General features: G+C 51.9%; 4 protein-coding genes across 6 annotated transcripts; 1 reads left to right on the top strand and 3 right to left on the bottom strand.

The window, feature by feature from the left end:
• The first annotated feature begins 9,782 nt into the window (after nt 1-9,782).
• Nucleotides 9,783-28,786, top strand: RAC1 (Rac family small GTPase 1). 2 transcript variants are annotated; one of them, XM_027527525.1, is made up of 7 exons: nt 9,783-10,062; nt 18,809-18,880; nt 21,212-21,329; nt 24,641-24,697; nt 26,045-26,107; nt 26,813-26,972; nt 27,168-28,786. In XM_027527525.1, the coding sequence occupies exons 1-7, from the start codon at nt 10,028-10,030 to the stop codon at nt 27,296-27,298; spliced, it is 636 nt and encodes a 211-aa protein (XP_027383326.1). In that variant the 5' UTR covers nt 9,783-10,027; the 3' UTR covers nt 27,299-28,786. The 2 variants fall into 2 exon arrangements, with proteins under 2 accessions (XP_027383326.1, XP_027383329.1); XM_027527528.1 differs by lacking the exon at nt 24,641-24,697.
• A 381-nt stretch (nt 28,787-29,167) lies between these two features.
• Nucleotides 29,168-52,986, bottom strand: DAGLB (diacylglycerol lipase beta). The gene is made up of 15 exons (XM_027527510.1): nt 52,806-52,986; nt 50,823-50,974; nt 45,404-45,575; nt 44,023-44,281; nt 43,226-43,348; nt 42,019-42,146; nt 40,735-40,861; nt 39,544-39,627; nt 38,991-39,068; nt 36,242-36,322; nt 36,033-36,160; nt 33,537-33,605; nt 33,380-33,452; nt 31,997-32,238; nt 29,168-31,888 (listed from the first exon to the last, which is right to left on the bottom strand). The coding sequence occupies exons 1-15, from the start codon at nt 52,898-52,900 to the stop codon at nt 31,690-31,692; spliced, it is 2,010 nt and encodes a 669-aa protein (XP_027383311.1). The 5' UTR covers nt 52,901-52,986; the 3' UTR covers nt 29,168-31,689.
• A 3,524-nt stretch (nt 52,987-56,510) lies between these two features.
• Nucleotides 56,511-73,755, bottom strand: KDELR2 (KDEL endoplasmic reticulum protein retention receptor 2). Its single transcript, XM_027527524.1, has 5 exons — nt 73,542-73,755; nt 64,201-64,301; nt 61,091-61,249; nt 59,866-60,118; nt 56,511-58,536 (listed from the first exon to the last, which is right to left on the bottom strand). Exons 1-5 carry the CDS (start codon nt 73,630-73,632, stop codon nt 58,502-58,504), a joined length of 639 nt encoding a protein of 212 aa, XP_027383325.1. The 5' UTR covers nt 73,633-73,755; the 3' UTR covers nt 56,511-58,501.
• A 13,068-nt stretch (nt 73,756-86,823) lies between these two features.
• Nucleotides 86,824-123,979, bottom strand: GRID2IP (Grid2 interacting protein). 2 transcript variants are annotated; one of them, XM_027527495.1, is made up of 23 exons: nt 123,887-123,979; nt 121,930-122,362; nt 114,643-114,797; nt 106,643-106,891; nt 106,336-106,421; nt 105,495-105,564; nt 104,913-105,007; nt 104,466-104,649; nt 101,760-101,914; nt 100,233-100,367; nt 99,867-99,964; nt 99,577-99,694; nt 98,462-98,820; nt 97,640-98,059; nt 95,419-95,506; nt 94,590-94,667; nt 93,628-93,824; nt 93,144-93,299; nt 92,932-93,018; nt 91,976-92,105; nt 91,763-91,881; nt 90,910-91,074; nt 86,824-90,698 (listed from the first exon to the last, which is right to left on the bottom strand). In XM_027527495.1, exons 2-23 carry the CDS (start codon nt 122,341-122,343, stop codon nt 90,627-90,629), a joined length of 3,630 nt encoding a protein of 1,209 aa, XP_027383296.1. In that variant the 5' UTR covers nt 122,344-122,362; nt 123,887-123,979; the 3' UTR covers nt 86,824-90,626. The 2 variants fall into 2 exon arrangements, with proteins under 2 accessions (XP_027383296.1, XP_027383295.1); XM_027527494.1 differs by having other exon boundaries at nt 90,627-90,698; nt 100,233-100,370.
• Between the last annotated feature and the right edge of the window lie 4,717 nt (nt 123,980-128,696).

The following is a 128,696-nucleotide window of genomic DNA, read 5'->3' as shown; positions in this document are numbered from 1 at the left end:
TGGGCTGTGCAGCCAAAGAGTAAAAATAAATAAAGGAACACATTTCTGATGTACACAGCAACATGAATGAATTGCAAAAGCTGGTGCTGAGGGGAAGAATTCAAATGCAAAAGAGTACAGACAGTACGATTCCTTTTCAGATGACTTTTTTTTAGAGCAGGCCAAAAGATCTCATTTCCCCTGTGAAAAAGATCTCAGTAGAGGTTGCCTTGGGGGTTTGGAGCATTGAAGGACTGGGTCGAGGCATAAAGACATTGCCTGGGGTGATGGGCTGCTTTACACATGGAGGGCAAACAAAAGTCGTGAATTTCATTGGATGTAATTTTTACTTAAAGAAAAGCAGACTACTGAGGATTTCCCTGGAGGGCCAGTGGTTAAGACTCCATGATTCCAATGTAGGGGGCCTGGGTTTGATCCCTTAGTCCAGAAACTAAGATCCCACGTGCCACGGGGCATGGCCCTCCCTCAAAAAAAAAAAAAAAACAACAAACTATAAACAAACGTAATTAATGCTACACATGCTGAATTCCTTAAGGGTGAAATTTCTGTAACTTCTTTTGAAATGCCTAGCATTAGATGAGTTGTTGAATAGATAAATGACCAGATAGGTGATAAAGCAAGTATAAGAAAATGCTATCTGTAGAATGTAGTCAGATACATAGGTGTTCATTGTATATTCCTTTCAACTTTTCTCTGTGTTTGAAAATTTTTACAGTAAAATATGGGAGGGAAAAAGCGAAAACCAGAAGCATGGGTAGGAGTGCCCCGCTTGGATCAAGGAGGTGCTTCTGCATTGTTTCACTGACCCGGATCGCACCCTCGCCCTGTCATCAGAGTTGAGCTGGTCAACACAGCCTTTCCTGTCCCCAGCTGTTCCCCCTGGGGGAAGCGCCAGGAATAGGACTGTGTGCGGTTTCTAGTCACCAAGTTTCCTTGCTTCAAAGTGGGGTGATCATACTTAGCCATAAAAAGGAACAAAACTGGGTCATTTGTAGACAGGTGGATGGACCTAGACTCTGTCATACAGAGTGGAGAAAGTCAGAAAGAGAAAAACAAATATTGTATATTAAAGCGTGTATGTGAATCTAGAAAAAAGGTATAGAGGGACCTCATCTGCAAATCAGAGACAGAGCCACAGAGAACAAAGGAATAAATGTATGGATACGAAAGAGGGAAGGTGAGCGGTGGGATGAATTGGGAGATTGGGATTGATGTATGTGTATTATTGATACTGTATATAAAATAGCTTCCCGGGTGGCTCAGAAGGTAAAGAATCTGCAAGAAGGTAAAGAATCTGTAGTGCGAGAGACTTGGGTTTGATCCCTGGGTCAGGAAGATCCACTGAAGAAGGGAATGGCAACCTGCTCCAGTATTCTTGCCTGGAGAATTCCATGGATAGAGGAGCCTGGTGAGCTACAGTCCATGGGGTTGCAAAGAGTCTAACGACTCAGAGATTAACACTTGACTGTATAAAATAGATAAGTAACGAGAACCTACTGTATAGCACAGGGAACTCTCCTCAATGTTCTGTGGTACCCTGAATGGGAAGGAAATCCAAAAAAAGAGGAGATATGTATACGGAAAGCTGATTCTCTTTGCTGTACTGTAGAAACTAACATACCATGGCAAAGCAACTATGGTGGCTTAGTTGCTAAGTCATGTCCGACTCTTTTCGACCCCTCAGGCTGAAGCCCACCAGACTTCTCTGTCCATGAGATTTTTCCAGGCAAGAATACTGGAGTGGGTTGACATTTCCTTCTCCAGGGGGATCTTCCCCACCCAGGGATTGAACCTGGGTCTCCTGCATTGCAGGCAAATTCTTTACCAACTGAGCCACCAGGGGAGGTGCAGCAACTATACTGTGATAAAAATTAATTAAAAAACAAAAGAAACATCCCTAAGTGGGCTAATCCTACAAAAGTCATTACACTCAGGAATTAGGGGAGGTTGGGGTAGGGGTGAGGGGAGGGAGGTGAGAGTGGAGGGGGAGGGGGAGGGTCGTCCTCCGCTCTGCTCTATCAGATCTCCCATTTCAGCCTCTCTCAGGTCCTTTTGCTGTATTTCTTCCACTGAAAGAACATATGTGCCAGTAACTTGCTAGGATAGGCTAAGTGGGAGATAAAACTTTGAGAACTTACTTGTCTGAAAATATTCCTATTTTACCAGCCCACCAGATCGACAGTTTGGCAATGAGCAGAATGTTTGGTGGAAAATCATTTCCTTCAGAATCTTGAAGGCGTGGCTCCGCCAGTGTAACTGTTGGGAAACCTGAAGTGTTGTATTTCCTGTTTCCATTTGACTCGCGTTTTTCTTTTTGGAAGCTTCTGGGACCTTATCTGTGCCCTTTGTTCTGAAGTTTCTCAACAGCGTGCTCTGGGGTGGGGTGATGTTAATTCCCCTGGGCTGGCGCTTTCCTTCTGTAAAATTCCTGTCCCTCAGATCTGGGAAATTTCCTTCAGATTTTTTCATGGAGCTTTTCCCTCTTTGCCTTTTCTCTGTTCTTTCTTTTCTATTTTAGGATATTACTAGCGTGACTGGACCGCTGGGCTGGTTCTCTAATATTCTCACATTTCCTGCTTTCTCTCTCACCGTGTGTTTTGGGTCTTCTGAGAGATTCACCTCAACTTGCTGTTCTAACCTTTGCTAGTTTGCTTTTAATTTCTGAGAGGTTTTTGTTTTAATCATCTGAACATTCCTTTTTCTTTATTATTATTCTTTTGGCCATGCCGTGAAGCTTGTGGGGATGTTAGTTCTCTGACCAGGGAGGGATTGAACCTGTGCCCTTGCAAGTGAAAGCTCAGAACCCTAACTACAAATTCCCTAACCATTAGGGAATTCTCTGAACATTCTTTTTTTTTTTTTTTTTTTTTAAAGCACTCCCTTCTTATTCATAGATAAATTGTATTCTCCTAAGATATAAATTTTTAAAAAAGTTTCCTTCTCCCTGGTCTGTTTTTGCCTTCTCCAAATTTACTTTTTAAAAAAAAATTAATTTTTTTTTAATTGAAGGATAATTGCTTTACAGAATTTTGTTTTCTGTCAAACCTTACCATGAATCAGCCGTAGGTATACATATATATCCCCTCCCTTTTGAAACTCCCTCCCATCTCCCTCCCCATTCCACCCCTTTAGGTTGATACAGAGCCCCTGTTTGAGTTTCCTGAGGCATACAGCAAATTCCCATTGGCTCTCTATTTTACATATGTCAAATTTACTAATTTTTATTATTTTCATTTCTACCTTCTATCAACTAAAACTTGTCGACGTACAACTTGAAAGTTGTGAGTTAAGTTTTATTTGGGGTAATATGAGGACTGCAGCCCAGGAGGCAGCATCTCAGAAAGCTCTGAGAGCCTACTCCAAAGCAGCAGTGGGGGAAAATCAATATATAAGGTTTCAGTGACGGGGGAGTTCAATACCATGAAGCACTCAATTTACAAAAGGTTTTTTGTCAGTCATGAGGGTCTGATGTCACCATGAAGGGATTTCGTGCTTCTCTAGATAGGAGGAGATGCAAGGATTGAGATCATAAAATCTGTTGCTAAAAACATCCAACCATCTACAGACCTGTCCCACCAGATTCCCTGGAGCACAGAGCGCCTCCCTCCACCCTGAGCTCCCTCAGGGGTTGCGGAAGGTTACCAGCTGCAGCAGCAGGGGTTCAATCTCAGTAGAAAGTGAAGTCTGACTCTTTGCGACCCCATGGACTGTAGTCTACCACACTCCTCCGTCCACGGGATTTTCCAGGCAAGGGTACTGGAGTGGGTTGCCATTTCCTTCTCCAGAGGATCTTCGTGACCCAGGGATTGAACCCAGGTCTCCCACACTGTAGGCAGACGCTTTACCATCTGAGCCACCAGGGAAGGTACAATCTCAGTAGAGGCAGAGGGCAAATGCCTTGTTGTTCAAGTCATTGGCAATGCTCTTGGTAAGTGCCAATTTGTAGTTGACACTTCCATTCTGGAAGTTCCATAGTTGTCTGTTGCTTATAGACTTGCGAAGCTAGGAGTTAGTGGGAAGCTCTCCAGGAGTTGGAGGCTTCCTGGAGACCCCCTCCCATGTTGACACCTATTTGATCTTTTCTCCCAGGCTGGACAGGTTCCCCAGAGAAGAGCCCCCACCCTCCACCTTCCTACTCTGATGTAACCTGCCAGCAGGAGCTGTAAAGAAAGGGGTTAGGAGGGCCAGGATTCAGCCTCGGCTACTAAATCCTTGGGGTTTTGTGTTTTCCAAGCATTATGCCTGGAATCACTCCCCTTCCCCAATACCCCCTGGTTTATGCTCTCTAGAGAGGAACCTCCAGTCCTTTGTAGAGGAAGGCAGCCACCGAGCCTGGTGCACAATCAGAAGCCATTTAGAGTGGCCACCTGCTTCTCTGCTCTCATTCCCATCACCCCAGCCCCAGAGGTGCCTGAGGCTATCAGTTCTCCCAACCCTTTGTTTTCTGCTCTGTTGAAAGCTTTTCCTACTGCTGGTCTAGGTGGGAAGTCAGTCTGTCCTCTCTTTCCAGCTTACATTATCTCTTGTCTTCTCCATACTTTCTGTCCTAGAATTACATGTTTGTTTGTTTTTAAATCCCTTTTCTAAAATTCTAGTGAGATTTTGTGTAGAAGGGACATTAGATACTTGCAACTAATCGTATTCAACCTTCATGTGCCTATTAAACATCTTCTCCAATGGACGGTAGGTTCCCTGATGGCAGAGATTCATTCCGCTCATTTCACACTTTCAACATCTGGACAGTGACCCACGCCAGAATAAATGATGGACCTTGAATGAAGGACCTAAGTTGGTATACGACTGCATACATAACGGGCACCTGAGGAATGACTATGTCGCACATTCAGAAACACACATGTTCTAATATATGCTTATTTAATTTTTTAAAAAGCATAATTGATTTACAATGTTGTGTTAGTTTCATGTGTGTGGCAAAGTGATTCTGATATATAAATATATAAAAATATATATTTACATATATGTCTTTTTTTTTTCAGATTCTGTTTTCTTTTTGTTTTTTTTGGCCACATCTTGCAGCATGCAGGATCTTACTTCTCAAACCAGGGATCCAACCCGCATCCCCTGCAGTGAAAGTAGGGAGTCTTACCCACTGGACCACCACAGCAGGCCCATGTTTCTTTTATTTAACTTTTTGGGACTGTTGGTTGCCATGTGGAACACTGCAAATGGTACTTAAGGCCAAAGTTGGAGAAGTTTTAAGCTGGTTTAAACTAACTCAGTTTTCATTTAAAGCTGATTTTCATGTGTGGCTTGTACCTTAATTTCATTATTTTATATATATTGTTATTTTATAGTCATGGTCAAACCTGTCTTGTACAATGACTGTCACATTATCAGTCTAAAATAATTATCTCAGCATGGTTGTGTCACATGTTTGCTTAAAAACTCATGTCTTAGGAATAAAGTCCATGCTCTGCCTGTAATCCAGCCCACAATTACTTCCAGGATTCTCGACCTGGACCAGCATAGTTGCCTCTGTATTAGGACTGGAGATGGCCGTGAGCCTCTGACTTCCTGGCTTTAATTCTTTCAGTGGAAAACTCTTCTTATTCCATCAAGACTTATTCTATCCAGACCCATTTTTCAACTCTCATCTCTCTGAGGAATGTCTTTTCGTTAGCGTGACAGCATAACTATGGTTTTTTTGCCTTCTGATAAGCACCATACCTGTACCCTACTTCTGTAACCAAGCTATCCCAGAAGAGACCCCCATCCATGCCCTCTACCTGCATTTTATCTGTACAGAAACTTTAAAGAATAATTTTTTTTTTTTTAAACCTTTTTTTTTTTTTAATGTGAACCATTTTTAAAGTCTTTTTTGACCTTGTTACAATATTGCTTCTGTTTTATGTTTTGGTTTTTTGGCTGTAAGGCATGTGGGATCTTAGCTCTCCGAGCAGGGATCAAACCTACACCCTCTGCATTCGAAGGCAAAGTCTTAACCATCAGACCACCAACGAAGTCCCAAAGAATAATTTTTTAAAAAAGAATAAATTTAATCAGAGAAGTGAGAAAATGAAGAAAGAAAACAGTCAAGTAAGACAAAATGATACTTCAGCCATTAAACAAAGCCAAGGACCTTTAGCTCTTCCTCAAGGACTATAGATAACATTCTGAGCCATGTCCTTTGATCTGTTTTGCAGATACTGAAATCTCCACCAGATGGAAGAAGTTAAGTACATGCTGCCTACAAGCACGCAGACCCCAGACCAGTTGGAACCAGAAGGTTGATGATGCTGACTCTCCATGACATCACCACCAACCAATCAGAAGAATGTCCACGAGCTGGTTGCCCTGCTCTTTGAACACTATGACTCCTCACTACCCGCTCCAGGGTGGCTCCCTTTGGCTTGCAAAGCAGTAAAAGTTACACTTTCCCACTTCATCCAAAAACTGTGGCCATGTTTCTATTTGGCACTGGTGATCAGAGGCCAGGTTTCAGCCACACTCTGAACACAGAGCACAAAGGGCCTGAAATCCTGTCTAATGTGTCCCCGGTTCAGTTCTTATCCGTCAATTATGCAGCAACAGCACTGAAATGTTTGTTCAGTTCAATTATTCACCTGAGGCTCCACCCTTTTACTTGTTCCTGGTCTAAAGATAAGAAGGTAATTACACTTAGTTGCAAATTTGGAAAACTCAGCAGTGGCCACAGGACTGGAAAAGGTCAGTTTTCATTCCAATCCCAAAGAAAGGCAATGCCAAAGAATGCTCAAACGACCACACAATTGCACTCATCTCACACGCTAGTAAAGTAATGCTCAAAATTCTCCAAGCCAGGCTTCAGCAATATGTGAACCGTGAACTTCCTGATGTTCAAGCTGGTTTTAGAAAAGGCAGAGGAACCAGAGATCAAATTGCCAACATCCGCTGGATCATGGAAAAAGCAAGAGAGTTCCAGAAAAACATCTATTTCTGCTTTATTGACTATGCCAAAGCCTTTGACTGTGTGGATCACAATAAACTGTGGAAAATTCTGAAAGAGATGGGAATACCAGACCACCTGATCTGCCTCTTGAGAAATTTGTATGAAGGTCAGGAAGCAACAGTTAGAACTGGACATGGAACAACAGACTGGTTCCAAATAGGAAAAGGAGTACGTCAAGGCTGTATATTGTCACCCTGCTTATTTAACTTCTATGCAGAGTACATCATGAGAAACGCTGGGCTGGAAGAAGCACAGCTGGAATCCAGATTGCCGGGAGAAATATCAGTCACCTCAGATATGCAGATGACACCACCCTTATGGCAGAAAGTGAAGAGGAACTAAAAAGCCTCTTGATGAAAGTGAAAGTGGAGAGTGAAAAAGTTGGCTTAAAGCTCAACATTCGGAAAAGGAAGATCATGGCATCCATCTGGTCCCATCACTTCATGGGAAATAGATGGGGAAACAGTGGAAACAGTGTCAGACTTTATTTTTCTGGGCTCCAAAATCACTGCAGATGGTGACTGCAGCCATGAAATTAAAAGACGCTTACTCCTTGGAAGGAAAGTTATGACCAACATAGATAGCATATTCAAAAGCAGAGACATTACTTTGCCAACAAAGGTCCGTCTAGTCAAGGCTATGGCTTTTTCTGTGGTCATGTATGGATGGGAGAGTTGGACTGTGAAGAAGGCTGAACACTGAAGAATTGATGCTTTTGAACTGTGGTGTTGGAGAAGACTCTTGAGAGTCCCTTGGACTGCAAGGAGATCCAACCAGTCCATTCTGAAGGAGATCAGCCCTGGGATTTCTTTGGAAGGAATGATGCTAAAGCTGAAACTCCAGTACTTTGGCCACCTCATGCGAAGAGTTGACTCATTGGAAAAGACTCTGATGCTGGGAGGGATTGGGGGCAGGAGGAGAAGGGGACGACAGAGGATGAGATGGCTGGATGGCATCACTGACTTGATGGATGTGAGTCTGAGTGAACTCTGGGAGTTGGTGATGGACAGGGAGGCCTGGCGTGCTACGATTTATGGGGTTGCAAAGAGTCGGACACGACTGAATGACTGAACTGAACTGAACTGTTGAAGTTTGTCATAGATTCCCTGGATATTTCTATCAGCAAAGGGGCCACAGTCACTCAGTTGTCCTGGAAACCTCAACCCCTCTTCAAGAGGGAGCTTAATGAACAAAGAAGAGATGCCTTTTGCTTGGGGAACATGTTTATTTTGAAATAATGCAAAACAAAAATGCTTAAAAAAACTTGTATTGAAAAGGTCTGATGTCAGAAAAATTGTTGTAATACTGAACAACAGAATGAATTATAGTAAGAGAAGACCTACAAGATGAACATATCCTTGGAAGTAACTCCCTTGGAAGATCCATTATCAAAGAGGGTAAGAGGAGTGTGAACTGGTTATCACCTTGCAAGAGGACAAGGCAGCAACACATATCAAAGCTTTAAAAAACATTCACCTGGGTCTTCCATGGTGGCTATGACTCTGTACTCCCAATGCAGGGGGCCTGGGTTCGATCCCTGGTAGGGGAACTGGATCCCACAAGCCGCAACTACGACTCTGCAAGCTGCAACTAAGACTCAGCCCAACCAAATAAATAAATAAATAATTTTAAAATATTAAAAAACAAATTCACCTCTATTAGCCCAGTAATTCTATTTTTTCGGGAATGCGTCTAAAGAAACAAAGCTATAAAAAGTCTTGTATAAATACCTTCATTCCACCATTCATTATCAAATAGGGACAACTGGACTGTCCCGTAGCAGACAAATTGGTTAAATTAAGACACAGGAAGGCGGAGGATTCTACTGAGAAGGAAACAACAACCCACTCCAGTATTCTTGCCTGGGAAATCCCATGGACAGAGGAGCCTGGTGGACTACTATCCATGGGGTCTAAAAAGTCAGGCATGATTTAGGGACTGAAGCAAACAGCCATAGGCACATGTGCATAAAGGAATGAAAAGTAAGCAGCCATGAAAAATGTTCTAACAATGATTCAGTATGACTTTCCAATTTTGCTTAAAACAGAATACCAAAATATTCGTACTTTAACGGTCTGCTAACAGGTCATTATCTCCAGAACTTGGTGCAAAGCAGTAGGAAATAGTAAACGCTCAAGGCATGAAAAACAATTATTAGAAAATATATATGCAAGGGAGGAAAGTTCAACATATTTTTGGCTTAATGAATTTAGTTATCTTTGACTAATGGCGTGGTGTATGGTCTTCTTTATATTACTAGGTCTCAAATTTTCTAGGACCGTGTCATCACCTAAGTTACAGGGATCACATAATAAATGGATTTGATTCACTGATGGCTCAGGTAATAAAGAATCTGCCTGCAATGCAGGATCCCCCGGGTTCAATCCCTGGGTCAGGAAGATCCCCTGGAGAAGGGAATGGCTGTCCACTGCAGTATTCTTGCCTGGAGAATCCCATGGACAGAGGAGCCCGGCGGGCTACTATCCGTGGAGTCGCAAACGATCAGACACTACTGAGCAACTAACACTTTCACCGCCCCTCAGATGGCCTCCCACAAGAGATGGTCAGGGGCTGGGAGAACCGGCTCGTGGGAGACAGGGTCCTCCTGGGGCTTGAACCTGGGCAGGTGGCGCGGGGTGGGGCCAGGACCGTAACCCGAGCGCACAAAGATGGCGGCAGGTCCACCCCTCCGAGCCCCGCGGCCGGCGGTCGGAGCCGAGCGTTGCCGAACGTTCCCGAGCGTCCCCCGAAGCCCAGAGGAGCCCGGGAGCCGCGCGGGCGGGAGCGGCCCCGCCCCGGAGCCTGGGAGCGGCGGCGCCGGCGCGGGGGAGGGGAGGCCGGATGTGAGTGGAGCGGCCATTTCCTGTTTCTCTGCAGTTTTCCCCAGCTTTGGGTGGTGGCTGCCGCTGGGCTCCGGCGTTCCGTCGGCGGAGGGCGAGGCGGCGTGGACAGCGGCCCCGGCACCCCGCGCCCTGCCGCCCGCAGCCGCGCGCCCGCCCGCCCGCTTCTCCCCGAGCTCGCCGCCTTTCTCCTCAGCGCCCGGCCGCCGCCGCCGCCGCGGCCCAGCGAGCGGCCCAGATGCAGGCCATCAAGTGTGTGGTGGTGGGAGACGGGTGAGTGCGCGCGCCGGGCCGGGGGTCGAGTGCCGCGGGCTGGGGCCGGGCGGCGGGCGGGCGGGCGCCGCGGGTTCGCCTGGGGCCCGGCCGGGCCTCTCCCGGGCCAGGGGCGCGGGGCGGGGGGCGCGAGCCGCCACCCTCCTCAGGACCCGGCGGCGCGGGCCTGGTTCCGGCTCGCTCTCTTTTTTTTTCGGTGGGGGAGGGAGGGAATCGGCGATCGGCGGCGAGAGGGAAAGTGAACTCCACCCTCCCGCTTTCTCCCGGGCCGCTGACCGCCCGGCAGAACTCGGCCCGCGCCGCCACCCACCCTCATTTGCCTGAAGATTGGGTGGGTTCAGGGAGTTGCCTTTCTTTAAAAAAAAGAAAAGAAAAAATAGAATCCTCTCTTGGTTTTCCCAATAACCTCTCGAGCTGCATTGAGACCTTCCGTGGGTCCCGGCGGTCTCTGGTCGGTCGTATTGGAGGAGTCTGTGCACGCACGGGCTGGTGTGGGGACCCTCAACTGATTTACCAGGGGGTGCCTTCCGCTGGTACTTGGACACTTTTCTGATTATTTAAAAAGTGACTGTTGGCTATTAAGGTGGAGAAACTTTTAGGATTTCTAGCTGCGAGGAACTGGGTGTGATTAAGACTGTTCCTTTCTCTGAACGTGATGGGATCATTAAAAAAAAAAAAAAAAAAAAACTTGGTCTCTGCTTCATGCATTAGGTATGGGATGTCGCAGAACAGGCTCCCTGAGCCGGGCTGCCCTGTGACTCAAGGCATGTCTTTTCATTACTGTCTGTGGTGGATCCAGGCCCTCGAGGAAGACAAGACTTGTCTTATGCAGTTTTTTTTTCTCCCCTTGAAACAAGAATCTCAGTGTGATCCCAGCAAAATTGTGCGTCTCAGCATTGCTCGAGTTAGAGGAGCGTTAACAAGGAGGCTCCAAGAGTTACTACCAGTTGCAACAAAGTCAGAATGCAACTGGCACCTATTTGGAGTCTTGTAAAGTTGAAGAGAGAGTTGTGGAATCCCTGTTCCCCAAACTTGTCATTAGGGTCGATGGTGCTTTTATGCTTCTGGATGAAGTTACCAGATCTCGGTTTCTTGAGATGGTTGTAAATTAGACATTTGAACTTGTTTCTGTATCTAATTCAGATCCTTGAACACAATCAGACAACTGATTTTTTTTAAAAAAGATGCCTTCTGTATGGTTTGTCAGGCTCACAAATGTGAAAGATTATTAACACTTCATGCTTCTGTCAAGATAATCAGAAATTGTAAGTTTCTACATAGAAATATGTATGGTGCTTGTTCTTTTTTTAACTCATTGAAAGAAAGCTTTAATTTTGCGGGGGTGGGGGTGGGGAGGATGTTCAGTTAATTGGTTTAAGGGTGAAATCACTAAATTCATTTAAGTGATGTTTTGATCCTTCTGCTCCTGAAGTATAGCATATGTCATTGTCTTAGGAACATTGTAAATGACACGGACTTCCTTTAAAAGTTAGAAAATGCAGGATCAGTAATTCATGCCAGTTTTTAAAAAAGTCAACTCGCTGATAATCCATGATCTAACCCTAGAATATAATCTTTGAAAGATTTAAAAACACAAGAAATACCAGCACAGGGTGTAGTCAGTGTACTCAGTCATAGGTGCAGGTTGTGGGCCTCTCTGTTTCCATCGGCCTGTTTATCTGGTCAAATACTTGTTGAATGCCTCCTGTGGGATCAAATCCCCACCTCACCACTTGGAGGGGAACCCTGAGCAGATCGCACATCCCCCAAGAGAGGTGCCTCAGGGGGAAATGTGAGGGTTCAGCAAGGTTCTGGATAGGAAGTCAGTGCCTCACAGGCGCCTGGCCCCTCCCCAGTGCTTAGTGAGGGCCAGATGTCAGTATTTCTTTATTATTGCTGTTTTTATCACTTGGAGGTACTGCTGTGCTCTGTGAAGAGAGTGTTAGGCATAAAACACAGTGGCCTTGAGTTTTCTGTCAGTTTTTTAAAAAGAATTATTTTTGTTTGTGCTGGGTCTTCTGTTGCAGTGAGGACTTTTCCCTAGTTTTGGGGGGAGTACTCTCCAGTCGGGGTGCTCGGGCTTCAGTAGCGGCTCCTGGACTCTCGAGCTCAGGCTCAGTAGTTGTGGCGCTTGGGCTTGGGTGCTGCGCAGCATGTGGGATCTTCCCGGACCAGGGATCGAACCGAGTCCTCTGCATTGGCAGGCAGATTCTTTACCACTGAGCTGCCGGGGAAACCCTCTCTGCCAGGTTTTCAATGCTGTGTTTGAACATTGATGTTGACATTAGAAGTGAAAGGTACCTTTATGAAAAAAAACCTTGAGCTGTGTTATCAATACTTTAAATTATTGGTGAACATAGAGCAAATATTGCTTCAGTGAACAATCTAGATAGTACTTTTTCCACCAAAAATATTTTTTTTTCTGCTTTTGTCTGAATAAAATATATTCCTTGTAGGAATATTTTGTTAAAAAACTGTTGAAGCTGTAAAGTGCAGGTCTAAATTTTGTGAGGGGAAGAAGTTGCTTAATGTTGTGGAATTTCAGGCAATTGGGGCAGTTTATAAACAGGGAAGGCAAACTCGTTGAGGTTCCACAAATTGCAAGCTTCCTTATTTTAAAAATGTTCTTGGGAATTATGGTTAAAGGCTGTGTCCTAACTGTATTATAATTAGCACCAATTAGCCTATATTCTTCTAATGGATTATTTTCTGTACAGCAATTCAGTTGGTATTGAGTATAAAATGTGAGATAAGTTTTGATACTTTTTAATTCTGTTCATTGTTCCATGAAGCCTGAGTCTGTCCTTCTGAACACAGGTTTTGTGACTAATTTGGGGGACCTCTGTCCCTCAGTTTTCACTCAGCTTTACTTGGGTGAGACAGCATCTCATATTCAAATATTTATGAATTTTTAATTGTGGTTTTTTTTGACTGTTTAATTTGGGGCTGGGGGTGAGTGACTTGACCCCTCCCCCCCCCCCCCCCCCATTTTATTCCAGATGGCGCTAGAGGTCTATCCAGCGCAGTGTCTAATTTAGACATTGCTATCCAGGAATTTTTTTAGTTGAGCTTGATAAATGCCTTCCATGATGTCATCTTGATAGGAATGTACACTACTGGCTCCTGCCCACTGCATTGAACAAGCAGCTGTGGCATGATCCATGAGTTTCAGCTCTTCTTGAATTGCCTTTGTGTGTTTTTATCCCAAATTTACGTTTAGTATTTGATCTTGGTTGGTACAATTATATTGTATTATAATTTTTTTTTTAAATTTCAGATGACAATGCCAGCTAAATGTTTGGGGTTAGGTTCAGTGGAAGAGTGTCCGGAGTCCGTTTTGAGAAACCTTAAAGCCACTGTTTATATTGTCTTTGGCATTAGTCAGCTGTGTCTTTGTACTTTCTCACCTCTGCATCACCAGGAAGCTCTAACTTGTAATTGTAGTCTTCCTGTAAAGGGGGTGTTTTACCAGGAATTCTGCTCCCAGGCCAGTTAGCACATATCACCAGATGGGACTGTTTTCTCCAACTTCTTAATATGAAAAATGTCAAACATGGAAGAGTTGAAAGAATAATAATGCGTTGAACACTCACATACCCACCACTTAGATTCTGTAATCAACAGTTTGCTCTGGTCTTCTCATGGGAAGTTGTTCCCATTTGGGGGCAATAAGTTTAAGAGGATTTGATAACAGAAGTTGATTTTGGAAGGAGAATGGGGGTAATACACAGATATGAATTCCTGATTTTGAACTCTGCATGTTTAGCTACCCCAGGGTTAGGCTGGATGGTTCTAGGACATTCTCTAGTAATGGCTGCTTCAGATTCAAGCTCTATGAGAGGCGACATCTTCAGCTTTGAGTGTTCTAGTAACTTCAGTGTTCAGCATCTGAACTTTTTGGAGTCTCTGTGGTGATAACGACTGGCTTTCTGTTAGTTGGTTGAGATGTCTCCTGTTGGTGGCAGGACGTCAGGGGCATTGCAGCTAGGGTTTTGTGTTTTGGTAACACTAAATTGTGCTATTAATTAATACAGTTTCTGAGCTTACTCTCTGGGTAATTATACATTTAGGATTAGTGTTAAGAGTCCCCAAACCCCATTTCTCAGCATAAGTCGAGGACTTTCATTCAGGGTCTTTCATTAATGCAATAAGTATTAGTATATTATATATTTGATACTTAAAATCCATGATCCATCCTGTTCTGTTAATTTGTTCTTAAGATCTTAGGTATTCTTAGGGGTCCCGGGATTAGAAGGTGGTGAGAAGGAACGAACTTCCTGTTATAAATAAGTGCTGGGGATGAAATGCAGCAAATGATAGTTAACAGTGCTATACCTTATAGACGAAAGTTGTTGAGAGAATAAATCCTAAGAGTTTCCATCAAAAGGAAAAAATGTTCTGTTTCTTTCATGCTGGGTCATTAAGAGATGATGGACGTTCACTAACCTACTGTGGTAATCAGTTCCTGATGTATAGAAATTAAACACCTTAAACTTACATAGTGCTGTGTGTCAATTACACCTCAATAAAACTGGGGGAAAAGATCTAGGTACTTTCAGGCAGCAATACAGGTTACTTATTTAGGTTTACAGTAGTCATTGGAGAAATCTGGTTTTTCTGTCTTACTGAGAGACCAGTGGGTGTTTTTTAAAGCAATGCAGAATCTTCTTGTTTTTGAGTTTCCTGGATTTTTTTTTTTTTTTGGCTGTTCCAGGCAGCATGTGGCGATCTTAGTTCCTGGATCAGGGATGGAACTCGTGCCACCCGGCAGTAGAAGCCAAGTCCTAACCACTGGACCACCAGGGATCGTCCATCCCTATTTTCATGGGAGGAAATTGCCAGTGTTTCCAGATTTATTGATTTTACATGCTTAAATGTACTCAGTTCCCCTTAGATTAAAATGCTGTGGTGACTTGCTGTCACTTAGAACCTGGAAATAAGTATGTTCTATCTACTTGGTCAACTTTCTAGCCAGTATAAGAGCTAGTAGCAGTTGTGATTGTCACAAGTAAGTAAAATAAGATTCATGCTCCCTCTCCAGAGTTACAGCATTTTTCACAGATTAAAAAGAAAAAAATAAGAGGGGAAAAAAGATTAAAAAGTGAGTGAACTGAGCAGTTGTATGTATAAAATTGGAAATTCCAAAGTAAATAGTAGCTTCCAGAAATTCCGCAGCAGTGTCAAGTCAGAGACTAACCAGATACCGCTCCCATTCTTCCTGTGGAAGAAGCGTGACTCTGTCTAGAGCCGCTGTTGACTGTGGCCTGTAGCTTGTAGCATTTATTTGTGGAGTGTGTTTAACAGGATTGAATAAACACTAATGGGAGGTAAATAACCCTTTTCTTTCTCTTTTTCTCTGTTTTTAAAATTAAGTAAACATTTAAATCAAAAGTTGGACATGTACTTATTTAAAAGTCAGAACTTTATACTTTACTAATTTTCTTAGAGAATGCATGTTTATATCTAAAGGATGATTGGTAATAAAATTTCCAATTACTATCAGGTGATACCAGTACCTTGGGGTCCTTTACAGCTAAACCTTTCAAAAGATGAAGCCTCAGCTGAAGATCAAGTTTCAGGAAAGGAGATTTTGACGTATTTAAAACAATTGGTGTTTGTAATGGCTTTGTTCCTCATACATACCAGAGCCTTAGGAGGGATCTAGAAGTGAAACTGTGATGCTTTTAACACAGCATTTAAAACCTTCAGAGCTGCTTCCTGTGACATTAAGAGGTGATGACTATTAACATTTTTACACAACAGCACTTGTAGTTTTGAAAAGATATTCACTCTTCATAGCCTTGAAGTGTGCTCTCTTCCTCAGCTGCCACTGTAGCCCCTGGCTGAGCTGTGTTTATCCTGCCTCCTGTCCTGGTAGCTCTCTGAACAGCCCGCTCCTCTGCACCCTAAAACCCCCGCCGTGGTCCAGGCCACAGCATCGGTTCCTGGAACACAGCGACAGCTGCTTCCTTGTTTTCTGCCCCCAGTCTCAGCTTCTTGAGTCTTCTTCCCACACTGCCCAGAGAGGCTTCTTCTGAAAATGCAAATCTAATGATTTCTTGGCAACTACAAATCTTCTGTCACTTCCCAAGTAGGATCAAGTTCCAGGTCTTGAGAAGAAATGACAGCCTCTTCAAAGTTCCCTCTGCCACTTCCCCCTTCTTTCTTCATCCTTCAGTTTTACTGGCCTTCCTGCAGTCTGGGCCTCCCTACATGCTGTGCTTTTGCCTAGAATGTTCCTTCCTTCCGTGTCCCACTCATCAGCCTCAGTGATGTTGCAGCCTCCTCTGCCTCCAAGACAAGGTTAGATCCCTGTGCTGTACCTTTCCAGAACATCTTTAACAACACTTATCACATCTAAAATGTTATGTAATGAACACGTGTTTCATTTTTTAGCTTACTAAAACTGCCTAAGTCCCATGAGATCCCCATGACAGTATCTTTAGCACCTAGTATACTTCCTGGCATACCATGCAGTTTGTTGGTGTAGACTGAAATTGAATCAGTGCTCACATAGTTTTGGGATGAAGTCGGTAGTTTTGCATTCATCTTACAGTTGAGAAAACCAAGGCATAAGGAAGTTGAAACTTAAAAAATTCAGCCAGTGAGTGGTAGAGTTGCCTGTGGGTCACACATCCAGGTAGTGACTTTGAATCTCATTCAGGTTCTTTTTTATTTGTTTTAACATTCTAAGCTTTTAACAAAATGTATGCCCAGTGAGTCATTTCTGTTTAGAAAGCCTTTAGGAGTTGGACAGCAGCCCCTGATGATGTCATGTTTGACTGTGAGGTCTTGGGGTGGGGGAGTTCCAGCTTTTGTTAAGTCTTAATAATGTTATGAGTGAAGCAAGTATTGGCAGGACCGCCTGGGCCTGTAACCTGCCCTTGTTGAGAGGTTTTTGCCTTAAGCTAAGAGTGTAAGGAAAATAGAAAAGCACTTAACTTCTTTATTGTTGTCCTAATTGATAGTAGTCGAGATCGAACAGCAAAGCCTTGGGACTCCAGCACGCCAGAGCGTCCCGTGGCCTTGGTGAGCCGCAGGGGCGCGCAGGGAGCCGGGCCTGTGAGGAGCTCTTGTTTGGTCAGTGAGGCCAGGGACTCTGAGAAGGCCCCAAGGCCACCGTGGGAGTGCTGTACAATTTGGAGGCTGTGTGTCTGCTAGGTATCTGCAGTGGCTCAGTGGTAAAGAATCCGCCTGCAATGCAGGAGCCGACGGGTTTGATCCCTGGGTCTGGAAGATCTTCTGGAGGAGGGCATGGCCACCCACTCTAGTATTCTTGCCTGGACAATCCCATGGATCGAGAAGCCTGGTGGCCTACAGTCCATGGGGTCGCAAGAGTCGGACACGACCGAGCAACTTGGCATGCACGCACCTGTTGGCTAATGGTGCAGTGATCAACTTTACGTTTAGGTGGTTTTGTTGGTCAATTGCTAATTCCTACTCTTTTGTGACCCCTATGGACTGTAGCCCGCCAGGCTCCTCTGTCCATGGGATTTCCCAGGCAAGGATACTGGAGTGGGGTGCCGTTTCCGCCTTCAGAGGGTCTTCCTGACCAGGGGATACCCCTCTCAAGTGTTTGGGAGCCTTTCCTCACCTCCCTGGTATCCTGTGCCGGCTTGCAGCTGTGTGTGGGAGGCCCTCCTGTGTTCCTACGCTTTTCTCTGCTAGTTCTTTGCACAGCTGTTTGGGAGATTTACTCCACCGTCCCTGAGCCCTTCATTAATCTGTCTGGAACATAGTGTGTTAACTGCTTGCTCCAAAAGTTTATGGTGAGATTTGAGGGTGGGGGTGGGGAGGAGGCACAGGAATGCAGATGAATTAGCAGGCAGTGGTGTGTGGTATGGGTGACTAAGCGCTCTCTTTAGAGACCTGGCCTCTCGGCCGGCCAGGGGGAAGGCTTGAGGGAGGCGGCGGGGTTTGAGCCGCCCCTCAGAGGCAGCAGGCTGCAACAGTGGATGGACGTTTGAGAGGAGAGCCGTGTCTGCATGTTAGTATTCATCGGAATAACTTGAGGGTAGATTTGCAGATTCTTTTTTTTAAATTAAATTTATTTTAACTAGAGGCTAATTACTTTACAATATTGTATTGGTTTTGCCATACATCAACATGAACGCACCACGGGTGTACACGTGTTCCCAATTCTGAACCCCCCTCCCACCTCCCGATTTGCAGATTCTTGATGAAAGCCTTCTAGAGGTGTTCGCAGAAGAGACTTGTTTACTTTTTCATTTTATTTATTTTTTATTGATTTATTTGGCTGTACCAGGTCTTCGTTTCGGCCCGCAGCATCTTTAGTTGTGGCATGTGAACTCGTGGGTGCAGCACCTGGGATCTAGTTCTCTGACCAGGGGTCGAACCCAGGCCCTGCGCAGGGGCAGCACTGAGTCTTAGCCACTGGACCACCAGGGAAATCCCAAGACTTCCAGTTTAAAAACACCGTTCCTCTTGAACCTTGTGCTTACCAACAACTGTTTTCTCGACAACCAGTGCAAACACCTAGAACTGAAAACAATGCGAAGCCTCCAGACGCTGCCCTTCTGAGTAATTGTAGTTTGTTTGCTTTACATGTCAGGATAAAAATAGTATTTAGTAAAAGGTCTTAGAAACTGTCTTCTTTAATGTTTTAGTATTTGATGTATACGTCCTGATTTTTCTGTAAGTTATTTTCACTGAATAATGAAAGCTCAGATTGCACTTATGTTGACTAAGGAACTTAACATCATTTTTTTTTTTCCTGTCTCTATAGAGCTGTGGGTAAGACTTGCCTCCTGATCAGTTACACTACCAATGCATTTCCTGGAGAATATATCCCCACTGTGTAAGTATCCTGAGTTAACCCAGGATTAACTTGTCAGTGATATGTGTGGTGTTTTTTTTTTGGATTCCATTGACCTTTCTGCTCTGCCTTTCTAAATCCTTAAGTGAAGAGGGGTGGTTATTTTCCTCTCAATCATTGAGGTCTAATTATAAGGTATTTGAACTTTTAAGAAATAACTTTATCTTTTTTTAATATAGTTTCTGCATGATGACAAAGCACACAGCTTTCCTAATTGATTTTCAGATTTTAGGAAATGAAAGTTAAACTACCTTTGAAGTTCAGAGACTGGATAGTGTAAGAGTTTCAGATAAGTGGCTTTCTGTGTAAAGGGTCAAGGAACTGGAACAAAGGGTCTTTTATGGTTTAATTGGCCTTTGCTGGCGAGCAGTCCAACGGTTACATGTCATTGTTGACTTTTGGGCTTTGGAACTGAAACCAGGGTGTGTGTGGGGTGTGGCTGTGGGGGGGGTGTAGGCTGGGGGGGCGGATGGGAGGACCAGCTGCTGAGCTGCCGGGTCCCTTTTTGGCAGCAGACTCGGTGGGGACGGAAAAGGGCCTCTCTGCTGATAGTCGCCAGGGAGCTTCCAGGCTGTGCCCGGGCCGGGGCCGGGATCCTCACCGCCCGCTGGGGCAGAGGCGCTCCGTTTGCACGGTGCCCACCTCAGCACCGCACTCAGCCTAAGCGTCCTGTGTGTGTGGGTGTAAGTGGAATCAAACTGTCCAGAATTTGTGGCAGGACTTCCCTCGTCTCCACATGTAGGTAGAGCTGTAGATGACTCGGAGGTCCTGTGGTGGGCCCGACTCCAGTCACTTGCAAACAGTGCTGTGCACACATCGTTGCCCACGTCTTTGTGCACACGTGATTGTTGGAGGAACTGCGGCGAATCAGAAGGAGTGGGATGTTTTAAGCTTCAGGAGATGCTGCACGGTTGCTATTCCAAATGCTGTCACTCTGAGCAGCGGTGACGGAAACAGCCCTTTCCTACCACTGTGGTGAACGTGGGCTGAAAACAGTGCCCGCGTTATTTGCATTTCTGGTCACCGGTGAGGTTGAAACCTCGTGTTTCCTGTCCATGCGTAATCTTGTGTGAATTGCCGGTCAAAATCCCTTGCTTATTGTCCCACTGGAAATTCTCTGTACTGATGGAACTTCTGTGTGTGAAAAATACTTATCCCTCTGTCTCTCACTTGTCTTTGAACTCATAATATTCTCTGCATTTTTATATAAATATGCCATTTCTCCCTCTTCCCTGAGTTTAATGTCTTACTAAAAAATATTGCCTAGTTTCCCCTCCCCTCAAGGTTTTCTCGCTCTAGTCTTTATCTTTCATTCACCTGGAGTTTATTTTTTGGTGGCGAGAGGCAAGCACCTGATGCTTTTTTCAGGTTCTTACCCCATTTTTGTACCACTTACTGAATAATATTTCCTCTTCTCACTGAAGTGGAAGTACAGCATGTTTTTTCATACATCCTTTTCTGTATGAAAGCAGGTTTGGTCATGAACTTGTATAAATCACACTGGAACCTACTCAGACCATGACTTTGCTGTCACAGTGTAGTAAGATCCTAAGCTTTAGTCTTAAGTATGTGAAAATCAATTCTGGGACCTGACTTTAAAGGCTAATACATTGCGTTCTGCTCGGCAGGTGCCCCGTTCACCTTGCAATCCCAGGTGTCCGTGAACTACTCCATGGCACTCAGCGTAATTTTTTAATGTCCTCCTTATTTCTCCCCGTCAGCCTATAGGCTTTCTGGGCTTCCTCCTATTATAGGTAATTCATTTGTGTGTAGCAGCCTCAAATTAATTTAAACCCATGGTGAAACTTTGAAAGCGTTACCCAGTAGCTTCTCGGATCCGATTTGCTTTGTGTTAACCCTGCACACAGGTCTTAGGGTGGATTACCAAGGCTCAGCTGGGGACCAGCCTCCACCCAGGTCAGGGGTGCAGGGGCTGTTCTGGAAACACGGCCAGTGCAGCCCTGCTGGGGGCCCCTAACTGAGGGCGACCCTCGTGTGCACGGAACACCCAGCCCTTGGGGTTTGGATACTTGCATTTCTTCCTGGGGAGAGACCTCAGTGTCCTCTTCATCATGGGCAGGCGGGTTTCTGATGCCGACAGAGACCTGTTCTGGTTAAATTCAGTAGCTCGTGCTTGTGTCTCAGTGGTGCCCCCACACCCCAGCTCCCGTTTCCCTCCACTGCGCGCCTGCCGGCGGGGCCGGGCATCCTCTGGCCTGGCCGTCCGCCCTCGCGGCCCTGCCCAGCCCCGCTCAGCCCCAGGGGTGCCTGGCTCCTTGGCCGGAGGTTAACCGTTTTCCCTCTGTTCCGCAGCTTTGACAACTACTCTGCCAATGTCATGGTGGATGGAAAACCCGTGAATCTGGGCTTGTGGGACACAGCCGGACAAGAAGATTATGACCGATTACGCCCCCTGTCCTACCCGCAGACAGTAAGGAGCCTGAATGATTTTAGAGTGTCCTTTACACGTCCTCACGGTTTCATTAATTCATACCACCTCTCGATTTGCCTATATTGCCATCTTTTGGGTATCCGAGTAATAACAAATAGCGTTGAACTACTTCAGTAGTGAGTATCTGCCTAGATGCGAACCGGGGCTTCGTCTGCTTGTTTGTGCGCTTTGCGTGTCCTCAGTATTGGCTCTGGTGGTGTGCAGTGTGCATTCTCCCGTGCCATTTTGGCGTAGCCATGCAAAATAGGTGCTGTTAGGTTTTGGCAAAGCTATTTTAAGAGCAGTTAGCTTCCAGATTAGTTTGCTTTGTGACAGTTCTGTGCCACAGAAGCAATTGAGCAGTGAAGATGAAGGCTTCTTTAGATCAAGTTAGTGACTAATCCTATTGATTTAATAGTTTTTCTATAAAATATATTTTTGCAGCTTTAGAACCTAAATCTTCTTAAGTAAGTGGAAGTTTCAGTTTTATAACGTGTCTGCTGTGTCCAGTCCGACAGCCGCTAGCTTGGGCTTGCCTGCACATCAGCTAACTAGCTGGTCTCTCTACCGGCTGCTTACAGTTAGGCCAGTAAGCTGGTGGACATGTGGTCCAAAGCCAGTTTTCTCTAAATAAGCAGTTGTCTTACTTGTGCTATTTCCTTCTTGTTACATGTCTCTCCTTTGTGTTAAAAGTGCTTTTAAAGACAACTTTGTGACTACCTGGACGGGGAAGTTTGCACAGAGGCAGCTGAGCAAATTCTTGGGCTTCAGATCGCACCCTCCGAGCTGTGTCAGGGTGGGTGTCTCCACCTTGAATCCTGCCCTGCTCCGTTGCAGGCTTGGTGAGGCGGAGCCCTTGGGACAGTCCCGGGCATGTGTCTGCCTTGGGCTCCTCCCTGTGCTTGCGCAGCTGTGCTGGCGGAGCCGGAGGCCCCCTTGGTTCCCAGGTGCCTCCAGGAGGGCTCAGGATCAGGGAGACGTCCCCCAGAGGGCCGGCCTCCACCTCGAGACTGATTGAAGTATCCCTTTGTTCTGAGGAGTGTGAGTGAAAAGAATGAATTCATTCTAGTCTACCTGCCCAAAGCTTGTTTTCTCGTGTTTGAAATATGGCTGTTTCTAAGCAGAAGTCATCGTCTTTCCCATTTACTTTTCTGATAGAGGAATCGTCAAGGACAGTTTCTTAGAGCTGTAGATTTTTGCTGATTGTTCTTTATCTGAGTTCCGGGAACAGTGGTCAGCAAAGATCAAAACCATAAACTGGGAGGCTTGAATTGGCTGGCTTTTCAGATAATCTGTGAGTAAAAGTGAACTGTGATTATGTGTTAAAAATGAGCCAGTAATCACCAAAAAACTTTGAATTCTTCAGTACATTTAGCAAAGTACTTATACCAAGTGGCTCCTTGCTGAGTCCAGATTTCAGTGGGATTTGCATTGAGTGGTAGAGTAGGCCGCTTGGCTTGCTTAGTTGCTAAGTTGTGTCTGACTCTTGCGACCACATGGACTACGTAGCCCGCCAGACTCCTCCGTCCATGGAGTGGTTGCCATTTCCTTCTCCAGGGGTAGAGTAGGATCCTCAATCAACTGGATCCCATCTGGAAGGTGGGAGGTCACTTCTGAGAAAGGAGAACTGCCTTCTGTGACTCAGGGCGTCCAGGGATGGGTGTGGCCTCTTTCTCGGAGGCAGTCAGTCGCAGTGAGTCCAAGGTGATCTGGCAAGATTCGCACTGTGTGTGCTGAGCACGCTAGATCAGTGACCGATGGAGTCAAGCTTCGGTGAGTGCGGCCTGAAAGCCAAGCGGGTGTTGTCCTCCTGGGGCCTGGACTTGGACCTCGGGAGGGTGGTGGGCCACTTCCTGTGGATGCCTGCATCGCAGTGTGTGACCCCTCGCTTAGGCGCGGGGGACGAGCCCCCAGCTGGTTGATACAGCTTGGCCTGCCTGACTCCTTGGAGGATGAGCAGGTTGTGTTGGTTACTGAGGGGGAGCCCCTGAGTGCTAGATACTGGGGCCTGAAAGGTCTTCCTTTGGGCTGGGTGTCCTGCCAGAGGGAGCTGAGGGCCAGCTCAGCTGGCTGGAAGTGGCAGCCTGGCACTGGATTTAGTCTTGGCAAAGAGAAACCTCTGAATTTGGTACTAAATGACCCCTGGTCTCTGGTTTGGCTGTTCGTCCTGTAGGCCTGTCTCTGGCTCATCCTCGAGTCTGCCCTGACCCACTCGGAAGGGCCAGCGGGACACTTGAGCCTTAGTAGTCTGAAGCGCTGGGCTTTCTTCCAGCCGTGTTTGGGCTGCAGGCAGAAAAAGGAAGGAGGAAGGAGCAGGCGGATGGCATCGTGTTAACTAATGTAGGACGGAAGGCATCTCTCCATCAGAAAGATGTTCTGAAGAGTGGGAGAGGGTAGGGCAGATGTGGCAGAGGGTGTTTTGATGCCGAGTAGTTGGAGCCGACCCCGTGAGTACCCGCATCATTGCGAAGCTTTGGCGTCACGTCCAGGCTTTGCGAGGACCAGGCTTCCGAAAGAGCCTGTAGAGTAAATGAGGGTAGTGAGAGAAACTAACGTTCGCTCTAGATTGTAAATCTGAGAAGAGTGGGGGAGATGAAATTATAATAGTTGTCTCAGTTGCCTTTCTTTTGATTCGAGAATTCCAGGTTCTTTGTTGCTGGAGAGCAAGTCTTTGCGTTTCTACGGGAACAGAGGAGTGAGTTGAAAGCTGGTGATAAACACGGCAGTGCGGTCGCTTCCGGGTGGGCCCGCCATGTGCTCAGGACAGCAGCGCTGTTCTTTCAGCAGAGCAGGTCCCTGGATTCAAGCTGCACCCTGCGAGGTCGCATCCCTCAGACCCGGCCACCTTCTGGAACAGTGTCCCGGCTGGGAGGCCTGCTGTACAGATGGGCACTTCTGCTGGCTTCAGCTGGGCTCGTGTCCGAGAACCTGGCCTGGGAGCTTGGAGGGTGTGCAGTCACTCTCGGGCGCCCTTGTTGAGGGAAGGATGCCCCTTTCACACTGAGCAGAAGCTGGGGCTTGGTGGGCACCGTGCCGGTTCTGTGGGGAAGGAGCCTCTCGGTGTGTCCCCCACCCAGGATTTCCTGTCCTGGGTCTCCCCGTCTCTGACCTTCCCGAGCACCTTGTGCCCCGTGGGCCAGGGCGACGAAGCGATTCAGCGGCGCCTGGCCTCACGGGTGCTGTGCATCAGCATGTGCTTTAGGTCCCTTGGGAGGGTCGAGACAGGATTTGGATGAAGAATAGGTAGCGGGTTATATTGGCTTTCTTCTCGCTTTTTACTAAACTCAAACAAAGTTCTCGTGCATTACTAGGTTGGAGAAACGTATGGTAAGGAAATACCTTCCAGGGGCAAAGAGAAGCCGATTGCCGTATGTAAAACTTTCGATCGACTTCAAGCTTTATCTCTTCTCTCGGTTCACTTAGTTTTCCTAGGATTTCTTGTTGAGCCTCACACTCCTTGAGTGCTTTGTTTGATCTACTCAAGGTGGGGGGTTTGCGGGACAGCCTGCCTTCTGGTTGCAGTCCAGCAGTCTGGGAACTGCCTCCTGCCCCTCCTGAGGGCCAGGTGGGGTGTTGAGCAGGGCCCCCTCCGGGGAAGGGGTGCGGAGGCCCCCGCTGCGGCTCACCCAGCCCCAGCGCTTGGCGGGAGCAGGACTCACCCATGCGGGCGCTCCTTCCTTCCTCCCGCTTTGGTGTCCGGTGCGGGGCCTGTGGGGCGCGGCTGCGTGCTGGGGAGCTTACCGTCCTGCTTGGGGGTGTCGTGATCAGCCCGGGTGGCGGGGACTCTCGGACACACTCGTGCATGCGCTGGCCTTTCGTGTTGTTGACGAGCAGCTCTTGTGGGTGCTCTTCCTTCCCTTTCAGGTGCGAGAGATCAACTGGATGAACAGGTGTTGGCGGGCACTGTGTCCATTCACCACGTAGCATGGTTTTCCAGGGCAATGTTTCATAAACCGGGCATCCTAGAAACTCTTAGGCATTTAGGGAGATACTTAAATTTCACTTTTTGGGGAGCCATGCCACGTGACGTGCGGGGTCTTCGTTCCCTGACCGGGGATCAGACCCGCGCCCCCCACAGTGGGAGTATGGAGTGCTGAGCATTGGAGCACCAGGATCGTCCCCAAGTTTAGGCCCTTCCACGATTCACTGCAGGTTCTCCAGAGGCCATGCTTGGCCTCAGGAGCCCTGACTGCCAGCGAGATGCCGCCTCCGCCCCAGACTGTCCTCCTGCCCGAGGGGCGCCCGGCCTTGGTGCCAGGGTGGATGGCAGTTCGTAAGAAGCAGTTTAACTGGAACCCTGTGACCTTGTGAAAATGTACTTAACATTGTGGTAGGGAGCTTAGTGAAAAAGGGACCATTTGTAGTAACGTTTTAATAGTATTGGTGTGGGACCCTGACACTTGACCTTGTCCCTGTGCAGGAACTGAGCGTCACGCTAATTCCGGTGGGAGTGGGAAGGGTGGGACAGAGGCCTCCTGGAGCCTGAGTAGCTGACCGTATTCTCTCCCCCTCTCCCCCACTCCCCTTCTCCCCTGACGGGCCCTTTGCGCGCTGGGTCTGGTCTGGGCGGCTGGCTGCGCTGGGGGGTGTCGGGAGCAGGCCGCCGTGCGCCGCGTTGCCCTGGGCTCGTGGTCCGCCCCCAGCTGCGCTGAGAAACAAAGCGCTTTCCTCGCTGTGGACTCTCCCCAACAGCTCCTTGTGTTTTATTTTTATAGGATGTATTCTTAATTTGCTTTTCTCTCGTGAGTCCTGCATCATTTGAAAATGTTCGTGCAAAGGTAAGTGGGATTTTTTAGGAAAATATTCAGTTACATAATGTCAGTCTTGGGAAGAAGTATTAAAAAGTAAAATACCATTTACTGATAGAAACTTTCAGTTACTTATTTCTACTGCTTAGGCAGATTTTGATATAGGTAATAGGTTTTTTAGGTGTATGCCTTGAGCACGCTGTGTGCTGAAGATTCAGGGTCTGATTCAGAGGTGCTGTGTTCCTAGTGAAAATAATGAAGCACTTGGAGTTGGTGTAATAAAAGTAATGTCCATACTTCATACTCGGGCATGTTTTATGAACTGAGTGAAGCTGGGAGGTGTGAGGCCCTTCAGTTGGGCCTAGGGGCGTGTCTGGTGGGGGTCATAGTGGCAGAGCTGAGGCCTGGGTTGGGATAGTTGTGTGCTCATCCTTTGGATGCAGGGGGATTTTGTGATGGCTTAGGAACTCCGCCTGTTTTACCAGAAACCAGGTGGCTGGGGGCGGTCCTCCCCGCTCTCGCTCGCTCTCTCACTGAGTAGAGCTGTCCAGGGGGGGTCCCGAGGCCTAGGCTGCTTTTCATGCCACAGCCAGGCAGTGATTCTAGAGGGGTGAGCCAGGCGGAGGGGGCGTGGTGATGGAGCAGGTGGTGAGCACAGGTGGGCCCCATGCGGTGTAGTTCAGACGAGCGGGTTCCTAAAGGAGAGTGGTGACTGGGTCCTGTCTCGGCTCCTAGTGGTACCCTGAAGTGCGACACCACTGTCCCAACACACCCATCATCCTGGTGGGGACGAAACTTGACCTGAGGGACGATAAAGACACGATCGAGAAGCTGAAGGAGAAGAAGCTGACGCCCATCACCTACCCGCAGGGCTTGGCCATGGCCAAGGAGATCGGTATGAGACCCCCATTGTCACAGATGCTTTCCCCGCTTTTATTTTTGTGGTGGAGGCTGGAGCCCACCTGGGGCAGTGGCGCCGGGGTCTGGCCTGCCTTCGGGACCGACTGGGCCAAGCAGGGCCCTCTGTGCTCAGGTCAGGGAGGGGGCGCCACTGCGCCCCGATCTGAGGGTGAGGCTGTGTTTCCCACAGGTGCTGTCAAATACCTGGAGTGCTCGGCGCTCACGCAGCGGGGCCTCAAGACAGTGTTTGATGAGGCGATCCGGGCTGTTCTCTGCCCACCCCCCGTCAAGAAGCGGAAGAGGAAGTGCCTGCTCTTGTGAACGTCGGCCCCCCACCGTCTGCCCCCAGGACCCTTTGTTTGCTTTGCTCAAACGGTGGAGCCTTCGCACTCAATGCCAAGTTTTTGTTACAGATTAGTTTTTCCATAAAACCGTTTTGAACCAATCAGTAATTTCTAGGTTTTGTTTGTTTAAAGTGTAAGAGTTCAAACTTTTCACATTCTATTAAAGTTCAGCCCTAAAATGACAAGCTTCCTTAAAGCCTTATTTTTCAAAGCCCCTATTCTTGCTCAGAGTTGCCAAAATACCCTGTGCACTAAGTTGCATTGTTGGGCTGAGAACACTACGCACTACGCTGTGGAAAGACCTTGGTCTGGAAGAGACTGTAGCTTTGGAGGTGGGAGGTGCAGAGCCTCGCTGGCGAGTTTCAGGCGAGAAGAGCGCGCACAGCCTCCTTGCTGAAACGCCGCAGTAACGAGTCATGGCAGCGGCCCACGTTCACTCCCTAACGCTGTACTGTACGTCAGAGCGCACGAGCCAGCAGCTCACTCTTTGGATCGGTCTTTTTGATTTTGTAGTGAGATTTTTAAAAACGAGTTCGTGTTTTAGCTTTTGTGAGATTCTGAACAGAACTCTTACCCCGTGCTCCCTGTGATGGAGTGTTCTGCTCTGTCCGTGGGTGCCCTGGGGTGGAGTGTGTGGAATACTTGTGATCAAAGAATGGAGACAGTATTTTGACAAAATGTGGAGATTAATTTACACTACACTGTACACGTAATCATTAAAACTATTAAAAGCATCACGGGTAAAAGTTTTAAAAGGTTAATTTCTGTCAAATGCGGTAGATGAAGAAAGGTCGGTATTATCAGTGAGTGTTTTCTTAAGCTTTTCCTTAAACCTGCCCACCCCTTCTGAAATTGGGCATTTAATCATCTCTGACCTGGTCATCCTCATAGTTGCTAACTTAGTAAGTGCTTTTCTTATAGAACTCATTCTTAATGAGCAATATGCCTCCTTGTATTATAAAATCTTTCTGAATATGCATTAGAAAATTTTTTTGTAGGTTAGTAAAAGTGCACTCCTGTTTTCATGTTGCTTTATTCAAAGCTAATAAGTGCTTTCCTTAGTTTTCTAGTAACTAGGTTATAAAAATCACGTGTTGCAGCTTTATGGTTTTTAAGATACTTCAGATATTCCTCAACTGTAAGCCTCAGCGTCACTGGCCAGATGACCGACACTGCCCCGTGAGTAGCGACACTGACCCCTCTGCCTCACCGCGTGCACACGCTTCCTGTCCTTGCCCTAACAATGTTCCTTGGGGTCTGAGGTTCCGCCAACCCTGTGCTCGTGCTAACGAAGTTCTGTACAACTTACCCACTGGCAAGAATACGAGCTTGGACCTTTCAACCACTAGAACAAAATTTTTTAAATTGACAGTTGCAGAATTGTGGAGTGTTTTTACATTGACCTTTTGCTAACGCGATTAGCAGTATGTTTTGCATGTATGACTTAATAAACCCTTGAATCATATGACTGGTAATACTGGAGTTCTTGAGAGCATGGGGAACCGCCCTCTGGTGTCTGCCTGCCTGCCTCACTGTAAAACCCTGGGTTGTTGGAGACGGTCGTGTTTTCATGCTGGGGGGACAGGGAGTGGTCCCTCCACGGGGAGAAGATGGAAGAGCCAGCAGACAAGGGGTGTTGAGGGATCTTTGGTTTCAGAGCTGGTGCAGGCCAGCGAGACTTGGGTGATGTCCACACGGGGATGCGGGTGGTGGCGTCTTGGGCCAGAGCTCTGGGCTGAAGGTGCTGGTGGTGAAACCAGCTGGCAGCTGGGTAAGATGGAGACTGACTGTCAGATCCTTCCTGGAGCCTGCACTTAGATTGACACTATCAACAGTGCATGGTAGAAGCGGTTTTTAAAATTTTCTTTATTCTTTTTTTAATCAAAGATAAATAATGTAGTTTAAAGACCACATCTAAAGGTTTGTTATGAAAACAGTAGTCTTTCCTTTTCACACCCTCCCCAGAGGGGTCTATTTTGAGTTCTTTTAAGTAATTCTTAAGTAATTCTTGATACTTGAGACTCCACAGTATGTCTGAATCATATGCTTTTCTCTCTTACCAGGTCACTAGTTTATCATAAAAGGATGTAACAGCCAGATGGAAGAGACCTTAGAGGGGCAGGTGCGGGGGAAGGGCTGGGGGTGTGGCTCTCCTCACTTCTCCACAGGCTCACAGACGGGAAGTGCTCCAGACCCTGCCCCTTGGGGTTTTCTGGAGGCTTTAGTTCACTCACTGGCCGCTGGTGATTGATGGCACCTCCACTTCTACCCTCCCCAGGGCTCAGGTTAAACCGCGTGCTCTTATTCCTTGTATTTTTGGTTCTAGCCATCACCCATGACATTCCCATCCTCGACACACCTTTCCCGCTCCTTCGATACAGTCCTGCTGGGTGGCACTGGTACCTGGTGTCTGCGTTGCCCCGGCCACGGAGACGCTCAGCCGTGTGGTGAGGGAACCTGCCTTCCCTGCAGTCCGTGGTTTCTTAGGGACAGTCGTTGGTTTGCCTTGTTTCCTGTGTACCTGATGATCTAACACTGCCTCTCCATCGGTTATCTGGATCTTTCGAGACGGTCCATCAGTTTTCATTTCCCTAGAGGCACAGAGCCCTCTGACCACCGCTTCTCTTATATTCATCTTTTATCTTCTGTATCTTGACTAAGGAGTCATTTCTAATTTACTTTCTCATCTTGATGGATTTTCTAGGCGCTTCTTGAGAAATATGTGGATTGTCTATTTTTGAGCTCTTATACCCAGATACTTTTTGGTTGAGTCTAAAATTCCAGGATGAAAGTAACATCTTTGGCTTTTTAAGAAGCTCATTTATTTGGCTGTGCTGGGTCTTAGCTGTAGAATGCAGGATGTTTTCACTGCAGCATGGAACCCTTCGTTGTGGCCTGTGTGAACCAGCCCTCACCAGGGATTGAACCCGGGCCCCTTGCACTCGGAGCACGGGGTCTTAGCTTAGCTACTGGATCACCAGGGAGGAGCACGGGGTCTTAGCTTAGCTACTGGATCACTAGGGAAGTCCCTCTTCTGACTCTTTAAAAGGACGCCCCCTCCCCCTGGTCACCTCTGCCCTTCACTCTGGAGGGCGAGGTACTGTGTCTCCACATCTCACAGGGTCTGCCCGTGTCTTCGCGTCCTGGGTGGGTCTCTGTCTCCTGACCCTGTGCTCAGGGGGCTCCTCTGTCTGGAAGCCCATCTCCCCTCATTCAGGCATTGCTTTTGGCCTCCATCTTTCATGCTCTTCCTGTCCAGGAGGTGTTTTTCGATTTCCAGCTTGTGGATCAGGCTGTGGCTGCAGCACTCTCCCTGTTCCCAGGCTGTAGCCAGGAGGGTTTGAAGCTTCGCCCAGGTTTGTTTCTCTGGGTCCCTTGTTCCTCAGGCGGCTGGGCAGTCCCCGGCTCGAGCTTGGACAGTGAAAGCTGACAGCAGATCTGACACCGAGCAAGCAGGTGGGTCAGGGGCCCAGGATCGCTTTCCTTCTTGCCGCTGGGAATGTGCAGGGATTACATTGAGAAATGAAAGTGATGTGGCATTTTAGTCGAAGTTTTTCACGTGAGCTTTCACACGTTTTCAAAAGCCAGAGTGGTATGCCTCTGACAGCTGCCTGGCCTGAGGGCGCTGGCGGCCCCGGAGGTCTGCAGGTCTGGAAGCCGAGTGGGAGGCACTGAGGAGCACTGACCCGGTGCCCCCGACCGCGCGGCGGGTGAGCCAGCTTCTCCCGCTATCCCTCTGGCCAGTCCCCCAGCGTCTGCTCTGCCCCAGGCAGAGGTGGCCGGGGTGTCTCTGTAAACAGGTTTGTTCTGTTTTTCCCACTTCACCCAGAAGTCCCTTTACCTCTGGCCATCTCCTTGTTCTGTCCTGTCCTTGTGGGTCTGTGCTTTCTAAACAAGTCCGCTTACTGCCACTTCATGGGGTTTGCGTCAGGGGTGGGGTACAGTCAGATGCCTGGGCCGTGGAGAGCTGCAAGAAAACTGGAGGCTTCGTGTGTGTTGATAGTGGACAGAAAAACACATTCAAAACGTGACCGGTAAAACCACCCACAGGCTGACCTACGCGTCGTAAGGCAGGACCCAGTCTCCGAAAGGGTGGCCCAAGGGGCAAGCGCTTACAGGTCCATTAGGGTCTGAAGCCCGATTCCCAGAAGCGGCAGGCCTATGAGCAAGGGTGTCCTGCAGCTCTCTGCACACCTGCCCATCATTCAGCGCGCTCCTAGCTCCTGCGTCTGCAAATACTGTGAGCAAAAGTGCTTCTCAAATTAGTCACGTAGCAGACCCTCGACTTCTGATCGATGCGAATCCACCTACTGGCCTCGTCGGAACCCCAGTGGGGTCCACAGTCCGAGCAGCTCCCAGTCGCCCTGGTCATGCCTGGTCCACGCTGGAGCCTCCCTGGGCCGGGCAGGAAACGCAGGCAGCCCTGTCGGACACCACGTGGTCCAGGACCCTCATCAGGATGTCTGGCATGTGGTCTGTGAGCATCTTGGGGCCGATGAGTATTCTGCTGAATTCTGACTCGTGGGCCCACCTCACGGTGTACCGAGCGGCAGGGGAGCAGGAGCAGCTGGAGGAGGAGACACGAGCCCGTGAACGCCGCCTCACGCGTCACCCCACGGGCTGCCTCTTGCCGCTGGCGGGTGACGACCGCGGGGGCGGGGGTGCCCACACTCACCTCCCTGAGGTGCCTTCTTCCTCCAGGTGGATGATCCTGCCGGGAGGGTAGAGTGGCGGGTACTTGGTGGGCGACTCGAGCGGGGACTCGCTGGAGAAGCTGTAGGCCGGGGACCCGTGCACCAGCAGGCTGTGCTCCCCGAGGAGGGGCTGCGTCAGGTCGCCTCCATCCAGCTCGGTGGGAAGGTCCTCGGGGCTCCCTCCGAACAGCTCATACCAGCACCCGCGCAGCAGGATCTTGTACTGCAGGGAGAAGGGGGGCGGCCCGCGTGACTCCAGAGACCCCCTGAGACTCGGGAGCTGGGGTCTGGGGGCGGTGACCCCACAGCCGCGAGGTCCAGCGTTCTAGTTTCGCAACATGAGTCTTAGCAGTGTGGCAGGCAGGGCCCAAACTCCAGGGTCTCTGAGGCACTGATGCCATCACACTTGAACCAATGTTTAGAAAACAAATTCAAGCAGATTTGGGGGGGGAATGATCTTCAATTCTTTTAAGGCAAGTCCGTAAACCAGTTTTTCCCTTAAAAACATATATATATATGTATTTTTTTTTTTTAATATGCAGGAAGTGATGAGAAAGTTTGTTTTTTACTTTAAAATTTTCTGATTAGCAACAACAAAAAATTCACAAAATGAAGATGTTAAAAAGTAAAAATCATCTCTAATCCCATCTAAATAAACCACATTTTGGTATAATTTTTTTTGGTCACAGCTATGTATACTTTGTCCCCTACCCCGGCTTGAATAGTATTCTAAGAGTCATTTTTAATCTTGCCCTTTAACAAAAAAAGCTCTTCAGTACATTACGGGTAGCCTTCTCTACTGGTAAACCTAAGTGTACTTGTGGCCTGAGCCAAGAGGCTGCAAATCTTTGGAGACGTGGTCAGACCAGACCAGCACAGCTGTCTGCACACTGGCAGGGGACAGGCCCACCCAGCCTCAACCGGTGTGAAGGGCAGGAGAGCCCGGCCTGCAGCCTGATGCTGGGGGGCGGTGGCAGGGGGGACACGACACTGTCAGCCCTAACCTCAGGATTAACTTCAGAGCTTAGGTAGGACAGCCCACAGCACAGCAGGACCAGCGCCTCTTAAAACTCTGGCAGCCTTATTTTCTCAGCTTTGGGACTGAAGGCATCAGAATGCTATCTGTCAGGACAGGACTAAAGATGACAAAGAGCAAATGACTCAGCCAAACAGGGATGGTTCTATCGAAGCATTTAATCTGTGCTTGCTTAGCCATCTGCCTTCCGGGCGTGTCTGTGGTCTGTGAGGGAAGTGGAGGAGTTTCTAGCAGCATCAAGAGCCCTGGACTGCAAGGCTCTGAATGAGAAACAGCCTCCGGAGGCCCCAGACAGCCGGGTGGGGAGGCCCCAGGGCCCCTGAGTTACCTTGGGCTTGTTGCAGTGGGCGATCACTCGCAGGATCCTCCGCTTCAGATCTTCCAGGTTGGTTACACTCAACCTGTCGAGCAGAAGGCCAGACTGAAGCTCGGCACTCGGCCTTCCCCGCCAGCCCGAGCCCAGCTGGGGCGGCCAGCATGCTCACCTGGGAATCACGTCCTTGCCCAGGACAAGGGACACGATGAAGGTCTTGGAGTATTCATAAAGGGATTTGCTGAAATAAAAAAGTTGCTTCAGGGAGGCTTCCAAGAGTAAGTGAGTTAACTGCCAAGCCAGGGAGCGGTCAGTGTCCCCAGAACTCAACTCTTGTTCTCCATCCTCTAGAGGAGGAGAGAAATGAGACTGCAGTTACAGCAACTTGCTGAGAGTCCTAGGTGTCAGCACCGAGCAAACAAATAAGGGCCTTAACCCAGTGTGGTGTCCATGGTCAGGAAGCGGGGAAGGGTGGACGTGGACGCCTCCTACGGGCAGGAGTGGTGCTGCGTGTCAGCAACAGGGAAGGACGGGCTCTTAGTGAAACCGTGCTGAGATGCTGCGCTTGCTGCGAGGGGAGGAAACGAAACTGAATCACACTATACACAAAACCACAGAATTGAACAGATCACAGACCTAAATAAAGGCGAAAGGCCAGACTAAACGGCTTTTAAAAGATATGACAGGAGACTAGCTCTACATCCTTAGCACAGAGATTTCTTAAATAAGAGAGACCCAAAAATCATAAGAGAACGACAAATCAGCGTTAAAGAACTCATAAGCTGAAGACTTAAAGTAAAAAGACATCAAAGAGTGAGTGTATTTATAACACATACTTGCAACCGATGAACAGCCGAGGTACTGAATACGTACACAATGCAAAAATAAGGTACACAGAGAAATGGACGGAAGGAACTTCATCAGAGTGGAGACGATAATTGTATGGAAAGACGTGGCTTCATCACGGAAGTGTCAAACAATGGAACCTCACTGTGCACCCATCGGACTGGGAAAGAGGTTTACATCTGACACTGAAGTGTTGGTGAGAATGTGGAGACTGGTGCACACTGGTGAGGGTGTGAACAGGAGCAGCCGCTACACAGAGCCGGCACACACTCCAGGGCCCAGCACAGCCCAGTGTCTGTCAACAGCAGAACAGACGGATGGTTTGTGATAGATAATGAAACGTAACGAGTATTTACACAACGTTTTACAGGCATCAAATATGTGAAATAAAAGGGGAAGTAACCAAAAGTATAATTCCATTCCTCTAAATTTCAAGATCATGCAGATTCAAACTATATTATACTGAAACACGTACACAGGTGCTAAAGCTCTTTTTAAAGCACGGGAAGGACTTTGCTGGTGGTCCAGGGGCGAAGACCCCACGCTCTCAGTGTAAGGGCCCCGGTTCAATCCTGGGCAGCGAACTAGGTCCCACGCGCCACAGCTGAGACCCAGGGCAGCCAGATAAATAAGTAAATTAAAAAAAGCCACGACGTAACAAGCACTGCCCCGGATGTGGAGAAAAGGGTATGACTGCGTGATGCTGGTGGGCACATAAGCTGGTGCAGCCACTACGGAAAACAGTATGCAGGTTTCTCAAAAAATGACCCAGCAATTCTACCTCAAGGTATTTATCCAGAGAAAACAAAGACACCTGAGAGATCCCTGCACCCCCACGTTCACTTAGCACTGTTTACAGTAGCTGAGACGTGGAAACAACCGAATTATCCGCTAATGGATGAGTGCATAAAACAGATAAGCTGTGTGTGCGTATAAAACGGAATACTATTCAGCCATAAAAAACAGTGAAATCTTCACTGATGTACGGCAGAAACCAACACAACACTGTAAAGCAATTATCCTCCAATTAAAAATTAACAAAAGCAAAAGAATCTGTGCTTTTGTTCAAAATCAACAGGCCTGTTACTGTAAGCAACTTTGGTGTGTACTTAACACCAGTATGCTTATAATAAACATGCTGCACTCTGTCTTAACCTAAAAAAGAACAAAAGCTTGCCGTTTGTGGACAGCATGTTTGGACCTGAGGACAGTATGCTCAGTGAAATAAGTCAGAGAGAGAAAGACAGATGCTGTAAGATCTCACTTATATGTGAAAACCGGAAACACAAACCAAGCTCAGGCACACAGAGGAGACTGCTGGCTGTCAGGGTGGGAGGCATAGCAGACGGAGGGAGTTGAGAGGGGGGTGAAACGGGTGAAGGAAGGCACAAACTGCTGGTTGTAAAGTGAGTGAGTCCCTGGGAGGTAAGGCGCCGCCCGGCCACTGCAGTTAACAGTACTGTCCTGCATGTGTGAAAGCTCTTAAGCTCTTGTTAAGGGAAGAAAAGATTCTGTAACTGTTTACGATGCCAGATGCTAACTAGACTTACTGTGGTCAGTTCACAATAAGTGAGCATCTGACCGTGTTTCACAGCCGTAACTACTATCACGCACGCCAGTTAAAGCTCAATTTGAAGACGGGCCTCACGCTGCACCGTCTAGGGGGTTATAGCCGTGGTCCAGAGACCCATGAAAGGCTGGCCCGTCTTTTTTCAACCAACAATGCTTTGACACAGACTTCTCCTGAGGATGAGGAATTGTAACTAAATTGCAGACAAAGTACCAGTTTGACCATTTATCGTAAGTGAAGGGAAAGGAGTACCTGAGCAGCCCCCTGGGCGGGGAGAAGGCGTAGCACCTGACCTGCGGGTACGGGCTCTTGAGCATGAGGGCCAGCAGCGCCGCGGCGCCCGCGCCCAGGCTGTGCCCCACGACGACCAGCCGGTACTCCTGGGGGCGAGAGCAGAGAGGTTAACGGCCGAGAGAGCAGACAGCAGAGAAGGCCAGAGAAAGGAAAAGCTGAAATCTCACAGGTGCAATGCTGAACGCTTGGCTCAGAATCCCGTCGTTGACGAGTCGGCGGTAGACGTATCTGGCGGCCTGAGAGATGCCCTGCAAGTGCAGACACAGGGAGCTGTTGGTTGTCGGGTGTGGCAGGACTACATGGGCCCCCCTCTGTGACTCTGTCCCCCCACGCAGGATGGGCCACCCTGGGACCAGCAGCCTCATCGACTGCCCACTGCTGTGTTCCTGGAAGCTGGTGTGGAGCCTGGCGCAAAGCAGGGGCGCGAGAGGTATTTCCAACAACCAAGAGGTGACCTCAGGAACACCTTTCCGAGTCAGTGGATGTCTCTATGGCTTTTCCTGCAGCCGCACAGCATCTTGCTGTATGGACGTCCCACAATTTACTTTCGCCAAGTTCCCAGGGTTGGTCAGGTTTAGATTATAAGCGACTGATCTTTTAAAATGATGGCAAAAAACCAAAATTCTAAAATCGCAAACAGTGATGAAGCAGCCACCATTCCGGCAAAAGCCGTGCTGAAACCATTGGAAGTAAGTTCTAGGGAGGTCAGTTCTCAATTTCCAAAAATAAAGTACAACTTTCTAACAAATACAGCTGTTCACAAAACAGACTTCTTGAACATTAAGTAGTTCCAATCGAGGAGGGACAACCTTGTAAACCAAAAATGTTTTCAGGACGCTTCCTACATGACAGCACAGGACTCCAGGCCCGGCAGCCTGATCTCCAACAGGATGAAGCGGGGGAAATTCCACATGAGATGGGACTCTTCTGGTGGTGCCGAAAGCTACTGCACGTTCCCCAGCCCGTGACTCTGTAGCCCTGTGAGCACAACGCGGACCCCGGCATCACCTATGAGAAGCCAGGCGGTCTGGGCCACCGGCCAGAGCTCCCTTTCCTCCCACGCCTGCCACGCGGTGAGGTCGACTTCTGCCAGCTAGGCACCCCTCAAGCTGTCTGTCCAGGGCAGCCAGAGTCACATGGCATCTGGACCACAACTTGGCTGGTGGTGGGTCTCCCTGGCACATGCGTTACGGGTGACACGCCAAGAGGATGTTCAGCCACACAGCCTGGACAGCGTCGGAGCCAGAACCAGGTGCCCAGGCCAAGAGCAGGGAACAGTCTCACCCTCAGCCCCTGAGCAGCTGTGCTCCTGGCTGGAGGGCAGGAGCTGTCGCTGGGTGAAAAGGTGGCGGAGGCCTCGGCTGAGCAGCGTCGCAGCACGAAGCCTGGGTCTGCGGCTCAAACACGTGTAAGAACAGAGGCAAGACACCAAGGCCGCCGGGCTCTGAGGGCAGTTGGCTGGTTGGTAGGTCTCTATACTACATCTTAAATTTCTTATTTTCCTTCACGCACATCTAGTAATAAACTGGACTTTCCTGTGAAATTCAGGGACAAAAAGACAACTAAGGGTTAATGGGAAAGAATTCACATTCCCAGGACTGTGAAGCTCCTAACTGGTAGCAGAATGAAATCCAAAAGCCTCTGCCACCCTGGATCTGCTCTGGAGTGTCCCGGCACACACACAAAACCCCATAAACCCTCAAAAACAGTAAGAACAGAAAACCCTGGAAAGAAAAAAGCTGTCCAGACAGGACACGGGGCCTCAATTGCCAGCAGCCGCACTCTGGCAGGAACATACACTTTTATAAAAACTAAGCGTTCTATTTAAAAAATGATCACTACAGGAGCAATATGTTGTGGTTAAAAATCACACATGAACGTAGAAGAGCAGCGCAAGCCCAGCGCCCTCCCCCCTGATTCCTCAGGGCTGCCCTTCAGGGAACCATTCTGGACGTCCCTCCATCTGCAGCCTCGTCAGTCATCAGGTGAAAAAGTAAAACTGCAAAGACACCACCTCACCCCACCAAGGGCGGCTCCGTCAAGAGTCTCGCCGAGGACATGGGGAAACGGGAACCCACGTAGTTTGCTGGCGGGGATGTGACATGGTGCAGCTGTGCTGGACGACAGCTTGGGGGTTCCTCGAAACCTTCAACGGAGAAACAGCAGGAGGCCCAGCCACCCGGCCTCCAGGCAGATCCCCCGGAACGGAGAGCGGGGACTCGAGCCGTTAGCTGCACAGCCGTGTTCCTCACGACAGCCAAAGGGAATTCTGACACGCTACTGCGTGGGTGAAGCTTGAGAATACTATGCTCAGTGAAGTAAGATGGTCACGAAGAACAAATATAATTCCACTTACGCGAGGAACGTAAAGCAAGCAAATTCGCAGACAGTAAAATGGTGGTTCCCAGGGGCTGGTGGCTCCCACGCCCCACCCCACCCCCAGAGCGCACAGTCACAGTGAAACGAGAAGTGGGGATTGTGACATCGCGAACTGCGGAAGGAGCTGCAGGAAGTGCTGAGGCCGTGGGGGCGCCTGCCTCTCGGGAGGGTTGGGGGGGCCTGCCTCTCGGGAGGGGCCCTGGGGCCCTGCCTGCGCTGCGCTGCACTGACGCTTTCTTCACCGTGGTCAAGGACTGCCTCAGTTACAGGTGAAGAGGCACTCAGATGCCCACTCTGACACTTGTTCCAGTAAGTGTGTGGCTGCTGGCAAGTCACTGAGTCGCTGTGAACCTGCTTCTTTCTCTTAAAAATCAAAAGGAACCCCTCAGGGCTTTGGGGAGGTCGTGCCGCATGGCACTGGGCATCAGCAGCCTTCGCTACACGGAAGTGTTAAGAGGAAAGGCTTGGAGGGGAACTGCCCCGACCGCTTTGAGTGCCCCCGACAGAAGGCTCCAGACCGCACGCCCCCGGCCCTACCTTGTGTGCCCAGCAGTCCTGTGCCTCACACTCAATGTCGAGGGGCTCGCTCTCCGCAGACAGGTCCGTGAGGATGTCCTGAAACAGCGTGTGGGGAGAGGCCATTGGCCGCGCGAGGCGGGGGGTGGGGGGGAGTGCCAGGTGGCAGGACGTGCCTGAGGGACCCGCGGGCAGTCGAGCTTGGACACTGGGGAGGCGACACGGGGTCGGGCCAGCGGACACCCAGAGCGCGGGGTGACTTTCGACTGCATGACTTCACTTAGTATTCTTTCCGGCTTTGGGTGCAGAAAATTCAAGGGGAGGGTCACCAGGGTCAGGGGCCTGGGGAGTCAAGTGGGCAGTCCCCTGGGAGCAGCGGGTCCAGCTTGCCAGTGTTAACTTTACAACATTTCTCAGTGAGAAGGAAAAGGCTTCACCTGCTTTTCCAAGGGCCCGCTTCACACCCTGGGCCCGCTTCCCCGGGGCAGGTGCTGTCACGGAGGCTTCCTGGCTCATCTCCCAGCTCTGGGCCCCGCCCGCGCCCCTCTCCCCGGCGGGTGGGCGGGCTCCGTACCTGCAGAGACATGGTCCCTCTGATGGCCACCACCACTGACTCCTTCCTATGGTCCAGGGCCACCAAGAAGGGGAGCTCGTACACCTGGGGGCGGAGAGGACGGGCGTCAGCACAGCCGGCCCTTCGTCCGCTGAGCGCCCGGCACCCGGTCCTCCCGCTGGTGCGGGGCCCGGCAGACACCCGCAGGCGGTTGGCACTGGGGACACCAGGGGACGGTGCCTGTGCCTGGGGAGCGGGCGTGTGTCAGAGCCTGGCGACCTCACCTCCCCGGAGGCCCCCGAGAGGGGCTCTACGCGTGGCGGTGTGAAGGCATCTTGAAAGAGCCCCCAGAGCAGACACGAGCCTTCTGTGGAAAATTGCCATCTTTAAGCCCACCGGCCCTTTCACCAGCGATCACTGAGCAGTGTGATCACGGAGCGGCGGTCATCACCAGGGGCTCCAGGCACCCGCACCGAGCTGGGCAGCAGACAGAGGTGATGTGAGAACACGCCTCCTCTGTACGCCCACACGCTCTGACCTCAGCAGCGTGGTGTGAGATGTTCCCACGCCCCAGATGAGTCTACACTGCAGGCGTGTGGGAGCCCACGGGCTCAAGTACAGTACACAGGGGTCCCCCAAACTGTCTGTGCACTGCAATTGTGGGGGCTCCTCCTGAGCCGGGCTTCCACAGCACAGCTGTGGCCTGGGCTCCAGAGATGTGAAAGCTCCCCGGGAGAGTCTCCTGAACAGCAGACATGAACTGCTGTGCTCCCCGAGGTTCTGGGCTCTTGGCGCCACTGCAGACCACGCAGGGAGCCATGAAGCAGCACAGGACAGCCCCTGGCACCAGACGGACCGGCTGCTATGGGTTCGCTAACCTGCCCGGCAACTCCGAGACCCTCCCGAGTGGGAGGCCTGCTGCCCAGTATGAACACCATGGAGCCAGACCCAGAATCGTCAGCGACTAACCCCTGGCACCCGTGTGGGGCTCCCGCCAAGTGCAGCTCACAGCTCTTCAGTAGAAGCTGTCTGCCCATCTCACGCTAACCCTGGGTGGGCATCACGGGCACGCGTGAACCCGCCGAAGCAGCACGTGAGATTTGGGGGTGAGCGTGTGTCTGTGTCCACGTCTCTGCACATTTTCCCAGGGGACTCGTGTGTAACCTCCACCAGAACCCCAGAGGACCCAGAGGAAGGCGCGGCCCACTCTACCTTGTCGTGGAAGCTGATGTGGATGAAGTCTCGGTGCTGCAGCCCCGTCGTCTGCAGGATGGAGCTGAAGTGGCAGTTGAGCTGATCGCCTCCGACCAAGTCGTAGTCGGTGGTCCTGCGTCTGCAGCTGGAATGGGGGCAGAGGTGTCGCGGCTGCGCCCGGGAGACCCAGCCCGCCGGCCCGTCCCCCAGCAAATGCGAGGACTCTGAGGACAGTATTCACACTCTGTCTGGCTAACCTCTAATGGCTTTCTGAGGACATTTACTCATTTATTTGGCTGCACTGGGCCTCAGCTGTGGTGAGGGATCTTTCGCTGGGGCATACTGACTCCAGTTGTGGCACTGGGGCCTGGCTGCCCCACAGCACGTGGGATCCTAGTTCCCTGACCAGGGATTGAACTTGCGTCCCACGCATCGCAAGGCAGATTCTCAACCCCTGGACCAGCAGGGAAGTCCCTTTAACGGCCTTTAAATGATACCTATGTACGCTTCTTACTAGAGTCTGGAACCATGGTAATACTTCCCGTGTTCAAAAAATAAACCAATAGGGATGGGAAGAGACCCTAACCTCGTCAGGAACGGACAAGCCAGCATCATCGCCTGGTACGAGGTACCGAGAAGGACACACGCTCTGCGTGGGGCATTCCTGCCGAAAATGTGTAACCTGAACCGCTCGTGAAGAAACCACGAGACAAAGGCAGAGTGAACACTGTCTTACGACCCACGAGACTGTCCTTTTCAAAATGTCAGTATCATGAAAGATATGACAAAATGACTGAGGAGTTGCTCCAAACTGGAGAAAACTAAGGAGATGTGACAGCTCAGTGCAACACACGATCCTGGACCGAAGGAAAATGTGCTACCGAGGGTACTCCTGGACAGTTAGGAAAACTGAATAGCTGATGGCAAACTTGCTGAATTTGACATTTGTCCTGTAATTTATGTCGAAGAGAGACCTCGTTCTTAAAAAACACAAGCCGAAGTAACTGGGGAGAGGGGCATGATGTCCAGAACTCAGTTTCTGATGGTTTTTTCTCGGGGCGGGGCGGGGGCCGCATATGTTTATGCAGAGGCACTGACACAGCACACGGGACAAGAGCGAGCTGCAACCGGGGCTCCAGACATAGCACGCGGGAGTGGTCAGCACTGCACGTGCAGTTTCTGAGATATTTCAAAATAGGAAGAAGCTTTTAGAACAGGGGAATGTGATTATCTTTAGAAAGTAGAGTCGGGACGCCACAGCAAGCGACCTCGGCAGGGAGGTGGAGGCCTCGCACGACCTACCAGTCTCCGCCGACCCGGCAGAGCCCCGTGAAGGGGTTCCTGTAGATGTAGAGGGGCCACCCGTAGGCGGCGGCTGCGAACTGCATGTAGTGGTGGCAGTTCTCCAGCTCTGCGTCCAGATCGGCCTCCTGCGGGGCAGAGAAACAGCCTCCTGTCAGGGGAGCCCGTCACAGAGGGGTCGGCACTGTCCGCCCGCCTTGGATTCTCGTTCGATGTTGGAGTGTGGCTGGTTTACACGGCTGTGCTGGTTTCAGGTGTGCAGCAAGTGATTCCATTACACACACACTCTTCTCTTTTTCAGATTCTTTCCCCACATCAGATGTTAGCGGACATCGAGGAGAGCTCCCTGTGCTACACAGTAGGGCCTTGCTGATTGATCTCTGGCAGAACATGCTATGATCTTAAACCCGAACTCAAATTCCTGATTCTTCCCTTTCTTTCTTCAGGGAATAGACCTCTTGGAGGACTTCTGTTGGAAAAACTGATCCCTGAATACAGAAAGAACCCCCTGACTTTTTTGGCTGTGCTATGTGGTATGTGGGATTCTAGTTTCCTGACTAGGATCAAACCCACGGCCCGTGCACTAGGAGTACAGAGTCTTAACTGCTGGACCACCAGGAAGTCCAGACCCCTCGTTTAGAAGAATGCACAAGTTAGCAGCAAAAATCCCTCAGGACTTTGCAGCTCTGGTGAAATAAGCCCTTGACTTCCTGCTGGATGCGCGTGTAGACACCACGTGTAGCAACAGGGGCTGCTGGGAACCAGGGGCTTGAATGAGCGGCTGAGACAGACAAATGATCCTCGGGCAATTTTCTCTTTCAAAAGCACAGAAATCTGTGGCGGAAAAGCAACCACCAAACAAAGCTGAATTGCTCCCCAGGCTTAGAGGAAAGAGTGCATGCACTCTGGGAGAACCTGGTCCCATCCCAGAAGGAAGTTTTGATGTGCAGACAACAGCCAGTTTCCTAAAAGAGAATGTTTGGCGGGGGAAAGAAACACACGATGGGTGGTGGGCTGGCCAGGAGTCGGCTCCCCCACCTCACGACCAGGGGATGCGGAGGGGCCTCGCCTGACAGGCGCCAAACCACTGGCAAGTCCACACATCAAGATGCCAATCACTGTTCCTAAAACTGGTGTTTTTTTTTTTTTAATTTACAAATAGGTATAAATGTCAAAAGGGCACAACCCAACAGAAATGTAGGCTTACCTGGAAGGGCCCGGGGGAGTGGGTGACTACCTCGGTGGGCTCCGGGGGGCTCCGTGCATGGTCCTGCTGCTGATGGAGAAGGGCGAGGCCGGCCGCAATGTCGCTGGGCACCAGGTCCGTGTCCTGGATGGGAAACCACTGCAGGTCAGCACCTACCTGGCGGCAACGGCCACGAGTCCCCGAGGGCCCAGGTGTATGCAGCTCACACGCACACACACGCGCGCACACAGAGTCCCAAGTGAACAGACGTTTTTGAAAATCCTTCCCTCTCAGGACGCCTGCACGTGAACCTGGTGTTTCTTACTCTCCTGCCCTCAGACTAAACCCACTGGGGGACATAATCACATCATTGATTCCTATCCTCAGATTTCACTTACGTGACTCAGCTATTTTTAATCTATGACACATGCCCATAAAGCAGGCAAATGTGCCCTGTTTGTAGTAACAAACGGTGCTAGTCTCGTTTACACCCTTGCTGCTAGAGATGCTGAGGTCTTGTTGAGAAGGGCCCACGGCAGAGGCTGACAAGCTTGGGCTCACACTCGCTGGGCAGGGCCAGCCTAAAAAGACCCCCAGACTGGGAAAGCCCCAGAGTCAGTCTGTGGGGCCTGATCTGAGCCTCTCCTCCCAGGACAGGGACAGGGAGCCCCCCACCTGCCCCCCACCCCCAGAGGACTCGCCCTCGGGAGCTACGTTCTGTCGACAGGGAGACGGGCTCAAGACGCGGAGAACTCATCTGCCCCAAAGAAGCATTCACATAACAGGAGGAGGAGACGGAGCAGACCCCGGTGGCTTACTGAAAAGTAGGTTGAGAAAAGTTCTGCCGTACTCGAAAAGGCGACGCGAGTGTGGTCGTCCCGGCCGATGCAGCAGCACAGCAGCCTGACTCGCGTCTCCCACACGCTGGTCGCCGCCGTCCTGAGGCCACTCAGCAGCTGGCTGGACTCTCGGCTGTCCAGGGGCTGGGGGCCCAGGGGGGCGCCCGGGGCCGCCTTGCCCCCCAGTGGGTCGAAGACGATGAGGATGGTGAGCACGGTGGAGGCGATGATGAGCCAGCTGCAGGGCGATGGGGGGGGCGGGCTGAGACCCGGGTCCTGCAGCCCCTCAGCCACGTGGGGCCGGGGCGCCTTTCCGGGGGGCCATCTCCTGCCTCGGGACAGCTGGGGCTCCAACTACCAAGGAAGACAGGGAGCTGGCTGGGGCAGGCAACTCGGTTCCTCGAGAAAGTTCCTTATGAGCCCACAGCCAACTGAGGCCTGGCGAAGAATGGAGCCCCCAGAGCCACAAAAGGAAAAGGGGGCTGCGTGGTGGACAGAGCCGCGGCCAGGTCCAGAAGCCCCTGCCCCTGACCGCAGTTTACTCCCTGGGGCCCCAGGGCTCTGCTCGGAAAAACCAGGGAAGCTTCTTGCACTCGGGCCATGCACGAACGGCTTTCATCCACGCACTGCACTCAGTCGCTGCAGTCGTGTCCAACTCTTTGGGACTCCATGGATTGCAGCACACTGGGCTCCTCTGGCCATGGGATTCTCCAGGCAAGAATACTGGAGTGGGTTGCCATTTCCTCCTCCAGGGGATCTTCCCAATCCAGGGATGGAACCCGCGTCTCTTGAGTCTCCTACATTGGCAGGCAGATTCTTTGCCACTAGCGCCACCTGGGAAGCCCTTTCATCCGTATGTTTCAATACTTCCAGGCTGCCCGCGATGCACAGGGCACAGTGGGTGCAGGAGCGTGTGTGCTTCAGGAAGGTGACCCGGGAAGGGCCGCCGCGGCCTCGGCTGCAAGGCTCGAGAGTGTGGCGGGAGCCCCCACCCTGACTCACAGCCCGTGGGGCAGGGCTAGATCATCTGTACGATTTTTAGCTGGAAAAGGCAAAAGCCTCGCTCCGGCGGGTTGTGCTCTGCAGCAGTCCCGCACACTGTGCAGCTTCCTATCCCACTTGTAGTTCGTGCCCTGCTTTGGTCTCGGGCTTCTTCCCTCTTCTGAGGGGCCGGAGGGCATGCACAAAAGTGGGAGCTGGCAAGGAAGGGAACCACAGCCGGAAGTGTGCGCTGGACCATGAAGCATTCCCGCCTCGTGTCTAACTACTTCAGGAAGCCTGCACGCCACCAGGGTACCTGCAGGGACCCCACCTCGAGCACACCTCGGACGAGAGCCCGCAGGAGGAGACGGGACCTCACCTGACCACGACGGTCGCGATGATGCCGTTGCCCACTGTCCGGTCACACTGAATGCCATCTGCGATCCAGGCGGCCCCCAGGGATGCCCAGACCATCTCTGGCAGGAAGAGCGCCAGGCGTACGTACAGCAGCTTGGACATGGATTTCCGCGGTCCTGGATTACAGATGGTCCCTGGAACACAGAGCACGTCCATGCTGCACACTGGCCTCCACGGGGATGGGGCGGCTCCTTTCGGCAGAAACACGGCGGCCGCAGCACAGATCTGTGCTGGCTGCACCCCCGCCAGCGGCGTTTCTACCCGTAACTGGGAACCACTGCCTACCTCTGAGAGTGAGAGGCAAAGCAAGGGATACGAGGCGTGACAAAAGCCTCAGAATTATTTCTTAGACTCATTGGGGCTTAAAAACACTTCTGGGAGGACTTCCCTGGTGTCCAGTGGTTAAGAATCTGCCTTTCAATATCGGGGACATGGGTTCGATCCCTGGTTGGGGAATTAAGATCCCACATGCCCAGGAACAAGTAAGCCCACACACCGCAAGAAAAGATTGTGCTTTCAGCAACCAAGACCCAATGCAGCCAAAAATAAATAATTTAAAAAAAAAACCATACACTTCTGGGTTTTCTAACTACACTGACCATAAAGTCACGTTCCACATCGGGATACTTCTGAGGGCAAAACGAGGCTCTATTAACAATTACGCCAGGACAAGCAACGTGAAACAGATCTGTCACAGGCGAGCAGGGGCAGGCGGTCACCCAGGCCTCACAGCCGGGAAGGTCCAGGACCACCTGTCACACCGCCCACCCGAAACGCCTCCACCCTCAGGACGACTGTGAAGCAGTCACCACCCCACTTCACAGATGAGGAAGCAGAGGCTCACAGAGCTCAGCAAGCACTTTCTAAGGCCAGGTCCGCATGACTCAGGCTCTCTGCCTCACCAGCACCCCGTGGGCATCACTCTTGGGAAGAGAACAAGTGTGACCCGGAGACCACTTGTGGACGCCCACCACCAAGACACAACATTTAAAACTGCGTTTGTAAGACAAACCCAAGTATCATTAACTCTTGGTGTAAAACACCAACTCTCCCCCTTCAGGAGAAGTTGTGATAAACACCAATTTCAGCATCAAAACCACCACACAATTCAAACAAAAGCAGTAACTGAAAAAAAAAACAACCCTAAGATCTGAAACATAATTTGATAAGAAAACAGCTTTGAAATTCCCAAAGCTACCTCCCACTAGAACGAATTACTGAGGGTCACGTTTTAGAACACTGGACGCCATCAGGCCTCACTGAGGCCACAAAGCAGAAAGTCCTAAGATAACTGATAGGGCTGCCTCTCTCCCTGAGGGGCAAGGAGTGCAGGTCTGCAGAAATCCACCCCGTCTCTAAAGAGAATTATCCTGTAACAACGGCCAACCACCAGAGAGAAACAGGAAGGAGGATCTGCTCACAGCCTACCCCGGAGGCCAAGGATCCCGAGGAAGGGGCTGCTCGGACACTGCGCGCCCGGACCCAGGACCCCAGCCCCTGGCACCGCCTGAGTGGGGCAGAGACAGAGGCGAGGCGGTCGGAGACGCGACTTCCTGCGAAGGGTCCAGAGAAGACAGGAGACGCTGAAAAAGCCTCTTTTTTATGTGCATGCTTGCCTAGGAAAACATCTTGCTTTTATGTCAACCTTTATTCTCCCCTCGGGGCAGTCAGCCGCCGGCTGGACATGGTGCTGCAGTGGGCATCACGAAGACAGTGCCCAGAATGGATGGTGTGACCGCGTCCCCGAACACGATGGCCTCGACACGGTCTCGAGAGGTAACCCCACTGCCCCTCCTGAGGCAGGGCCACGGATGCGCAAGCCGCAGAGGGCAGGCCTGGGTCACAGAGGGCGAGGAGAGCAAGACTTCCTCAAACTCAAGCCAGACGTGGCCAAGGGCACACCTTGCCCTCGAGGGCCTTCTGTCAAAACACGGTACTCGCGAGGGTGGTGTGGTTTAGTCGCTAAGCCGTGTCCAACTTTTTTGTGACCCCATGGACTGTAGCCACCGGCTCCTCTGTCCGTGGGATTCTCCAGGAAGAATACTGGAGTGGGTTGTCATTTCCTTCTCCAGGGGATCTTCCCCACCCAGGGATCGAACCCGCGGCTCCTGTACTGGCAGCTTCCTTATCACCGAGCCACCTGGGAAGCTCATGAGGGTGGATCTTCCCTAATTAAACCTCCCACATAGTTGAAACAAGAGGGTTTCATCAGGGAGTTTTCAAATCAAAACTAGAAACCTTATAGTTTCTACTAAGGTAATGAGCTGAAATTACACCCCTACGTTGCTAAGAGAAATTCTGACTTCATCCAGATGGCTCATTTAACTGAAAGCCTTCAGTCATCATCTCTGTTGGGATGGTTACTCCACTTGTTATCTGACTTGAATCATCCCATTTGCCTTTTTTTTCCCCCTTAACTTTACAGTATTTGTCACTGAAATTTATGTAACATTGTTAATAAAGCATACAATGTTATTTATTGGCAATTAAACTAACATGTTTTTTATAAAATCCCATCTTTGGTATCTTTATCTACAAGCATCAGAAACTCCAACACAGGCTGGTTTAAAAACCAGCAGGACCTGTCCTGACTCAGAGGACTGGAAACGCAGGGCATGGCTGGCATGGGTGCCCTCCTAGCCCCGAGGGGAGGCGGCAGATCATTCCTGCAGCGTCTCCCCAAGGACACAACACACTGCTTCTGGATCTTTCCCAGGCAAGCAGGGGAGGATGTCCTGGAACTTCCCAGGGAACTCCCCAAATTTCACTGGCCTGATCCAGGTCACACGTCCAGTCCTGAACCAACCACCGACCCCCGAGGATCACTCCAGCGTGGGGCAGAGGGCAGGCGTCTGACACTATGTGAGGAGCCGGGGGCAGTCCTAAATAAAACTGGTTCTGTTTGGAGAAGGCTGTCGGCTGGAAAAGGGATCCACCCATGACACCCCTCACCCAGCAGACGCTTGCCGAGCCCTGACGGGTGAGCTGGGCCCGGTTCGCCTGGGGCATGAGGTCATCCATCCCTCACGTGGTGTGAACGTGGCCTGACACCACCAAACATCTCTGAAGGAAAACGTTTAAGGGGGCAAAAAAAGTGTATCCTTAACCCACTGCGGGGCTTCCCTTGTGGCTCAGCTGGTAAAGAATCTGCCTGCAATGCAGGAAACCTGGGTTCGATCCCTGGGTTGGAAGATCCCCTGGAGGAGAGAAAGGCCACCCACTCCAGTCTTCTGGCCTGGAGAAGTCCATGGTCGGTAGTCCATGGGGTCACAGAGAGTCAGACACGACTGGGAAACCTTCACCTTCACTAACCCACCGTTACAGCCATCACCCTGGTGCGCGGAACAGACTGCCGTGAGCGGACTGTACAGGACAGCCGGAGACACAGCCTGTTCCGCAAGGACACACCCTGGAGGCTCCATCTTTCAGAAGATCCGACCGCACTCAGAACCTCCACGCACGCGTCCCAGCTCCCTCCTCTCCTTCAGCCTCGGCACTGGTGCCATTCCGGACCGGGCGTCCGACTAGACGGCAGGACTGGGTCCTGCCTTCATCCAGACCCCACGCGCCCATGTTCTCAGAGCTACGTGAAAATACACAGCACTCTAGTCTACACGTTACTGCGCGACTCGCCACGCGCCATGCTTCTGGCTCGTCTGGACCCTGAGGTCTTGTTCTCACGAAACACTCCGCCTAACACTGCTCTCTGTATCTCCCACCATCTTTTAAGTTTCAGTCTATGGTTCGGAAACGTCGAGACCTGGATTCCGTCCCTGGGTGTACCGGCTACTTCCTCCCTCGCAGTCCTCTCACCATCATCTACGCTTGGGCATTCCTCCTACACTCAGGCAGCGAACACACCCTGAAGCACGCTGGATGGCAGCCCGCCAGGCAGCCCTGCCTCTGACTGATGAGCTCTTATTTACTGATGCATTTCTTTAGCAGCCAGCAGACTGCTCAGCTCATCCTGCAAACCACAGTAAGCGACAGGGAGGCTTTGCAACGTTTTCAGGCATTCTCAGCTAAGTGGCTGTCTGCAGAAAACGGTAACAGATAGAAGAAGTTATTAAGAAGAGACGTAACTTTTGGGACTTGCCTAGTGGCCCAGGGGTAAACAATCCACAGGCCAGTGCAGGAGACACGGGTTCCATCCCTGGTCCGGGAAGACCCCACATGCCACAGAGCAATGAACCCACGCCCCACGACCGCTGAGCCTGTGCTCTAGGGCCCAGGAATCGCAACAACTGAGCCCACGTGCTGCAACTACTGGAGCCTGCGAGCCCGCGAGCCATGCTCTGCAGCGAGAGAAGCCCCCGCGACGAGAAGCCCGCGCACCGCACTAGAGTTGTGGCAACACGAGAAAAGCCTGCACAGCGGCAGAGACCCTGCAAAGCCACAAAAAACGCACTATCGCACACAAAAAAGAGCAGCCATGTAACTCTTACAGCTCATCAATAAAGGACAAAGAACCCGATTTAAAATTGGGCAAAGGATCTGAACAGATGTTTCTCCAAAAATGATATGCAAACGGCTACTGAGCATATGAAAAGAGGCTCAATATCATTAGTCATCAAGGAAAAGGGACTCCAAACCACAGCGAGGTACCACTTCAGTAGGACGGCTGTCCTCAGTCAGTCAGATAATAAGTGTTGAGGAAGATGTGGAGAAACGAGCCCTCGGGAAGTGCTGGCGGGAAAGAAAAATGGGGCAGCTGCTTGGAAAACAGGCTGGCAGCCCCTCAGAAAGTTGGAGTTACCGTATGATCTAGCAGTGCCCCCCAGGTACACACCCAAGAGAAATAACACGTAACGGCTATGTCAAGACAAGATGCGACTGTGCAAAGCAGCACTGTGTGTGACAGCCAAAAAGCGGGGACAACCCAAACGCCCACCAGCTGACGAACGGCTGGGTAAACCATGGTATATCCACTCAGTGCAGCATCATTCAGCCGTAAAAAGCAGTGAAGGGGACTTCCTGGTGGCCCAGTGGCTAAGACTCCGCGATCCCACTGTGGGTGGCTCTGGGTTCCATCCCTGGTCAGGGAACTAGATCCCACATGGGACAACTGAGGCTCTTAGAGTGCCACAATAAGACCCAGCATGGCCAAATTAAACAAATATTTTAAAAGAGAAAGTGAAAGTTGCTCAGTCGTGTTTGACTCTCTGTGACCCCATGGACTGTACAGTCCCTGGAATTCTCCAGGCTAGAATACTGGAGTGGGTAGCCTTTCCCTTCTCCAGGGGATCTTCACAACCCAGGGATCGAACCCAGGTCCTCCCGCATTGCAGGTGGATTCTTTACCAGCTGAGCCACCAAGGAAGGCTCTGCTTTAAAAAAAGGAAAGAAAGAAAAGGTGTCCAATAGAAAAGCCTCATCCTTACCTTTCATGCTGACACACACGATGGCTGACACTGTGCCTATGATAATCGCCAGGAGGACGAGGAGCACGATCATGTAGCTGCTGAGCAGGACGCCCCCCGGGCAGTCCAGCTTCCCTCTGTGCATGAGGTACAGCATCAGGATGCCAACCCACCTGTAGAGACATGGGCAGGCTCAGAAATGGAACCCAGGGAGCCGCTTTGCAAAACATGACGAACAAGGCCAGGTTCACTTTGGAATCTTAGTTGGTCAGGAATCTGCCTGCAATGCAGGAGACCGGAGTTCAGTTTCTGGGTGTGAAAGATTCCCTGGAGAAGGAAATGGCAACCCACTCCAGTATTCTTGCCTGGAGATTCCCGTGGACAGAGGAGCCTGGCAGGCTACAGTCCATGGGGTCCAGAAGCCGGACACAACTGAGAGACTAAACCACCACCAATAAAAGATTTACTAAATCAATTAAGAGTACAGCTCTTTTTCCTTTTTTAAATGAATTTCATACTTTGCTGACGGCATTGTTTTTATTCTATGCCTATTGTAATACATTTATTACTTCATTTATTTGGCCTTGCCAAAAAATTCTGGCATGCAGGATCTTTGCTCCCCAACCAGGGACTGAACCTGTGACCCTACAAGGGAAGCTTGGAGGCTCACCAGGGAAGTCCCTGTAACACAGTTAAAGCCATAAGCAAGCAATTTCAATGCAAACTCCTGGGAAAAAGGCCCCACTGTGACTCTGAGCTAAAACAACAAAGTATATGCTTGTTCAGTTATCAGCAGAATTTTTACTTCTGTGTATTACCATGTAATTGACAACAACACATCCTAACCTGCTGTGCGCAATACAAAAACAAGAGGTTGGGAAACAAGCTACGGGAAGAGTCTCCGTGGTGACCACGATCAACTTGAAAGGACCAGGGCTGTGGACTCCTAGGTGTATTTCGCAATTCAGTGCAGAACAATGAAAGGAAGCATCAAGCAATCCAAGACCACGGTGACTCACCACTGGGGTTATTTCAGAATCAGGAAGAGAGCATCACTGCGCAAGAACCTAGTTTTAGGGGGTTCAAGGCCAGAAGGGGAACTGGACTAGGTAACTGTGGTTTTGTCAGTTTTGTAACATTATGATTCCATGTTTAGAAATAAAACAGGTAATGATCTCGGTAAGACGGGCTCTGAAAATTACAAAAGGACTAAGAAGCAGCTCATAATATTTCACATTGTTAAGTTTTTTTCCCCTAAAGAATCTAAATACTTTTTTTTTTTTTTTAACGTTATCAGATATATATATATATATATAGGCTGCGCTGGGTCTTCCTTGCTGCGCGTGGGCTTTCTCTAGTTGGAGCCTGCGCTGGCTTGTCACTGCGATGGCTTCTCGAAGGCGGAGCACAGGGCTCTAGGGCGTACAGCCTTTATTAGACGCAGCTTCTGGGCTCAAGAGTTGTGGTGCCTGGGCTTAGTTGCTCCAGACACGTGCGATCTTCCACGACCAGGGATTGAACCCGTGTCTCCTGCATTACTCTTTGCTCAGACCCTTTGGGGACAGACTTCAGGCGCCCGATTCCACATACTAGAGAGTAAGTGCCAGTCCCCCGCGGTCCTGGGATTCAGCCGCGCCCGGTTCAGGAACCGCGCACGAAGGGTACTGTTGCCAACCTCGCGTCCGGCAAACACGGGATGCCGTGCGTTTCCGTGCAGAGCGCTGGAGAGCTGCAGACGGCAGCGCCCGGCTCCGGGGGAAGAGATTCCGCGGCCACCGCCTCGGCGGCCAGCGCGCCCCGGCGGCTCCAGGCGGGGCGCCTGAGCCCCGCAGCGCCGGCGTCTCGCCGGCGGGCCCGCCCCGTGACCCTGGGCACGGCCCGCCCGCCTGTAAACCGGGAGAGCGGTGGCACCCAAGTCCCAGGGCGGCGAAGGGGGCCAGGGACGCGAGCGCGGGGCAGACGACACCCTCCCCGCCCGCGGCCAGCCTGAGCCCGCGCCCTCACCACAGCACTCGCAGCAACAGCTCGAAGACTCCCGGGAAGACCAAGTCGTCGCTGGCGATGGCCCAACGCCGGCCGAACAGCACCATCCCCGGCATGGCGGACGGAGGCCCCGCGGCCCGCGGCGCCCGCAGCCGCCCGGAGCCCGGCGCCCTTGCTACTCTGCCGCCTCCCCGCGACTCCGCGCAGGCGCACGCGGGGGCCGGGCCCGGCGCACGCGCACTGAGCCCCGCGCGGTCGCCGCTGGGCCTCTGCGCCTGCGTAGATGCGCGGCCCGGGACGCAGGTGCACTTCATTGGCTCTTTGCACGTGTTAGGTCCCTTCTGTTGTTTTCTTTTCGTAAGTAGTAAGCACGCCGTCCGCCCCGAGGGCTTTGTCGGCCCAGAGACACCCCGCAGTTAGTGGCGGATCTGGGGCTCAGCTCATATACACGTCTGTGTGGGCTGCAAGGCTGTGACAAAGTTGCCCGCCCCCCGCGAGGGCTGGTGCTGCTGCTGCTGCCAAGTCGCTTCAGTCGTGTCCGACTCTCTGCGACCCCATAGACCGCAGCCCACCAGGCTCCTCCGTCCCTGGGATTCTTCAGGCAAGAACACTGGAGTGGGTTGCCATTTCCTTCTCCAACGCATGAATGCATGCTAAGTCGCTTCAGTCATGTCCGACCCTATGCGACCCTATAGACAGCAGCCCACCAGGCTCCCCCGTCCCTGGGATTCTTAAGGCAAGAACACTGGAGTGGGTTGCCATTTCCTTCTCCAACGCATGAATGCATGCTGAGTCGCTTCAGTCATGTCCGACCCTATGCGACCCTATGGACAGCAGCCCACCAGGCTCCTCTCTCCACAGGATTCTCTAGCCAAGAATACTGGAGTGAGTTGCCATTTCCTTCTCCACCCCGTAAGGGCAGGGGTTAGGAGTTCCTCGTTAGGAGCCTCCCTGGTTCAGAGCCTGAAGCCACTCGGCTGCTTGGTGCTGGGGAGTGGGGAGTAGCCTGATCTGCCTGCCTTCCTTCCTCCAAGCTGGTCGTAGGTTCTGACCACTTCTCGGCCCCTCCGCTCCCCTCCACCCCGGTCTGAGCCCCCTTCATCACATACCTGATCGGGTTTCCCCACTGCTCTCTCCAACTCTGCCGTTTCCCCTCTTCCTCTTCGGTGCATTGCCCTTACAGCAGCTGGAGTGACGATGAACCGTCAGACCAGGCCCATCAGCTTAGAATTCTGCAAGCCTACACTTTGTGCATCCAACCAGTCCATCCTAAAGGAAATCCGTCCTGAATATTCATTGGAAGGACTGATGTTGAAGCTTCAATACTTTGGCCACCTGATGCAAAGAACTGACTCATTGGAAAACACCCTGATGCTGGGGAAGATTGAAGGCAGAAGGGGACGACAGAGGATGAGATGGTTGGATGGCATCACCGACTCAATGGACATGAGTTTGAGCAAGCTTCTGAGTTGGTCATGGACTGGGAGGCCTGGCATGCTGCAGTCCATGGGGTCACAAAGAGTCGACACGACTGAGATGGAACTGAACACTTTGTGCTTAAAATGGACTCCAACCTCTTGCAGTCTTTTCCCTGGGAGTCACACATCACAAGTTTGCAAATGCATGGTTGTCTCCCCGAGTTAGGGCTACTTTCTCCCTTCCTCACTCACCTTGCCTGCTGTGTTTTTTCCCCCTGAAATATACCAAGCTCATTCTGCTCCTACTGCAGGTATTTCCCTGTCACTGTCTCACTCCATTCGGGCCTCAGCTCTAACATGGCCTCTAGAGCTTTTCCTGAATATGAAGTCAAGTAGATAGTGCATCGAAGAAGGCAATGGCACCCCACTCCAGTACTCTTGCCTGGAAAATCCATGGACAGAGGAGCCTGATAGGCTGCAGTTCATGGGGTTGCTAAGAAACAGGCACGACTGAGCGACTTCACTTTCACTTTCATGCACTGGAGAAGGAAATGGCAACCCACTCCAATGTTCTTGCCTGGAGAATCCCAGGGGTGGGGAAGTCTGGTGGGCTGCCGTCTATGGGGTCGCACAGAGTCGGACATGACTGAAGCGACTTAGCAGCAGCAGCAGCAGCAGCAGCAGCAGATAGTGTATGCCTGAAGACTCACTTTTTAAGTGCCCAGTGCCAAACTAGGTCAGAAATCTGTAGTATTATGTTCTAATAGTATAAAAAAATGACAATCCTTGTCATTGTTTGAAAGGATTAGTGCTATATTACAGGCTTCCCAGATGGGTGTTGTAAAGAACCTGCCTGCCAATGCTGGAGAGGTGGGTTCGATCCCTGAATCGGGATGATCCCTTGGAGAAGGGAATAGCTATCCAGTCCAGTGTTCTTGCCAGGGAAATCCCACGGACAGAGCACCCTGGCACGCTACAGTTCATGAAGTCACTGAGTCCGACATGACTGAGCACGCACTCGGTAAGTCTTGCAGTAAAAGTGCTATATATTACGGTGCAAGTTACTTTTAGGTAGAAAGGATAAAAGAGGGAACTGTTTCAGAACTGGAGGAGACCCTACCCCCACCTCAGCACCTGCACAAGGCTCATAAGACCGCACACTTCAAAAGCTAACCCAGATCAGGTTTGGGGGGCCTGGGGGGAAGGCACAGTGATTACTGAGCAAAGTGCACGGTCCTTGGAATCTACCTTCAGCCACTAGAGGGCGAAGCACATAGAAAAAAGACACACCGCTGCCGCCGCCAAGTCGCTTCAGTCGTGTCTGACTCTGTGCGACCCCACGGACTGCAGCCTACCAGGCTTCTCTGTCCATGGGATTCTCCAGGCAAGAACACTGGAGTGGATTGCCATTTCCTTCTCCAAAAAAAAAAAAAAAAGGCACACACACAGCCCCAATTCAATCAGCCTTCACTCAAATGGGTGGTTTTGCAAGGTACTTGGGAGTCAGGGTCTGAAGATAACGCAGGCGAACAAGGGCAAAACTACCAATGTGGTCAAATGCATCAGAGGAACTCCTACTGAACTGGTTCCAGCCAGCCTTCAAGGAAGCTGTCCCAAGCTGAGCACAAAGGGAGGGGAAAGAGGATCCCTGAGGTCCCCAGCACTTAATGTGCACCAGTCTCAGGGCTGTGAGCTTCAGGACAGGGCTCCTTAACACCTCACGGAAATCCTATGGTGGAGTCTCTGCTGGTAACAGAGGCAACACGGCTCACGTTAATTCCAAGGTCAGGGCTAGACTGTGAGGGGCCAAAACTCCACACGTCTAACCCCAAAGCCTGTGCTTTTCCTAGCATTCCCACAGATCACTAATGATTTCTGCTGAAACAGAATCTTTGCATTCCAGCAAACTGTCTGACTTTCTGGTATCTCTGGGCTGGATCTTCCCTAGCACGGCTTTCTACCTGCAACTTTTTCTCTACCCGTTTCTCTCTTTGACAGACCGTAAGGAAGCAGGAAACCTTGTTTTTTTTGGCTACAATGAACAGCTTGCAGGATCCTGGTTCCCCGACCAGGCACTGAACCTGGGCTACTGCAGTGAAAGCACTGAAGCCTAAGCACTGGCCCGCCAGAGAATTCCCTGGGAAACCTTCAAACCCCGTGATTGGACTAGACACTGTTGGATTGCTGTCTGTAAGCAGCCAACACCCAGCATCTTTTCAGAATTATTTAGTGAGTAAATCTGTTAATTCTGCTTTATTTTTATCTTTAAAGAAAAAACACAAATTCACACAAATAAAACAGCTTGATAAAAAGTATGAATTACCTGATAACCTTTATTCAGGAAGTGAGAGTAATTCAGAAACAGTGCTTAGTGAGGTGCGTCAGACAATGCCTTTGTTCCCGCGTGCGTGAGGCCGCTGCCCCGGTCCCGCGCCCCTCAAGGTACCTGTGGAGACGTCACCCTGGTCGACCACAGGATGGTGGCGGCATCTCAGCCAGCTTTACTTTTCCTTGGGCAGATGGCTGGCGGAGGTGTCGACACTCCATGCTTCCGCAAGTCCCAGATCCTTGCTCTGTGCTCGCCTAAGAACGAGCCCAGCTCGTGTGTGATTTACATGCACAAAAACAAGACTCCCCCGGCCCCCAGTTTGGGAACGCTGGGGTCTGCTCCACGTAGGCCAGGATTTCCCACCCTTCCTCCTTGCCACTAGAATCTTCCAAAAAGGATGAAAACAGAAACTAAACTAGAATGCCTGAAAGAAAGATACTCTGATACACAAAAGCAAAGACATGGGCGGGGAGGCGGGGTGAGAGCGATAAGGACAGGAGGTTAAACTATGCAGTTATACTACCTGTTTAGAAAGATGTTTGGAGACACACTAGATAAAAGTCAAATCCATCCAGTTCCCTTCCTTCACAAGATACTTTAATGCAGTAAACAAGACTACTACTTTTTGCTGTAAGCACTGTTAGTATTCAATACTTTAACGTTTATGGTGCATCACAAAAAAACCAAAATCGTATGTTTTTGCATAAGTCAAAAAAAATGCAGCAAATCAATACAATGGCAAAATCAGGAGGAAAACTGCAATTAAAAAAAAAAAAGAGGTTTTAGATTAAGGGAAGAACAAATGTTTGCGGCCCTATATAGAGCTGTTGCCAATCGAAAAACAAAGACTAAAAACCCATCCTGACACAGGATGTTCCAAAACCCTTATTCAGGAAAAAAAGACAATTTATTCTAGGTTTAATAAAATGTTTATTTAGGATGGTAACAGAAGATAAATCATGCAAGAGCTCAGTAAAAACAAAACAAAAAGTAAGAGGAACGGCAACTGGTGCTGCCAATTAAAAAAAAGAGTCAATCATTCTGCTATCCAAAAGGATATGAAAAACCACTTGAATCTGAGAACGGACATGGTTGTAGCAATCTTCTGGAACTGTAAATTAAAGTGATAGGTAACCACTTGTGTTCCATTCCTCAGAGGAGTCCTAAGTCCAAACTAATCACGAATGTTTCTCGCACGTCACGCTCAGGCGGCAAGCAGCCCAGGGCCCCACCCCGCCCCCTCAGCGAGCTTTTTGACACCCTTGGAAGAGTTTCAACTGACACTTAGTAGGGAGGAGGGCAGGCACCTTTGGTGACTCTTAAACGAAACTCCATCTACATTCAGAATCTTCAGATTTTGGTAATGAAAACCTTAGACTTGGAAGCTATCCTTACCAGCTTCGTGTAGTGTTTGACGTCCAGGGAAGGAGTTCCACGTCAGTGGGAAGCAATTTGAATGGATGTACCAAACTGGACATAGTGTCTCAGATTTCAAACAAAGATAACTCATCTTTTGGCAAAAAAACACAAATAAATATAGTGGAATGCAAGTTTGATAGATGGAGGAATATATTATCTACTGACTGTCAAGGAGTACGATTTCATTGCAGACACAAAGAATCAACAATTTCAAAGAATTAAAAAAACCCAAAACAGTTTGCACTTATTCCTCACAAAATCTTCACTTTGGACTACCCCCAATTGAAGCTACACACTGACTTTATTAATACAGCATTAAGTTTCTTTGTGTAAAAAATCTTTGTACATAGTATTAAAAAAAGATAAGGCAAGATGCATTAAACAGAAACCTTCTGGTTCTTTCCCTCTGGGTTCTTACAGAGCCACTGATGACTATCTGCAACAGAAGAGCTGAGTTTCCAATTTTCCGTATCAAGCATCTTGAGCCTTTGCTGCGCTAAGAATTCTGTCCGAGCACCCTGAGGACAGATGCTGGTGGTGGTCTTTGGCACTTACGCAGGCAGACTGAGCTTCTTTCCCTTGAGAACTACAAGTTTAAAGACAAGGATGAAAACAAGAGATTACTCATCCTGACATGCTTCAGCTTCTTCCTACCCACTCCTAGAAGTTTATCATACAAGACACCACAGAGCAAGGTCCAGGGAGATGAGCTTCTGACAAGCACCAGGCATCTGACTTGGGTGTCAATAAACACAGTCCTCTGAAGTAAGAGAATGTCATATACACAGATTGGAATCTTCTTAATGTATCCGGATGCCCTAGCAACTGAATTTAAAAATACTAGTTCAATTGAAATTGTCTTTTAATTCATGGCAGCTTTTTGTCATCGTGACTTAATCCCCTAATTGCATATATTGACACACAACAGTTATGAAAATTTTGGATGTTAAAAAAAAGAGTTAAGATACATATGCCCTTGTATCTAGCAATTCCACCATTAGAAATTTTACTGGATAGCCAGGATTCTTACTGGCTATACAGTAAGCTATTCTTTACTGTATAGCCAGGATTCCTTAGCTGGGAGGTGTAAGGATAAGGGGATGACAGAGGATGAGATGCTTGGATGGCATCACCAACTTGATGCACATGAGTTTGAGTAAACTCCAGAGTTGGTGATGGACAGGGAAGCCTGGCGTGCTGCAGTCCATGGGGTCGCAAAGAGTCGGACACGACTGAGCGACTGAAGCGAGCTGAGGATTCTTAGCCTGGGATCTGTGGGTGGGTTTCAGGGCCCCTGAACTCCCTAAAACTATAAGCACATGTTTGTGTGAATACACGTAACTGTGCATTTTTCTCTGAGCAAGGACCATGGCTTTCATCAGATTTTTGTCAAGTTCACATGTACTCTATTCATACAAAGGCAAATATATATATATATACACAAGGACACTGAGTTAAACACTGCATTTTTAAGCCCAAACACCCATGAACAGGGGGCTGAATAAATAAACTACGATAATAAACGTAAGACTCCACTGCTATTAAAAGTCATGCAGATGTCCAGGAAGAACAAATTATAGACCAGCATGTTGAGTTTAAATCATATATCATTAAACCATTATGTTTACTTACACATTATCAATGATTATTTTGGAGTGGTAGGATTCTGGGTGATTGTTTTAAGAATTATTAATTCTGATTGGTTTTACAATGAAAATGTGTCATTGTAGAAAAACAATAAAATTATAACAAATAAAGAAAAAAAAAGACTGAAAATCCTGACCAAGAACTCTACCTGACAGTCATTAAAATGTGCTCTGAAGCCAGTTCGCCTTCTGAGTAAGTGTCAGATCAGAAGCACGACGGCCAAGGGAGCCCTGGAAGAGGGAAGCGGGCCGCACACAGCCTGACGCACCTTTCGTGATGTACAAGTAGAAGAAGTCGCAGTACAGGATGGTCTGGACAACGCCGGCCACCACGGCAATGAGGTCAAAGAAGCCCTCGAAGTAGAAGCGCCAGATCCAGTTGACGAGGTACAAGGCGCGGTAGAGGCCCAGGAAGAACAGGTAGTGGGTGGTGATGGTCTCCGCCTCCCCGGTCTTGCTGATCATGAAGAGCTGTGGCAGGATGGCCACCGACTCCAGGTAGATGGAGAAGGTCCACAAGATCTGAGGGAGAAGCCGCAGCCCCGTCAGCGCCCGGCGCCTGCCGCCAACTCACAGAAACACTCCTGCCTCACCGTGAAGCAGCGTAAAGGGAGCGGGGGCTGGGCATCAGCGCCCAGGACAGAGCAGCTGTGCACTTTAATAAACCACAGAAACTTAAGCCACATATAAAGGCGCAGACCCCCCGGGACAAGCGAGGTTCCCGGCCACCTGCACCTCCTTGGATCTCCCTCCCCGGCCTCGCCAGTGCTGCACTCTTCCCTGGGCAACTGCCTGGCTCTTCAAACGCGATGCAGGGGACGCTTCCCTGCCGGCAGCCTCTCCAGCTCTGGCCCTGGGGCCCTGAGCCAACCCCGCCTCCTCCAGGGCTGCAGGACTGGGGGCTGGGTCCCCCCACCCCTCACTGCCGTTCCTCCTTCCCAGATGACATACATCATTTCCCTCTTTCCTTACTCTTCAGGCTTTTTGTGGCATGGTTAAATCAAAGGGCTAAGAAGTCAGAGTCGTAATCACGCAAGCTCTCTTCCCAACCCAGCTCTTCATTCATGCCTACGGAGGAGGGGTCTGGCAGGAGTCCCTGGAGGGTTTACACCCAGGCGCCGCTGCCACCAGGGGACGACCAGAGCCTCACTCTGGACACTTGGGGCTGGAGGGAGCACTGGCGAGCAGGCCACCCCACCACGTGGCACAGCGCTGGGCACCAGGCAGGCTGCACTTCCTCAAGACAAGGAGTGCAGCAGCTTGGTGTCACAGAAGCCAAGCTTATATCCTAAAGGAGAGTCAGAAGACATTCAAGTGGGTGTCTGACCTGGGTGCTTAATTCTTGCCCAGGATTTATTTACATCAAACTACATTTATTTGCTAACCCACTCCCCACCCACGCCCCCGAAACACAAAATAGAACCCCACTAACTGCAAACAGGTCTATTTCCTTAGGGAACCACACATGACTACCTAAGTAACCTCTTAACTAACCTCAAGAGGAGAGAAATCATGATTGACTAGAAATGAGAGGCCGCCCACAGGGACCACCAGAAACTCCACTCGGAAAGTATCATGATTTCCATCGTAGGTTGCCTTAAATTTCATGTAGATCAGGTACACTGTGGCATAGGAGCAGGCAATGTAGATGAGCTAAAAGGATAAAAAAAAAAAAAAAAGATGCTGTGTCATCAAAATATTACAATTGCTCCAATTCCCTTGGTTTTCTGCATCAGCCATATATATATATATATAAAATTTAAATACAGTAAAACCCACTTTTTGGGGGTATACAGTTCCATACGTCATAAAACCACCACCATAATCAAGACACAGACCAGTCCTGACTCCCCCCACCCCAATTCCCTCCTGCTGCCCCACAGAGTCATGCCTTTCCCCCAGGCCTAACCTCTGGCAAGTGCCAATGTGTTCTCAGTCCCTGCACTTTGGCCTTTTCTAGAATTCCATTCCATAAATGGAACTTAACAGTATGTCACCTTTCAGACCAGTTTTTTTCAGTCAACATAACAACCTGAGATCCAGCTGTGCTGTCGTGTGTATTAAGAACTGGTCCTCTTGTGTCTTTAGGAAGAGGCAGCCACAGAGGTTCATCCACCTACCAGTTAGTGGACAGGTAGGTTGTTTACAGCTTGTGGGGTGGGGGATGGAGCCGCTGTGAACATCTGTGCACAGGCTTTTGTGTGAACATAAGCCTTCATTTCTCCTGGGTAAAGACCTAGGAGGGGGACTGCTGGATCATATGTTAAGTGTAAGTTTAACTTTATAAGAGACTGCCAAGAAATGTATTTTTAATCTCTTTGTAAATTATTAGATAGTTGCCTCAGAAAAGAAAGTGAATGGCAAGTTCAATACAGTTCAAAACCAAGGCACTTCCTTACAGCAAGAAGACATTTCTGAGCTAGCACTTTTCAAAAGATAATATAGACAATGTAACTCATGTTACACTTTGCAATGACAGTTTTAACTCATGTTACTTTAACACGGACATTGAGATTGTTGCTATGAAATTTCGTCTGGTTAACAACAAAAGCAAAACCAAAAGTAAGTGATAACTGTGCAATGCGTAGCTATTCAAGGGCTTACAATTAAGTTATACGGTGTTTCACATTCAAAAGGAAAAACACTATATACTCATCTGAACCCAAGAAAAAGTCTGACATTCTGAGATTATACCAATTTTCAGACTGCAGAATTTTAGGCTCAAGAACCTATAAACACAGGCAGCTGGAGTATCAGCCACATGACCTGGTCCCAGCCAAGTCGACTTGCAAAATTGGATTCGGAAAGCACTGGGGTCAATCGACGTGAGAGGAAAATGAGAGCAGTCATAAGTCCTCACACACTTCAGAACAAAGACCTGAGCTATCCCAGGCATCTTGAAGTCATATTTGCAAATAGTCAACAAAATACCAAAACTGTCGCCTATACCCATAATACTGACGCAGCAACACATACACAGCCCTTCTCAATGCAAAATCAAGGAAGATTCACACCCTATACTGCTAGGGGTGCTCTCCCCACACAAAAATACATGTACGTATGCCTGTGAATAAACACATAATCTATCCATATACACTGCTGCTGCCGCTAAGTCGCTTCAGTCATGTCCGACTCTGTGCGACCCCAGAGACAGCAGCCCACCAGGCTCCCCCGTCCCTGGGATTCTCCAGGCAAGAACACTGGAGTGGGTTGCCATTGCCTTCTCCGATGCGTGAAAGTGAAAAGTGAAAGTGAAGTCGCTCAGTCTGTCCGATTCCTAGCGACCCCATGGACTGTAGCCCACCAGGCTCCTCCGTCCATGGGATTTTCCAGGCAAGAGTACCGGAGTGGGGTGCCATCGCCTTCTCCGATATGTATACACAACACACACACATCTACATACAGTCTCCCCACCCACAAGCAGCCCCGACGCATCCACGAGGGCTCAGCGGCCACTGAACAAAGCAGTTCTTTTTCTTCTCTCACCCATGCTTGCCATTTAAAGTAAGAAGCCATGAGCACATAAAACCCGCCTCTCATGCCCCTGATTTTTAGGAGTATGTTTGGAAGCAACAATTAAGCAAGTAAAGATTCCTGAAAGCTGGGCATACTGAGAGGGAGGGGAGGGGAGGGGATTCCTGCTCGCACGCCTCTGACGGCTACAGTTTTAACCTGCCTGGACAATAAGCAAGGACATGGCCATTTCTAAGGAGGCGAATTCCTGATGAATTCCCTTCACTCAGTAACGAAGAATGGAACGCCTCTAGGTGACTCGAATGTGCGGTCACAGCAGCAATCGCAAGCGAGCCATCTGCCCAGGGGTGCCTGCCGTCTGCTCCCCTGCCAGAGCCAAGGCTGCTGCCTGCCGTCTGCAGCCCTCAGTGCGCCCCGGGGGTGCTCACCACGTGCAAGTTCAACGCCTGCAGAGCGGACCCAGACTGCCCGAAGCGCGGCATGTGTACCGCCCGCAGAGCACAAGAGGCTGGTGTATGCAATTACGCTGCGCTTTGAGAGTCATACATTCGTCTTCCTGTGGTTAGGAAAACTGTGACACCGAAGGTGGCATGGATACCAGCACTTAGGACGAGTTAGAAGCTTTAGAACCATATTAAGTAAACTCCGGTGTAGATGTCGCTTAAGCACGGCAAAGGCGACACGCGACGCACGCCTAGGCCCCAGAGAGGCGGGAGAAGGGGCAGCCGGAGCCCGCCTGCCCCTCCTCGTCCTGAACCAACCTGCTGGCCTTTCCCAGGGACCCTGTAATTTCCCACTGCTTGAAAACATAACAGTCACTCCTCTGTCTTTGAGGGTTTTCCAGAGCTTCAGAAGTTTATCACAGTTGAGGAACTTAAGATCAAGAAATCTCTAAGTGCAAAGTGCTTTAATTAAATAGATACTGCTTTGATACAGGAGACAATATGCTTAATGGTAACTAATCCAAGCTGTACGTACTAGGTGGTCTCAGAAGGCTTACACCAACAGCAGCACATCTAGACATTATTCTTGCAGATGCCTAATTAAGTGCACAGGTGACATAAGTTTAACAGTCTCCACAGGTCTGTGAGTTATGGACAAAACACACTCTGCTGGGTGCCACACCATACCTTCATAGACGTATTATACAATGAAATAAATGAAGTAAAAAGATCCAGGTAACGAGTTGTGAAGACCAGTGCAAACAGAAGCTGGCTTTTCCCAGAAATACCTGAAGAAACAAAAGCAAAGTGTTAGAAATACACCAACAGCTCTGTGATTCTTGAAGTCGATACCATGAAGGGACTGCAGGAACGCGGGGCACCAGGCGCCAAAGCCAGGGGCTGGGATGACTCCAAACGCAGGAGAACAGTTTCAGTCTTCCATTCCCTCAACATCCTTGAACAGACAAGGCGACGAGGAACCAAGTGGGGGCCGTGCTTCAAGGAAAAGTCTGAGCTGTAATCCCCATGGCTTGGCCTCCTACGGTGACTGCTTTTGGGAGGCAGCATTACTTGGAGGAGATAAAAACTTAAATTATCTTAGATGAACCACACAACCAAACTCAGACTCCCACAAACAGGCTCCTGGATGCTATGGCAACAAGAGGGTAGGAACCTACTAGCCTTCCAAAGCAGCACCTTTTATTGTTGGAACATCTTGAAACTCTTTCTCCCTCCAGTCACCACTCCCCACTCCCCCCAGAGCCTGTGTGGAGCACAGGGACGCTCAGTCCAGACGATGAGAAGGTCCCTGCCGTCTGGATTTGGCCAAATAGTTCTGTGACAACAGCCGTATGCCGTGGGTTTCAGATGTTGAAGAGCGACTTTTTGAGCAAAGTGAATCTCACTAGGTGTCAGGACCCACCCACCCTCATCTACGTCGTAAACTTCACATCATTAGACAGCTAAGCAAGTTTGTATTTAGTGGAAACGTCACTGAACCCAAATCATTAGTAATATTCTTCCAAAGGTGAAAATCACATTGTTTTATTAAATGATATTTTACAAACAACACTACTGTCCAAAACTATTTTACAGCTTGTTGAAGCAAAAAGCCTAGCTCTGAGAACGTCATTTTTGTGGAGGAATAATTGCAGTTCCACCCTATTCACAAAACTAAACTAAGAGAAACTGAAGAGCAGCTGCCTCTGTCCCTCTGGATCCATCAGTCGCGGCCAATCTCAAGGGCCAAAGGTGGAGACACAGACACAGAGAGCAAGCATGCACCTTTCAGTCTCTTCCCCAGCGGCAGGGAGTTTCTGTTTTTCTTATCACAGATCAATGTTCCACAGGAGAATCAATGAGACTGCTGTTGACACAGAAAACGTGCGAGAGAAGACAAGATGGGGAAGAGGACTGGGAGCATGCAGTTTGCGTCTGGCGACTGTGGAAGCCTTGTGAGAGAAACTCCCAGCTTATTTTCTATGTGGTTCTTTCCCATATTTTAAATTAAAAAATGACAGAATACATACAGGCAAGTTTTGTTGTAAAGGGTTTATTCTCCTGAAAATTTGGAAGCCAGGTAAACTGAAATTTGCCCTTGTTTTCAGAATTCCTATACTAAAAATCAGGGACGGACATATCGCTTTTACCACCCCCCTTTGCAACCCAATTCCCATCAAAGTCATCCTTGAAGACAACCTCCCTCAGCGCTGCTTATTCATCCAGCAAGTACAGAAGACCCACTTCACCAGGCTGCTGCCCAGCTCCTGTGGCAGCACTTACAAAGCGCCCTGTGGTCATTTGGTCGCCCGTCTCCCTCCCCTCCAGAGCCCCCCACCCCACCCCCCAACCCCCCGCCCGACCACACTCACGGTCTGACACACAGCAGGGCTCAGAAAATACCTGCTGAATGAATGAACAAATGGAAAAAAAAAAACAGTAATTCAATTTATTTTCATGTCTTGGGGGTAAACTCATTTTGTGATATTTTGAGATAAGACTTCCAACGAGTTTTGAAGACATACTGTGTCTCTGACTGTGAACAGGTGCGTGCTCCGGGTTCTGCCCTAATTTACTGCCCGCCAGGGGGTGGGGCAGAGGAGAAGGGCACAGGCAGCGTGTGGCTGCAGCTTGTCCTGTGGTGTAAAACCCGGGCAGGAGCCACCATGCTGGAGACCTGAGCGCTGTGTGCCCACACAGTTCTGCCCGATTCTTCCCGGCCTGGATCCCGAAGAGCAGGCTTTCCCCTTTAACACAGAAAACCTGTCTGTCTTCTCAAGAAGGCGGGGATCCCAGCTGAAGACAGAGCGGGAGGGGCAGGAATCTCCTTCCGGGGACACTAGCTCTGAAGCGGGAGGCGCTCCCACAGTCAGTTCCCAGGTTGAGACCGAAGGACACGAAGGCCAGGGAAACAAGCTCTGAAGACCACTCACTCTCAGTGGTTCTGTAACAAATGTACTGCACCTCCACACCAGGGAGCAGCACCTCCACACCAGGGACACCTCCACACCAGCGAGCACCTCCACACCAGGGAGCACCTCCACACCAGGGACACCTCCACACCAGCGAGCACCTCCACACCAGCGAGCACCTCCACACCAGGGAGCACCTCCACACCAGGGAGCACCTCCACACCAGGGAGCACATCCACACCAGGGAGCACCTCCACACCAGCGAGCACCTCCACACCAGGGAGCACATCCACACCAGGGACACCTCCACACCAGGGAGCACCTCCACACCAGGGACACCTCCACACTAGGGAGCACAACTTGTAAAACGGAAACCAATCATCACACACACCACCATTCCCATCTTCTCCCACTGGGCCAAGTGAAGGTTAATGAACGCCTCCAACTAAGCATTCCAGTGTACATGACCTTAAATTCTGCTGCAGGTTAAAAGCTGCATTTCTCATATTTCCATTGGTTTACGGAACAAAACCCTCAACCAGACGGACAAGCCTTCTGTGAACTGTTTCTTCCTGTCAACACTGGATGCACCCAAGTGCCACGGGTCAGAGCAGCAGGAAAACCTGCAGGGCAGTGCTCACCCGGCGCCCCGGGCACCACGCGCCGGCCCACTGTCTCCAAGGTGCCAGCTGCTCTCCTAACGGCCACTAACACCCTAGCACAGGGGTCAGCAGCTGGCTCACAGCACAGCTCCTGTGAGCAGGGGAAGGGGCTGTGGAGCCAGAAGGTTTGGTTGGGTTCAAGCTCATCTCTGAGTGCACCAGGTCACACAGGGCCGTTACATACTCGGCCCCGCTAAACCTCACTTTCTGCCCCTGCCAAACAGGGACAGAGTATGGGCCTGTTGGAAAAAGTGTTTTTTCGATACCTGCCATGCTTGTGGGTGCTTAGTGACAGCTCTTGTTACTATGTGCTGCTTTGCCACCTTTTCCTGTTTTCAGCAAAATCCATGCTACTTTATTAAAAATACCAACTGGACCTAGTAAACACCCCTCCCACCTCCACTTTAAATACGACGCTCCAGGCTTTTTTAAAGCCCCTTTCTCTGTATGTGTATTTGTATGTACTCACACGTTTGCCCCTTAAAATGGGCCATACTATCTCTTTGCTTACAACTTGCTTTCTCAACTTAGTATTTCAGACATATCTTCTCCTGTTAATACTTCTGCCTTATTCTTTTGAATGGCTGCATAGTGTTCTGCAGTGTGAATGTACCAACATTTGTGTGACCCCTCCACACAAGTGGACATTTGGGTTGTGTACAATTTTTGTTCCTGTAAACGCTCCATGAATATCTTTGTATCTATAAATAGTGTTCTGTGTTTATTTAGGCACAACAAACACCTTTATACCTGTGGTTAGCTTGTTCACATACATGGCAATTTCTGTAGTTCAAATTCCCTAGAAACACTGACAAAATATATTAGCACTTTAACTTTTGAAATAATGTCAAATTTCTCCTACATAGGCTGTGCCAATTTACATATTCACAACACCAGATGAGAATATTCTTTACATCTCTGCTTACATCAAGATGTTGTAAACCTCTGACTTTTTCCCACCCAGTGGCAAAAGATGGCATCCACTGCTCTTTTAACACCCAAACTTCTAACTACTAATGAGGCAGGGCGTTCTTTCACTCTGAACTGGCCTTCTGTTATTCTTCTATAAACTGCCAGCTTCGCTCATTTACCTATCAGGTTGTTGGTTTTTTTAATTTGGAGGATTAATTAATTTAATTAATTTAAAATTAAACATTAATTTTAAGGTGGATATTAACCTTTTGCCACTTAGGTGGCAGATTATATTGCAGGTTATTTCTCTCAATTTATTGTCCTTTGACTGTGATGATATTCTGAATTAGGAAGGTACTCTGGGGAGGCGAATTGCCCTGTCTGCTCTCCTCTGCCCCGGTCCTGTCCAGGACCAGGTACGGTATGAACACGCATTCGGGCCACTTCTATGTCCATCAGCGAAGTTGCATACATTCCTCATGGAGGTCTCATACCCTCCTTGCTGTGAAATCAGGGGAGCCCTCCCCAGGGTCTTTCTCGTCACTTCGCATCCACAGTGTTTACTGCCTATGTGGTTTGATATCCTGGATTTTTATCTTTTTATATATATCTTATTTCAGCTAAATTGCCGCTTTCTTGAGAAGAGAAACTTTGACAGTGGCAAGCTGCTGCTCAGAACTGTGTCCCCAGTGCCTTGTGGCCACAGAGTGGGTGGTCAGTAAGTAAGAGCCATGATTACTCAGGAGCTTGGCACTCCAAAGAGCAGAGGTGATAGCTGCTACAAAGAGGGAGCTGGGAATGGGAGGCAAAAGCTTCCTGGAGTATTCAAAGATGATAAAAGAAGAGGTGTTTTCCTTGTGCTTCAAAAATATAAACTGTCACAACGAGGATGTACTGTGCAGCACAGGAAACTATACTCAGCAGTCTGTAGCAAACTATAAGGGAAAGATTCTGAAAGAACACACACACACACACCTGAGCCACTTTGCTATACACCTGAAACGAACACAACACTTAAATCCACCACACGCCAATAAACAACAACAAAGAGAGGACCCTCCCCAATCTGGAGAAGCCACCACAAAACACACAAATAAATCAAGCAAAATGCCAGTTCACTGTATACCACTTAAGACAATTTAAGAGGAACTATATTAAAACCTAAAACTTAAGCACATTTAAGAGCCAAGAAAATGGCTGCTTTTTGTAAATCAGATACATTCACTGTAAATAAACTATCTCCTCATAAAATTCAAACTATAAAGACCACTGCTACTGCTAAGTCGCTTCAGTCATGTCCGACTCTGTGCGACCCCATAGATGGCAGCCCACCAGGCTCCCCCGTCCCTGGGATTCTCCAGGCAAGAACACTGGAGTGGGTTGCCATTTCCTTCTCCAATGCAGGAAACTGAAAAGTGAAAGGGAAGTCGCTCAGTTGTGTCCGACTCTTTGGGACCCCATGGACTGCAGCCCACCAGGCTCCTCCGTCCATGGGATTTTCCAGGCAAGAGTGCTGGAGTGGGGTGCCACTGCCTTCTCCAATAAAGACCACACATACACATATATACACTATACAATTACAAGAAACACAGGGACACTGCACACTGCTGTCAAGTTTAGGAGGATGGAAAACCTGTGACTCACACAACAACAGCTAACAACAACCTGAGTAACAGGCAGAGGAGAGCAGGGAAGGCCCAGGAGGAAGGCTGGGAGCCCTGAGCTCAGAAGGATCCACCAGCAGCTTAAGCCCACTAGACAGAGCACTAACAACTATCAGCCTACAGGAAAATGCAGACAGGAAGTTCGTCACCTACAAACCAAGGGGTGTTCCCCCAACACTCCCCAGGTCCATGTTTGGGACACTGTGGATTCAGCTGCATCAGAGCTCAGGAAGACGAGGAACTCACATTTCATTCATCCCTCCATCATGACAATGCACACATCGGAGAATGTCAATCCTAACAAAACCAAGATCAACTCCCCAGCCTCCACTTTAAAAGGTCCTTTGTGGCTGCTGTTCTGGAATTAGACGGTCAGGAAAGCAGAATCTTCCTCACTAAACTATCTCATCCCTAACCCTAAGGGGAAAAAGCCTCGTGGTTCTATAGTTGCAGCTATGTTCCAAATAAGGGCCAAAATCCTAAAATGAATCCCAACACCAGTATTTTCAAAGTGAGAAACACAACCTGAATGTACATGTCTCCTATTCCAGTTATTTGAGAAACTCATCAAATTCTTACCCTTTCAAAAGTCCCTAAACAACTTTAAATTAGGATGGAAAAACAAGGCAACCAGTCAAATCCAGATTTTAATTCTGAATAAAAATGATCTTGGTGATTTTGATTTTTATAAGGCTAGAAAATCTCACATTTAAGAACAAAAATGATCCTAAGTCTGACAATGAGGATAGTTTAGTAACTATTGGAATACCAAGCAAACAGACACAAATTTAACTCACCTATTTATCTTCCTTGTTATTTCGGCTTAAGTATTTTATATTTCCTAAATACTCCTAAATCTCCCAAATGAAAACAGTGAATGTCAAAAAACAACAAACAAAATAGCAAACCCTTTCACTTTGTCTCATTACTCAGTGCTTCCCTGAGAACTCCATATTCAGCACTGTACTAACTTCCCCCCAATATCTTAGTTTAGATCCATGTTTAGGAGATAGTGTGCTTCAATATTAAATGTCTTGACAGAGAAGGGGATTCTGAGGAACATATAAAAGACTAAGAGACTCATACAAAGACTTTGGAGCAAAAATAAAGATTAAAAGTAACATTTCTGGTGATGGGGTGGGCAAAATGAGTGAAGGCAGTCAAAAGGCAATGACTCCCCACTCCAGTCCTCTCGCCTGGAAAATCCCATGGACGGAGGAGCCTGGCAGGCTGCAGTCCGTGGGGTCGCTAGGAGTTGGATACAACTGAGCGACTTCACTTTCATTTTTCACTTTCATGCACTGGAGAAGGAAATGGCAACCCACTCCAGTATTCTTGCCTGGAGAATCCCAGGGACGGGGGAGCCTGGTGGGCTGCCGTCTATGGGGTCGCACAGAGTCGGACACGACTGAAGTGACTTAGCAGCAGCAGCAGCAGCAGTCAAAAGGCACAAACTTCCAGTTAGAAGATAAATAAAACTTTGGGGATGTAACATACAATGGGGACTATAGTTAACAAGACTGTATTGCATATTTGAAAGCTGCTAGGAGAGTAGATCTTAAAAGCTTTCATCACAAGAGAAAACAAAAGTCGCTATGTGTGGTGATGGGTGTTAACATGATTACTGTGGTAATCATCTCCCAATACATATATCAAATCTGTATGTTGTACACCTAAAACGAATACAATGTTATATGTCGATTATATCTTGATTAAGCAGGGATTAAAAATAACATTTCCTAGGGAATTCCCTGGTGGTCCAGTGGTCAGGACTTCACCTAACAATGCAAGGGGTGCAGGTCTGAACCCTGGTCGGGGAGCTAGGATCTCTCATGCCTCATGGCCAAAAAACCAAGACATAAAACAGAAACAATATTGTAACAAATTCAATAAAGACTTTAAAAATGGTCCATATCAAAAAATAAAATCTTAAAAATAAAATAACATTTTCTGAGTACAGAAAGAAATGACCTAAACTACTGACCTGGCATCAAATGCCTAAACCAAAACTCCACAGACCAAACACATGTTCGCCTAAACCCAAACTCCACAGACTAAACAGACGTTCGTGCAGGTCTTTCACTGGGAGTCACTCCTTGCCTGTACACCAATCCTGGCTCTACCAGTCATCTCACCTCCCTGTGCCTCAGTTACCTCCTCCAGGGAATGGGGGCAAGGGCACTCCCTTCATAAGGTTATTTCAAGGACTACGTGAAAGTGTTCCTCATGTCTGACTCTTTGCGACTCCTTGCACTGTAGCCCACCAGGCTCCTCTATCCATGGAACTCTCCAGGCAAGAATACTGGAGTAGGTTGCCACTCCCTTCTTCAGGGGATATTCCCAACCCAGGGATCAAACCCAGGTCTCCCGCATTGCAGGCAAATTCTTTACTGTCTGAGCACCAAGCAGTATGTGGGATAAGCCATATAAGGCATTTACCTCACTACCTAACACACAGCCAGCACTTAAATATCAGCTCTCACAATCGCTGAAATTACTTTGCTGTCATTGGAAACGGTACAACTGAACCCCTCCGAACTATGCATGAATTGAGAGATCATCTCCAAGCCAAACACACTGGTTTCAGTACGTGGACTTTGTAACATCCATTTTGACTGCTCAAAGGTCTTTTTTGGTTCTTCTTACTTCCTGGATCTCAGCTGTGCTCCAGGGAGACAGGTGAGGCCTGAAGACTACAGCCAAAGAGGTGGTGTTATTATTCTAGAGGCGAAAATAGGTAGAAATCAATCAGGTACATGGAATTCTCTGCCACCCGAGTCATTTAGGACTCCATCTTTTACTGTCTCTGCAAAAATTAAGTTCTTTAATTCTCCAAACGTTTATTACACTGAGGACATGGCATCAAAAATATGTGTAAGGAAGACTGTACTTTTAAGAAATCATTTAAAAATTCGCCGTTCTTAAGCTCTTAGAGCTAACGAAACGCAAAACCGTGCAAGGACTAGCTGAGAAAGATGGGTCTCACTGCCTCCCAGCAGCGTGTGCACGAAACGTGTACTCGCGAGGAGGAGCCGCCAACTCACTGGTGACGTGGAGTGAGGAATTACAGGAGACCACAGGAGACCTCGGCGGTACCCGGCGGCGCGCCGCAGGTCTAAGAAAACCCGTTATTAGATGGAGGCGCTCAGAGGAGTTTTGACAAACTAGATCATCCCTCAAAGCAGCATTAACTGCCCCAAGAAATTCGCTTAGAGATCTCCCCACAGGCCCCTCCCGCGGCAGGCGCGATCCGGGACCCGAGGGCTGGGTTGAAGCCCACGGGACTCTAAAGGACAGGCCTGCCCGGGCACCTTCACCGAAAGGCCGGTCCTCCGAGGGGCAGGGTGGGGAGCGGGGTGACCTCTCCCCACGTCCGCCCCACCTCCCGGGCTGGGTCGGCTGCCACGTCAGGCCCAGCGCGGCGATCCTGCCCATCCTCCTCCTGCGCGTCCCATTGATTCGCAGGCTCCCCGCACTTCGGGACACCCCCCCTTCCTACCCAGGCGCGCGGAGAAGCGCCCACTGAAGCCGGGGGCGCGGGGGACCGGCGTGCTGGACCCCCCGCCCCGCAGCCAAACTTTTCAGATCCAACAAGGGCCCGCGCGGTCCACTTGGCGCCTCTCCGGCCCCCGACGGCTCAAGTTCGCAGCCGACCAAGTGCAGAGCCGGGCCCAGCGCCCCGACACTGCACCCCGGCCCGAGCTCCTACCCCCAAGGGCCGCAGGCTCCCCTCGGGGCCCGGCCGCCCGCCAGCCCGGCCGAGGGGGGTGTGTCGGGCCGGCGCAGGCCTGCGGGCCCTGGGGCGGCCGAGGTCGCCCGCTCCTCCCAGGGACCCGGCCCCGCGCCCGAGCCTCTCCCGGGCCTCGCCCGCCGCTCACCGGCGCAGGAGCGCGTCTTCCAGATTTTCAGCAGCAGGATGACGATGGCCGCCAGGTGGGACAGGTCCCCGGTCAGCCGGAAGATGTTCATGGCGGCGGCGGCGATCTGCGCGGCGGCCCCAGGCTCGGCAGCTCAGGCAGCGGCGGCGGCGGCCCCTGAGAGGAAGCGGCGAAGATGGCGAGAGCGGGCGCGACGTGGCCAGGGACGTGGCCGAACTGCCGGCGCGCGCGCAGGGCAGCTTGGGAGAGCGGGCGACCGCCAGGCCCCGCCCCGGCCCCGCCTCTTAAAGGGCACGCGCAGAGCGCAGGCCGGGCGAGAGCGCAGCTGCAGGGCTCGCTCCGTGGGACCCTGACTCCTTGCCAACTTCCCTCTGCCAGGTTTCCGGCTTCCCCAGGGGAGCCAGCGATTTCCTTTAACTTTTGAAATGATACTCCCTTGTGAGGGATATTTTTTTCCCCCTCCCACTGATCTTAAGAGCTCTATCAGTTCTGTTCAGTTCGGTCGCTCAGTCGTGTCCGACTCTTTGCGACCCCATGGACTGCAGCAGGCCTCCCTGTCCATCACCAACTCCCGGAGTTTACTCAAACTCACGTCCATTGAGTCGGTGATGCCATCCAACCATCTCATCCTCTGTCGTCCCCTTCTCCTGCCTTCAATCTTTCCCAGCATCAGGGTCTTTTCCAATGAGTCAGTTCTTCGCATCAGGTGGCCAAAGAGTTGGAGTTTCAGCCTCAGCATCAGTCCTTCCAATGAGTATTCAGGACTGATCTCCTTTAGGATGGACTGGTTGAACCTCCTTGCAGTCCAAGGGACTCTCAAGAGTCTTCTCCAACACCACAGTTCAAAAGCATCAATTCTTCGGCACTCAGCTTTCTCTATGGTCCAACTCTCATCTCTATACATGACCACTGGAAAAACCATAGCCTTGACCAGATGGACCTTTGTTGACAAAGCAATGTCTCTTCTTTTTCATATGCTCTATAGGTTTACTGTATAAAAATGTATGAGGAGGGAAATTGATGTGATTGCATCACTCAAGATAAGGTGGATATTGGGGATATTAGGAAGAGTGCGGTTTATGCAGGGGTCTAAAGATTTTATCATTCTGAGGACTCTGAGAAAGTGTGCAAAATTAGGTTAGAAAATGAACATTTCTGTAGGATGTGAAAATCACAAGAAATTTCTAATGGGATGAAGCTGATAAACAGAATACGGCTGCGTAATTTACAGAGCCCAGCGCAAAATGAAAATATGGGTTCCTCGATTGTTCAAAAGCAGGAAAAAAGTGCTATTAGAGGTACTAAAATGTAAAGCTTTCCCCTTTATTCTGCATTCTCTCTCGGCTTGTTTCCTGTTTGCTTTTTAATGCCATTCTAAGTAAAGAAAAAAAGAAATTTTTAAATTATGGTCATGAAGTTTACTGTTTGTCTTTATATCGAACTGTATCATTTTTGACAGCAAATATCAGAGCCTGTAACACAGATGCAGAGTGGAGTGCGGGTCCAGGAAAGCCCGTGATTAGTTTTGGTTTTGGACCTGGATCCCACGCAGCAGACCTGGCATTGGAGGCCCCATTAGTTGGGGGAGCACAGACACCCCTTGGCAGAAAGTAGTGATCAAATTATGAAAACTCTCACTGGTGGTGGACTGGGAGGGGGTAACGTGGGAGAGAACATGAGAGTGAGTGCGGGACGTATCAGTCGGTGAACCGTATACAGGAAATAGTAGACCCGAGGACCACAGTATGGTCTGGCTGCTACCAGGTGGCACTGACGCTCAACATAAGTGTCATTCATGAAACACTCAGGACAAGCAACAGTCCCTTAAAGGCAGGCTGCTGCTGCTGCTAAGTTGCTTCAGTCATGTCGGACTTTGTGTGACCCCATAAACAGCAGCCCACCAGGCTCCCCCGTCCCTGGGATTCTCCAGGCAAGAACACTGGAGTGGGTTGCCATTTCCTTCTCCAGTGCATGCAAGTGGAAAGTGAAAGTGAAGTCGCTCAGTCGTGTCTGATTCCTAGCGACCCCATGGACTGCAGCCCACCAGGCTCCTCCATCCATGGAATTTTCCAGGCAAGAGTACTGGAGTAGGGTGCCACTGCCTTCTCCGAAAGGCAGGCTAGGAAGCCAATAGGCCTCCCTCACTGTCCGCAGGGAAGTCCTCCCGCCCTGCAGAAGGAGAGGGAGTCAGGACTCAAGCCTGAACCTTCCTAGTTCCAGCCCCAGGGCTGAACTTGAAGGAAAATTTCGATGCACCCAGTTGGTGTGAACTATTAAGATGGCTTCCAGAAGCCTGGAGAAAATGATGGCTCTCGGTGAATGAGGTCAAAATGCTAGGGTGTCAGGGTGTAGTGGGAATTCCTAATAATGTACTTTCACAGCCTTGAGAAATTCCACAGAAATAGCACCTGGAAAAACGGCATATATTAAGAACTGTGTTAATTATTATCTTTTATGTTTTTCTTAGAATAATAGCCTTGTTACAAACCCCGAGACCAGACCCAGAAGGGAGTATGACTGGGGTCATGAAAGCATGGACCTTGAAACACTGGGTCGGGGGTCAGGCATGAAGGCCACCCGTGTACTTGATGATTGTTCCTGAGACTAGCCCAGAAGGGGACGGCCTGGGGTGAAAACAAGGAGATCTGGACTATGTCAGTGTAGTGTCTTGAAAAAGATAAGATTAAAGAAATTCTTGTAGCTACAATCAAGAATAAAAGCCGGACTCAGAGTGGACTCTGCACCGCAGCCCAGTAGAGGCTGCAGGTCCCCTGACCCACAGCACCAGATTTCATGTTCTGTCTTCATTCTCGTCGCTCGCTCCTGGACCATTAGGGCAATATCAGGGCACACGGTGGGATGGGATTTTGTCCTGCAGGAGAGCCCAGAGGATGCACCCTTCATCGAGTCCCGAATTCAGTTGTCCTCAAACCTGGACGTGCGTTTGAAGCCTGCGGAGGGCTTGCTGAGACCCAGATGGCCGGCCCATCCCCAGCGTCTGACTCAGTGGGTCTGCGGTGGAGCCTGTCAGTATCCTGCTGGGCCAGGGATGGCGCTTTGAGAACCCAGCCAGAGGGACACCTCATAGTGATGACTCCCCTCCACTGGCCAGGCTAACGATAGGAGGAGCTGTCGTTAGAGACCAACAGGGATGGTAGGGTCCGGCAAGAGAGGCCAAAAGTCAGGGGGTCACCATGAGCCTCGTGACTGATCAAATCATCAAGGCTAGTGTGGTGGCCAAGAGGCCTGATCCATAGGCAGTTATGGAGAAGATTCAAGAACGTGGTGCTCCCAGACGTCCCTGGTGGTCCAACGGATAAGAATCTGCCTGCCAATCCAGGGGACGCAGGTTTGATCCCGGGTCCCAGAAGATTCCACGTGCTGTGGAGCAACTTAGTCGATGCACCACAACTTCTGAGCCCAGGTGCTGCAATTACTGGAGCCTGCCTGCCTAGAGCCTGTGCTGCACGACCGTGGAAGCCACCAGAATGGCACGAGAAGCCCGTGCACCGCAGTGAAGAGCAGGCCCTGCTCACTGCAACTAGAGAAAGCCCTCGAGCAGCAACACACACTCAGTGCAGCCAAAAACAATTTTAAAAAATAATAATAATCTGCCTGCCAATGCAGAGAATATGGGTTTGATCCCTGGTCTAGGAAGATCCCACAGGTGAAAGAGCAGCTAAGCCCACAAGCTGCAACTCCTGAGCCCGTGTACCTAGAGCCCGCGCTCGGCAACAAGTCAGCTTACACCCACGTTTCCTGCCCACAGAGTTTTGTTGACACCATGTGCTGAGAGCTGACTGAGTGCTTGATCTACCAGCATGGGATCCCACGTCATACTATAGCCTGATGAAGGGTCTACTCCTCGGCAGAGGAGGTGATGGGGAGTGGGCTCATGACCCGCTGGCAATACTACACGCCACACCACCCAGAAGCTGCCAGCTAGGGGTGACATGATGGCACAGCCTGTGGAAGGCACAGCTGACATGCCAGCTCGCGCTCGGCAAGCCGGGGCGCCACCCGCCAGGACAGTGCAAGCCCAGAGCCCTCTGCCTGGCACTGTTCCTCATGAGGAAGAGTGTGTGGACCTGGGCACCAAGGTGTGGAAGCTGGAATGGTCCCATGTGTTATGTCTGTTGCTGGGTAACACATTATCTCCAAACCTAGCAGCTGAAAACAATGAGCATTCATTCTCTCTCAGTCTCAGTGGGTCAGGAGTCTGGTTGCAGCTCAGCTGGGGGTCTCTGGGTCAGGGACTCAGTTATCAAGGCATTGACCAGGGCTGTGATGGTCTTGAGGCCCGAGTGGAGGATGACTGGGGACGATCAGCTTTCAAGCTCACTGATGTGGTCATTGGCAGGCCTTGGGCCCTCGCTGGCTGTTGGCAGGAAACATCTGTCCTCTGCCACATGGGCCTCACCCTCCAGCAGCTAGACCACGGCAGCCGGGTTTTCTTTGAGCACACAGGCAAGAAAGTAAGAGGAGATGCTCAAGGCGGAAGCCACGGTCTTTCCATCACCTGGTCTTGGAAAGGGACAACCCATCACTTCTGCTGCTGGAACTCTGGGCTCTGCGGGGCTAGAGTCCTGATCCCCAAAGTGGGGACACGTCTACTAAGGGGCATGAAAGAGTCCAATGGGATGGTGAGCCACAGCTGCTGCCCGGGCACTTTGGGCTTCTTGTGTGCAGGGACCACCTGGCAGGGAGAAGAGTCCCACTTTGATGGGGAAATTGACCCCGATGCCAAGAGGAGGCAGGTCAGCTGCTGCTCCATAAAATTCAGGTGATCTAGTAATACGCAGAGCTTCCTGAGAGTCCTTTGCACAGTTATGACCACAAACTAATGGGTACGGTAACCCCAGCCTGACAAGGGCACGTGCCTGGGGGATGACGGTCTGGATCTGATCCCCAGCTCAGCCACCAAAGCCAGCAGAGGTAGTAACCAAAGGCAAGGGGAATCCAGAATGGAAGAGAGGCAAGATGGGAGGCTGCCTGCAGCCATGGCAACAGTTCATCCTGCTAACTTCCCTTTTCATTTATTTATTTGATTAAAAAAAAATTATTTTTGGCCACAATGCGTGGCTTGCTTAGTTCCCCAACCACGGATGGAACCTGTGCCCCCAGGGAATACTGTAATTTCTTCTAATGAAAGTGAGAAGCAAAGCCCACCAGAATCCCGGAGGACCACAACTCCCTAATATATGGGTGGGGGGGGGGAGGGGGAGAAAGATGCATGTTTAATCACCACAGGCCGTGAAACGCCAGGATCCCCTTGGAGGAGGAGCCGCCCGTTCCGCCATGGGGCGCATGGTCAGCCACGTAGAGCGAGGTCAGTCTGGGGCATCTGTAACTTCAGTCTGACTCAGCCACTGGGAGCTGCTTCATCGGAGGTCCTGCCCATCCCAGGGCAGCCATCCTCAGCCACTGAGCGTAAAGAGGCTGCCCCTCAGCTCACAGAGGACACTCCAGTGGACATTTCCCCCTCTGGAAGGTCCCACCTGCTGGGCTGAGGCTGTGTCAGGCCTGTGTCAGCATTCACGTATTCTCTCCTTCCTCTCCCAGGCCTCGATCCCTAGTCAACTTCTCGCACCCCAGGCTCTGCCTCCAAGGGGCCCAAGCTGGGACACCTCCAGGGCGGGGTGCTGTGGGACAGGTCTTTATCTGATCTGATCTCTGACCCCACACCTGCCCCAGGTGAGATGGTACGGGCATGCCTGGGAACCCTTCGGACACCGAGACAGCTAGCAATTACCGGGCTGGACGTGGACAGGACTGTGGGTCCTCTAATGTGTCCGGCTAAACCTAAGTGGCAAGTGTCCTCCATTCAGCTTCCCCTTTGCCGGGGTGCGGAAATGCTCGGGGCCCTCTCCCTGAACAGGTAGACTGTGAGGGAGCAGGACGTGGAGTGGAATCAGGCATCTTAACTGATTGTGGTTCAAATATCTCACTTCTGCAAAATTTGTGAAAACACAGGATTCTGGAAATGCCTAGTCAGAGCCCCTCCCAGGGCCTTCCAAGTAACCTGTGCAAGTGGCAGGCTCTGGAGCTTAAGCTTCATTCACTTCATGGTGAATAGCCTGTTAGAGAGTCTTTTGTCCTGGCGTTTAAAACATATGTACTCTCTCTGTACATTAAAATGTAAAATTGCATCTTGTTTTTAAATAATTAAAAATTATAACTATTCTTCTTCCTCATTAACTCTCTGAATGTCATCATCCCATGGGACTTAAACATTTTTTGCTTTTGCTTTGCCACGCCATATAGCATGTGGGATTTAATTCCCTGACCAGGGACATTATGCTAAGTGAAATAAGTCAGACAGGGAATTCCCTGGAGGTCCAGTCGTTAGGACCTGTCACTTTAACGGTCAGGGCCCGGGTTCAATCACGGGTGTGGGGACTAAGATTCCCGCAAGCGGCATAGTGCAGCCAAAAAAAATAAAAAGGTCAGACAGATAAAGACAAATACTGTATAATATCAGTTATGTGCAGAATCTAAAAATACAGCAAACTAGTGAATATAACAACAAAAAAGGAGCAGATGCACAGATACACAGAACCAACTAGTGGGGGTTAGCAGTGAGGAGAGGCGGGGAGCGACAATATAGGGGTACAGGAGTGGGACGTAAAAACAATTGGGTGTAAGACAGGCTCAGAGATGTATTGAACAACACAGGGAATATAGCCAATATTTCGTAATAACTATACATGGAACGTAACCTTTAAAAATTGTATAAGAGCTTCCCTGGCGGTCTAGTGGTTAACAGGCCATGTTTCAAATGCAGGCAGCATGGGTTCAATCCCTGGTTGGGGAACTAAGATCCCACATGCCATGCATTATGGCTAAAAACAAAACAAAAAAAATCAGTATTAAAACTGTATAAACACTTTTAAATTTTAAAGATAAATATAAAGAGAATGAAATACCTTTCTAGACACAGAAGAATGTCAAGAACAATGAGAAAGCTCTGAAATCAAGCACAGAGATTTGTCTGTGTCTCTGATACAGTTGTGGTGGTCACATAAGCTACTGCTCTGGGTCAAATAATACCCCCTCCTCCACCGCCAATTCCTGTCCACCTGGAACCTCAGAGTGTGAGGTCATTTGGAAATAGGGTCTTTGCAGATATAATTAGTTAAGGTGAGGTCATATTGGAGTAGGATGGGTCCTAATCCAGTGACTTATAAGAAAACACGGAGATGCAGGCGTACACACACACACACACACTCTCATGTGAAGACACTGACAGGCAGGGAAGACGGTATGTGATGGTGGAGGATGCTGTGGGGCATCTACGAGCCAGGGAATGCCAAGGATTACTGGTGATCTGGTAACCATCAGAGGCTAGAAGGGAGGAAACCCTCCTGACTTGAGTTTGGACTTCTGGTCTTTCAAACTTCGAGAGAGCACACTCCTGTTATTTTAAGCCACCCGGTTGGTGGCAGTTTGGGAATGCAGTTCTAGGAAACAAGTATACCTACCTGTTGCCACAGAATGATAAGTAGACTCGCTGCTGACTTCTCCGTATCAAAACTGGAAGTCAGAAGCCAGTGTAATAACCTTCAAACGGATGAGAAAATACAACTGTCAACCTACAATGGTACACCCGCTAAAACTGTCCTTCAAGAACTGATTACAAAGGCATGCTCAGGTGCGAATCTGAAAGTATTTACCACCGACAGATCCTCACTACAAAACAAAAAAAAAAGGACTTGAGGAAGAATGAAAAGGATCCCAGAAGGAAGACTAGAGAAGCAAGACAGACTGACGGCTCAGAGGATGTGAAGACCAGAATTCTGCGGGGCGGAGGCTTTGGGAGTCCCAGGAAGGCGCAAGAAGCCAGCAGCTAGCCCATCATTAGGCAGAAACCCCGCAGCGAGGGGACAGCAGGGCAGGACGGAGTTTTCCAAGGCACAAAAAGAAACTGACAAACAATGTCTCCCACACTGGTGATCCCTTACGACTCAGTAATTTGGCTCCTGAACCAGCATTATTATTAGTGTTCACTATTAGTGTCCATTTACACAGCATTTTTCAGAAATATCACTTGGTATAAGAAAAAGCTAATTGAGATTTTGCGATGAATTTCTTTTTGCAATGAATTTCTTGAGCAAATGAGAAATGGGTCTATATTCTTGATACTGGTGTACATCTGCTGATTTGTTGATATTTGGGGGGACTCTTAAATGGTTTGGGTAACTAATGTGTAAGTTACCAAAACTGCAAATATTTTGTATTTCAAATATGTCCACTGACTGGTAAGTGCAAAAGTCTGAGACTACTCAATATTGGGGGCCACTTACTGGCAACCAGATCACTGTAAAACCAAATGATTCGTATAGTGAGAAGTTGCCAGATGGTGTAAACATTTACATACAGCACACACTTGTGTGTCTCGGCAATGGCTGGGGTCCTGTCACTTATTCTTATTTTTTCTTCTGTAAGCGAAAAAGATTCAGAGCACACGACCACTTATCATTCTTAGAGATAAATGCATAAAATGACATTCTATCAGAGCAATACGAAGTTAAACACTGAAAGTACCCAGATGCTTTGAAAATGCTGTCTTCTTTCCATCTCTCCATCCGTTTTGGGTAGAGTTCTGTGTGTATTTTTATCAGTACAGAGTAGACTTTGTGAGCTTTTTTTTTTTTTTTTGCTAAAAAATCATGGCATGTTGGATCATATTGACAGAGTCATACCTAAGAGATTTGCAGTTTCTTTTCACTCTTTTCTTGACCTTCTGAGATAGACTTTCAGTCCTAAGTAAGCATTGTCCACACCTTCTGTACACATTTCAGTTTGCTGTGTAATAGAATGACATGAAATTGTACTTCTTTTTCTCTTCTTGTTTCTTAAGATTTTTTGATGTGGACCATCTTAAATTCTTTATTGAATTTGTTACAATATTGCTTCTGCTTTATGGTTTGTTTGTTTGGTTGGTTGGTTTTGGCCTGGAGGCATGTGGGATCTTAGCTCTGCAACCAGAGATCTAACCCATACCCCCTGCATTGGAAGGAGAAGTCCTAACCACTAGACGTCGGGGGAATTCCCCTCTTCTTCCTTTTGCATGTAAGTTTGTGGTGGAAACATGCATTTCTGAATGGGTATGAGGTCAGATATGAGGTTTATTTCTGCATATTATGTATCTGAGCCCATGGAAAGACTGTGTGTGGATACGCACACATATGCAGATACACATGGCATCCGGTCCCATCACTTCGTGGCAAATAGATGGGGAAACAGTGGACACAGTGGCTGAGTTTATTTTTCTGGGCTCCAAAATCACTGCAGATGGTGACTGCAGCCATAAAATTAAAAGACACTTACTCCTTGGAAGGAAAGTTATGACCAACCTAGAAAGCACATTAAAAAGCAGAGATTTTACTTTGTCAACAAAGGTCCGTCTAGTCAAGGCTATAGTTTTTCCAGTGGTCATGTATGGATGTGAGAGTTGAACTATAAAGAAAGCTGAGCGCCAAAGAATTGATGCTTTTGAACTGTGGAGAAGACTCCTGAGAGTCCCTTGGACTGCCAGGAGATCCAACCAGTCTATCCTAAAGGAGATCAGTCCTGGGTGTTCATTGGTAGGACTGATTTTGAAACTGGAACTCCAATACTTTGGCCACCTGATGCGAAGAGCTGACTCATTTGAAAAGACCCTGATGCTGGGAAAGATTGAAGGCAGGAGGAGAAGGGGATGACAGAGGATGAGATGGTTGAATGGCATCACCGACTCAATGGACATGGATTTGGGTGGACTCCGGGAGTTGATGATGGACAGGGAGGCCTGGAATGCTGCAGTTCATGGGGTCACAAAGAGTCGGACACGACTGAGCGACTGAACTGAACTCTTGAATACTATAAAATTATTTGAAGAGAATGCTGCTGTTGACAAGTGCTCAATCATGTCCCACTCTTTGCAGTCTCATGGGCTGTAGCCTGCCAGGCTCCTCTGCCCATGGACTTTTTCCAGGCAAGAAGACTGGAGTGGGTTGCCATTTCCTACTCAGGGGTTCTTCACCCAGGGATCAAACCCGCATCTCTTGAGGCTGCTGCTTTGGCAGACAGATTCTTTATCACTAGCACCACCAAATGCCTTTACCAGTCAGGATGAATGATTGCTTAAAGACCCTTGATGATCTAAGGATAACTTTCTTATGAAGCAGATTCAATGGCTGATAACAGACGCTTAGAAATGGTAAAACAGATGAAATGGCTTACATTGGCAGGAAATCCAGTCTTTCTCTTGGGGTTCCCCTCCTTAAGGAGCTTCTGAGGGATCCCTGAAGGATGTGGTCATGTCCTGGAAATCTGACACCTGGGCCCAGCTTTTACGCTCAGAGCCATTACTTCTGCCCTATTCGTATTCTCTGAATCACTCGATAGAACATGCACATACAAGTCCTGCCCACACAAGTACGGTCCCCTGATGGTGTCTGCCCAAAGCGCAGAGCAGGAGGGCAGGGCTTCCAGGTTGAAGCTATAATTCCACTTTGGGGCCTCTTCCTCCGGGTCCAGCGTACTTCCTGCTAGTGGGGGAGACCCCCAGCTCCACCCCAGAGGACTCTCCCCTGCTTTACTTCCCAGGCTTTCTAGCTTCTAGGTGCTGGGCATTGGGTCAGCCATTTCCTTCTGTGGAAACCTCCCCACTAACTTTGCAAGGTCCAAGAACACACAACCAGTGCTTTTATTCAATGCTGGGGACGTCAGGACTCCAGTTAAAATCTCCTTAAAATATCTTCACTACCTCTTAGAGCACAATCAAGATAAAGATTTTGCTAACTTGTACAACCAAACAGACCCTTAAGCCAATGGTCTGTGTCATAGCACTTAGCTTCATGGTGACATCCCGGTCCCCATGCCTCTGCCAGCAAATGCTGCGTGGGTCCTGCCTTTGTACGCATGCGCGCTCAGTCATGTCCAACTCTGCGACCATTATAGACTGCAGCCCACCAGGCTCCTCCATCCATGGGCTTTTCCAGGCAAGAGTACTGGAGTGGGTTGCCATTGCCTTCTCTGGGGGATCTTCCTGACCCAAGGGTCCTGTGACCAAATGGTCCATAATCTGGGTGAATTTCCTAAAACAAAGGGCATCTTCAAAATGATCAGCACTTTTCCATCCAGAAGCCAGAACTGCCAACTAGCCTCAAACACCTCCCTTGCTAACATTTACTAATGAATCAAGTCCCTTTTGAGGGAGCACTCCCCTCCACTCCAGGGTAGTCTGAGTCAAGTGACCAGATGCTTAATTTCAGGGGCTGCAAACTCACAGCTGGGCTCCACCTAGCTCACAGAAATGGTTTCTTTGGCTCATAACTGATCATCTCCCTTAAAGTTTTGAGTTGGTTGCCATCATAGGACATTTGAAATAATCAATCTGGATTTCTATTTTCCTTTGAGAAAGTCTGAAGACCAGGTAATGCAAGTCCTGCCTTCCCAAACAGAAGTCCACTGGCTGGAGGGCGTGGGGTCCCCCCACCCCACGTGGGCAGACAGCACACATCTGCTCTCCCTGCGGCCCCTGCCTGCTCCTCCTCGTCAGTCACCTGTCACCCTCGGCCGTGGGCTGTTTCCTTGCTCCTCCGCAGGCTGCATTCCTCGTCCAGCCTCTGTGGATCTTCCCTCTGCAAACTTTGGCCTTAGGGCTTTGCATCCATGTGGCCAAAATGTTTCACGGAAAGGAGCAAGTCGGTTTTCCTGAACAGCTTGGTCGCCCCCACCTTGATGTTGTTTCGATTTAATTTAATGGGCGATTATCGAACCCTTGCTGGAGGCAAAGGCCAGAAGCAGCCGGGCTGATGGCAAGTCAGGCTGACGAATGGGTTATCATTGAATAGACATCTGCTAGCTGAAGCCTGGGTGTGTAAGAATTTGCCAAGGGAGGGCAAACAGTGCTGGGTGCTGCTTAAACAAAGGTCAGTGAAGATAGGGATAACGAGCACTTCCTGTGGTTTCCTGGTCAGGGTGACGGCAGCTGCAGCGGATGATGGCAGAGAAAGCCAGGCTGCCTGGTGCTGAGTGGTGAGTGGACGGCGAGGATGCAGAGGTGGCAAGTGTAGATAAAACGCTTCAATAACTCCAAGATTTGGTCTAAAAGAGGGAGTGAGGGGACCCGAGCCACTGGGCTCTAGACTCTTCTTTGAGGGCTGCAGGTAGAGGGGTGTTTATTGGCGAGGAGGAAAGAGCCAGTGGAAAACGCTTTGTGGTCACGGGTGTGTTGGAACCCCTGGGAGCTTGGGGAGGTGGAGATATGGCACAAAGAATTAGCAACAGATTGGAGTTGAGAGCAAGGCCCGGACGGTATGGGATGAAGGTGAGGGCAGGGACACAGAAGTGTGCAGATGGAGGAGAAAGGGAGATAAGCTGCTCGCCCAAATCCTTTCTCTCTGGAGCATCCGCTGAGCTCGGATCTCCGTGGCTTCCTTGGAACCAGCACTGTTAGATCCATGGCACCTGATAAGGAGGTGACATGGGCTGAACTGTGTCTCCCTCCCCAAATGCTGGTGTGGAAGTCCTAGCCCCCAACACCTCAGAAGGTGACTGCATTTGGACATAAGTTCTTTAAGGAGGTATTGGGTTGGCCAGTAAGTTTGTTGGTGTTTTTCCATAATAGTGTACAGAAAAACCTGTACAAACTTTTTGGCCAACCCAGTATCTAGGCTTAAAGGAATCGTAAGGATGGAACTCTAATCCAGTGGGACTGGTGTCACTACAAGAAGAGACACCAGCAATGCCCGGGGCAAAGGGCACGTGAGGACACTGAGGAGCAGCTACCTACAAGCCAAGGAGAGCAGGCTTGGGAGAAACCCAGCCTTCCGAGACATTGATCTTGGACTTCCAGCCTCCAGGGCTGGGAGAGGATAAATGTCTGCAGGAGATACAGGCTTGATTCCTGGATCGGAAAGTTCCCTGGAGAAGGAAATGACAATCCATTTCAGTATTCTTGCCTGGAGAATCCCATGGACAGAGGAGCCTGGGGGCTATAGTCCATGGGATAGAAAAGAGTTGGACACAGCTGAACATGCACACATGCATTCATTCAAGCCACTCAGCCTAAGGTATTTTGCTGTGGTAGCCTGAGCCGAGAGGAACAGAATGGGCTACGAAAAGAGGCAGGGCTGTCTTTCTGTTGAAGTTACCAGCATCAGTGGCCCCTGGAACACTCATAGACGTTTTTGCAAAATCACATAAGCACGACAAAGAAGTGGTTTCCGCTCAGAGGATGGGCTTGGGATTTAGACAGACTTGATTTTCCATCCAGCAAGTCACATAACCTTCCTAAGTTTCAGATGTTTTATTTGTAAAAAGAAGATAACAAAACCCACCTCAGAGGGTCATTGGGAACGTAAAGTGATATATGTAGAACCACGGAACCCGCTACCTAGTAACCGTTAACAGACGTTATTAGAGAAGGTAGCGTGTGATTGGGCCACGCTATTCTGTAGTATTATTTAGAGGGAAATCCATTCCTGCTTGTTATACTTCGTCATTTGGTGAGGAATGGGGGCCGGGAGTGGGTATGGCACACAAATTGGCTCACATACAGGGCTTTGTGCTGACTCAGGTGAAGAATCGCCATGAAATATGACCCTGGGAAACCAGAGAGGCCGACATCTGCACGCAGCATCGCGCCGGCCTGTGGGAGGCAGTCAGACTGTACTGGCGAATGCATTTGTGAATGAAGAGAACACACTGAGGTTAAAACACTGAACATCTGTAACCATCTGTTGATTGGTTCACCCTCTTTGTGTTGCAAGTGACAGAAACCCATTCAAACCAGCCTAAGCCAAAAAACTAAAAGAAATTTTTTAAAATTTACAAAAGGTGGGAGGGGGCCAATTTGTCAGCTTGGAAACTGGAAAGTCAGGATGTCTGCTTCAGGCACAGTTGGACTCAGGGGCAAGGAGAAGGCCGGAGTGGTCTTCTCTCCTTTTCTTCCGTACTGGTTTACACCCAGGCAGGTGCCTTCCACGTGGTGGTCCTGGCAGCTCCTTCCAGGATCGCACCCTCTACACACCCAATGATACATCCAGAAGAAAGGGGCTTCCTTTCCAAACACTTCTAACTTGAGTCTTGAATTGACTCTCAGCCGCCTGGCCAGAGTCCCACGAACCAGTCTTATCCACTCAGCAACATTCCAAGGCCTGGAGGCAGAGGAGGGATAATTTCCCAAAAGAGAAATAGGGAGCTTCCCCCAGCAGAAGGGACACTGGCTGCTAGGCAGGCACAGATCGCCATTGCCCCCAGACTGAGAGCATCTGGAGAGGGCTCCGGTGACTCGAGGGTGACTAGGTGAGACAGAAGGAAAAGCGTGGTGCTTGGAGGACTCACAAGGAGGGTGAGCAGAGCTCTGCTGGGTCCAGGGAGGACAGGGCCCTCTGAGGATCACAAGGAGGCTGGGAGGTTCTCCAGGACGCCTGGCCGTGGATGGACACAGCAGACTGATGGCGACAGTGCCTCTGACCACCTGACCCTGAGCCCACACCCTCTGCCTTGTGGTTTTGCAGCATCTCTCATCAAGAGGGGCTTCCCAGGTGGCTCAGTTGGTAAAGATCCGCCCGCAATGCGGGAGACCTGGGTTCGATCCCTGGGTTGGGGAGATCCCCTGGAGATGGGAAAGGCTACCCACTCCAGTATTCTGGCCTGGAGAATTCCATGGATTATACAGTCCATGGGGTCGCAAAGAGTAGGACACGACTGAGCGACTTTCACCCACCCACCCCCTCTCATCAAAAGGGGAGTCTATTTCCCCTCCCCTAGAATCTGGGCTAGACTCATCACTTGCTTTGACAACAGAATGTGACAGAAGGGATGGTGTGCCAGTTCTGAGGTTGGGCTTTCAGGGCTTTTCTCTGCCTCCGCTTGCTCTCTTGGACCCTTGCCTTTACTGTGTGAACCGTCCTGGCTATTTGGCTGGAGGATAAGGGACCACACAAAGCCATCTCAATGGTCCCAGCCAAGGCCCCAGACGTGGAAAGAGCCCTGTGTGACTAGCAAAGCTGACCACTGACCCAGATTCCACAGATGACTGCAGAGACATGAGTGAGTCCACTGAGCCCAGCTCAGATTAGAACTGCCCAGGTGACCCATGGACTCAAGAGTGGTAGTGGCTGCTGTTTTAAGTCACTGAGTTTTGGGACAGTTTGTTACACAGCATTGTGTGGGAAATAAGTAACAGCTACAAGGCATTATAGGTTTCTCTGGTGGCTCAGACGGTAAAGAATCCGCCTGCAATGCAGGAGAAATAGGTTCGATCCCTGGGTCGGGAAGATCCCCTGGAGAAGGGAATAGCAACCCACTCCCATATTTTTGCCTGGAAAATTCCATGGACAGAGGAGCCTGGTGGGCTACAGTCCATGGGCAAAGAGTCAGACACGACTGAGCAACTGAGCATGCACATACAAAGCACTGTGGGGAGAAAACCCAGCTAGAGATTGGCTTGTCAACCTGGGTCCCCTGGCATGGGGCTGGATATACCTGGAGAGGTTTCTAGTTTGCAGGAAAAATGCCATACAGGGCCTGGAGGGTCATGTCTGTTCATAGCCGGTGCAATCTCTAGTCTCTACAGACCTCACACGTGGATTTTAATGGACCTTCCGACACCTTTCTCAAAGCCTTTCTCAAAGGCTTTGGGAACTTACGAAACTTATCCAGCTTGAGCTGCTGGGGAGAAATGCCCTCCACTAGCCACCTCTGGGTGCATATCCCCCACCTGAATCACACAGCTTGGTTTAGACATTTCTATACAGTGGCTGTGAGTGGGAAACGAAGAAAGAACATACGTGGTCTCAAAGACGGGGCTAGTGGGAGACTGGGAAGAACTGAATGGGTCCCCAACACTGTCCAGGGGCAACACCAGCTACTCAGTCACGGTGGGAGAAAGAACAGCCCAAAGAGTGGGCTCCAAAGCCCATTCCAGGCTTCTCTGGAAGAAAGTCGGGGCAAGAGGTAGCTGGAAGCTGCCAACCCAGGGCTTGTCAACCGGAGAATGGAAAGGATGGAACCAAGAAACGAAAACGGTGCCCCCAGCACCTGCCCTGCTCCCAGCATCCAGGTAACTCCCCGCTGCATCCCAAGATACACGTGTGAAACACACTCTGGGACCCCAGAGCTGTCCCAGATGGGGTTACTGCCTGAACGTGACCTGTTCTAGGGAACATCACCACCACCCACCCAGGACAGAAGCCTGGCAACCGGCCACCAAGTCCTGTTTATCCATCACCTAAACACCTTTCTGTTCTCTCAGCCCCAGTCTCCCCACTTCCAAGTGACCACTTCTAAACTGGATTTCAGTTTCTCGGTGGGATAATACCTCAATTCTGCAATCTACCATAAAGGATCTTCTGAATCCTTGCCTGTATCTCTGCCCAGCTGCTCTCCAGCATGCCTGCCTCGGTTCTGGGCTGCAGTGGACTCCAGCCTCTTTCGGCTTCCGAGGCGGATCCTAGGCGCTCACTCCCCTCCCCCACCCCGCCCCCGCCCCAGGGATGCACTTGGGGTTCCCCTTCCAGCCGGCACCAGCCTTCTTCCAAGTAGCCCCAGGTGTGGCTTGTTCAAGGGCATCTGCCTCCGCCTCCAAAGTCCGAGGTCTGCGGGCTCTGTGCTCCGTGAGAAAGTCTCCTGGGCGCGATCCGAGCAGGCTCAGGAAAGGTTCAGACGTCCGTGCTTGGGGCCGGGCACCGTCAGGCCAAGTGGCTGCCCTAGTGCGCGGACACCGCCCTCGGTGTCCCCATCTCCCCGGACCCCGATGTCCTGAGGGCCGAGAGCGGGGCGGGGACGGGCAGGACGGGGGTGAGGGGAACAAGGAAGCACGGGAAGTCGGCGGGTGATTCACCCGTACCGGGGAGTCGGCGCGCAGGCTCCGGCCCCGCGCCCTCAACTCTTGGCGCCCCGGCTCGGCCCTGAGAAGGGGTCCCCGCACCTTCGCGGGCGGCTGGAGCTGGACGGCTGAGGTAGCTGGAGACGCGCGGGTGGCTGGGCCCTACTCCGCACCCGGACCGCTCGGGGCCACGCGGGGCGGCGTCCGCGCGACCCTCTCGGGCGCAGCCTCGGGCGTCCGTCTCCGCGCGCGGGCCGCCGCCGTCACCAGGCCAGGGGCGAAACCATCCCCGAGCTGCGCGGGCCCTCGGCTGCCTGCAGGTCGCCAAGCGCTCGCTGGGGACGGAGGAGCACGTGGGGAGCGGCTAGGTCAGCGGTCCCCGCGCCCCGCGCCCCGCGCCCACGGCCCGGGCGGACACCTATGGCCCCGCCCAGGTGGGGGCGTGTCCTTCACCAGGGCCCCTTTCCCACCTCCGGCTTCACACAGGATCCCCCTTCCTTTGACCTCGGGCCCTGCCCTCTCCCAGAGCCTCCCACCGGGGCTCACCTCGAACTTGCTCATGAACTCCGCGAAGATGCCGAAGAAAGCCTCGGAGGTGGTGGCTTTGGAATCTTCCCCGAAGAAGGCCAGCGCTTTGCCCAGCTCCTCCATGGCCTCTCGCTGCAGCCCGTCCAGCGCCCGCAGCAATGGCTGGGCCGTCTCCAGGAAAGACTGACGGCCTCTGTTAAGGAAACGGCTCCGGGCTCCTGGGGCAGGTACTCCGGCAGAGACCCAAGCAGCGGCCTCACTGCCCGGGGGCCCTTTGCTCTCCTGGGCACCATGCCCCTGTCAGAGGCTCCTGGCTTGTCCTGACACCTGCCACACCCAGCCCAGCCTCAGGCCGTTCACTTGCTCCCCTCTCTGTGGGGCAGCTCTCTCTGCTCTCCTGGCTCTGCCCAGAGGCTACCACCTTCTTCCCCAACCACCCATGGAGGCCGGCCTCTTACCACTCTTGAGCCTGTTCTCCCTCTCTGTCCTTTTTTAAAAAATCTATAGCATTTGTTACTACATTTCCTCTCCTGACTGCCTTTGGCTAGTCAGACATGACAAACCTCTCCTTGTATCTTGTGACTGCAGTCTGGGCTGTGCTGCCCACCACCCCCTGCCAAGAACAGATGGGCAAGGGAGTGGCTTTAGGCCAATCAGAAGAGCTCCTTCTCAGTTACACACAGCCTCAGCATAAGTGCTTAGATTCTAAATGACCTAAGATGGACCCTCTTCTAGAACCCCTGCACCCACGGCAGCCTCTGCCCAGACTCTCCGACAGGACATGGTGTCTGCAGTGGTCGCTGGAGTGATGGTCAGCTCTCCCTGACCCCTACCCCACCCCTGAGTCCACTGTGGCCCTGGAACAGGATACCGCCATGACCACGGCAAACTTGTCCTCGCTGGAGGGGGACATGCTCTGGCATGCGGCCTGGATCTCACTGATGGTGCCATGGAGGTCAGCCAAGTCGTTGGTCAGGGCCCGTTGGTTCACTGTAGGCAAGGCGGTAGAGCCTCATAGGGGCTGCCCAGGAGGCCAGCCCAGGACTGTGGGGGCTCTGCCTCCCCACCCGCCCACCTGGCTTACCTTTGGCAGCCAGGGGCACGGTGGGCAGGTCCTGAGCAAAGCCCAGGAGTTCAGGGAAGTGCTGGCTCAGCGATTTGGCGAGGATGTGCAGGAAGGTGGACTTCCCGTCCACCGTCTTGGTGGAGTTCAGCTGCAAGTGACCCCAACACACGTCCTCCTCCAGGACATCTGACTCCTGATCACAGGGACTCAGCCCTGCTTCCTGGCCTGTGGCATCAGTTCCCCACCCCTGACACTCGCCAACTCTGAAGCTTATAAACAGATGGCTAGTAGTCCTTACTCTGAAGCTCTTATCTGTTGGGATGTCGTGAGCTTGTCCCCTGGCCCAGATCTTTGAGACCCTCTCCCCGCGCCCCACCCAGGAACCAGTCCTTCCCATCCGCAGCTAGGGGAGACTCCTAGGTCTTTTTGGTCCTTGTAAGCTTGTTCTTGTTAGCGGATGGAGCCCAAGATTTTCTAACCCCAGCGAAAATGGGAGCATCATTCATGGTTTTTCCGCTTTGTGCTTTTCTGGAACCATCTGTGGCCCAGCTGAGCCTCAGACACCCTAAACCGTTCATATCTATATGCACTTGTCCTTCCTCTCTTAAAAAAGCAACCAAAGGTGTTGTGGTGGAAAGTCCCAGACACACAGGGAGAAGGCTGGATATTTGAGTTGTCCTTTTTCTGGTTCTAGATCTTTCTGGGGTAGGACTGGCCTGACAGTGGTTCTGGTGTTGAGGGCACAGAATCCACCAGGTGAGACTCTCCCTTTCCTCCTGGAGCCTTCTCCCCTGTCCCTTCGTCTCCCACCACTCTGTCTCTCCAAGGCCTGGAGAAGCCACCTTGCCTCCCCACCCTTTCAAGCCCCAACCTTAGCTTCTGTTACATTCTGGCTTCAGGTAGCCAGCTCTTCCTGCCTGGGAGCCTCAGTGCTAGAGCAAACAGATGGATGACTGCCTGACCGGCCCCCTCACCTCCGTCAGGAAGTTGATCTTGAAGCCCGTGGTCTTGTTGGTTTGAGGCTGTCCATCGTTGAGATAGTTGCCCATGGCCAACACAAACTGGGGAGAGAACAAGAGAGCAGGTCCTCCCCCACTCCCTGGCCCCTCTGGGGATGGGCCTCCAAGCTGGAAGCCCCAGGGGCCAGAGGGGCAGGCAGACTGATCTGAGAGGGGGTGGCCCTGACCTCCAGGATCTTAGCAAGCTTCCGGCTGTTCTTGAGCTCGAGGGAGGCCTGGCGCAAGCACTCCAGGCTGCCCCGGATCTCCTCTGTCTTCTCCTGGAGGGTGGCCTGGAAGTGGAGGCTGCGCAGGCGGGTCTTATATTCGGGAACCGACAGCATCTATCAGAAAGGCACTGCCAGCATTAATCCATGCCGCCGGGAAACCCCGCCCCGGGGCAACCTGGCGGGGTTGCGCGCGGCCTGGCGTCAGCTCGCGGCCTGGCATCCCCTTAGGAAAATAAGCACGACCTCTAGGGAGCACCCTCATCCCATCTCCCATGGACCCCGAGTGAGAGCTGGCCGTTAAAGGTGTAAGACTCGGAGAGGTGTGAGCGTGGGGCCAGGAGGGGAGCGGGACGCACGCACAAAAAGACAGAGCCGCGATAGAGGAGGCCGAGGCCTCAGGGCGGCCGCCCCTGGCCCCGGGCGGGTGGCCCGGCCGCAGCACCTGCAGGACGAACTGGTCGGGCTCGCTGAGGCGGCCGGGCGCCTCGCGGTAGGCCTGGTAGCGCTGCTCCTCGTCGGCGTCGGGCGCGAAGAGCAGCAGTTGCGCAAGATGCGCGGGCTCCAGGCGCCGGGGCTCCATGCTCATGAGCACTTGCCGCAGCTCCGCCGGGCTCAGCTTCAAGTGTGCCAGCAGGATGGCTGTGGGCGGGGCCGCGGGGTGAACGGGGAGGGGCCGGGGCTGCTGGGCGTGGTCGGGGGCGGGACAGGAGCTGGCCCAGAGGCCCAGAGGATCCGTCCTGCTACCCTTAGAAGGAAGGGTTCTCCAGGGGACAGACCTAGATTGAGTAGGGCCTGTGGAGCTGCAAGGAGATACAACCAATCCATCCTAAAGGAAATCAATCCTGAATATTCACTGGAAGGACTGATGCTGACACTGAAACTCCAATACTTTGGCCACTTGATGCGAAGAACTGACTCATTAGAAAAGACCCTGATGCTGAGCGGGATTGAAGGCGGGAAGAGAAGGGGACGAGTGAGGATGAGATGGTTGGATGGCATCACTGACTCGATGGACATGAGTTTGAGCAAGCTCTGGGAGTTGGTGATGGACAGGGAGGCCTGGCTTGCTGCAGTCCATGGGGTGGCAAAGAGTGGGACACGACTGAGCAACTGAACTGAACTGAACCGTGGAGCTGGGGCCAGGGAACTAGCGAGGATCTTAAAGGGGCGAGCAAAGGATTGCGGCTGGAGGCAGGGCCAGAACTGGGAGCAGATCACAGGATGGGGGCGGAGCCAAGGCCGGCACCGAACCTGGGAGGGAGCCTTCACAGAGCCCGGTGGCAGGTGCTGGGGGCCCCCACGGCCCGATCTCTACTATCCACTGGGGTGAATCAGAGGCCCTGTGGCCCCAAGGGGTCGTGTCCTACGCCCCACCCCACCCCCTGGGCCGCCGCAGCCCCTCACAGGTGTTGTAGGCCTTCTTGTGGGACAGGATCTCCACCACCTCCTTCTTCCTGAAGGGCTCAGGCCCCGGCACCGGCTCTGGAAGGGAAACTGATGGTTTAGGGAGGGGACGCTAGGCTGAGGCTACTGGGAGAGGGCTCAGGAGGGGTGTGGCCACACCCCACAGTCCCGAGGTCTCCGACCATGGAGTTGACTGAATCAGCTCCAGGTGTCCACACTCTCCTCACTCATGGACTCTGGAGTCCAGCCTTGCACACCTAGTGTGGGTGGTGTGTGTATGTCCCTCCCCCGTCCTCTCTCCCCGGGCCCTCGGGCCTGAGCCGGCCCCATAAGGAGAACGGGTCACCTGGTGACTGTAGATGCTGCCTGGAAGGACAACAGTCTCTCTCTTCCATCCCAGGACCAGTCTCCACTCACACAGTATCCCAATGACAGGGAGACACGCAGAGACGGGTTAGGGGAGAGAGAGAGGCTGGACAGGGTATCTGTCTACCTGATTCTGACTTTGAACAAATTACCTGGCCTCTCCGTGCTTCCTCATCAGGAAGTTGGGGTAATCACAGCCCCCACCTTTACACGATTGTAACACGATTAATGTAGAAACAAGGGTGTGTGGCATTTGGTAAGCATGCGATAAATGCCAGTTATTACCATCTCCAGTACTGAAGTGGGGAAACTGAGGCTCTGAGACATTAAATAATTCAGGGACCCAGGAAGTAAAGGGCAATTTGTTCAGACCTCAGGGACTCTAAGCCCTGGGACCCCCACAGAAGGTGGGCTGCCGCAGAACCCGGAGTCGGGGCTCCCCTTGGCCCCTGGGGCCACTCACTGGCAGCTTTCTGGGTGCCAAAGTGGAGCTCCAGGTCGAGGTATTTCACCATGTCGCTCAGCTTATCGTAGTCAGAGTCCTCCCCGAGCTGCGAGGGAGGGGGAGGTTCAGAGTGAGCAATAGCACTGGGAGCTGGACTGCGGTCCCCCACCGCCCCCCATCCTCTGAGGGCAGCCCTGGGCGCTCCCGGAGGGAGAGCCTCCACCAAGCCCTGGCATGAACCTGGGGATGGGACGGGAGGAGACTGCAGGAGAAGCCATTGATAAATCATCTAAGTTATCATCGGGCGGTGAGCTGGCTCCTCTTGTGGTCAACAACACTCAGACCTGGAACACTCTCCATGCAGAAGCCAGCAAGTTGCACTGGAGCAGGGGGTACAGGGGTTGTAAAGGGGCTGGAGCCACCCAAGGAGGCTTAAGAAGGTGGCCAACGGGTCCGGGTCTGCTCTGAGGTGTCCTTTGCTGGCAGTGAGTTCACCAGAGCTGCCCTGGGTCCCCGAAGGTGGGGAAAAGGAAGCAGGGAAGTGCCAGAGGTTAGGAACCGGCTGGGTGGCTGTGATGACTGATCCGGATGAGAGCTGACAATCTAGAAGGCCCATGGCTGTAGGGGCTTGGCCAGATGCCTGACCCGTCTGTGTCTACTGCAGTAAACCAGTGGAAGCATCACTCTGCAGAGCAAGGCTGCAAGGCCCATCTGAGGCTGGTAGGAGCCTCCAGGGGACCCAGGAGGTCCCTGTTCGTGACTTTGTCCTGCTGACCATCCTTATTAGTAACATGAGAAGGTTCCCTAGAGATGTGGGCTGATGCCAACTTGGCTGGGAAGGCAGGAGGCCCAGGAGGATGGAATGGGGACTCAGGAGGTGGCAGTGGGAAAAAAAATGACAAGCATGCTCCAAAGGAGAGTGGCTGCAGTAAGGACACGTTACTTGGCGTCCTAGGAAAAGGACGGGACTGCATGGAGGATGATGGCGGGAAAGAGTACTGAGGTGGGGCAGTCCCCGAAACTGGAGGGTTCCTCGGCCAAATGAGGAGTGTGATGTCCAGGTCAGAGGAGATGAGGGCCATGTTTTCTCCTCTGAACTTGTGAAGCCCCTCTGGGAGTTCCATTTGGGGCCTGCCCTTTGACAGACTGTGGGGCTAGGAACCACATTCTAGGGTGGTGACCCAAAGAACAGGGATGGGGTGGACCTTGCTCATCCAACGGGCTGGATGACCTGTGGATAAGAAAATATACCTGCTCTGCCTGATTTCAAAGGGCGGGACAGAAAGCAGGGCATGGGAATCCTGGTGAGACAAAAATTCCAGAGCAAGGCAAGGATGGTTGGTGAAAAACTGTCCAGTGAGGAAAGGGATGTCTCATCAGATAGTGAGCTCCCCATTGGTGAAGGTGATCAAGTAAATATTGGCAGTGCTGTTTGGGAGGAAACTCGAGCATCAGAGTGAAGGGGTGGGGGCTCCCCTGGTGGCTCAGGGGTAAAGAATCCACCTGCCAATGCAGGAGACATGGCTGCACATGCTGTAGAGCAACGAAGCCCATTCGCCACAGCTACTGAGCCTGTGCTCTGGAACACGGAAGCCGCAACTGCTGAGCCCATCTGCTGCAACGACCGAAGCCAGGACACCCTAGAGTTTGTGCTCCGCCCCAAGAGAAGCCACTGAGATGAGAAGCCCGTGGACTGCAACTGCAGGGTAGCCCCCGTTCTCTGAAACTAGAGAAAAGCCCGCGCAGCAATGAAGACCCAGCACAGCCAAAAAGAAACTGCAAAAAGTGGAAGGGGAGAGGCTGCTGCGCAGGGCTTTGGACCAGCTGCCCTTCTCAGAATCCTCTGGTCCCGGCTCCCATGAACACACTGCGCACGCAGGCTGTCAGACTGCTCAAACGTCTGTGACTCTAACCAGCTGCCCTTCTCTCAGCTCCAAGAGCCTAAGGGGACCATTCAGATCTCGAGTGATAGGCTTCAAGGGTGAGAGCGGTGCCTTTTCTGGGTGTCCCCAGCACGTCACCGGCTCAGGGACACTGACCGGGCTTCGGCGCCTGTGTTGACCACTGAAGGTGAGCGTGTCCCTGGACCGAGCTCTCGTCTGTTGTCTGCCGAGGATGGGGAGGGCCCGGGGGTGGTCAGCTGATGTTGGAAACACCCCAGAGGTGGACCTTGTCTTCACCGCTGCTGCCCAGACTGCCTCCCCTGGTGCAGTGTGCTCCGGGTCCCCAGGTCACCTACCTGTCCCCAGATGGTGCCTTCTGAGTTCTCCACCTGCTCCCACCGCAGGCGCTTGACGCTCATGTGGCTGGTCTCACTGCGGCGGTGGCCCAGGCCCCGGGGCAGCATGGGGGGTGCACAGGGGACAGGCGGGGGCAGGGGCGGTGGGGGCGGTGGGGGCACCGGGTGGCCAAGCTGGGCGAGGGGCTTGGGCAGTGCTGGAGTGGGGCCCCGGGGCCCATCTGGGGTGCGGGAGCTGCTGGGCTTGGGGTCGTGGAAGGGCAGGGGTGGCGGGGGTGGGGGACTAAGAGGGGGCGGGGGGATGTGGTCGGAGAGGGAGGAGTAGGTCAGGGAGCTGCCTTCCTCGCTGCTGCTGATGCACTCGCTGGCGCTGCTCCTCTCGTTGGTGATGAAGCTGCCCTGGTCGTCGTGGAAGCTCATCTGGGGAGACAGCTAGGTGAAGGGAGGGCCAGGCGGGGCCCCGAGGGAGACTGCGGCAGGGGCCGAGGTACGGAGGACCGGAAGGCCCGGGGCAGCGGAGGCATGGCCCAGGGGCTGGATGGGGTCGTCTGGGGGGTCAGCCTGAGGTTGTGAGTGGGACAGCCTGAGCTGGCTAGGGAACCTGAGACCCGGTACATGGGGTGGCCTTGGCTAGGGGGTTGTTGAAGCTTGAGCCAAGGGTGGGATAGCTCCAGCTGGGGAGCGGGGTGTCCTGGGAGACAGGGAGGGAGAGCCTGGGGCACAGCCTTCGGGGCAGCAGGCCTCTGGCAGGAGCCCCGGGACCCCAGTCCCCTTACAGGCCCCCTGCCCGCCTCCCCCCAACACACATGCCTGTGTGCTCACCTCCTCGTAGTCATTCTCAGGGCTCAGGAAATCCTCCACGATGGTGACCCGGGGGCCCAGCTGCTCACTCAGCGCATCCAGGAAGCGGTCAGTGTCCCGGCTTCGCACAGGGCGGGAGAAGGCGAAGAGCTTCCGGCGGCTGGAGGGGCGGCGGCTGGGGTCCGGGCTGGGGGGGCTCTCAGCGCAGACAGGCCCGGGGCCTGGCTGAGGGGAAGGTGCCCGGCTGCTGTCCAGGCTGGCGTAGGGGTGGGACTCAGAGCTGCTGGGGGAGGCCAGGCCCTCTGAGCACAGCGGGTAGTAGCAGGGGGAGGGCAGGAGCTGCTCGCTGGGCCATGAGATGCTGGACCGGGTCCTGGGCCCTGCGGTGGGGGGTGGGCCATGAGGATCCCTCTTGGGTCAGTGCCTCAGTTCCAGCGCAAGCTGGGGGGAGGGTGCCAGAGCTGGTGGGCTCTGTGCCCCTGGGCACCTTTCTTTCCCTCTCTGGACACAGCGCAGGAAGACTCTGGTAACTCTGCCTCTCCAGGTCTTCCCTGAGGGTGATCGGAGGCCAGAGTGGACGGAGGGCGTGCTGGTGGGCCCAGGACAGGCAGACCCTGCTCATCCTGGAGAGGATCCCAGGGTCCCACCCGGAACCCACTGAACACAAGGCGAGGGCGAGGGGGTCTCCAGACCAAAGTCTCGGGGTACCTCCCATAACCAGCAAGTCTTTGGCTCACAGAAGTATTACCCAGGGGTCCTGCCTTCGGAAATGCAGAGAAACCGTTGTGCGAGCAGCCATCTTCGCAGCTGAGCCATTCACAGAGCAATGCACCCTATCTAGTCTATGCAACGGCCACATGCTCACTGAGGACCCCACCCCTTGGGAGCAGCCCTCCACTTTTCCAGATCCACAGTGGGGGTGAGGATCAGAGAGGGGACTCAGGAGGGGGGCCAGGACAAGGTGGATCTTGATGGCCCCTAGCTACGTAGGCTGACAGGGTTCCCCAGGATTCAGTCCCACGGCCACAAAGGAAAAAGGGGCTCCAGAGGGGTATGCCTGGGGGTGGGGGCAACACCCAGCCAGCTGGCCAGGAGGCAGGAGCGGCCCTCGGGAGCCAGGGCTGGAAAGCCCCTACCTGCTGGGCCTGCTGCGCTGGGCAGTGGTGGGGAGGCGCGGGCTCGAGAGCTGGTCCCCATCTTCCCTTTGAAGCTGCTGCTCAGGCGGGACTCGAGCTCCGCGTAGACGGCTGACATCTTCCGGGAGAGGTGAGGTGCGGGTGAGTCTAGTCGGCCCTCGTCTTCCCCCACACACGGCCTCAGAGGCAGGCCTGGGTGGTCTGGGAGGCCAGGGTCTGCCCCACCTCCATGGGCCACCCATTCCCAGCTCCCCACTGACACCAGGAGCAGGGTGGAGAGAAGGTCTCACCATCTTGGGGTTGGGCGTCTCAGGGAGGGATGTGCCGTCACCTGCCTGGCGCTCGCCTGGGATGGGAGGAAGAGGCATCTCCGGACAGTCGCTAGGGCCTGCCGGGGGAATCAGGAGGGCCGAGTCCACCACGGGGCGGGGGGTCTAGTGACTGCCTCTGAGCTCTAAGGGTTAGACCCCAGCCCAGGCCCTGGAGAAAGAACCACCAAGCCCTGCAGACCCGGGGGGAGGAAGCACCCGCTCAGCCCATTCGGGGATGTCTCATCTCGCCAAGCCCATTTTGCAGATGGGAAAACCGAGCCCTGGCCCCACACCCCACCCCCCGCCCCGCCACCCTGGCTTGCGGACTGTTGGTCCGGGCCTCACCACAGCCAAGGCCAGCCTCCAGGCCCTGGGAGCGGAGGCTGCGGCGGCACATGGAGGAGGCCCTCAGGGAGCTCCGCGTCTGGGGCTCGGGTGCCGGCTCAGGCTCCAGCTCTGGCTCCGGCTCGGGCTCGGGCTCTGCTGTGGGACCAATGGAGAGACGGGCTCCTTGTCCTCTCAGCCGGACAAGGAGCCTCCGAACACAGGGAGGGTGAGGGCACCACCCGCGAGCCCGGCCCTGCTTTCAGGGGGAGCCCTGGGATGGGAAGCGGGGTGCCCAGCACAGGAGGTGCCCCAGGTAGCACCGGCCTGAAGATGGAGGCTGTGTGGAGGGGGTCACAGCCCCCTACCCAGCAGGTCCTTTCTCATGACAAGAGCCTAGGACCCCGTGATTCCAAGGTCTCCACATCTGACACCGCTGCCCGCAGGGGTGACATGGAAGACTCTAGGTCAGGGCAGAATTGCGGGAGGGATGTCTGCTGCCCAGTCTGCATCTGAGTTCAAACCCTCTCCCCCCAACCCCCACTCGTGGGTCCCCAGGACGAGGGTCAATGGGCGCCCAGGGGGAGCACATAGGGGATGTGCAGGCGGTCCAGAGCAGGTACCCAAGTTTGGCCCCCTTTGGATGCCCGCAGCCCACGTGCTGAGGTGTGTGTGGGCAGGTGGACTCACAGCAGTGGAATGGCATGAAGGGTCAGAGGCTGCACAGGGACCCACAGGCTCTCATGGGAGTCTGCGGTCTTCAGAGCCCACCAGGCAGGGTGAGCTCGCCATGTGCTCACAATCCAGGTCTGTAAACAGTGTCCACATGGACTCCTTCATCTGTGCCACCCTCCCTGGGGTGCAAAGCACAGCCACTGTGGTCACCTTCACATGCGGGTGAGAAACCGGAGACCCCCGGCGTCAGATGGGGTGTTTGAAGTCTAAGGTGGGACTTCCCTGGTGGTTGAGTGGCTAAGACTCTGTGCTCCCAAAGCAGGGACCCCGGGTTCAATCCCTGGTCAGGGAACTAGATTCTACGTGCCGTAACTAAGAGTTCACATGCCACAACCAAAAATCCCACGTGCGGCAGGGAAGACCCAACACAGCCAAATAAATATTAAAAAAAAAAGTCTAAGGTTATCCTGCTTTAGGGATCAAGCTGGGAAAGTGCATCTGTGGAGCCAAGCAAGGGGCCAGCCTGGGAGTGTTAGGCATGTATCTACAGTCGAGTCTGACTCTCTGCGACCGCATGGACTGTACCTGCCAGGCTCCTCTGTCCATGGGGTTCTCCAGGCAAGGATACTGGAGTGGGTTGCCATTTCCTTCTCCAGGGCATCTTCCCGACCCAGAAATCGAACCTGTGTCTCTTTGTGTTTCCTGCTTTGGCAGGTAGATTCTTCACCACTGGGCCACTTGGAAGATGCTACCTAAAGAGCACAGGGGTGCCTCCGCGAGTGGGAGGGGCCAGGCCGGCTGTAAAGCCTCCCGGGTGAGAACAGGCATCCGGCTCTTCTCCTGGTGGGCGGGCCAGGGGGCAGGGCTGCTCACCGGTCATGGCCGTGTAGCCCAGGAAGCAGGCGATCTTCTCCTGGCAGAGTTCCTGCTCCTCGTAGGTTAGCAGCTGGTAGATGAACTGCCAGAGGACCTGCTTGGCCGGAGTGTCGAGCACCGGGTAGACATCGACGATGAGGGTGTCGATGTTCCTGGTCGGGGAGGCGGGTGCAGAGCGAGGAGTTCGTGACTCAGGGGCTTACCAGAGGGGCCAGGGTTGGGGACGGGGCCCTTCCCCTCCTTCCCCAGACAGAGAAGTGGGCGGGAAGGCTGGCTTTGCGGACAGCCTGCCGGACTCAAATCCCAGCTCTGCCACCTGCCAGCCAAGTGATCTTCTCCAATTACTCATTTCTCTGTGTCTCAGTTTCCTCCTCTGTTAAAATGGAAGACAAAAATAGTAGCTACCGGGAGTTCCCTGGTGGCTCATGGGTTAGGACTCTAGACTTTCACTGTTGTGGCCCAGGTTTAATCCCTAGCCGAGGAACCAAGATCCTGTAAACAGGGTTGCTTGGCCGGAGGGTGGGGGTGGGGAGTGAGGGGAAAGCATCTACCGCACAGAGCTGTTTGAAGATTAAAATACATAGAATGGGGACGTCCCTGGCAGTCCAGTGGTTAAGACTCCACACTGCCAATGCAGGGAGCACAGGTTCCTCTGGTCAGGGAACTAAATTCCCCCATGCTGCGGGGCCAAAATTTAAATTAAAAAAAAAAATGTATAGAACATATTTGGAAAACTGACTCAAGGGACTGGCAAATGATGGCCCAAGGGCCAAAATTTGGCCCTCCACCTGTTTTTATAAAGCAAGATTTACGGGAACATGGCCACCTGTACTGGTATATATTGTCTATGACCATTTTCAAGGGACAACAGCAGAGCTGAAGGGTTTCAGCTTTCAGTGGAGACGGTATGGCCTGCAAACCCTAAAATATTTGCTATCGGGCCCTTTCCAGAAACACTTTGCTGATCCCTGTTCCCATTGTGTGGAAAAAAATAAAACTGATCCTCATGTACCACCACACATAAAGATGAACCCTGGGTGGATAAAAGACCAAACTGTGCAAGGTATGATTATAAAACTAACAGCAGATAACGCAGGAGATTTCTTTTGACCAAGGAGCAGTGAAGGGCTTCTTGAATAAAAATTCAAAAGCCAAAGCCATAAGGCCACATATGCGTTGCCTGTGATGATACAAAATCAAGAAAACCTGGAGCTGATAATACTAGATATAATGGAAGTAATAAGAGAATAACAAATGGAAGAAGATACTTACAATGTCTAAAATCAACAAGGAATCAGTATCTGAAACATACAGGGAATTTTGGCCAATTTTAAGTTTTGCTTTTTGGAACTTCCTGTAATTTTTCCACATATATTTGTTCCACGGTTGGTGAAATCTGGAGATGCAGAACCCACAGATATTGAGGGTCAACTGTGGGTGTTACAACTTGGATGAATGCTATTGTTTCGTCGCTAAGTCATGTCTGACTCTTTCGACCCCATGGACCATAGCCAGGCTCCTCTGTCCATGGGATTTCCCAGGCGAGAATACTGGAGTGGGTTGCCATTTCCTTCTCCAGGGGATCTTCCCAACCCAGGGATCAGGGTCTCCTGCATTGTAGGCAGATTCTTTCCCACTGAGCCGCCAGGGAAGCCCGAGTGAATGCTGAAAACATGCTAAATGAAAGAAGCCAGACATAAAAGTCCACACGTTGGGACTTCCCTGGTGGTCCAGTGGTTAAGAGTCCGCCTGCCAGTGGAGGGGACATGGATTCGATCCGTGGTCCAGGAAGAATCCCACATGCTTCGGAGCAACTAAGCCCGAGAGTCACAACGATGGAGTCCATGCTCCGCAACAGGAGAAGCCCACGCACGGCAGCTAGAGAGTAGCCCCTGCTCTCTGCAACCAGAGGAAGCCCATGCACAGCAACCAGGACCCAGCATGGTCACAAATATATCAATGAAAATTTTAAAAAGTGGAAAAATAATTATAAAGAAGTCCACATATCGTATGGTTCCAGCATTTGAAATCTCCAGAACAGGGAAACCTACAGACAAAGAAAGTAGATTACTGGTGGTTTAAGGTGAAGGGGGCGTGGGGGAGGGGGAGGGGGTGGGAACAACTGTGAAGCGGTTGGGACTTCCTTTGGAGGTAATGAAAATGTCCTAAAACTGAATGTGGTGGTGGTTACAACACATTTGTGAACATACTAAGAACCAGCGCGTTGTACACTCAAATGCGTGAATTGTATGGTATGTGAATTACATTTCAACAAACATATACATTTTTGTTTAAACCGAAAAAGGTTATGAAGAAGTAATTGGCTTTGCAAAGACCAAGACAATGACCCTCTGGGCTGAGGCGTGTGAGAAACGCTCCTGCTGCCACTGAGATGGGAAAAGAAAGATGCTACTCCGACCTGAGCAGGGATGGGCTGGTCGTGAGTGCCCCTGGGTGGGTGTTTCGAGGGTCCTGCCAAACACACCGCAGGGACTCACTGTCTGCTTCAATTTACAGAGAGGGCTGGAGCTGGCCAGGTCACGTGGCTAGGAGGTGTCAGAGTTGGGGTTTGTTTAAGGCAGCTCAATGGCCCCCCCCGCTCTCAGGGGAAGCTCAGGCAGGTGAGTGGTGGTGAGTCCTGGCAGGATTTGGGGTCCACCCCACAGCAGATCCCCACTGCCCCCGCCACCCTGGGGTGACCACCTGTGCTGGAAGAAGCTCTCGAGGGCCCGGCAGACCCCATAGCGCTCAGGGGGTGTGAGCAGGTGCTCCAGCTGCTGGCTGAAGGTCCTCCCCTGCACTCGGATGCTGGACGGAAGGATCTCTGCCACCCACTGCAGGGAGGTGAGCGCCGACGACGGGTTGGGGGAATCCATCGAGTCGGAATCTTCCGGGGAGCGGGTCACAGGAAGGAGAGGCACGAGTGAGCCGGTGTCCCCAGGCCAGGCAAGGTCTGCCCTTCGGCTGGGGCCAGGGGACCTCCCAAGCTGGGCTGAGGACGGGGCTGGAGGGGGAGCCCTGAGGCTCCCCAACCTGGGGAGGGAAGCTGCAAGGGGGAGCAGAGGCCTCGGTAGACTCAGGAATCCCACCCCTGGTGACCCAAGTAGGGGCTCCAGTGGCCAAAGCGGCCCAGGGCCACGGGCGCCTCACCGCTGGCGAATGGGACGAGCCCCTCCTCCACCACCAGCGTGGGCATGGCGCCGCTGCCCTGGAGCATGGACACCACCTTGTCGTGGGAGCAGTTCCTGCCAAGCAGAGGTGGCCCCGGAGGGACGGCCCAGTGTGACCCGAGCGCACAGCCAGCGGCCGGACACCCCTGTCCTGCTGGTGGAGGCCGCACAGCGAGGCCACATGTCAGCCTGAAGCCAGGGCCCTGCCTCGCCCATGCATTAACCTCCTCTGCAGGAGAAGCTCCAGGCCCAGGGCCAGCTGGACACTTGTGGGTACAGGAGGTGTCATGCCCCCATCCTCTCTGGGTAAGTTCCCCACCCCCCGAGGGAAAGACACACACGATCTATTCAACTCTTCGCCCCAAGCATGGAGCCTGGGTGTCTCCCAGTTGGAAGGACGATTTGACATCCTGGAGGCTAGGAGGGTGGATTCAAGACTTCCCATAGGAGGGGGGACAAACAGGGGACCAACTAGTCAGAGGCCTGTGGCCAGGATGTCCCAAGAGTCAGAAGTCCTGGGGGTTGTTTGCCACTAAGCTCCATGTCCCCAACAGCCTCTGACCTCATGTCCAGTCCATTGAGGAAGAGGATCCGGTCACCTGACTTGAGGGAGGCATTGTCAGCCGGGCTCCCTGGAAGCAAGGTGAGAGGGAGGGTCAGCTGAGCAGGGACCCACCCCAGGGAGCCCCGTGACGTCCTGTTTTACAGGCGAGAGGATGGGTGGGTGGCAGAGATCAGAGGAGCCTTTCTCACAGATCCATGCACCAGAGAGGTGAGATGCAGAAGGAGCTCAGCATCAGCAGCTGCACCCCCGGGGATGGGTCACTGGAGGTGTCGTGCTCAGGGAGGGGCTGAGGGGGCAGGACAGACCCAGTGACCCAGCCCTGCGGGTGGTGACACGGTGAGAGAGCTCAGTGCAGTGCTGGAGCCGTTTTCCCCGCAGAGAGCGTCCACAACGGAACGCACTTCCCCCCAAGAAATGAGTCTTCCCTCCCCCTGCCGACCCCTCACCCCCTCACCAGAGGGGCCCCGCAAGGAGGCATTCCTCCAGATGTCTCCATTCCACAGGGTGGAAGAGGGGAGTCCTTGGAGTCTGGATACTGGGAAGAGGCCCTGGAGCCCTGCGGCCTGCCCAGCAAGTGCCCGGTTCTCAGGGGGCAGTGGGCACAGGGAGGGTTGCCTGGGGGCCCAGGAAAGGTCTGAATGGAAAACTTGGCTCTAAGGTGACCCTGCACTTGGAGGGGGTTAGCCAGGACTGGGGAAGATGGGTGATCTGGGTCGGCTGCTCTGGGACTTAGAGGACACAGGCTCCTCAAGGTTGGGACCTGAAGAGGGGAGTGGCTGCTGACCATCGACCTCACAGGCTCCTTTGCCCCATTCTGAACAACCCACCCATCCCTCACCAGGCAGGACAGACTCGATCCAGACAGGTCCATGGCCACGTAGCGTGAAGCCGAAGCTCTTGTTGCCCTTGTAGACTCGGACTGTCCTGGGGAGAAAGAAGAGGTGGGGTGGGGATCGCTGAGTGTGCCTTTCTCTGGGGAGAGGAGCCCGTGGGGAGCAGGGGATGGCAAGGTCCCGCGTCCCGCTCCCCTTAACCTCTCCTGGACCCCAACCCCCAGGTGGCCCCGCTTCGCCCCCGCGCCCTCGGCCCGGGTCTCCATTCCTGAGCCCACCGACCGAGAGGCGTCCGCAGCCCGTCCCGGGTACCTGCGCGCGCCCCCGGGGCCCGCGCGGCCGCCCAGCAGAGAGGCGGCCTTGCGCGGGGGCGGCTCGTCGGGGCGGCGAGGGGCGGCGCTGGCGCGCGTGGACACCAGGAGGCGCTCGGGCCGCTCCTCGCTGCGGCTCCGGCGCAGCCGCTGCGCGCCCTGCGTCCGCCGCGCGCGGCACAGCTTGCCCAGCAGACCCTGAGACACCACCTCGTCGAAGCGCGCCCGGTGCTTCTTGGGGATGAAGATCCTGCGGGCGAGGACCACAGAATCGGCAAACTTCGTGGGCGCCGTGCTGGGCGCTCTCCTCCGCCCCGGAGTGGCCCGGGGCATCAGTGTCCCCCTCGGGGCCTGGACTTGTGCCCTAGTGGGCCCAGGTCACACGAGGGCCGGGGCGCCCAGCTCGCTCCACTTGGGGAAAGCCTCCTTCCCCAGGTCCCCGTTACTCTGGACTCAGCGCCCTCCAAGCCCTTCCGTGAACCTGTTCCTCCTCTCGCCTTTGTCTTCCCATCTCTGGCTTCCCCGGACTCCCTCATGCCCTCACACCAGCCAGGCCAAGCCGCAGCCAGGGGTGCCCCCCGCCCCCCCCCCCTCCCCAGCCACCTTCTTCCTGCCTGATTCCAGGAGAAAACTCTGCTGGAGAAAACCGAAGCCACCATTCTCGCTGGGGTCAGACTTTGCCTAGACCCTCAGGAGACTTCCAGCCCCACCGCGGGCCCCCTGCCAGTCCCCTCAGCGGGGGCGGGGACCACAGCATCCAGTCCCGCTCCTACCCTTTGACCCAGCCTGTGGCCCCCGCCCAGCACACTCTGCTCTCCTAGATGACCTGGCTTCGCCCTTCAACACCCTTCCTCCAGTTTAGTCCAACATGTTTTAGGAAGTCCCTGCTATCAGTGCCAGCCAAGCGCTGGGCTTCAAAGCTGAAGGCACTGCGGTTCCTGCTCTGTGAGCGGTTGACCTGGAAGTGACGAGAGGCCTTGGGGAAGCTCGCACAGTCCCCTGTTGGAGTCCACAGCCTGGGACGTTTCCGTGGTGCCCCTGGGTCTCCTCTACAAGGTGGGAAGCTCTAGAAGACTGGGTCTGTAGCTCGGGTGTGAGCCACGGTGACCAGCCAGGGCTGAGCACAGAGTTAGGACTCAGTGAAGGAGGAAAGAGGGTGGTCCCGCAGTGGCCCCCCCACACCTCTGAGGAATGGCAGCGGTCAACATCCTGGGACTCCCTGGCCCCTGGCAGAGGATTCTCGGGCTCAGAGGGGGTCCATCTCATTCCAGGGTTGTGTGGCTGCCCACAGCTGAGGTGGAACCCGGGTTCTGGGCCCCCACATTGTCACCAGCCTCCCCTGAGGGCCCTTGAAATTCTGGTTGCTAGTGAGGCCTCCCTGGCTGCGTCCCAAGGTTCCCTTCCCTGTTCTCTGGACCAGGAGCCAGCGCCAAGGGCATGGGGGGAGGCAGGGAGCAGTGGCCTTGCAGCCAGCAGACATACAATCCCTCGGAGGTCACCCGGTGGCCCCCACTCAGCTCCCTTGATTTCCGTGGGTAGGTTTAATTAGGTCAGGTGGCTGCCTGGTGTGAGGGAAGGGATGTGCGTCCTTGGGGAGGAGGGTGCACCCGCTGTCTCGCCCCGTGAGCTCTGGTCCAGATCAGGACGTTCCAGGCAAGCGGGAGGCAAGAATGATGGCCTGTTCGGTTCTGCCAGAAGAGCCATCACCCGATACACTCATCCTTGCCCACCCCAGTGATTCCCGAAAATCCAGCGCCTCAGCCGCATTCCCTGGATGGTCCTTCAAGGTCTGCAGAGCCAGACGTCTCCGTCTGCTGGCCTGCACGGTCCCTGCCCACCTCTTGCCCAAGCAAAGCAGAGGTGACAGGTGCGAAAGTGTCTGCTTCACCCTTTGGGCTCCAGCCTCAGGCTCTAGAATCAACCCAACAGCCACAGCCCCTAGGTCCAACCCTCTAGCAGCAGTTAGAAAGGGCCTCCCCCACCCCCACAGTGGGAACCAGGGTGAGTCACCAACTGCCCCTGTGGGAGAAGGCTGGGTGCCCTCTGCTCTCCTCCGTGTCCGTAGGGCTGAGATGGGAGCCTAGCCTGTCTGGTGTGCCAGACGCCCTTCCTGGCTGGTGTGGGCCCTCCGTGCGCCTCAGTCTGGCCCATGCACTCCAGCCCTGGGTCTGCTCCGAACTGACAGCCCCGGCAGATCCAGGTGCAGTGGGGCCTCATGGACCACTGTGGCTGATGGACTGACGCCCCTTTGAACCGACGGCCCGACTACAGCTGTCCCCAGTCTCCCAGGTCCCTGCTGTGCCGGCAGGCTTCTCTGTGGCCACGGGGCTCTTTGGGAGGCCACCCGGTGACCCTGCACTCAGAGTTAGTCTGTTCTCTTAGGGGGCCAGGGCCAAATCCAACTCCAGATTCCCACTGGGGGCTCCCACAAGGCCCTCTCTCTCCATCACCGTCTCTGCCTCGCTCTCTGTCTAGTTCCCTGGATCTGTCCAGTCACAAGAAGGAAAGAGGAATTTTCAATTCCATCCTTGGTCCCCACCTCGCATCCCGACCCCTAGGGCGGCAGGCCAGTGCCCACAGCGGGGAACCCCCTCTTTAATACCTTCGGGTTTATGTCCACCCTCCCAAGCCCCTGCCCCCAGTCAAGCTGGCTCGCTGGGTACGCACCCAGAGCAGGGAAGCCCCTCGGTGCCCGAGCCCCACCCCTTTTCAAGTCAGCCGGAGGCGGGTCCGTCGCACCAGGGCGCGCGGTTCCCGGGGGCTCGGTACGCGCGGTTCGGGGAAACTACCGAAAGTGCCGAGAGAAGCCCTGGTCCTTCCCCATCTGGAGTCGGCGACGGCGGCGCGCCAGGTGCCAATTGCCCGGGGGTGCGGAGCCGGGAGCGGAGCGAGGGCGCGGCGACTCCACGCGCCTCTGCCCGGCGAGCGCGCTCAGCCCCTCCCGAGCAGGCTGGGCCCGCGGCCCCGCGCCCGCCCCTCTCGGGTGGCCCCGCCCCGCCCCGCCCCTCCGGGAACTCTCCCGTCCGCTCCTCGCGAGCTGGGGCCGTTCGAGCCGCTCCTCGGCCTCCTCTGGCCCGGGTCCACGAGCCCTTCCCCAGGCGCCTCGCCTCTGATCCCTCGGGCTGCAGCGCCCCGGAGAGTCCCCCGCACCGGCCGCGAGACCGATCCCGACAGTTCAGAGGAAGCTCCGATTGCCTTATGTAGAGTCAGGGAAGGCTTTCTGGAGGCGGTGGCCTTTATGCTGGGACTCAAGGACTCAGCCGGTGTCAGCCAGGGAGACTTTCGCCACTCACCCAGGGGGAAGCTCCAAAGAAGAAGAGGCTAGAGAGGGAGGCCTTGAATGCCCTTGTCAAAGCTCAGCCTGCACTCATGACAACAGAGAGGAGCCATGGGAGGGTCTAAGGGTTTAAGAGGAGGTGGAGGGACCCTGAAGGTTTTGGTACACCAGGGGTGGGGTGATGCTGAGAGGGGCACAGTGAAGGCTGTTAGGATGGGATAAGCGGCCAATTTCTAAGGAGTAGTAGTTAATGAGACCTGGGGGCAAGTGAGGAGGGGGCAGGTGAGGGTGGTGGTGGGGGAATAGGGGGTCTCCCTGAGATGAATGTGTTCTACTGGAGAGGAGAGGGGAGGACCAGCAAGGGAGGAGACGGAGCTAAGAAGAAAGGGGCATCAGGTCCCTTCTGGGCCTGCCACTCTCTGGTATCTGAGCAGGAGCTGACCCCAGGGACCCCACTGCATGGTCATGAGTCCTGGCTTCGGGTTGAAAAGGCGAGAATCTGAGTTCTAAGGACCAACAGATAGATGTGAAAACCACCCAGGGCATCCTGGGGAGGGGCTTCTCAAGGACCACTCCACGGGGTATGTGTGTGTGGGGGGGTCATCACGAGGCTCTCTCCCACCAGGAGGCGGCCACCACCCAGACAGGCTGGAACGGCAGAGGCAGGAACCCCCGGGGACTCAGCCTCTGTCTCAGTCTTGCAGGGAGCACCTTTCAGGGTCCTCCTGTGGACTCCTGTGGGAGGCCCCTGCAGACCCGAGGGTCAGTCTCCCTGCTCCATCCAGGCCATGCTGCCCAGCACATTTCAGCCCCCCTGCCTGGCCCCAGTGAGGCCCCCACCCTGGCGTGACCTCATGGAGCTGCACTTCTCTCCTGGAGCAGCAGGGAGCTAGAGCTTGTCTTCACTTGGGGTCCTCTGGGGCCTGGCCTCAGCCCTGCTCACGGTGAGCACAGCTCCCTGCATCCAAGCACGCTCACCATCCCGTCATGACAGAGCCCTTCCTGGTGGTCGTGTGCCAGCTGTGACAGCCCAGCACCCGGAACCAGGCCCACCCAAGGACCGTGACGACTCCACGTGTCTGTGGGCACTGGAGATGTGACCACGGAGAAGATGCTCCTGCTTGAATCTGGACACAGTCAGCCATGCACACACTGCTGTGGGGCCACCTCAAAGCTGGCGCCTCTGACCCAAAGCAGCACGAGGTGGGCCGGGCTGGCCTTTGCTGAAGCATCTGCCCTAGCAAGAAGGTACTACCAAAGGGCAGATCATACTCGGGCAGGGCTTCTCAGTTGGGGGTGACTTTACCCCTCAGATGACATTCGGCACTATCTGGGGACAGTTTTGGTTGTCACAAAATGACAAGCGGGAGGAGGGTGTGCTATGGCATCTGGTGGGAAGAGGCCAGAAATGCTGTAAGCTAAGTACAGGAGCGCTCCCAACAACAGAGAATCATGTTGCTAGTGCTGGGGCTGAGAGACCTCTCTAGGGAGAAAGAGACCTCCCCCAGCGTAAACCAGTTTAATCGAGCATGTGCTAGATGCCTGGCACTGCTTCTGACACGCTGTCACCGAATTTTCCAGATAACCTTGTGTGATGTTGTCTCTGACACTTGTCATTAAAGCAGAAGAGGGCGAAGGAGGTGCTGGAACGCTAAAGCCCAGTTTCTCAATGCATCTCTTTGCTGCCTGCAGTTGGCAGTGTCTGTTTGCATGCTTTCCCACCAAGAACCCCGCTGGGAGCGCATGGGAATGATCAACCCTGTTTTATGGATAAACTGTTGAGGTTAGTGAATCTGCTCAAGGTCACACTGTCCGTGAGTGGACTGGGGGTTCAAGCGAGGTCTGCCAGGACTCAAAACCCAGCTTCCCCAACCACCTCAGTGGCTTCCCTCACCCTCCCCTCCCCTCTACCCGATCCTTCCCTTCTTTGCTTGTTTCCTGAAACACTAGCAGGGTACGGAGCCCACTTTGCTTGCCTGTTCCCTCTCAACCGCGTCACACTTTCCGAACTCCTTGGCCTGTCCTAATTAGAAAGTCATTTTTATCACTTCATCAAACTGGGATCCCTTTGGGGACAGACCCAAATCAGGCTCTGAGCCACAGGAGTAACTGCCGTCGTAAAGAAAGATAAGACCCTCTACTTACACTGCTGCCACTGACCCAAATCTCACCCTCGGTGCCACACTAAGATGAAGAGGCCACGTTGGCCAAGACTGATGCAAGTTGCGGATGGACATGCTCCCCATATGCGCTGTCCTGTAGGGCGGCCACCAGCCAGATGGGGCCACTCCATACTTGCCGTGTGGCTGGTGAGACTGTGAAGCTGAATTTTAAATTGCATTTTATATTAAGTTTCATTTTAGAGAGTGACATGTGGCTAGTGGCTACTGCTCTGGCTGACCCAGCTTCACGGTCTCACTGCTTCTTCTTTCTCCGCAAGTCCTCTGCTTTGGCCCCTGGACCACCCTCAGAAGCTGCGTGGTGGTGTAAGTGGTTCCAGCCTTGGTCAAGCGTGCACACGCACCTGCACACGTGTGTCTTCATCTACCCCAGGTGGCCAGGTTGTCGCACTTCACTGTCCTCGGTCGCAGGGTCAGAGCCCTACCGAAGCAGGGTGACTCACAGCTAGGCACGGTTGGTACTTGAGGTTGGGCTCCACAAGGCGGCACTCTCACCTTGGCATTCTGGGGTTCCCCTCTGTAGCTGGATGCCTGGCCCTGATGAGCTATCTTCCCTCCTCCACAGGACACATGGCTGCACCCCACTGGTCGCTGTGCAGCCCTGGAACTGCCGCCTCCTCTGGCCACCCTGCCCTGACTGCCCTGTGCTGCCCTTCAGCTGGTGCTCAGCTCTCAGAATCACAGAAAACCGACTCTATGCCATTCCTCCGTGCCTTCTCGGAGCTCTCTCAGGAAGGGGCTGCATGAGGATCACCACTTGACCCCTAGAACTTAGTCCATCAGCCCCTGGAGCCCGGTGGTGGGGGTGGGGAGTGGGGGGATGGGGGCGGAAGCCACGGCTGCCAAGGGACCCCTCTCTCTGCAGAGCCCAGCTGGGCGCCGCCCCCTCCTCCGGCAGCCTCCCCAATTTTCCTGTCGCACTTGACACGCGCTGACAACAGAGGCTGCTGTTTCATCTTCCCCAGCGGCGCCCGGGGGACGCTGCGGGGACCGGGCATCCCCAGGGGTCCAGCGTTCCCGCTTCCCAGGCTCTCAATCGAGCACGCCCAAGGGGGCGCCCCCTCTGCCCACCCGCTCTTCCTGACCCGCTGCCAGCAGCTCTGGACGAGCGGTGGACGGGAAAGGCAGGCACGGGGGCTGTCCCAGGAGTCAGACTGGCTGGCCCGGCGGAGGCGGCGAAGACGGAAGCCCGGGCAGCGCCGAAGGGAGGACCGATGAGGCGGACCGCGAGGGCCTCCGGCTGCTAAGAGCCGTCAGACACGCGTACCAACTTCCCCGGGGACAGCCTGGCCGCCCGGCCCCTGGCCCAGCCCTGGTGCGGAGGGGCGGGGCTGCCGGCCCCAGGGAGCCCTTCGGTTCCAGCGCATCATCTCTGAAAATTTGTTTCTAGATGTAACTTTTTTTTTTTTCCTCTCCGGATTTTCCCGGCAAGGGGCAGACCCCTAACTCACCCCAGGCAGCTCATGGTGGCCTCTTTCGGTGGCCTTCTGTGCTCCGCTGCAGAGCAGAGGCGCGGCGACCGGCTTGGGGAGTAGGGGTGGCCAGCCCGGTCCCTGACATTGGCCAGGCCCACAGGGAGGGGCAGGCTGCGGGGTGAATGGCAGCGAGGGGAGGGGACGGGCTGAGCCCAGGAGCGGGAGGGGCGGGCTGGGGGAGCCGGCGCCTGCCCTGGAGGCAGGGGGTGCAGAGCCAGCCCCGCAGGATCCGGGCGGGGAACGCTCCACTCAGGCCCAGGGAGGTCTGATCAAAGCAGTGCAGTGCGGGGCAGGATGGGGGTGGAGGTCAGGGGGCTGGGGAGAGTCACAGGACCTACCAGGAGATTTTTTTTCCCCCTGAAGAATGAATTTAGAGTCCAAAGCTGAGCAGAAAGTGTTCAGTCAATTGGTTCATGTTCTTGTGAATGCTACTCATGTGCTGTGTGACTTTGGGGCAGTCCCTTAACCTCTCTGAGCCACAGTCTCCCTCTGGAACGGGGACAATGATAGTACTGGTGGGATTCAGTGAGAAAGTGTTTCTCTGGGGCCCTAGTGAGGTTCTTGGCTCCCGGCTGGCATCATCAAAGGGCAGAGCGAACACATTGTCACCAGGATTCGGGGGCGGGGGTGGGTACCAGGGATCAGGATGGGCCCAGCACAGTCCCATTCCTGCGGCGAACTGTGACGCAGCAGTTTCTGGCCCTCGAACTGTGCCATTATTCCCTCTCAGTGAAGAGCTATGGGCATCTTGGTGATAACGTTGGAGGCTTCTGTGGTCTGGGTTTGGGACAGAGCAGGGCAGCGGGAGGTGGATCTTCTCTGCAGCCCGTCCCAGTCCAGCAGTTGGCAGCCCTTCTTTCTCACTCAAAGTGACACCCTGGCAGCGGCAGCACCAATAGCTGTCCTTTCCAGGGTCAGCCTTTGGGGTCACTGACACAAAACCCTAGTTTTGGGGCAATGGGGTGTTTGGGGTCCAGCTCAGGGGCTGACCACACAGCAGCAGCAGCACCTGGGGTGGAGGCAGGAGAACAGACACCCCTGCCCACCCATCCCAACTCTGAATGAGTACCTGAGGTTCTCCAGGAGGGGCCTGCGGGCCTCGGCGGGCAGCGCCAGGGTGAGCGCCCACACCAGCTCGTCCACCCGTTGCTCCGCCGCAAACTGCTTCAGAGCAGCAAACACCTGCTCCTTGGCGGTTGGCTGGTCCCCCAAGGTCTCATCCACCTGCAGGGAGGGGTCTGATGAGTGGCCCGAGGGCCCCAGGGTAGAATGCTGGGGAATCAGTACCCCCTCTCCCTCCCTCACTCAGGACAGCGGGCGTGGCAGTGCTGCCTGGGCCCCGCTGTGCGCTCCTCACCCAGACCCCGTCAGACCCCACAGCAGCCCCCACGAGGTGGGCTGGGCCAGCGTCTTCATTTCTATCGAAGGGAACTGAGGCCGCTAGAGGTAAGGTGACCTGGCCAAGGCTGTAGGGTCAGGACTCAAACCCAGAGATGGCCCATCTACTGACTATTGTGAGGATCAAAGGAATCGATCTGTGAGCTTAAACACGTGCCAGGCGCTCGGTAATTGCTAGTTACTATTATTGTAATACTCTACTCCCTTCCACCATGCTGCGAGCCGAGAGATCACACAGAGAATGCTCTGGCTCCACGAGATAGCCCCGGAACACGCCTCGCTCCGCATTCTGACTCCCTTAATGCTCTCTCCGGATCTGTTTTCTTCACCTTTGTGTACAAAGCAGCTGATGTGGGACACAGCACATCTGCTCAGAGGATTCTGTATGACCACTGGACATGGGCAGCTCAGTGACAGTGTCCAAAGCCTAAAAATGCACCTGTCATTTTACCCCACGATCCTGCACCTGGGAACGTATCCTCAACGAGTCCTGACAATCGCACGATGACGTATGAGTGAAGAGATACTGAGACGTTGGAAGTAGTATAAATATCTGACATTATGGCTAAACAGTTGTAGCACATCCACTTGGGGGATAGTTGTCTTTCTTTGGCTATGCAGCCAAGATGGAAGGAAGTCCCATATCAGGTGGCAGTCGAGACCCTGGTCCTAATGGTGCAGCCTCGGGCAATTGGAGGCTGTTGCCCAGGGCTTTGGTTCTTGAAGGAATGAGGCGGAGATGTGGAGACATGGAGCGCACGCAGGGCTGTGACAGAGCCCTGTAGTGCGCCCTGAGCGGACTCATCCTGAAGGCTGATTAGGACAGTTGTGCTCTAGGTTGCACATTCTTTCTTGGTTCTAAGCCGAGGAGAAGCGGGTGACAGAGAATGAGATGGTTGGATAGCATCACCAACTTGATGGACAAGAGTCTGAGCTAACTCCAGGAGATAGGGAAGGACAGGGAGTTATGGTGTGCTGCAGCTCATGGAGTCACCAAGAACTGGACATCACTTAGCAACTGAACAAGAGGAGGTCTCCAGTGCTGACTCTATGAACTGTTCCTCCCCCAAATTTCTTTTCTGCCAACGTGAGTAGAGTCAACTTCTGTTGTTTCGCAGCCAAGTTCACTCCATACTCTGCAATATTGGGTACCATTGATTCCAGGGTGAGCACTTTTTTTTTTTTTTTTCCAAACTGTGGGGCATGTGGGATTTTAATTCCCTGACTAGGGATCAAACTCATACCCTCTGCGCTGAAAGGTGGAGTCTTAGCCACTGGACCACTGGGGGAAGTCCCTGTGTTTTAAATTTTAGCATCTCTGAGATCACTTTGTGCCCTGTGGCTAGCTGTCATTCCTGTGCGTGTATGAATTTGGTCATAGGTCTTATATTATTACTTCCACAGAGTTATATACATTGCCTGTACTAAATATGTCCAAATAAGTCTAAAAGCCCTCTATCACCAACTACAAATTAAGTGACAAGAAGATAAGGAAGCACGTGTCATGGGTTAGGTGGCTGGTAATGGACAGTGTCTAAGGTTTGACGCAATGTGGTACCATTTGGTCGGAGAGAATGATGCTGTAGGTCTTTATTTAAAGACCGTGGTATGAGGAGTGATGGCTAACGAGTGCAGGCCTTCTTTCTGGGTAATTATGATTATGCTCAGTCGTGTCTGACTCTTTGCAGCCCCATGGACTGTAGCCTGCCAGGCTCTTCTGCCTGTGGAATTTTCCAGACGAGAATACTGGAGTGGGTGCCATTTCCCACCCGAAGGTATCTTTCCAACGCAGGGATCAAACCCTCACCTGTGTCTCCTTCATTGGCAGGTGGATTCTTTACCACTAGCACCACCTGGAAGCCCTTCTAGGTATGATGAAAATGTTCTAAAATTGTGGTAATGGTTGCACAGCTCTGTGAATATACTAAAAACCACTGAACACACTTTAAATGAATAATTTGTATGGTATGTGAATATATCTTGATAAAGCTGTTATAAAATAATGGAAAATGTTTGTGAGAGACAGGCAAGGTTTCAAATAGAACACACAGTGTTACATTTTTATCAGAGATAATTATGCACAGGTCTGCAGAGGGAATATGCAGTAAAGTTCATAGTGATTTTGATTATTTTTATGTCAATGCTTTCCTTTTTTTTTTTTTTTTAAATTTGTCCACTTGGCATATGAGATCTTAGTTCCCTGACCAGTGATCGAACCTGTGCCCCCTGCATGGAAGCTTAGAGTCTTAACCCCTGGACCACCAGGGAAGTCCCTAGGTTCCCATTTTATTTTTTAGGCAGTGAGCTTATATGACTTATACAGTCAGGAAAAGGCATGCATGTTATCATTGTTCCCTTTACTTCTTTATTTTTTAACCGTTGTAAAAATGCACATAACATAAACTTTACGTGCCAGCAAAGGTCTGTCTAGTCAAGGCTATGGTTTTTCCAGCGGTCATGTATGGATGTAAGAGTTGGACCATAAAGAAAGCTGAGTGTCCAAGAATTGATGCTTTTGAACTGTGGTGTTGGAGAAGACTCTTGAGAGTCCTTTGGACTGGAGGGAGATCCAACCAGTCCATCCTAAAGGAAATCAGTCCTGAATATTGATTGGAAGGACTGATGCTGAAACTGAAGCTCCAATACTTTGGCCACCTGATGCGAAGAACTCATTGGAAAAGACCCTGATGCTGGGAAAGATTGAAGGCAGGAGGACAAGGGGATGACAGAGGATGAGATGATCGGATTGCATCACTGACTCGATGGACATGAGTTTGAGTAAACTCCAGGAGTTGGTGACGGACAGGGAAGCCTGGTGTGCTGCAGTCCATGGGGTCGCAAACAGTCGGACACCACTGAGCGACTGAACTGAACTGAAGATAAAATTTACCACTGCAACCATTTTAATATGTACAGGTCAGTGGCATTAAGTACATTCACCATGTGGTATAACCATCACCACTCTCCAGTTCCAGGACGTTCTCATCCTCCCAAATGGAAACCCTGCACCCATTCAGCAGTCACTCCTCATTCCCCACTTCCCCAGCCCTGGGGAAACCACTAATCTATTTTTCAGCTTCTTTGGATTTGCTTATACTGAATATGTCTCATGGCTGGAATCTTATAGTATGTGGGCTTTTCTGTCTGGCACTGTTACTTTTAAAATGGAGCAGTTAACCACTGTCTGTCCACACTCCAGCAGATTCCCTGCCTTGTTAGTCGAGGGTCTGGGGGTGCCTCTGGGTGCTGACATCCTGAGCCGACCCTGAAGCAGGGGTGGGAGGCTGGGTGACTGGGCGAGCCCGGGAGGTGGCCATGCTTCTCTCTTAGGCCCATGTGGGTCCCAACTTCAGCCAGAGCCGGGGCTGTTCATTATCCCTTCCACTCACCTCCAAACGTATCAACAAGCCCCTCATCTTTCCCCTCCACCCCCCACTCTCAGACGATGAAGAACCGGCCCCCTTCCTGGGCAAGGCCAACCCACAAGGCCACCGAGTCACCAGAGTCCCCACTCTCTCTTCCTGCCACCTACTTGTCACTCAGCTCTCAGCTTGAAAGTTCCCTCCTCAAGGAGCGTTTCTGACCACTTTGATCAAGTGGCCCCCAAGACTCTCTCATCTCCCTGTTTAGTTCTTCCCTTCAGTGATCATCATCTGAAATAGCTAGTTTATTGAATTGTCCATAGACTCAATGGACGTGAGTTTGAGCAAACTCTGGGAGATAGTAAAGGACATGGAAGCCTGGTGTGCTGCAGTCCATGGGGTCACAAAGAGTCAGACACGACTGAGCGACTGAACAACAACAACATCACTTTGTCCACGTACTTGTTTCCCACAATGCGTGATGGCAGGCTCCCCTCTTGGTCCTGTGCACAGCTGTGTCCCCACTCCTTGCCGGTCAGAGGGCCGTAAGCAACAACAGCAAAATGCATGGACTTCAGTGACTCTACTGCCTCCTTCCCTTTTGCTCATACCAATTGTTCACTTCTCTCCCCACCTATAAATAAATCAGTAAACTCCTCCCTTTACTCCACAACCCTATCATCCTCTTCTTTCTGTCCAGAGTGTCGACCCTGGCTATTTTCATACAACTGTGCTGACCCGCTGCAATCCCCCCCAGCCCTTGCCACAAGCGCTCCCTGATGCCACTGATCTGGCCGAGGACCCCAGACGGCCCTTGATCGCGCATGATCTCCAGCTCGTGGTTTGCCCCTGAACGTCAGAATTGTATATACAACTGCTTCCTAAATGGCAGCACGGGTGGGTGAGGAAAGGCTTCCCAGAGAGGGTGACATCACAGAGGGTGAGCAGGTACTAGCAGGCGGCTTCGAGGGCACCCAGGCCAAGGCCACGTTCTGTGCACGGCTGAGTCCTAGCAACTGCACCCCGGATCTCCTTCACCAGATGAGACCTCGGCCCGAGACGCAGACCTGACACGTTACTCCTGTCCAGGCTGAGCACAGGGCCTGGTGCGCTCAGGAAGCGTTTACAGAGCTGAACCAAAGAGCTGTAGGCGGCCGGCCGTTCTCAAGGCGCGCGGGGCAGGCTGCAGCACCAGTCACCCCCTCCTCCAGAACCCACCAGGCCCAGGGAGGTCAGTGGCTTTGAAGCCAAAGCCAGCTGCAGCCTCGATTCAAAGGAGAACATGACTCTCTGGAAAGATGTTTTATGTAAGAAAGAGGAAAAAATAGCTCCTCCCTCCTGGGGCCCCGCCACAGCGCGGTTTTGGTGTCAGCTATTACCCAGACGCTCTCAACCTACATCGAAGCATGAGGCACCATCACGGGACACTAATGGATTTTCTATTAAATATCAGGCTCTGCGAGGAGGAAAAACTGGGGCAGGGAGAGTGTTGGCGAGAACCCGAGAGCTGATTGTCGGAAGCCGGTGGGGGGGCTCCACAGCTGCCCTTGATCTTCCGGAGGTGGTCTTTTCTGGGGATTTGTGGAGCTGCTTGGCGAGCTCTAACCAGAATCCACCACTCCCTGTTCCCCCTTGTCAGAAAATGCACTGAAGCTGACCTGGGCAGCTGGTCAGATTCCTCCCTAGGCCACAACCTGACTTTGTTTCCTCACCAAGTCCACTCTGCCCATCTGGGGGCTCTGATCACCTCTCTTCTGACTCCCCAGGGATTGGATGGAATCCGGGGCAGATTTTTGGGTCTACAGTGAGTCATCTGGGATCACAGCAGACTTTACCAGTTGCTATGGTCTGAATGTTTGTGTCCCCCCCACCTCCAAAATTTGTGTGTTGAAAATCTAATGGTCCAGGTGATGATGGTATTAGGAGGTTGGGCTGTTGGGAGGTGACTAGGTCATGAGGGTGGAGGTCTCATGAATGAAATTAGTGCCCTTATAAAAGAGCCTCAGGGATTTGCTGCAGTCTGGTGGTTAAGACCTCACCTTCCAGTGCAGGGGGTGCAGACTTGATCCCTAGTTGGGGAGGTAAGACAGTCCACATGCCTCTTGGCCAAAGAAAACCAAAACAGAAAACAGAAACAATACTGTGAATTCAATAAAGACTTAAAAAAAAAATGGTCCACATAAAAAAAACTTTTTTTGAAAAAAAATAAATAAATAAATAAAAGAGCCCCAAAGAGATCCCTTGCCCTTTTCACCATGTGAGGACAAAACCAGAAGTTTGCAATCCCAAGCAGGCCCTCACTCAAGCATGTTGGCAACCTGTTCTCAAATCTCATGCCTCCAGAGCTGTGAGAGGGAAATTCCTGTTGCTTATAAACCGCCCAGTCCGTGGTAGTTCGGTTATGGCAGCTGGAACAGATTGAAGCACCGCTGCTGCTGCTAAGTCGCTTCAGTCGTGTCCGACTCTGTGTGACCCCATAGACAGCAGCCCACCAGGCTCCCCCGTCCCTGGGATTCTCCAGGCAAGAACACTGGCGTGGGTTGCCATTTCCTTCTCCAATGCATGAAAGTGAAAAGTGAAAGTGAAGGCGCTCAGTCGGGTCTGACTCTTCTCGACCCCATGGACTGCAGCCCACCAGGCCTCTCCGTCCATGGGATTTTCCAGGCAAGAGTACCGGAGTGGGTTGCCATTGCCTTCTCTGATTAAGGCACCAGGGCTCACCAATGTTTCTAGGGGCTTCCTTATAGCTCAGTCGGTAAAGAATCCGCCTGCAATGCAGGAGGCCTGGGTTCGATTCCTCGGTTGGGACGGGCGATCCCCTGGAGAAGGAAATGGCAATCCACTCCAGTATTCTTGCCTGGATAATCCCATGAACAGAGGAGCCTGGCGGGTCCATGGGGCCGCAAGTGTCGGACACGACTTAGTGACTAAACCACCACCAGTGTTTCTAGGTCTTCCCGCCTTCCTGGACACACAGAAGACCACATTTCCCAGCATCCTTTGGGAGCAGTGGTGTGATTAGTTCTGGCCAATGAATATCCATTGAAAATGCAGGGATTCGCTTCCTGCCCCGCTTGCCCCCAGAGTCCTTAAGAGTTGCTCTCTTCTAATACGTGAAATCTCGGAGCTTCATATTGAGATGGAGAGAATCTCTGGGTTGAAGGAATCATTCTATGTTCTGCTTTCTACCAATATTATTGTCTGTATTCTACTCATCTACATTTTGATCAGGCTGGTGGTTACAAGGGTGTATGCCTATATAAAGTTCCTTAAACTGTACACTTAATGAATGTGCTTTACTGTATATCTGTATTACCTCAATTAAAAAAAGAAAAAGAAAAGCAACTCCCACAAATCAAGCAAACAAAAATCACGAAAATTAAGGACAGGACTGGAAGCTTGAGCATCACTATATTTCTGATAAATCTTTCGTTAGAAGCTTCCTTAGCGCCAGGCTCCCACTCCTGGCCTGAGGAGGGCCTGCCCGGCTCCTGACGCTCTGGGCCCACAGTGCCCAGCCCCTCAGAACAGCGCCCCTAGAGCCCCACCCCAGACCGCCTGTCCCTTAGGGCCCTGCCCCGCCCTGCGCGCCCTACCTTGCGGCTGAACTCCTGGGCTTTGCGCCTGCGCTCTCGGTGCACGGCGTCTGGGCGCTTGCGGCCGGCCAGGCGTAGCAACTCGCGGCCCAGATAGAGGCCGCGGCTTGAGCGCGGGATGCGTAAAGCTGTGGTCAGCGGCTCGCAGCCGGATCCCGCGCCGGGGCGGCCGATGGGGCCGGGGAGCACGCCCAGGCTGGGTGGCACGCGCGGGCAGCGCCGGGCCAGGCGCACTAGGCGCTCGCGGCTCAGGCCGGCCACGGCCAGCCCCTCCACCTCCAGGATCTGGTCCCCGGGCCGCAGACCCCCGGCGTGTGCGCTGCTCCCTTCCACCACATCCAGTACAAAGCAGGGACCCGAGCCCCCCAGCCGGAAGCCGAAGTCCTCCGGCCATCCCTGGTTGGTGGCCGGCATGGCAGTGGCGGCCGTGCAGCTGGAGGAAGGAGAGAGAGGTCACAGGGGATTCCTTGCGGCCTAGCCTGCGGGGCTGCATGCCGCTCAGACTCAACGCATGTGCCAGTCTGAGCCGCTGTTCTTCCTCTGCCTCTGTGTGAACCATCAGTTCTTAGGATATCCCCTGACCTCCTGGACCCGACTGTGCCTGAAATTCACCAGTTTCGATGTGACAAAAGGACTTGCCCTTGGTAGTTCACAAACTCCTGCTGACTACGGGGGTTATTTGCCCTTTGAATTGACCTTCTTGAGGAGCCATGAGATGGCTGCTCTGGCGCGGGGGTGGAGCGGGGGTGGGGGCGGGGGTCGTCCTCTGGGCTCCTGGCTCTAGGACAGGCTCAGGGGAGGGGAGGTAGCTCTGTTCTCCGAAAGCAGATGGTGGCGTGGGCTGGAGACACAAACGCATCGGGGGTGGCAAGGGTGACTGCCCTGGATGGAACAGTCTCTGTGTGTTTTTCCATATGTCTGATGAGAGCAGGGATTTCTTACAGGCATCCATGGATGGCCTCTGAAACTGTAGGTAAGATATGATGTAAAGGCTTAGGTTTCTGGGGAAGAGTCCGTAGTTCTAAGGAATTCTAACCCTGGCTTAGAAGAACCCCTGGGGGCTGGCTTTTGAAGGCCCTGGTTTTGGTCCCCCTCAGCCTTCTGAAGATGTTTAGACAGCCCTCCCACCTACCCTATGGGTGTTGTGCTCCTGTTGGCTCCGTCTCCCAGGAGCTGGCCTCTCCCAAGACACTCTTGGAGTTGGGGGCAGGGAGGAGGCCCCCAAGAGTATCATGGACTGGGGAGGAAAGGCCTCCAGTGACATCCAGTGGGATCTATCACCTGCCACCAGAGGGCTCGGTGTGAGAACTCCTCACACTGGGTCGGGTGGGGCTGCCATACGCCGAGGCTGGCAGGCTCACTCCCGAGCCCACTCGGGGGCCCTGGTCCTCCTCTGCCAGGCAGTGGTGCTGCCATGGAGCCTCAGGGACGCTTACCTTGTCACACGGGGGTAGCGAGGGACCTCTGGGTTCACGGGGCCCAGGTTGGGAGGGGGCATCCCTTGGTCTTGGAGGGGCCTGAGATCAGTTCTTGCCCCATGAGTCCAGCAGCCAGCTCGTGCACGGTCAAAGCCGGGCTGGCTGGAAACTGGATGGAGCCAGGCGCTGCTCCCCTTCCACGTGCACACCGGCTCTGACCAGTGACCTGCGGCGGGGCTGCTGCTCAGAGGCCAGAGCAGCTTGCTCCCAACCTGTCTACACCCAGCCTGGGGAGCCACAGAGCCGAAGAGGCTGCTGGCACTCAAACCCCTCGGGGCTTTTGAGGTGTGTCCAGCCCTCCAGTGCATCCTCAACCCTGCAGGTTGACCTAAGCCCTCTCCCACCCATGCAGAGCTCCCCTCTTTCCCCTTCACCCGGAAACAAGAAATCCAGGCTCCCGACAGGGCTCACCAGGGGAGGCATCCCAGGCTACCAGTCCCAGAATCTTGGGTACCGCGCCTCCCTCCGGGTTTGCTCACCTTCCTCCCTGGTGACGGCAATGACTTAGGGATCAGAGCACGGTGCTGGCGGGACACCTGGGGACGCTTGCTTATTGCCAGCCCTCTGCTGCTCAGGGCCGTGGCATTGGTTACTAATGCATTGGAGGTGACAGCTGGAGTTTCTAAGGCAAAGTGATCCTCCGAGTAATCTGAGAAGGCCCCTGTTACCAGGCGGACCAGCAGCATGGCTGGACAGCTTGGCCAGCGCCCAGAGTGGCCGGCTCCTGCTGCACGGTCCTGGGGGTCTGCACAGGGGTCCCCAGGCAGGAGCCAAGACTGACCGGAGCTAGGCCTGGGGCTGGGTCCACCCCTGAGGCTGCAGAGCTTGGCAGGTGTGTCAGGAGGATTCAGCTGGGCTGTTTTGGGGGGTGTGTGTGGCTCACTCAGTCCAGTGATGGCAGAGGGGACACTGAGACTCACTGAGGCGTGATCTGATCCCCACAGAGGACACCACTGCCTGAGCCCCAAAGGCCAGGCTTAGTGGCGGGAGAAGGGGAGACTCAGGCCAGAAAAAGAGCTTGGGATGGGAGAAAAGATGCTGACCTAAGTAATTATGGAAAGGAGCGGAGTCTGTGAAACAAAAGGCAAAGAGAACCATGCATAACACCGTGCTCTAGTGGGTAAAGTTGGTCCCTGCAAGGGTGCAGGTTAACAATTCTGAAATCACACTATACATGCACATTGGCATTAAGCGATTAAGTCAGTAGACCATGGGAGCCGGATTTCTCTCTGTTGTAGTGGGAGGTTGCAGATGAACGTACAACAGACAGAAACATTTATAGATATGCACATGGACATAGCTTAGTGGCAGTGGCAGTGCTCAGTTGGATCTGACTCTTTGTGACCCCATGGACAGCAGCCCACCAGGCTCCTCTGTCCATGGGATTCTCCAGGCAAGAATACTGGAGTGGGCTGCCATTTCCTCCTCCAGGGAATCTTCCCGGCCCAGGGATCGAACCCTGGTCTCCTCCATGGCCGGTGGATTCTTTACCACTGAGCCACCTGCGAAGCCCACAGAGGTTAGTATCTGCACCTAAGTTTGCTGACTCTGTCAGCTGAGAGGGCTTAGAAGAAAGGACGTTCCCCTCAGCAATGAGTGCATCCAGTGTGACAGCTTGATTTCTAAGATCCCTGCCCAGAACAAGGAGCCCAGGCTCCTTGGAGAAATGGCTGATTCCAGGGCTGGGGCGGGAAATACAGGAGGTGAGCCTGGACCATCTTCTAGTGCCAGAGAGTAAGGAAATGCTAAACACACGCATGCGCATGTGAACACACACACACACACACACACACACACCATGGGGTTTGTCAAAGGGACACAGAAGTCAAAGGAAAGGGCTTCCTGTAGCCTAAACTGGAACAATCTGAGCAAGAATGTAAATCATATAGACTTGGGTTGTAATCTAAAATATAAAAATAAATATCAACAAGTTTACACTAATATAAATAATCAGTTAAATAAGTGAGGAAAAGAGACAATCACCTGGACAAGCTACTTCTCCTTAAAGAAGAACTCCCACCCTTAAGTGTGGGCTATACTTGGCGACTTCTTTCCAAAGAGGACCAATGCAGGGCCGGGAGACAGTACTTTACGGTGGACAAAACTGATGGACATGACCTCAGTCAGGTGGTCAAGGTCATCACCAGCAGGGGAAAATCAGGTTGATAGCAAGGACCCTTTGTATGTGACAAGAATGGCACTTTGCCTCTGTGGTCTTCCTCTGCAAAACCTGTAACCAGTCTGCCTATGAGCGAAACTTCAGGCAAACCTCAATTGAAGGACGTTCTGAAAATACCCGACTCTTCAAAATGGTCAAGGTCATCAAAAACAAGGAAAGCCTGAGAAGCTGTCACAGATTGGAGACCTGGTGACTAGATGCAGCGTGGAATCTTGGGATGGAGAAGGCACTTACGGTGAAAAGTAAGGGAATCTGAATTAGCTAATAGTAACGGATCAACACTAGTTCTTCAGTGGTGACAAATGGACCACAGTAATGTAAGATGACAGCAATAGGGGACGTTGGGTGCAGGGGAAGAGGGAACTCCATACTGTATTCCAACTTTTCTGCAAACCTAAAACTGTTCTAGAATTAAAAGTTGATTTTTAAATCCTTTTCTCAGGATGTGGGGGATGGGGATCAGATAGGTCACCATGATCGAGCTGGATGTTCTCCAGAGTTTGCTTTAACCAAAGGTGTTCCAAGTTACTGTGTGTGTGTGAGTGTGTGAGTGTGTGTGTGAGTGTGTGTGTGAGTGTGACATGGATGTGGTCTAGTGTGTGTGCTCCAGTCTCATGTACATTATAAACTCTGCTTGGATGACAACAGTATATCCTCACTGGGAAAAAAAACCAGCAACCCACGAGTGAATAAGAGTGTCCGCAGCCTGGTGGAAGAGTGACTGATGCTGTAACTGAACTCATCCTCAAGCACAGCTCCGAATGCCTGTTAGGCTGGAAAACTGTTGTGCTGCGTGGTAACTGGACATAAACCAAGGCGGTCACATGGCTGATTCACCTGGGCTGCTCTTTTGTCCTCTTGATTAACGACCTGGTGTTTCTCTACGTGGTAAAAGAATGGATTCCCTGAGACCACTGATGGGAACGTAAAATGGTACGACCATTACGGAATACGGTTTGACAGTTTCATGAAAAGCTGAACATCCGGAACACTTTCCAAGTGACACCCGTCCCACTCTTAGGTATATATTTACCCAAGAGATATGGATTCAATGGACATAAATCCATTGACAGATGAGTACATAAAGAAGATGTGGTACTACTCAGCCATAAAAAATCATGAAATAATGCCATATACGCCAACACGGATGGATGTAGAGATTATCATATTAAGTGAAGTAAGTCAGAAAGAGAAAGGCAAATATCATAAGATACCACTCATATGTGATCTAAGCATATCAAAATATGAATCTAAAATATGATACAAATGCACTCACCTAAGAAACAGGAACAGACTCACAGACATACAGGACAGACTGGTTGCCAACAGGGAGGTGGGGGTAGGGGAAGGGATGGATTAGGGCTTTGGGATTAGCAGATGCAAACTATTGTATATAGAATGGATAAACAACCAGGCCCTACTGTATAGCACAGGGCACTATATTCAATATCCTGTCATAAACCGTAATGGAAAAGAATATGAAGAAGAATCTGTGTTAGTATAACTGAACCCCTGTGCTGTATAGCAGAAATTAACACAACGTTCTCAACTATATGTCAATAAAATAAATTAAAATAAAAAAGACTTGGACATGAATGTTTATAGCAGCACAATGCACAGAAGCCAAAAACTGGAAACCATCTAAATCATCCATCTCCTGGCGAATGGAGAGACAGATTGTGGTCTGTCTATATGCTGGAACGGAACGCTGCCCACCCCCGCATACTGCCCTCTTTGGAAGGATGTCACTTCAAGGTGGGGAGTCGTGCTCCACATAAAGTATCTGGGGTTCTTCTGTATGGGAGACATACTTCTTCTCCTCTGTTTGCTCATTCAGTCACTTGTATCAGTATGGACTCATGGATATTTTACTTTATACTTTGTTTTATAACCCAGTACTACATTATTTATTTTGTTGCTCAGATTGTGTATATTTTACACTGTCTTATTCCTGGTACTACAACACGGGCCAGGCTCAGCCCACCCCTAGAATCACCCCTAGAATCCTGTTTCTCCCAGGAGCTCTGGTTTCTTTTCTCGGAGAATGATGTTAGAAACCAAGACCTGGATGTGCTCGTTGCTACTGGGGTATCCCTGCTTCTGGGCCCGTTCAGCTGACAGAGCATCGCACGCGCCTTCTCATATAGTCTCCACTATTTCCCAGTTTAGTTAGGCCAGCATCTCTCCCCCTCATCCCTTTCACTGACGTTATTTCATACATTTATACTACAGTTTGATTTTGGTGGGTCACATTCTGTATTTCATCTTGGGATGCCCTAACTTACTAAATGAAAAAAAAAAATTTTTTTTGGTTATACTCTGCAGCACTCAGGATCTTAATTCCCTAACCAGGGATCTAACCCGTGTCCCCTGCATTGGGAGTGCCGAGTCTTAACCACTGGACCACCAGGGATGTCCCCTAAATGCTTTTTAAAATTTGCATACATTAAGGTTCACTCTTTGGGCTATAATGTTCTATGGATTTTGACACACGCTTAATGTCACGTGTCCACCGTGAGGAGTGTCATTGCCCTGAAATATCCCTCCTGTGTCAATCTTTCTGCTCCCTCAGTGCTCGGGTAACCATTAATCTTTTTACCACCTCTTTTTCAGATTGTCATATAAATGTCATGTAAATCAAATAGCCTTTTTTTTTTCATTTAGTAATGTACATTTAAGATTCATCCATGTTTTTGTGTCTTCATAGCTCATTCCTTTATATTTTTGTACATTATTCCATTTTATGGATGGACCACCATCCATTCACCTATGAAGGACATCTTGGTTGCTTCTAGGTGATTATTAATAAATCTATTATAAACATTCACATATAGGCTTCTGTGTAGACATAAATCAGTTGGGTAAATATCTAGAAGTTGTCCCTAAATATATATATTTTCACGTACTTTTTGCCACCTGCGTATCTTCTGTGGTGAGGTGCATGTTCATATATTTTGTTTGTTTAAAAAAAGTTTTTGTAATTGTTGAGTTTTTTCACTGTGTATTTTGAACACAGGTCTTTTATCTGATATGTGATTTAAAATATTTTCTCCAGTGGGTAATTTGTATTTTCATTCTCTTAACAGTGTTATTCCCAGTGCAAACTTTTA

The sequence above is a fragment of the Bos indicus x Bos taurus genome, chromosome 25 (genome assembly GCF_003369695.1).
Source record: "Bos indicus x Bos taurus breed Angus x Brahman F1 hybrid chromosome 25, Bos_hybrid_MaternalHap_v2.0, whole genome shotgun sequence".
In the NCBI taxonomy this organism is placed as follows: Eukaryota; Metazoa; Chordata; class Mammalia; order Artiodactyla; family Bovidae; genus Bos; species Bos indicus x Bos taurus.
The sequence above is the reverse complement of the archived record's forward strand: the minus strand, read 5'-3'. Positions and strand labels throughout refer to the sequence as shown.

Excerpts from the sequence above, each read along its gene's own strand:
- KDELR2 (XM_027527524.1), bottom strand. The coding sequence starts at position 73,632 with ATGAACATCTTCCGGCTGACCGGGGACCTGTCCCACCTGGCGGCCATC. Across the intron at positions 64,302-73,541 it reads GAAGACGCGCTCCTGCGCCG|GTATTTCTGGGAAAAGCCAG; the intron begins GTGAGCGGCGGG and ends TTGTTTCTTCAG. Across the intron at positions 61,250-64,200 it reads TGTATAATACGTCTATGAAG|CTCATCTACATTGCCTGCTC; the intron begins GTATGGTGTGGC and ends TTATCCTTTTAG.
- GRID2IP (XM_027527494.1), bottom strand. The coding sequence starts at position 122,343 with ATGCCGGCCACCAACCAGGGATGGCCGGAGGACTTCGGCTTCCGGCTG. Across the intron at positions 106,422-106,642 it reads GGCCCCGGGGGCGCGCGCAG|GACAGTCCGAGTCTACAAGG; the intron begins GTACCCGGGACG and ends CTTTCTCCCCAG. Across the intron at positions 98,821-99,576 it reads CAGCGCAGCAGGCCCAGCAG|GGCCCAGGACCCGGTCCAGC; the intron begins GTAGGGGCTTTC and ends CCCCCACCGCAG.
- RAC1 (XM_027527525.1), top strand. The coding sequence starts at position 10,028 with ATGCAGGCCATCAAGTGTGTGGTGGTGGGAGACGG. Across the intron at positions 21,330-24,640 it reads CCCTGTCCTACCCGCAGACA|GTTGGAGAAACGTATGGTAA; the intron begins GTAAGGAGCCTG and ends GTGCATTACTAG. Across the intron at positions 24,698-26,044 it reads GCAAAGAGAAGCCGATTGCC|GATGTATTCTTAATTTGCTT; the intron begins GTATGTAAAACT and ends TTATTTTTATAG.
- DAGLB (XM_027527510.1), bottom strand. The coding sequence starts at position 52,900 with ATGCCGGGGATGGTGCTGTTCGGCCGGCGTTGGGCCATCGCCAGCGAC. Across the intron at positions 44,282-45,403 it reads ATCGCGACCGTCGTGGTCAG|CTGGCTCATCATCGCCTCCA; the intron begins GTGAGGTCCCGT and ends ATCGCCCTGCAG. Across the intron at positions 39,628-40,734 it reads ACATCAGCTTCCACGACAAG|GTGTACGAGCTCCCCTTCTT; the intron begins GTAGAGTGGGCC and ends CTCCGCCCCCAG.